A 139,819-nucleotide genomic window follows, 5' to 3' on the forward strand; every position below is an offset into this window, starting at 1 on the left:
ACGTCAGAGCCACAGCAACTTGGGATCCAAGCCGCGTCTGCAACCTACACCACAGCTCACGGCAACACCAGATCCTTAACCCACTGAGCAAGGCCAGGGATCGAACCCGCAACCTCATGGTTCCCAGTGGGATTCGTTAACCACTGCGCCATGACTGGAACTCCACAGTTAGCAAATTTAAAAGATGTAAATGGATACAAAACATTTCTAGCCCCTGTAATCCATATTCCAGGTTGACAAGAGTCCTGATAACTTGCGTTGTGGCATTTGTTTTTCCCATCTAGCACACGATGCAGTCCAGAATTCTCTACTGACCTTACTCCTCAGGTCTCATTACTGTCCTTTAATCTGCAGCAGTTCCTCAGATTTTGTCTTTCATATTTGTCAGTTTGGATTTGTCTGGTGTAATCTTGTGCTTAAATTGTACTTAAACCATGAAAACCTCATGGTTTCTAGTCGGATTCATTTCTACTGTGCCACTACAGGAACTCCGTCTTTTTTTTTTAATGGTGGTAAAAAAGCAAACACATAGTATAACATTTAATTTCACATTTTTAAGTATACAGTGCAGTGTTAAGTATATTCACATTACTGTGAAACAGGTCTCCAGAACCTTTTTATTTTGCAAAACTGAAGCTCTCTACCCCTTAAACAAAAACTCCTTTTTCCCCTCTCCCCCTGGCCTGCAGAAACCACCATTCTACTTTCTGCTTCAATGAATCTCACTGCTTTAGATACCTTATGGAAGTGGAATTGTGTAGTATTCATCTTTTTGTGACTGGCTTTTTTCACTTAGCACAGTGTTTTCATGTTTCATCCATATTGTGGCACGTGTCAGAATTTCAGTCACTATTATGGCTGAAGGATATTTCATTGTATGGAGAGACCACATTTTGTTTATCCGCTTACCCGTCTGTGGGCTACTTCTGCCTCTTGGCTACTGTGAATAGTGCTGCCATGAACGTGGGTATGCAAATATCTCTTCGAGACCCTGCTTTCAATTCTCTTGGACATACACCCAGAAGTGGGATTGCTGAATCATTTGGTGTTTCTATTTTTTTTTTTTTACGGCCCCTACTGCGGCACATGGAAGTTCCCAGGCTAGGAGTCGACTTGGAGTTGCAACCGCCAGCCTACACCACAGCCACAGCAACGCCAGACCCAAGCCGCGTCTGAGACCTCTACCACAGCTCAAGGCAACATTGGATCCTTAACCCACTGAGTGAGGCCAAGGATCGAACTTTCGACTTCAGGGATACCAGTCAGGTTCTTAACCTGCTGAGCCACGAGGAAACTCCTATGTTAATTTTTTTGAAGATCCTCCATACTGTTTTATAAAGAAGCTGCCTCACTCCACGATCCCACCAACAGTGCAAAGGGCTCCAACCTCTCTACTTCCTGGTGGGCACCTTCTATTTTCAGTTTCCTTTGATAGCAGCCACCTCATTGGACACAAGGTGACATGCCCTACCAGCACCTGTCTGTACACCAGAGATGCCAAGCATCCCCTTTCATGCCTGCTGGCCAATAGCATATCTTCCTGGGAGAAATGTCCATTCAAGTCTCCTGCACATCCGGCAGTCAGGCTATTTGATTTCCTGTTGCCGAGTGGTAGGAGCTTGCTACACATGGTAGACACTATGTCTCAGTAGATACATGATCTGCAAATACTTTCCCCAGCTTTGTAGGTTGTCCTCCCTTCTTTGTTGATTGTGTTGCTTGATGCACAAAAGCCTCCAAGTTTGATGTAGTCCCCTTTGTCCATTTTTTTCTTTTGGTGCTTATTGTTTTGGTGTGATATCCAAGAAATCATTCCTGAATCCAATGTCAGGAAGCTTTCCCTCAGAGTTCCCACTGTGGCACAGGGGGATCAGTGGCGTCTCTGGAGCACTGGGATGCAGGTTTGATCCCCGGCACAGTGGGTTAAGGATCTGGCTTGCTACAGATGTGGCATAGGTCACATCTGTGGCTTGGATTTTATTGATCCCTGGCCTGGGAACTCCATATGCCCTGGGGTGGCCCAAAAAGATAAAAAAAAAGATGAAAGTTTCTTATGTTTTCTCCTTGGGATTTTATAGTTTGGGGTCTTATGTTTAGGTCTTTATTCCATTTTGACTTAATTTTTATATACAATGTAAGCTAAGTGTCTACATTCAAGCTTTTGCCTATGGATGTCCAATTTTCCCAACACCACGTCTTGAAGAGACTGGCCTTTTCCCATGGAGTAATCTTGTCACCCTTGTTGAAGATCATTTGACCATATATTCGAGAGTTTCTTTCTGGGCTCTCTAGTCCATTCATTGGCCTATATGGATGTCCCTCGTTAGGCCAGTGCTCCGCGGTATTGATTACCACGGGTTGATAGTAAAGTATATGTAGATATTGCCAAACTCCCCTCCACTGGGGTGGTAAGATTTTGCTTTCCTACCAGCAAAGTATGAGAGTGCCTGTTTTTCCAGGGTCTTACCAACAGAGTATACTATCAAGCTTCTTTTCCTTACAGTTTATCAGAATGTATGAAGTCTCCAGTGTGGCTCCATGGGTTAAGAACCCAACTAGTATGCATGAGGATGTGGGCTCAATCCCTGGCCTCGCCCAGTGGGTTAAGGATCTGGCATTGGCCCTGAGCTGCGGTGTAGGTCTCAGACGTGGCTCAGATCCTGCATTGATGTAGCTGTGCCCTAGGCGGACAGCTGCAGCTCTGATCCCATCCCTGGCCTGGGAACTTCCCCATGCTGTGGGTGTGGCTCCTAAAAAAAAAAAAAAATGCAGCCTCTTTAGGGAGTTCCCTGGTGGCTCAGTGTTAAGGACTTAAGGACTTGGCATTGACACTGCTGTTGCTCAGGTCACTGCTGTGGCGTGTGTTTGATCCTTGGCTTGGGAACTTCCCCATGCTGTGGGTGTGGCCAAAAAAATTGTCAAACTTAGATTTAGATTTTTTGGTTAAATTTTTGTCAGTATTATTTGTATTAAGCAACAGTCCATCTCAAATATCTGTGGGTAATGCATATTCAAGAATAATTTCAGGAGTTCCTTTGGTCACGCAGTGGAAATGAATCTGACTAGAATCCATGAGGATGTGGGTTCGATCCCTGGCTTCAGTCAGTGCATCAGGGATCTGGCATTGCTGTGAGCTGTGGTGTAGGTTGCAGACGTGGCTTGGATCCCATGTGGCTGAGGCTGTGGCGTAGGCCGGGGGCTTTAGCTCCGATTTGACCTCTAACCTGGGATCCTCCATATGCCAAAGGTGTGGCCCTAAAAAGAAAAAAAAAAGCAAAAAAAAGCAAAAGAGTAATTTCATTTTCCACTTGAAACTATGCTTTATCTTTTTCCCTTCTTTCTTTTTTTTTTTTTTTTTTTTTTTGCTGTCTTTTCTAGGGCCTCACCTGCAGCATGTGGAGGTTCCCAGGCTAGGGGTCTAATCGGAGCTGTAGCTGCTGGCCTACACCGAAGCCACAGCAACGCCAGATCTGAGTTGAGTCTGCGACCTACACCACAGCTCATGGCAATGATGGATCCTTAACCCACTGATCGAGGCCAGGGATCGAACCTGCGACTCCATGGTTCCTAGTTGGATTTGTTAACCACGAGCCACGATGGGAACTCCTCTTCCTTTTTTTTTAAGTTTTTCTTTTTTTTTTTAGTCCTTCCCTTAAATTGGAACAGAGCCAAAACCAATTAAATAGGTATGCATGTTTCATCTAGACTCATGTACAAATTTTAAAAACATGAATTAATATTACAAATGTTCCTCAGCCGCTATAGCAGATACTGCTTTCATTTCTGACTACTTCTGGAACCACAAATTGGAACAGGAAGAAAAACAAGAGGATCTGACTAGTTAATTAATGGATTTCTCTTCTTCCGTAAGTGTTTCAATGGCTCAGATCCTCCCCAGAACAAACCACAGATCTCTGGCACTTGGACACAGTCACCTCATGTTTTCAGGACATGGGCTATGAGATGTGAAGTGCTTCTCGGAGCCTGACCAGTGTCATTAGAAGAGCTGATGTTTAGGGTTACGGTTCTCCTGTACTGGTGCCAAGCCCTTGATCCTGATCGACAGAGGAAAACATTTTTTTGGTATGTTTGTGACTTGTAGGGCCTACCTAGGGTGATACTGGGAGGAACAGGGGGCAGGATGAAAGCAAACCTTCTAGAATGTACCTTTTTACATAGTTTTGACTTTGAGACCCTGTAAATTATTTGCATAATTGAAAACCCAAACTAGGAGTTCCCTTGTGGCCCGGGGGTTAAGGATCTGGCATTGTCACTGCTGTGGCTTAGGTCGATGCTGTGGTCCAGGTTCAATCCTTGGCCCAGGAATTTCTGCATGTTGGGGGTGCGGCCAAAAAGAAAAAAAAATTTAAAGCCAAATTAAATCAAAAAGGAAAAAATCCAACTCAAACCATGGCAGTACTCTGGATTTTACTGAATGCTTGATGGGGAGACAAAGGGAAGGATTACAAGTACCACAAAAAAACTTCTGAATTAGACATTCTTTCTGGTTTTACTCCTTATTTTTCTTTCTTTATTTTTTTTAAATGATAGTTGGCCACAGATAACCTCTGCCTGCCCACTTTGGTTAAGTATGTCTTGGATCACTGAAAGGGGAAGCCATGGTCCCAAACTAATGGAAATACTGTCTTAAAGGATCCTGCCAACTCCAAGGTCATTCCTGGTGTGGAAAGATGGCTGCTTAAGTACACAGAGTACAGGCACAGCAAATTTGCTGAGTTTGATTTTGGACGCATGGAATTTGAAGCACCAGTGGGAGATCCAGCAGCTGTCCATGTCCAGAAAGCAGTTGAAACCTGAACTTTGTATATAAGTTTCAGGATGAAGACACAATTATTTTTTTTTTCTGCACCCACAGCATGCAGAAGTTCCAACAGTGACAACACCTGATCCTTAACTGTTTGGGCATCAGGGAGCTCCTGAAGACATAGATTTGGAAATCATCTTGTAGAGTGGAGAGGGGGCCATGATGGAGACAGAAAGAAGACAGGAGAGGGGCCAAGGGTGGAGAAAGTGGTCACTGGTGTCAAGTGCTGCAGGACGATAGATTAAGAACACAATAGTGTTCACTGGACAAGTAAGATTTCTGAGAAGGACCGGGTACAGGAGGTGGGATCAAGTCTCTTGAAGAGAAGGGGGGCTTGTTCTCCAAGATGTGAAATCAGGGGGAAAATGCACAATAAAAACACCAGCAACAATATCCACAACAGTCTGTGACCTGCGCAGGAGGTTAAATAAATCTCTATATTATTCTCCTTTGTTTAGAGAGGTCAGCATTTTGTGGCTAGAGCTTAGATGGGGTTGGGGGTAGAAACAAATTGTTCTGGGAGTTTCCCTGTGGCTCAGTGGGTTAAGGACCTGGCATTGTCATTACAGTGGCTTAGGTTGCTATTGTGGTGCAGGTTCCATCTCTGGCTCAGGAACTTCTACATGCTGTGGGTACACGAAAAAAAAAAAAAAAAAAGAAAAGAAAAAAGAAAAGAAAAAAAGAAAGAAAGAAAGAAAAGAAAAGAAAATTGTTCTGTAAAATCAAATACAATGGAAAGTTGGGGCCCGATGGCTAGAGAAAGGAGGGGAAACCTCAAGAGGAAGAGAAAGGGAAAACATTTCTCAGAGAAAACTTTAAGTTGGGGCTTGACAGCTGTGAGAGAGAGGCTGGGGGTGGAGGGCAGGAAACCGGTGGAGTAGAAATTGCACTCATTGCCCTGAGCCATGGTATAAACCCTGCAGGGAGCCCCTGGCTCAGTGAAGGGGAAACTGACAACACTAACAGCCTGAACGTAGCCAGAACCCAGATTGGGACTTGAATCCATGTGCCGGGACTCAAACCCAGCCTAAAGCCAGATTGGGACTTAAACCATGATTTTAAATTAGAATCACCCAGTGTCTTGACTCACTGAGGTTCAGGTTCTTCATGCCTCCTTGCCGAAGGAATTCAGCGAGAGACAAAGTGATAGGCAAGAAATAGATTTATTGAGATAGGATGTTTGAGGGAGTTCCTGTCATGGCTCAGCGGTTAACAAACCCGACTAGTATCCAGGAGGACTTGGGTTCCATCCCTGGCCTCGCTCAGTGGGTTATGGATCTGGGGTTGCCGTGAGCTGTGGGGTAGGTTGCAGACATGGCTTGGATCCTGCAATGCTGTGGCTGTGGGGTAAGCTGGTAGCTCTGATTAGACCCCTAGTGTGGGAACTTCCATATGCTGCGAATGCAGCCCTAAAAAGACAAAGACAAAGAAAAAAAAAAAAAAGATAGGACGCTCGTGGGAGTTGCAAGCGTGCAGGCAAGGCAAGGAGGCTCTGCCCCTGGATCTGGTGGGCTAGTTTTACCGTCCAGGGAGAGTGGAGGGTAGGAAAGGACCGCCTCATCCTCTTTCTTCGAGCAGTAGCTCCTCCTTAGTATCGGTGAGGTGTATATTCAAATCAGCCAAAGGGCGGTCCTCAGACTCCTGCCCTTGGTCTGAATCTGAATGCGGGCCTCATCCCATCCCTACCCAATGACCTGAGGCAATTCCCTCACCTCCACTAGTCAAGCAAGCCTGCTTCGTTCTGATGGTTTCTTGAGCAATTATTAACTTACAGTGGTCTCCCAACGTCCCCCAGGTTTCCCTCTTTACCTATGGTCCCTTACTGGGGCTTCTACAACTACCTGTGCCTACTCCATCCCTATCAAATGTATGCTGCATACCTCAGCAGCGTATCAGTGGTGCTTTGGGAAATGAAGGATTCAGGCAGCGTTCTGGGTGGCGTGAAGGGTACAGACACTTTCAGGGGTCCCGGCCAGAGTGGAAAGGAAGAGTTCGGTGTGCCAACTACAAACTGTCCCTAGCCACTGTAATTGCTGACCTTCAACACACCCTGAAATGAGCTCATGACAGAGGTCAGGAGTGAGGCTGTCTGTGCTCTGGGAAAAACTGGCAGAAGAGGCCTTCAGGTAGTTAGATATTTTCAGATGATTTCATGAGCCCCATTTCTTGTATCTTCTTATATCTAGAAAAGCACTAAAATCATTCATGGATATTCGTGACTAGCAGCAACCTTCTTGTGACCAGAAGCAATTTCCTGCCAAAATGTGTGCTGGATTGCACACATCCCTTTTCACCAGAATCACATATATACTTACCAACCCCTTTACTTCTTCGGAGCAGTTCCTCAGAGCTATCTGAGAGGCTGTCTCCTTTGCTATAGCTCTCATTTTGCCCCAAATAAAACAACTCACAAATCTCGTGCTGTGCATTTTCTTTTTTGTTTTTCCCAGTTGACAAACTTAAGTAGGAAATTAAAGCAATGGAGGCCAGGGGAGGGATAAAGATCCCCCAGGAATCCTTAGCCTTCTCGATATAGTTGGAACAGGATCTTATATATTTTGAATATTATTTGAATATTAAAGGAAAGGAGAAATTTTCGAGGAGCCTACTAAGAACATTCAAGCATAGATGTCTAACTAAAGTGCTCAAGTAAACAAATAGGGCCTGGGCTGGGAAGCGTGAGTTATTTCCGGTCTCTGACCTCCTTTTCTCACTGACAATAAAGTAATCTCCTGAGGATGCTGAAAAAACCCGTGACAGGACTTGAGGAAACAGTTTGGAATAGCAGCTTGGGAATTCCCTGTCACAATCTGTTTCCTCTTAGAAACTGCTTGTGAGCAAGCACGTCTAAAACATTTTTCGTATCCCCAGGGCAACTGTGGGAGCTCAGTAAATGACAGAATAAATGAATGAATGGAGGAGGACGAGGGACCGAATCTGAGGTTGCAGAGGCTGTGCAATCCCAGAGCCCAGCTCAGAGGAACAGACTAGCAACCCACGCCTAAAGGTATCAAACCCACAGGCCTAGAGACAGATGAGCGCGCACATCACCCAGGTCCAAGGCCCTGCTTCTTTAGGGGGCGGAGCTAGGGGGCAGAGTCTTCCTCTGACCAATCACCGCCACAAGGGGGCGGGGAATTAAATGTTTCCGCCCCTCCTTGGTAAATTACTAAATATGTGTGGGCGCCGTTCAAACGGACCAATGAGTGCTCGACGTTTCCTGCGGTTGGACCTCGCCGATTGGCCAGAGTTCATCGTCCCTCCCTCCTTGTCACGCCTCTTGCCCCACCCTTTCGCACACAAGATGGCGGCACCCAGAGGAGTAGAGGCCGCGCCTAGGGTTTGCTGAGGCTCCCTTCCCCACTGCCCTTTCGAGCGCAAAGCGCCGCGAGCCCAGAGGACGGGGGCCGGGCGGGGACAGGGGCACCTGCGTAGCTGGACCGCGAGTCCGCGCCCAGCCTGCGCCGCCCCCACCCGGCCCCGGCCTGACCCCATCCCTTCGGTTCCCGATCTCCTCTCGGTCTGACCCATTGCCCGGCCGTGGTACGCCACCACCAGGCCTCCAAAGCTGAGGTTTCTCCTCCAGCCCGGGATCACCTTCACTTTAGAGATGTTTGGCCTCTTCCCTCCCAAACAGCCTTCCTTCAAAACCGGGACTCCTGGACCGGTACCTGGCCCCCTTTCCCTCCCCTGAGACTCCACTTCCTTCTAACTGGCTTCTTCCTCAGATTCTCCCTGGATTGGAGACTTCTCACCTCCCTTACAAATTAATCCCTGACCCCCTTTCCCCCGCCCCTTAAACATTGACCACCGTGACACCCTTCTAACCGGGAGCCAGATTTCATTTTGTACTAATCCCCATAGCCCCTATCATGGAGGCTGTGTATCTAGTAGTGAATGGGGTGGGCCTGTTGCTGGATGTGCTGACCTTGGTGTTGGACCTCAACTTCCTGCTGGTGTCCTCCCTCCTGGCTTCCCTGGCCTGGCTCCTGGCCTTCATCTACAACCTGCCACACACGGTACTGACTAGTCTTCTACACTTGGGCCGCGGAGTCTTGCTTTCACTGCTGGCCTTGATCGAAACCGTGGTCCGCTTCACCTTTGGGGGCTTGCAGGCCTTGTGTACAGTACTCTACAGTTGCTATTCTGGCCTGGAGAGCTTAAAGCTCCTGGGGCATCTGGCCTCTCATGGGGCACTTAGGAGCCGCGAGATCCTGCACCGGGGCGTCCTCAATATGGTCTCCAGTGGCCATGCTTTGCTGCGCCAGGCCTGTGACATATGTGCCATTACCATGAGCCTGGTGGCCTACGTGATCAACAGCCTGGTCAACATCTGCCTGATTGGCACTCAGAACCTCTTCTCCCTGGTGCTGGCCCTGTGGGATGCAGTGATGGGGCCTCTGTGGAGGATGACAGATGTGGTGGCTGCCTTCCTAGCCCACATTTCCAGCAGTGCTGTGGCCATGTCCATCCTCCTCTGGACCCCCTGCCAACTAGTACTGGAGCTCCTGGCCTCAGCTGCCCGCTTCCTGGCCAGCTTTGTGCTTGTCAATCTCACCGGCCTGGCACTGCTGGCTTGTGTGCTGGCAGTGACGGTGACTGTGTTGCACCCGGACCTCACCTTGAGGCTGGCCAGTCGGGCCTTCAGCCAGCTTCATGCCCGGCCATCCTACCACCGGCTCAGAGAGGATGTTGTGCGGCTTTCTCGTCTAGCATTGGGCTTGGAGGCGTGGCGCCGAGTCTGGAGCCGTAGCTTGCAGCTGGCCAGCTGGCCAAACCGAGGAGGGGCACCTGGGGCCCCCCAGGGTGGCCCTAGGAGGGTGCCCTCAGACAGGACCTGGCGACAGGACACTCTCCCTGAAGCAGGGCCCAGAACAGAGGCGGAAGGGGAGGAAGTCAGGATGGCCAGAATGACAGCTGCCCGGGGCCGGGAGAGGCTCAATGTGGAGGAGCCTATAGCTGGGCAAGACCCATGGAAGTTGCTGAAGGAGCAAGAGGAGCGGAAGAAGTGTGTTATCTGCCAGGATCAGAGCAAGACAGTGCTGCTTCTGCCGTGTCGGCACCTGTGCCTCTGCCAGGCCTGCACTGAGATCCTGATGCGCCACCCCGTCTACCACCGCAACTGCCCTCTGTGCCGCCGGGGCATCCTGCAGACCCTCAATGTCTACCTCTGAAGACTCTCCCTCCCTGCCCACCCTCCACGCTCCACGTGGCCACCTGCTCTAGGACAGCATTAACACCTGAACTCTGGGGCCTGGCTTGAATCCCCTCCTGCCCTCACGGCCATCATGCCAGAACCTCTAAGCCATGGGTCCAGGATACTGAGATGGGAGACTCTGGAAGACTCTGGCTTGGGTGGGGGCAGGGGAACCACTTTTCCCCACAGGGTCCCTGTGACACGGAGGGTGTTGAGTGTGTCGCTCTGCAAGACCCTGAGACTCTTCGCCATGGACTGTCCTCTGGCTTGCCAGGGCCCACCCAGATGCCAGTGTCTGGGGCTCCCCTGCGCTTCTGGTTTTTCTGTTGGGGATTTGTAGGTTCTCTCCCTGCTCCCTCTCTCCTTCCTCCCCAGCTTCTGCAGCCACGCACATCAGTGTCATTTGGATGTTTTGGCAACTCAAGGGCCTTGGGATGATCTTGAACTTTGCTTTCAGCTGGGGTTCTGAGTCCCTGCAGGCTTTGAGGGTTGTATCTCTCCGGTGCCCTTACAGCTGCCACTTCTACCTGGCATGCTCTTCTGAGGCCCCCTCCCAGTCTGACCCAAGAGCTGGGATCAGGAGCTAAGCCCCAAGGGTGTGTGTGTGTGTGTGCGGGGGTGTGTGCGTGCGCGTGCGCTTTTGCACTTGGCCTTGGGACCATGTACCCTCTGGCGCCCCAGCACTACTGGGAGCCTCAGGAGGGACTGCCGGATTTCTACTCTTATCCCTTTCACTCCCCACATCACAGAGAAAAACGCATTCCCCTTCCGTTTGTCTCTCCTGGCCCTGCAGAGGGCAGACTGTGCTCATGTCACTAGGGTCCAAATATAGAGGGTGCCGGGGCAGAGGGGCACACAGCTCCCTGAGGGGTCTGCCTGGCCCAGGTTCCAGTGAATAAAGTTCTGTTACAGCTCCAATGGCCTCTGTGTGCGTCCTTGCAAGGGTCAGCTGTCGTCAGTGTCCTTCGTTCCTGCTGGAGTCACAGGTGTGGTTGGTGGTGGACCTGGCAGGGGAAGAGGTAAGACCCGGTGGGGGTTCTGTGCCTTGGGGAGAGCCCATGCCAGGGGTGACTGCATTCACTTTCACCCCCTCCAGTTTGTTCCCTGTCACCTGCATGGCTTTTGGAAAGCTCTGCCTATCTTAGATCAGTTTTCCCAGAACTGAGCCCTAGTAGAGAGGACTGTGAACTCTCTCACCCCTTGAGTCAGCCCTCCCAGCTTTTCCTCTGGTGCTGCGCTTCCCAGGAGGGAACTTGGGGTCCCTGCTGCCTGGAGTCCAACCCACCCTCAGATCGCTGGAGGAGTTGGTGTTTGTCTTTGTGTCTTTGAGTGGTGCTGTGATGGGCTGGAGTGTGGCCGTGGGACCTCCTGGTGGAGAGCTGGCTGGTCTGTGTAGCTTGCTATTCGGCCCAGTCCCCATTGGTCATCTGTACCTCCACAGGACCTGTAGAACGGGGGACGCTACCCCATAACTGTAAGTTAAACCTAGGAGCATAATGCCAGGGACAGTCTTCTGGAAGAGAGGGCAAGAAGGAAAAAGAGGAGGTCGGGAAGCAACTCTGAGGAGAGGCCCCTCCACTTTCTCTTGAGTTGAGAGCTTGAGCTGATGTGGGCTGGCAAACCCTGGTTCTCAGGCACTGGGTTGGGAGTGGGGCAGGGGCTGGCTTCTGCGGATCAGGGAGGGGAGCCTTGAAGGGGCTTTGTGGCTAGCCTCAGACTTAGTGGAGCTGCCCAGCTCAGTAGGGAAGAGTTCCCACATCCACCTTAGAGTTGGGAGGCCTGAGGAAGGGCTTTTTTCCCCCTTCCCCCAACCCTGCAAAGGGAGCTTGGCTCCTTCCAGTCTCTGTTTAAAGTGAGGATAAACATTTTATGAGAGAAGATAAACTTCCTGAGCTGGGAGAAAAAAACCCTTTTTTCCTCCAACCCCCATCTGGATGCTATTGGCAGACCTCAATAGCCTCTCTCTCACTAACAATCCTGGTAGTCAGGAGCTCAAGCAACCTAGGGTCATTGCTGCATTCTGGAACTGGGACGCCCCCTTGTGGCCATCTCCAAAATGACTTACCTCTAGACATTCAAGGGCACTCCACTCCCCTGGCATGGGGGACAGAGAAATAGCTTTGGAGTTACATAGGGACCGGGCGAACAGCCAGAGCAGTCATGAATGAAAATCCTGGGCTCCTTTTAGTTGGTCAGGGCAGGGGTGTGTGTGATGAAATTACAGCCAGTCCATATACCATCAATAAGTTGGAAAAAGGGGCTTCCTTTTGGGGCTGGAGCCCCATACCAGGACACCCTCCTCAGCAGGCCACTCCTGTTCACAACCTTTACAGCTTAGGCAGAAGCTCTGTGGAGCAGCCTTTCACCTGGGCCTGCTTCCTGTGTCTCCTGCCCCACAGCTCCATCCAGCCTAAGAGCCCTCCCGTCTGCCTGAGCACCCTCTCCCCACTCCTTCCCACCACCACCCCAGTTTCAGAATCAGGGCATCCCCACCATTAAAGAAGAAAGGCTGAAGCCAGTAGGAGGTTTTCTTAGATTTATTGAGTGATCTCTGAGAAAAGAGCCCAGGAAGAGGAGAGATGAGGGAGGACCCAGAAAAGCAGAGGACCAGGAAGGGAGCACCCCACCTTGGGGTTCTGGGCCAGAACAACTGGGGGGACCCTGCCAGCACAGCGCACTCCTTTGGTCTAGGGCAGAAATCCAGCCACTGCCCCATGCTGCCAGCCCTGATCTCAGAGTCTTTGTCCCCATTCCCTGAGGCAGCAGAAGGGAGAGGCCCCCATCCCACCTCTGCAGTCCTACACAACATTCCAGCGGGGCCAGCCCTCCAGGATGATGTGGCCCTCAGTGTCACACCTCGGAGTGAGAGAGCACGGGCTCACTTTCCAGCGGGCATCAAGCAAAGACAGGGGAGCTGTGCCAATCGGAATACACTAGAAATCCAGAGAAGGTGCTGTCTGTCTTGATGCTGGCATAGATGCCAATGTAGTCACCCACGCCCACCTGTACCCACACCTGGTCCTCGGGCTCCAGCCTCACCATGGCGCCCCCTGAGAGCGAGGCTGGCTTGGGCCACCCCCCAAAGAACTGGAAGAAAGAGGCGATGGACTCGCCATTCTTGACCAGATCGAACTGCAGACTAGCCCTGTAGACGGTGGCGTGGACGGCGAAGTAGTAGACCCCGGGCACCTGGCAGGTGAACTTGCCCGTGACGGCGTCGTAATGTCCCTGCTCGTTCACCAGCACGCGGTCGAAGGGTAGGGGCGCGTCCGATGGCGGTGGCACTCGGCTCTCAGAGCGCTTGGCGCTGAAGGCGGAGCGCGGAGGCACTGAGCACTCGCCCGCAGGCCCCATCGCCCCCACCGGGCCCGCCTCTCCTCGCGGCCCGGGCTCCCCACGCGGCCCCGGGAGGCCTGCGGGGCGTGGGGGAGAAGCAGAGCGGTTAGGGTGTGCCCGCTGATCCTCCCTCATCCACCCTCAGCCTCCCAGCCACCACTGTCCGCCCGGGGCCGCCTTGCGCCCCAGGGCTCCCTCCCCGCTTCCTACAGGGCTTGGGGCAGATCTGAGGATCCCAGGGGTTGTGGCTCCCGCCGCTGAGTCACCCTCTCCTCTCCCGGCTCTGGGAGCCGCCGGAGTCGGGAGTGGGGGTGGGGTGTGGGACAGGAGCGGCGGCCCCTTGGTGGGAAGATCGAGCCCCGGGCCCGGAGAGCGGAACCGGGCCGGGCTAGCTCCGACGTCCCCACGGATCGCAGCGGAGGCGCCTCTTACCCGGCCTCCCGCCCTCGCCTTTCTCTCCCGGAGCCCCGGGCGCGCCGTCGCGGCCATCGCGGCCGTCGCGGCCGGGCAGGCCCTGGCTGCCGTGGTGGCCCGGCGTGCCAGGAAGGCCGGGGTGCCCTGGGCACAGGCTGGGGATCTTGTTGTCGTCCAGTGGGGGCGAGCCGGCCGCGAGACCCAGGAGCAGCAGGGCGAGGAGCGGCCTCATGGCGCCGGCACGCGGAGCCCAGACGCCGGGGGCCTCTGGTCGTCTGTGGGCCGGGCAGGACAGGAGTCGGGACCCAGAATCCCGCCACAAGCCTCGCTCCCGGCCTCGGCGCGGTCGGCGTGGGACCCACCCCACTGCCATAAGCCTGAGAGAGGCTGAGCGGCCGCGGGAGGATGAAGAACCCGGCGCCCCTAGACCCGAGAACCCCCAGGAGCACCGCGCAGCGGGGAAGGGAGACGCCGACCCTCCCTCCCCCTCCCCCACGGGCCGGCGCCCAGGCTTTCCCACAGTCCCCTCCCCCAACTCCGTTTCCCCGCCCCCCCACTCACCCCTCCATCCTGGCTCGGGGGCAGCTCGCGCTCTCTCTGGCCTCCTTTGGGGCGCGCTACTCTGGACCTTCCAGCTGAGCCCTGCTGCCTGCCCTTCACTTCTCTCTAGCCCCTGCCCTCGGCGCCTCCCTGGCCCTGGGTCGTTCCTTGCCGGCTGCTCTGCTCCTCCCAGACTCCAAGAGGAAACCAGTTGTTCAGGGGCCAAGAACCCGGGCTGGGAAATAGCAGGGAAATAACTCGTGGTGTCGCCCGGCGGCCGGCCAAAGTTTGGGAGAGAAAAGAGAGAGAGAGATTTGAGCCGGGCACAGAGAGGCAGAACCGCGAGACAGATGCTCAGGGCGCCTACAACTCCAAGGAGCAGGCAGGAGAGATGGTGCTGTGACAGAGACCAAGGGCAACACTCTAGACCAGGAGAAAGGTAAGATGAGACCTGAGGGTGGAAGGTTCCAGCAGCAGTAGACAAAGCAGCTTCCCAGGGCTCAGAACAGGGCTTGCCAGGTAACTAAGCACTCAGTACATTTTTGTTGAGTAAATGAAAATGTCAGAAGGTGAGTGGCGGAGAGCCTGAAAAAGCAGGTAGCAAATTGGGATCAGAGGCTTGGGTGGGAAGGGGTCCAGACTGTTGGTGGTATAAGGTGGAGTCAGGCCAGCTGTTTGCAGCAGCTGGGGCAAGTAAAGGGATGGGGAGGGATCTGGGAAGGTGGGAGGGTCCCATTAGCCCCAAGGACTTCTCTTCCCCTCCCTGGGGAGACCCAGAGGAGATGGGCAGAGTCCCATGCTGGCCCCCTTCCTTTGCTTCTCTGCCTGCCCGCCCTGATAGGCAAAGGAGGATGGGCAGCAGAGGGCAGGGGCCGGCTTCAAGGTCAGGGCTGGGCACAAGCCTCCAGGCCAGCTGCCTCGGGCAGCCTGTTGCAGTTGAAGGGCCAGGGGGTGCCCAGTAGTGCCAGGCCAGACTGGCACTGGCGCTCTGCCTCCTGGCAGACAGAGCGGCAAGGGGGAAGGACACTGCCTAGCGGGGTGCAGTGGGGCACAAGCAGCCCGCAAAGGAGCCTCCGGAAATTCTGGTAGCAGGGCAGACTTGTCAGGCTCTGTGGAAGAAGGAGATCAGCCCTCAGGCATCCTGCTCCCCAGGTTCCCTCCCCTTTCTGGGGGTCCCTCATTATCTCTGCGCAGAGCACCTTGTAACCTCTGAGGAGCTCCATCACCTCCTCCTGGGTGGCCATGCCCACCCAGATGTTAGGGAAGGCTGTGGTGTTGTAGCTCAGACCGATGCACATCTCCACCTGGACAGGCTCACAGGCCAGCTCTGCAAGGATGGGAGGGGAGGGTCACTCTGGGGAACACTCACAAGTCACCTAATTGCTCTGTATGGGTCAGATGGGGGTTGTCGTGAGGATCAGAGATAACAGGGAGAGATGCTTTATACATGTTGAGGATTCCTCTTCTCGAGAATGGGCATTATTCGCCAGCCCTGCGCATCAGGGAGCATGGGGCCCCAACATCAGCAGGACTGCTGGGCATCTGGAAGGAGTGCCCCTCCTCTCACCCACATCTTTGAGGTGGGCCCTGGAGAGGGCTGGTTTGACAAGGCTGGACTGGTTCTTGAAGCTGTCAACTCCCAGATTCCCATTTCCTTTAGGGGTGACCCTAAATGCCTTTGCCCCCATTGGGGGAGAATCCAGGACTTGGTGAAGGGGTCCGGAGTCAGGATAGTGGGTCCCCTGCCCCCGTCAGGGAGGAGAGTGGTGGCTGCTATGAAGTGTGCCGGGGGGTTTCTATACATGGGCACGCAGCCTGTTCAGGCCTGTGGTCCCTGGCTGCGGTGCCCTGGGGGAAGCTCCTCACCTGGGGGTGGGAACAAGGGGCTGCTGCAGTTGTCACCACTGCTCTCTGCACAGTCTCTCCATAGGCCACACATCCACTGCAGACTCTTACACCCTGCATCCCGGCAGGAGAGCTCTCCAGGTCCACAGGGCTCTGCAGGCACAGGGGGCGTGGCAGTGCCCCAGAACATGCCTGTACTCCTGCTGCCTTCACAGTGCCCCAACGAGGGTCCAGAACCCTTCTCTAGTCTTCTGGAGGCGCCTCTCCTGCCCACACCCACTCGCCCATGGCCACCTACTCTCTGTGGCATTGAGGGCCTGGTAGGTGGCCGAGAAGCCCCCACCGCTGATGCCATGATCTGTCCTAAAAAGGACAGCCAGCTGGTGGTACGAGGAGATGAGGCGCCGGGGTGGCGGTTCTGCTCCACAGAACCTGCCGGAAGCAAACAGCAGTCCTGGTGCAGGAGCCCTTGGCCCAGCCAGCGTGCACAAGTTCCCCTGCAGGGCTGGCGTGGCACTGGGTGCTCCAGGGGATGCCAGAGGGCATGGGAGGCATGGTCGCTGACTCCTGGAACTTAGGGGCTGGTGAGGAAGACAGGTATTTAGTAGACAAAGCACTAAACAAACAAACTGCTTGAACTTGAGCCCCTTTGAGCTGGGGGAGATCAGTGAGCATTCTTGTGGGCGTGGGAATGGACCTGGGTTGGGGAGAGGCCTGGGAAGGGCCTCCTGGGGAAGGTGAGAGGGGCAGGTACAAAGGTACGCAGGTGAGGAAGGACAAACCTTTTTGGGGGTGACAGTGAGGAGACCTCTGGCTTGAAGCTAGGGGACAAGGGGGCTTATTTGTAGGAAGCCTTGACCGTTGGACTGTGGAGGATGGGGTTTCTCCTTGGCCCCTTCCACTGGCTCTGCTGATACCTGCCCAGGAGGCTGAGGGCCCCTGAATTGCTGGTCTCATAAACTTCCACATAGTCAAACTTGCACGCGTCCTGAGTGTCCAGGCTGAAGTTGTGAAACTGCAGTTCTATGCCATGTCCAGCGGGCACTGAGATATGCCAGGTGCAAAGCTGCCGGGGCGGGGGTCACAGATGGAGTAATTTACCTTCTCCAGGTAGGTAAGGTCTGTGAGGCCAGGCTGAGCTTCACATGGGCTTCCCCCTGATGCAGGCGGGGTAGGGAGTGGCTGGGCCCTGCCCACTGTTCCCAGCATCAGTGGCCGAAGGGCCTTTTTACTTGTGGGCTCTCAGAGATAAGCTTACCCAGCACGGGAACATCTGGGAACCCAGGAAACACTTCATAATCATTCACTTCCTGCCTGCTTGACCTTCCCAGGTACAAGGCAGTATCTGCCATGCTGTTTTATTCCCTTTATTTCTTTCTTTCCCTCTCTCTCTCTCTTTTTTTTTTTTTTGTCTTTTTGGCATTTCTTGGGCCACTCCCGTGGCATATGGAGGTTCTCGGGCTAGGGGTCTAATCAGAGCTGAAGCCACCAGCCTACGCCAGAGCCACAGCAACGCGGGATCCGAGCCGCGTCTGCAACCTACACCACAGCTCACGGCAACGCTGGATCCTTAACCCACTGAGCAAGGCCAGGGATCGAACCCGCAACCTCATGGTTCTTAGTCGGATTCGTTAACCACTAGCGCCACAATGGGAACTCCTCTCTTTCTTCTTTTCTTTTTTACAGCCACATCTGCGGCATATGGAAGTTCCCAGGCTAGGGGTCCGATCAGAGCTGCAGCTGCAGAGCTGCAGCTGCGGGCCTACACCACAGCCACAGCAATGACAGATCCGAGCCACATCTGTGAACAGCACCACAGCTTGTGGCAACAGCAGATCCTTAACCCACTGAAGGAGGCCAGGAATAGAACCTGCATCCTTAGGGATACTAGTTGGGTTCTTAACCCACTGAGCTGCATCAGAAACTCCTGCTATGCTGTTTTTAATTACACTAACCCAGATGCTCAGGTGTGCCCACGTGCACCACATCACCCTCCCCAGAGAGCTCTGGCTTACCTGGTGGTGAGGATACTGTTGCAGGTAGATGGGAGCAGAGAGCATTCCCTGGAGCCCAGTCAGGTTCCCCCCACACCCTGTACAGGGGCAGAGGGGCTCATGAGTTTGCCAGGTCTGGGCCTTCACCCAGTAGGGCTGGCATTGACGGCAGAGGAGTTTTGCCCATGCCTGTGGGGAAACAAATTCTGGGCCAGAAGAGTAACCAGGCAGGTTTGGGTCTGGGCCAGGCCTGAGGAAGACGGCCTCAACCTGGATCAGATGCCTGAAGACAGTGTCCGCCCTGAGGCTGGTGGGGGCCGTACCTGAGAACTTGGCACTGCAGTTGGTCTCATCACTGCCATCGGCACAGTTGGCAAAACCATCGCACACTGAGTCAGGTAGCAGGCAGACGAGCTGGTCACAGGGGAACTCATCGTGGGCACAGCTCCCTGGGGGTGGGCATCTGGATTCAGGACCCCCACCCCCCTGGAGTCTCCAACTCTTTTGCCAGTGGCTGGAGGGGAGGGAATTGGACCATAGACAGGTCACTGGGGATTTTCTCACCGTGCCCTGGGGCTACAGCCTGGTACCAGGCGTGGAAGCCAGATCCTTCCACGCTGCTGTCAGAGACGAAGGCCACCTGGAGGTGGCTGGCGTTGGTGTTGAGTGTGGGGGGAGGCACCCTCCCACACACTCTGTAAGAAGCCAGGTTGGGGTGATGGACGTGCAGAGCTCAGGTCCAGCCAGAGTGGAGCCTGCCTGGGCCCTGTGGTCCTCATTCCTCAAGCCCCTTCCTGGTGACAGTGTGTCAAAGAGGCTCCTTTCCCACGGAGCTCTGACCACCGTGGCCCTTGCACATCCAACCTCGCAGCATTCATTTATGGGAAAGAGAGCCGGGAGCTCCGATTTCCAGATTTGGAAACTGAGGAAACGTTCCAGATTTGGAACGTGACCTTCCCAAGGTCATAGAGCAAGATGGTGGCAGAGCTGGGCCCAGAGACCAAGTCTCTCCATTTCCTCCCAGTCAAGCCTTTCCTATTGCAGCTCCCTCGTTCTGCCCTCCAGACAGCGGTTCAGGATGGGGGTGGGATCTCCTGGGGGCAGAGGAACCTACCTGAGGAGTGGGCCTTCAGGCTTGGGGGAGATTTCCAAGCGATCAAAAAGACAAGAAGCCACCCCCTCTATGCTGAGAGCTTCAATCTTGAGCTGTATAGCATGGTCTGTGGCCACCTGGATATGCCACACGCAGTAGGTGTTGGGTGGGTAAGGGTCTGGGTAGTTGGGGCTGTTGAAGAAGCCCCTTGGGCCAGGAAGGAGGCCCCCACAGGCTGCAGAGATGGAAGTTAGAGTTCAGAGGTCAAAAGGAGGGAACTTTTTTCCCCAAGGTGCCTCTTCCTGGCACCCTCACCCCACCCTGGCTGCCATCTTGAGCCCTTCCCCAGGAAGATCTGCCCTTACCGGACTGGGGTGTGGGGCTCATGCCTGCCTCCAGTTGCCCTTTAGGGGCCCCAGTGGTGGTGAAGCCTCGGGAAGGTGGTAGATCAAAGGCGGCCTCAGATGGGGATGCAGCCTGCAATTCTGGAGCAGGAAGAAGGGGGGTAGGACTCAGAGGAGCTGGATCCCTTGGAGGGGATGGACTGCTCCTGGAGTCTCACTCTAAAGCCATTCTTCCCAGCAGGCCCCAGGTACTTACGGGCCAGGATGATGGCCACCAGCAGCCCGAGCAGCAGGAGCAGCAGGCTGGCCAGCAGGAGGACACACAGCCAGGAGAAGCGGCAGTCTGGCTGCAGCCCTCGGGGGCGCTGACCTGTGGTGGGTGGGATTCTGAGAGCCCTTTCCTTGGGCATCTCTCACACAGCCCTCAGCTCCTGTGCCTTTTTGTCCTACCCCCAGGCCACCCCTGAAATTGTTACCATGCCAGGGAGCTTGGAAGCGGCTGCTGGGGTCCTCCCGGAAGGCAGGTGGAGGGCGAGGCAGCCCTGATTCAGGCTCAAAAGCAGGATTGCAGAACTCCGTCTGAAGGGAGAGACTTGAGAGCTTGAGAACTGGCAGTCGTGTTGACCAGGCACTGCCAGCCCGGGGCAGGCCTCTTGGTCTTGCAGGAGTGGTCCTCTGTGACTCTTACCTTGCTCAGCTCTGTTGCCTCCACACAGAGGATGATATCTGAGCAGTCCTTCATGGCTCTAGGCTCTGCATTGCCTTCTGGAGTTCCCGTGACAGCCCAAGACCCCAAAGGGCCCACTCCGTGCCCCTAAACCGCCTATCAAAGGAGCAGCCTCTACTCCCTGAGGGCGGGGGCTGCCAGGTCAGACCAACTCTCCAGCTGCCCTTGGCAGACTGGTTTGGGCTACTGGCTGTTCTGCCTCTGTGCGGGGGAAGGGACAGCAGCCAGAAGGAATTCGCAATGGCATGAAAACGGTCCCTTAATCCAACTCAGCTGAGGATGCTGAGGTCAAGACCCTGGCACAGGGCAGCAGTCCTTAAAGGCACAGGAAGCGAAGTGCTCTGTGGTGGTTGTGGGGAGTGACGGGGAGCTGGCCACCCTCTTCCTAACCTCACCGAGGTGTTGAGGGAGGTCTGAGGGGTGCTGGGAGGGAAAGGGGACGGGGGCGGGGAGAGGTGGCTGCAGGCATGAGAGAACCTTCAAATAAGGATTTGGCAGCTTCAAGCTGTGAGTCCCAGGGGCTCTCGACGAAGCCGGCGGCCCATTTGGGTGATTGAGGCATTAGCCAAGCCTGGGTCTTTGCAAATCCTCCTAAAGCACCTGGGTGCCCAGGACAAGGAGATAAGCCATTATGGGGCAGAACAGGTAGGTGCATGCTGATGGAAGTAGGGGAGCTTGTAGGGTTGGCTCCCTCTTCCTGGGTCCCCTCAGCCGGCAGGAGGAAGTTAGAAGTGCCCGTGGCCTTGGAGGGAGGGGTCAGGGCGGGCCCTTCAGATGGACTGTGGAGCCGGGCAGGTGTGCCATCTGCTGCTGCAGGACCGAAACCTTGCACACCACATTGCTCCTCGCCTCTCTCTCCGTGAATGAGGTTTTCTTGGAAAATCCCAGCCTGGCGCAGCACTCCTCGAGGAGAAGGGAAAGGGATTGTTGATCTGGTTTGTGTTAGCCATACTCAGCCGAGTCTCTGAGTTGGGCAGGGCAGGAGGCGGGGAGGCCGCGTAATATTTCTGGCTACCCTTTGCACAAGGTCTGTTATGTATTAGACCCTGGGTGAGAAGAGGTCCTACGTGCGGTTTCTCTCCTTGACTCACTCTGTGAGGTAGCAGGACTGTTTACAGATGATGGCCTAAGGCTCTGAGAGGTTAAGTAAATTCCCCAAGGTCCTACAGCCGGTAAGATACGGAGACAAGGGTTGAACCCAGGATCGGGTAAATCCAAAGCGCCCATTTTCTGTGACTCACCTCTTTGGCCCTGCACTGGCCTGAGGCGGGCTGGTGACAGAGGGGGACAAAGTGAAAAACCCCGTGGGGAGAGAGGAAACACGGGAGGGGATCCTGTGATCCGAAGGCAGCTCTCTTCACCCTCGGGAGAGCCCCACCCCCACCCCAATCCCCCTGCCCCGAGAGTCCCAGGCTGCTTTTGTCTAAGGAACAAGCTTTTCCTTGGACCTGGGATGTGACTGCTTTTAGAGGGTTTGAGAGGTTGAAAGCATTGACAGGATAACACAGCCACGTTCTTTTTCCTTCTCTCTTTCGCTGGTGGGTGCACAGCGTAGCTTCCAGAGGCTGCTCCCGTGGGCTTAAGCCAGGGTGGCGATGCAAAACGATGCTCCCCTTTTTACTAATTTCTTTTGGTTTTGGAAAATGTAGTTTAAAGAAAATGTTATTTATGTTAGCATGTAAAGTGTTTACTGTTATTTTTAAATTTGTTATTTAAAAATTGATAAGACAATATTTGACTTTCTTTCAGGTCTGCTTTTACCATGGTAAATGTTGATAGCTATAAGAAGCAGGGGGACTCCCTGGAAAAGGTGGGCATCTAGTCTAAAGTTAGACGGTTGAAAAAGATTTTTTTTTTTTGTCTTTTTGCTATTTCTTGGGCCGCTCCCGCGGCATATGGAGGTTCCCAGGCTAGGGGTCGAATTGGAGCTGTAGCCACCGGCCTACGCCAGAGCCACAGCAACGCGGGATCCGAGCCACGTCTGCAACCTACACCACAGCTCACGGCAACGCCGGATCGTTAACCCACTGAGCAAGGCCAGGGACCGAACCCTCAACCTCATGGTTCCTAGTAGGATTCGTTAACCACTGCGCCACTACGGGAACTCCTGAAAAAGATTTTTAACAAGGAGAACTTGGGGGTTAGGTAAGGATTCCAGGAAGGAGGGGTGCTTAGCATGGCGGGCCTAGGGAATCTGGCTTGTAACCCATTTTAGGTAGGGGGTGGCTTGGACAGAACTGGGTCTTAGATTTTTTTTTTTCTTTTTTCTTTTTTTGTCTTTTTATGCCTTTTCTAGGGCCGCTTCCCTCGGCATATGGAGGTTCCCAGGCTAGGGTCTAATTGGAGCTGTAGCCACTGGCCTACGCCAGAGCCACAGCAACTTGGGATCTGAGCCAAGTCTGCGACCCACACCACAGCTCATGGCAATGCCAGATCCTTAACTCACTGAGCGAGGTCAGGGATCGAACCTGCAACCTCATCGTTCCTAGTCGGATTCGTTAACCACTGCACCACGATGGGAACTCCAGAACTGGTCTTAGAATGGTTCCTGTTTGTGGGAAGATGGTGGAAAGTAGGCAGAGGGAGGTTGGGAGCAGGAAGCTCCACAGCCGTCCTCTGCTGCACCCCGGTTCTGCTGGTGCAGGCGCCCCTGCAATTGGCCACTCCATGAAAGCATTTCTAGGAGAGGAGCTAAGGCGCTCGGTGAGGGGTCAGGGCAGGTGGGAGAATGGCCGGGGGTAAAGGGACAAGGAGAGAAGCAGAACGCAGGCCCCTCAACTCATCGTCTTGTTTGACCCTCATAACAGCCCTGGGAGGTAAGGTCAGGAGCTGTTTTTGTTCCCATTGTCCAGATGTAACTTAGTGCCAGAGTCACATAGCTGGAAAGGAGCAGCACTGGGGTTCGGAGCTGGGTCTGCCGGATTCCTCATTTTCAGATTTGGTTCGTTCCCCCCTTTCCTTTGATTTTTCTTTCCTTTCTTTTACATTGTAAAATTTATTTTTTTAGGAGTTCCTGTCATGGCGCAGTGGTTAACGAATCCGACTAGGAACCATGAGGTTGAGGGTTCGATCCCTGCCCTTGCTCAGTGAGTTAACGATCCGGCGTTGCCGTGAGCTGTGGTGTAGGTCTCAGATGAGGCTGGGATCTCGCGTTGCTGTGGCTGTGGTGTAGGCTGGCGGCTACAGCTCCAATTAGACCCCTAGCCTGGGAACCTCCACATTCCGAGGGATCGGCCCAAGAAATGGCAAAAAGACAAAAAAAAAAATTATTTATTTTTTTATGGCCACACACGTGGCATATGGAGGTTCCCAGGCTAGGGGTCCAATTGGAGCTACAGCTGCCGGCCTACACCACAGCCACAGCAATGCAGGATCTGAGCTGTGTCTGTGACCTACACCACAGCTCATGGCAATGCCAGATCCTTACCCTACTGAGCAAGGCCAGGGATTGAACCCGCCATCTCATGGCTCCTAGTTGGATTCATTTCCGCTGTGCCACGATGGGAACTCCTCTTTTACATTTTTCCATGTTCTTTCTATAAACTTGTAGAGGAGTGGAGACAAGAGGGCTGTGGGCAAGGAGTCCTGTGGGCAGCGTTTGCTTTAGCCCGGGTGAGCAGAGAAGCCCTGGGGAGGTTTCAGGCCTGCAGCCATTGAGCCCCAGGCCGCTTGCTTCATTCTTGGCCACCTGTCGGGCTTCCTTTTCTTCCTTCACAGGCCCCTGGCCTTGGCCTTCCTGCCTCTTCCTTCTCTTGGGGTCTCCCCACCTCCCCGCTGTCTGCAGGGACACAGTGTCTTCAGGCCTTCTTTCCTTGCTGCTGCAGAGGTGGGTGTGTGGACTTTTTTGTCGACCACAATGGATAAAACTAACAAAGGTAAGTTACCTCTTTTCTTGTTCAAGTGATCTCTAGGCCCTGGAAACTCCATTGTTCTTTTGCTTTTGTTCCTGGAAGCTTGGATCGCTGCAGCTTGGCCTGGCTGACTGCCTTGTGGCCCCTCAGTAACCAGGAGGAGTGAGGCCAGCTTGAGGGTAGCCAAGCCTTCTAGACTCTCCCTCTGTTGTCCTCCCTCCGACTGGCTCTCCAGCTCCAACCTTCCCCTCCAGCCATTCTAGCCTCTTCCTTTTCGCTGGAACCTACTGTTCCCACCCTACCTGTTTTTGTTCAGACTTGTCCTCTGACCAGAACACTTTCCTTTTGTTCATTCTTAGGACCAGCAGTATAGGTGTGCCTTAGGACTCGACTTTGCCCCAACCCGACCCGATATATCAAACACTCCCTCCTCTCCTTGTTCACGGCCGTCCCATCCTTGACGCTCACCCCCTGGTTTCTGGATCTTCTCTAGTCTCCAGGAGCCTGGAAGATTGCAGCTCACTCCCAGCCAACCCACTGCCGCCTCCGAGGGGCAGGTCACACTGAGTATCAGGAAATCAGGAAAGCTAATTTCTCGGCTTTGGAAAGCCCATTTGGTGGCTCTGCCTCACTGACTTCTGTGGGTTGGACAATGTTGTATTTACTTTGAATTCCTGAGAAGTCAGGAGCATCCCGAGAGGCCAGGGGAACTAAGCATTTATTGAGGATCACCCACTAAGAGAATCTCAATAGAGCATGGATTGTGTGGTCCTAGAAACGGAGGTGAGGTGTGGGAAATGGACCTTTGTTGAGTACCTACTATGTGCTGGACACTCGTAACTCAGTAGCTATAGTTATGTTCAGATTACAAAGGAGGAAACGGAGACTCAGAGAGGTTAAGTAATTTGCTTGGACTATAAATGCTAGTCTCTTTCTGCTGCCTCCTGCACAGGTGTTTGTGGCCAAGAGCAGTGAAGGACTGGCCCCTCAGAAGTGCACGCCCAGCCCTGCTTGGGCCCAGGTATGTGACAGATTGTGCTGGGTTTGCTCTTGGGTGAGTGTGAATGTGTAGAGTCAAGGAGTTCCTTGGTCATGTTGCTGTTCATTTCAGTTGCTAATAGACACAGGGCTGGGAAATTTGCTGCTGAAAATCCTGCAACATTTTGGACCACATTACTATCAATTATTGGACCCAAAGGCAGAGCATTCAGGTGGAAAGAGATCTGGGTGGGGAGACAAGATCCCTGGCTTCCATCCTGCCTCTGCCACCGATGAGCTGGTGGACTTGAGTGGGGCTTCTCCAGTGGACAAGCTGACCTCTATGGTCCAAACTCTGAAGCCTCATGGAAAGAAAGCAGTATGCATTTGCTAAGCACTGGTCACTTTAAAACATAGAAACTCTATAAAGTGCAACCAGGGAGCCAGCGGTGGCAAGTCCCCTAACACAGGACTTGTATTTAGGGAAAAATGACTCAGGATGAGAACACGTGAGCTGAGACCTTTGAGATCCTCTAGTCCAATCTCCTTAATTCACAGATGAGACACTAAAGCCCAGAAAGAGGGAGGTTCTTGGTCAAGGTCACACAAGAGCAGGTGCAGGGACACTGCCTCCCTGAGGGAGAGGCCTGCTGGAACACCAGCAAAGAATGGGGAGAGAAATCCCAGTTGCTAGGAGGCAAAGCTTTTGGGTAGAGAAACACGGGGCCAGGTTGTGTGTGGGGGACTGTGTAGCACTAGGACCTGTTGCCATGGGGAAGAGAAAGCGCCACAGGTTAAGTACAGAAAAGAGGGCTGGGAGCAAAGCTGGAGGGGGCTGAGCCCCTGCCCTCGATGGCTACCTATAGTCTGAATATTCCCCAGTAGAAGCCAATGAAACACACAGGCAGTTTCCCCCTGCAGTGAAACACTAGGCGCAGGAAGGGTATGGCACCTTACGCTAATCCGGGGCTCAGCTAGCCATTTTGCTCTAAGCCTAATGTTTCCATTTTGAAGGCGATCCTGTTTACCTGTGGTGTGAGGGAAATCCTCAGTATTTAACATCCTATCCTGGGTTAGGCCCCTCCCAGCAGGTGGGGGAGAAACTCCAGGCTTGAGTCACTCTTGTTTTCAATCCTTGGGAAATGTGCAGAAAAAAAGCGCGCCCCCCCCCCCCCCCCCCACAAGCACTGTCTCAGCCCAGGAGTGGGGAGTGACAACAGGTGCCCCTGATTCCACGAGGGAGGGAGACACAGACAGGCCTTGATTTCTGTGTCTGGAGCAGGGATGGCAGGAAAAACCCCGATAAAATACTCTAGGCTGAGCTGGTGAAGACTTTTGTTTTTCAAGTTCTAGGATTGGTGGCAGAAATGAAAAATCTGAAGTCCTGAGGAAAAAAACCAAAGGAGTCACATCCCTGGGGATCCCGTGAGGCCCTCCCTTCGAGTTAAATCTTGTGCCATCTTGGAAGCAGCACTTTAGCACTAAGGCAGCTGTTTCCAGGTATTAGTGGGGCAAGTTGAGATCTTTTGGTTAATTTACCAAGAACCAAACCTCGATCACTCTGTATCCAGGAATAGCCACTCTGCTCCAAGAGCAAACTTGGCTGTATTCAGCCTCTGCTGGAGAGGCTTGTCTTAGCTCGTCAGAGGTCTTTACAGACACCCAAGTGTGTCAACAGAGAATCACCCGAGTGCCCATACAAGCAGTTAAAAAGCAGACAGTCTATTTAAAGAAATGTCTATTAGAGATGCTAATTTTCTTAAGTGTGAAGCCAGAGTGCCAGGTATGGGGAGACACGCTGAGGTTATCTAGAAGTGCTGATAGGACACCTCATCCCTAAATGTTTGCCTCCAAAAATGAAGTATACATAAACTAATGTGGTAAGATGTTAATTTTTAGATTATTTTCATAATCCACCCTTTATTTGCTTTTTAGGGCTGTACCCGAGGCACATGGAGGTTCCCAGGCTAGGGGTCGAATCAGAGCTACAGCTGCCAGCTTACACCAGACACAGCAATACAGGTTCCAAGCCGCATCTGTGACCTACACCACAGCTCACGGCAATGCTGGATCCTTAACCCACTGAGCAAGGTCAGGGGTCGAACCTGAATCCTCATGGATCCGAGCCACAATGGGAAGACCCAAGATGTTAATATTAACATCAGTGAATCCAGAGGAGGAATATACTGTTCAAAATATGTACTATTTCAGCTTTTTCACAGAATTGAGAAGTTTGAACTAAACAGTGTGTAGTTAACTTTTTCCAGAACGTGGAATTTACCATCTGGTTGAAGCAGTAAAATACCTGGCCACTGACAGGTTAAGCGCTCTCCCTGGGTTCAAACCCCTCCCAAATCAAGATTCCGCCACTTACCAACTCATCTCTCAAAGCTATTATTTATTCTGTACAAGGTTCCACTGTACATCACACATTCTACTCTTGCTTACACAGTAAACAAGTGTACCCCAGCCCTTTGGCTCAGGTTCACAGGTCTTCCCTGGAGAAGCGTGTCAGGCCAGTTAAACTCAGGGTGTATTTTTTTCCGGATGCCTCCTGGGAGCTCAGGAAAGTCCTGGGTTCCAAGGGACACAGGCAGGGCCCAGCTGTGTGGGTGTGCAGAGAGGTCCAGGCCCAGAGCCCGGTTCCTGGGTGCTGAAGGGCTTCTCTCCTGGGACAGCATAGAGTTTTGCCCAGCTGTGTAGGGCACAATCACACCCATGGCAGAGAATCATACAATTGAGGCAAGATGTCCCCAAACATCCAGGCTCCAGCTCCCAGGCCGGACTACAGACTGATGCCAAGAGGAGCCGGGGGGTGGCACGGGCATCCCTGAGAAACTCGGTCCAAAGGGCCTATGCCAGGAGGTTCTGAGAAGGGGGCTGGGGCAGGAAGGCGGAGGAGAGCTTGTTAAGGGGGAATAAATTAAAGGGGGGAGAAGCTCCAGGGTAGGGGGCTCGTGCTATCCTTCCAACAGCTGGGGAGCAGACCAGGGGCGGGTTAGAGGAAGCAGGTGGGCAGAACTTGATATACTATCAGAAATCTTTGACCTACTCTCCTCTTCACCTCACCGCGATGCGAAACGAGCCAGGGGCTGAGGGCAAGACCCCGAGCTTTCCAATGGCTCTGAACATGGCACCGGGGAAAAGGGAAGAGGCTGTGGGATATTTCAGGGAGGGGCAGTCACCCCCTGGTCCCCAAATGCTATAAGGCACAGTTCTTGGAGGCAACTAGATTCCATCCAAAACATTAAAAAAACAAACAAAAAACTTGTCAGATCCCAGATCTACTGTGGCTGTGTTTGGGGCCTGGCCAACTCCCACCTAGCACCACTGGGGGCTAGCACTAGAAAATCTGTATTTGAAGAACTAAAAATAAAAAAAAAAAAGGAAAGAAAAATGACCAGCACGACGTCCCAGCTGTGAAGAGGTGTCAAGGAGAGCATCTCCAGTCTGAAAACTTTAGTTATGGTAATTTTTTAAAAAAGTTGGGCTTCTAAAAACCAAAAACAGCTTTTTTTTCAAAGATGTCCCCTCATCTGTCCCCCTGGGGTTAGCAGCGTTAAGAGGGCTCTTGGCTCACAGGTGTTTTCCTTGCTCCCGCACCGGTGAGCGGGGGTCCAGGTGAGGAAGGCGGGGAGCTCCCAGGGGCGATCCTCCCCGCAGGCTCTAGAGGGCGCTGTCTTCTCGGGAGGCCGCGGCCGCGCAGCGCCGAGGTGCTGTCTTCTCCCCACAGATGTTGCCGTTTCTCACACACAGGAACGAGCCGCGGGTGTGCAAATGCAAACAGCCGAGGGGCGCCGCGCCCGCTGGGCCTGTGTCTTGCGGATCTTCCCTGCCAGGCCGGCTGCGGAGCGCCCGGCTCCCGCCTCCAGATCCCGGCCATGCTGCCGCAACTCCTGCTGGCAGCTTCATTTTCCTTTATTTTTCTTATACGTCAGGGTTTGTTTTTGTTTTTTTGTCTTTTTAAAAAACTCAGGGTGTGGGGCTACCACGGGGAAGGGCAGACAGGACGTAGCTCCTGGCTGCTACATGCGGGAGGGCGGACTGGCCAACTCGTAGAAGAGCAAGTAGGCGTCGCTGGTGCGCACTTGGCTGGAGGACATGGGGGAGACGCTGCGGAGAGAGCAGGGCAGGTCAGCGTGGCGGAGGGGGGCCGTCCCAGATCTAGCAGACACCCCTGCCCTGGCCCCCTCTCCTGCTGTATTCTGGAAAGTCTCCCAGGGGCGGCGACACACCTCTGGCCCTGACCTCTTCTGGGTGAGGTGCGGGGGTCTGACAGCCGGGCCCGCCCCGAGGCCTGTCTCACCTGGAGTCATTGAAAGTGTGCCATTCGCCTGTGACGGGACTCCGGCAGTAGGCTGTGTAGTGGCCGCCCATGGTGGTTCCGGAGTGATTGGACACAGCGTACAGGTTGTAAACAGCGTGGTCTGAGGAGGAGGCAGAGCGTGTCAAGCCCCCAAGGCATCCCCCGCCCCTCCCGTCCCGCCTCTGCACCCCGTGTCCACATCTCACTCCTTAGCCGCCTCCCTGCCACTCCTGGCCTCCCGTCTGTATCTCAGACACTTGTGCCTTGTTTCTGCCTTCCAGCTGAAAAGTACTCACTGATGTTTTCTGAGGCAAATTCTCGCAAGTCCAGGTCTCTTAGTGGGAAATTCACAAATGTTGTGAGCTTGCTGGTTCGTATCCTGGATTCCGAGAACCGCTTCAGATCTGGCATTGATGTGTGTCAAGGACAAAGAGGGTAACAAGAAGAGTCAAAGAAAAGGAGACGGAGTCCCTGAGGGTGACTGCGAGTCTCGGGAAGCAGACGAGCAAACAAGAGAAGGAAGCTTCCTTGTTTCCTACTCTGTTGGCCCTCGCGTTGGCCCCTGGTCATCGGTCACTCTCTACAAGTCACATCCCTGCCCTGATGGATCTGAAGGATACGGAGCACCAAGATCTTTGGGAACCTCTGGACGGAGAACTTCTTTATACAGCGTTTTCTGGCTCGGCAGCGACAGCACGTCTGAAAAACACAACAGAAAGGGCTGGCAAGGACTCACAGAGAGGTCGACAGCCAAATCCAGCAGCTCCCGTGCCGGTCTGCCCCCAAGAGGGTTCTGGGAGATGAGCTCTCGCTGTCATGGAAGGTGACTTACTGGCTTCTCGTCGCCATCCAGCACATCCTCTTTGGTGAAGAGCCTCATGCAATCCATTAGAGTCACCTCGGGATAACCTCGCTGGAAGAGAGCAAGGTAAAGGTCAGAGGTCGATGACATGGAAAAGTCATAGTAGGTCTTTCAACAGCGCAGCGGCAGGGGTACATACCTTAGCAATGGGCAGGGAGAGGTCCCAGAAGGGGTCAAAGACTGTAGAACAGTAACCACAATCCGTACACGTCAGGGAGCTCTTCAGCTGCCCAACAAAGAGATCTGGGGAAGAGACGGACACGAGGTGCTTAAGCACCAAGACTCCTCCCTCCTCATGGCACCTGCCTCAGGCCTTTGGTGCCGGGCGCTGGGCAGCAGAAGGGGTCCCTGGGAGAGCAGGCTTCTTGTGCTCTGCTCAGGCAGGTCCCAGGACAGGCGGGTGTTCCCCCATGCCCGCACTTACCCCCGATCCGACTGTCTTCCCGTTCTAGATATTTCCTCCACATCTGGCGCCCTTTCTCATCATCACTAGGACCCAGAGAGAGGAAGACAAGGGGGTCAGTGCTCAAACCATGATAAGTTTAAAGGCCCAGCCATTGAAACCCTTAATATCCAGAATTCTCCCCACTCGTTACTCCCAGAGAAGCGGGCACAGTCCTGCCCCCAGCACTCCTCCTGCTTACGGGAGATGGTCGAGGCCCTCGGGGCTGGACTTGGGCCTCACTGTGACCCGGTTCACCTCGTTGTGGAGCCCATCCAGGAGGAAGCGAAGAAACTCCTGAGCGTCCTGCTGACTGAACCCGAAGAAAGAGAGTGAGCAATACCTCTTGCCCCTGGGCCCTGCTGCTGCCCCCACCCATGGTGCGGAGGACGTGTCCCCGAAGCCCTTACTTATAGCCGACGAAGCGCGGTGCGTATCTCTGGATCTGGGTCTTGAACTCAGAGGGGCTCACCACATCATTGGGGGATGAGGTCCATATGGTCTGGATTAGTTTTGCAAACTCTGTAGGAGTGAAGGACACATGGGCCATTTTCTCTAAGAATCTAGGGTCCCCACAAAGAGAAGCCAAAGGGAAGAAGGAGAGGCACATAAAGCACATGACTAGAGCACAGCACTGGTGGAGTGGAAAAGCATGCAGTGTCCAAGGATGGGTCCTCACCTTCCATGAGGGCCGTGTGTGCACTGCTGCTGTGGCTGAGGTCCCGCATGTAGAGCCTCTGGAGGCAGTAGTCTCTCAGCTCCCGGGTGTTGCTCAGGCACTGCAGGATGGAGTTCATGAAGCACTGCAAGAGAGCACCCAGGCAATCAGCAGCGGAACAAAGACCCCTGTCTGGCGTGTCTTTTTACTTAATACCTACCCAAGGCCCTCTGGTTCATCTGGCCCAGTAATGGATCCTCCCACAGCCTCAAGTTCCTCTTTTTGTAAGTGAAAGCGGTGAAGTGAGGCAAATTCCCACTGCTGGCACGGGTGACGTAACTGGGCATTTACTACAGAGGTGTACAAAAGGGTGTGGGTGAGCCGGACAGAAGTGGGTGGGAAGTGATGGATGTCCTTGCGGAGAAGAATCCAGAAAAGAAGCTAAGCTGAGGGTTAAAGGGACAACTCCTCTTTAGCAGTGCTCCCTGCTGGGGGCAGGGAATGAGGCAGAGCCCAGCCATTCTGTAAAACACCAGCCAGGAAGGGCAGGTACCAACTGGCCTAGGGGGTAGGGAGTCAGCTGGAGCCAGGAAGGGACCCTGGTTAGATGGTCCCACTTGGGATGGTAAGGAGTGGCCTCAGGAAAGAAGTGGGCTGGGAAAAACTCACCGTGTTCCCAAGGTTTCGAAGACCAGCCAGACCCTGGGCGCTCTTAGAATTCTGTAAGCAAAGAACACGTGGCACATAAGGCTGCAGGAAGAGGCCCGGCCTGTACTAGGTTCTCTCTGCAACCTTCTGCCAGTTGTAGCCACTAGCATCGGATCGCACACAGTATTGTCTCTTCAACTTTAGTCTACGAATGTTGTCCTTTCCAACACACAGCAAAAATATTCTTCACAACAAAAATACTCTGCTTTCCTTTATCGACTATGTGTTTTCTCTCATCTTTATGTTACTCTTCGTTCTCTGCCATACCAGAAACTGGAGATTAGAGCCAGCGACTCGGTGTTCACATATCTCATTCCTGGCTCCAAGAAATCTCAGGTCCCAAATCCAGGCGCCCTCTCAAATGACCCTACATTTGTACCCCTAGATGTCTGATAGATAAAACAGCTGTCATCATAAGCTCCTCAAGGAAGTCCTGCAAAGTTCAATGACAAACACCTTAACTGAGTTTAGATCTCCAGCTGGGGAAAAATCTCTAGTTGGCCTGCTATTCCGACTTGCTGGAGACAGGTGGAATTCCTTCCAGCTGAGCTCAGCCCCTAAGGGCCGATGGAAGCCTGGGAGAATCCTCCCTGCCTGGTTCAGGTTTCAACATCCTCACTGGCCACTGGCTGGGAATCCTTCCGATGGCAGATTGCGGCCAAGCAGAGGTAAGCACCTGGCTGAAGGTGCTACTCTTGCTCCTGTTCCTATTGTGGAGGCTGGGGAGCGGGTGGGGGAGAGAACAGGTGCTCAGTTGAGGACTGTATTGTTTGTCCAGGTCTCTTGGCTAATCCTGGCCCAGCCTCCAAGGAGTCAGGAAACCTCCAGGCTCAAAGGGTTAAAGAGATGAGCCTGCCACCCTCTCTCTCAGGGAGGGGACCCGGGAGGAGGCAACTCTGGAGCAACGCTGGCTGGGGCATGCGTGGGGCCAGCTCAACCCTGATCAGAACAGGAGCCTGAAATAACTCAGCTAAAATTACTCATGCCGTGTGCTGTCAGCAGCTCAAAGCCCATGAGGTTGTCAGCATAAGGGGGTGGGGTTGGGAAAGGCAGGCTGAAGGAGGGCTTTTTTCAGGAATGGTCCTGTTGATCCCACAAATAAGATCCCTCCTTGCCGATTACTAGGTCTAACACTAACAGGTAGCGAAGGAAACACCTAAACCCAAAGAGAAACCTGGTGTCCATCTGTAGCTAGAAAGAAAAGCCTACTGGCAGCAGGTGGGGTAAAAGCAGCCACCGAAGCACAAAGCAGGGTCTGGGTCCCAAACACAAAATTTAAAGCTCACCTTTCTGACATCTAAAACCCTGATGTGCCAGTCAGAGTGCCACAAGAGAGAGAACTCCCTGGACAAAGACCTTAGCCGCATTTGGAGGATGACTTGGGGCCCAACAAAAACAATGACGTCTCCGTGTCGCCCATTTGGAACTAAACATTAAAGCCTGCCCACGACCGAGTACCTGCTCCTTCTTCCCCAGGACAGACAGCCACTCTTCCACCTACTTCTGGCAGCACTTTACCAGTTCTCCCCCCCTACCCCCCCAGACAACACCTGTCTACACAGGCCATAGGAGCAAAGCATTCTCCCGCTGGTGACTGTCACTGTTGGCCAAAGTGGGCCCTCGCCTGAGACAGCAGTCAAGAAGCACCGGTGGGGGGGGGGCAATAGGACTGGAGGCATCTTTCTAATGAAGCATTCCTGTGGGGTTGACACTTAACTGTGACCCAGCTGAGGGAGGGTCAAGAAGAATAGATCACCATCTATGATTGCTACTCTTAAGGATCTAACCCTACTTATGGCCCGGAGGGTGGAGAGATGCAGGAAGATGAGGTCTCCTTGCAGCCACCTTCTCAGTTCTGGGGGTGAGCTCAAAACTACTTGCCAATTTCTGAGTATTAGGGTAGAAGGCAACTGGGTAAGAGGAGTCAGGGAGTGGGAGTGGAGGGGAGAGCAGGGCTGTTCTCTGTTCGGCCAGATATTCTTTTATGTCCAGCTGTGAAGAGGAAATCAGGAGCTCCGGGGAAAGTCAGCACTTTCCATTCCAGAGAGGAACAAAATGTTCCAGGAGTGACCTTTCTTACCGGGAAAAAACAATCCTACCTCAGGGCTGACAGGGAGAGGCTAGAACTGGAGAAGTTGGGAGAGACCCTGCACAGCCAGCCTCTCACCAGGAGAGAAGGAAGTGACTCCAGCTGGGATGCTGGGACTCAAGTGCAAAGGGCTGAGAAAGTTCGGGGTCAAGAACTGCCTTAAAATTAGCCCTCAGCAGACCTAACTTGACTCAGCAACCACTGTTCCAGAAAGTCGATGCCACCTCCAAAGACAGTAAACAGACAATATTCACTTCCCAGGGAAGGAGCAGGGAGGCTCAGCAAGAGCCCCCTCCATGGAAAAGCCAAGGAATCATCTGGGAACACGGGCCATCTAAGAAAGGCTGATGGAGGTTTGTGCCTTCACAAACCTAGAGACCCCAGGAAAGAGCTTTCTGGCTTACTTCACCTGTGCCATGAGGGTCAGCCATGAGTCCTGGCTGCGGCCAAGGAGCCTGGTGTGGCCCTGGCACGGGGCAGTGCACGCACTGCCAACACGGGAGCTAGTGCTGTTACATAAGATCTGTCAAGCTCTGGCCCCTTCTCCCTTCCCCGAGGGGGCAGTGCCCAGCCTTTAGCCCCAGCATCACTGGGGTGGCTACGTCATTTGAGGGATCCAGCATGCACTTAGCAGAACTGGGGAGGACTGGGAGAAGAAGGGATGTTGACCTCTTTCCCCGGCTGCACCTCCTCTGCCCTTCTCGGGGTCAAAGGACCTGTTACGGACCCTCTGGGAGAGGGCCTGTGGGGATCAGTGACAGGGAGGCGGCCCCTTTCCGACCAGCCTTTCTGGGTGGGTTTTGGCCTTGAAGGAGTCACGCCCGCGAGGTGCCCGTTCCTGCACACAGCGAGGACTAGTCAAGGTTATGCTTTCCTGCACCTGTCCTGATAGGTGCCAGGAATTAAGTGCCCAAGAGCCACCTGGTGCCGGGGTCGGGCGGGAGGGGCTACTCAGGGAGGGGCTGGGACCTCAACAAGGGGAGGGGGCCGCGAGTAAGAGTGAGATCACCTGGGGAGGGGGCATTCCTTGCCGGGAGACCCAGGGAAAGGAGAGGTGGGGGCTGGGAAGAATCCGGGCACAGGCGCGCGGCGGACGAAGGCGGGGGAGGGGGCGGAAGCCAGCCCTCGGAGTGGGGGTCTGGGAAAAGGGCCCCGCGTACCTTGGCTTTGTTGAGCAGGAGCCCCACGAAGGTGGAGAGCAGCAGGGAAGGGGAGAGAGGGGATCGCGGCCGCAGCTCCTTGGCGAGGGCAGGAAAGGGGGCGGCGGGGGGCTCCTCGGGCAGGGTCACGGTGTACGAGGTGCGCATGCTGGGGGGGAGGGGGGCGGGCTCGGCCCCTCGCCTAACGTTGGCCAAGAGGGCGCGGGGCAGTACCGCGCGGTCTCACGGCCCGGACGCCCAAGCCGGCGAGGCAGCCACAAGACACCGTCCGCGGCGCCCAGCGGTAACCGCTACGGCGGGCCGACCGCGCGCTCCTCCGCCTCAACCTCCCCGGCGCGCGCGGCCAACCGCCCGGGTCCCCGCTCTAGCGCTCCGGCCGACTGGCGTCCGAGCGGGCGGCTGGGGCCGCGCGACGTCAGCGCAGGGGCGGGGCCAGGGCTCCAGCCCCGCCCCTCCTACCGACCCCGCCTCCCAGCGCCTGCACGCGGACCCAAGTGAGGCCGCGCCCCCGGCCGCCCACGCGCCTCCCGCGGATCCGCCCACCGCCCGGCTGCTCGCAACCCCCAGGCCATTGTGGGACCACGCCGGCCAGCGGCTGAGACCTGCAGTCACCGGGGATGGGTGGGACTGGAGCGCGGAGCCCCGACCTTGCCTCGGGGGGTGGGACCCCGGGCTAAACTGTGTTAGAGACCCGCCGGGGACCCGTCACCAAGGCCGAGTGTCAGCCAGGCGAGCTTTCCCAAAGTCAGTCTGAGATTCCTAACTTTTGGGGGGCTGCAGTTCATTCTGAGAACCCGATGAAAGCTCTGTACTGAATTTCCAGGGGAAAATGCACCCACGAATAAACTTTTGCACAGCATTCAGGGGGCCTCCTTGGAGGCCAACATCCATACATCCTGCGAGGGTCGCTGGCCCATGTCAGGAAGATACATTTACATGGCTTTAGAATTGAGCTCCCCCTTCCTCTAGTCCTACCTAGTTTGGCCCATTATCAAGAGAAGCAATGCCTGTATTTTCATAAGGTACAATGGTCACTGTCCCTTTTGGTCCCAGGAAAGAACCTTCTCTGGTGTTTTCTCTCCAGTTACCTAACTCCATCTTCCTGAGAATCTCAAATTTTGCTTTGTTTTGGGGAGATGGGGAGAAAGTAACACTATGGTGGAGAAATAGGTGCTCAGCTGGTGCGGGGGTGAGTGTATTTCTCTGACCCTATGGGCAGCAAAGCTTCAAGATCAGAGGTCTTAGTGTTTTCTTCCTGCTGCTCCACCCGCCTCACCTATCAGCAAGGGATACAGAATCTTTGCCTGGAGAAAGTATCTTGTTTGGGGCTTGATGGCTATTTTTAGCCAGTATTTTTAGCATTTAAAAATACTCTGAGAGGCAGCAGTGTGCCTGTTACTCATCTGTGGCCTCCTTCTGTTCTCTTGGCCTGCTCATCCCCACATGTACACGAGCACTGCACACATGACCACAGGCACATGGGGAATGTGTCCAGGACGCATGTATGGCTGTACCCTAGGCCTCCCACAGAACAGTGATTTTGTGCTGTTGAGAGGGGAGCACAGACGGGGTGGTGGGAGGAGTGGGCAGGAGGCACGAGCTGCAGGGCATTCTCCTGGGTGACAAGTGAGGGCGTGATGTGAGGAGGGGTGATCTCCATGGTCACTATCCTTGCCTGGTGACCAAACCTGAACCCTGGACAAAATGCAGCCTTTTTCTCCATGCTTCCTTCTGTCTAACCACACCCTTTTGAGCCAGTCCTACACTGTCTGCAGCAGTGCTTGCATTTCGTCACTTCACTCCCCGGCTCCGTAACACCTGACTCTTCTATCCAATCTGGAAGCCTCAGGCAGCCCTGTCTGTGCGGCTCTTGTCCATAGCCTAGACGACATCACTGTCACCACCCTTGCCCTTCTCTGATCCCTGCTGCCAAACCAACCTGCTTTAGCACTTGCCTTCTCTGCTTAAAAAACAAAACTGCCATTGATTGATTAAGTGCTTACCAAATGCCAGGCACTGCCAAGTGGTTTATATATATTATCCTAGTAAACTTGTATAATAGCACAATGAGGTGGTTAACTGTTATCTCTCTTTTCTAGATGAAGGACCTTGAGCCCTGAGAGGTCAAATGACTTGCCAGGACCACAAAACTAGTAAATGGCAGCATGGGGCTTTGAACCCAGACCTGTCCCATAGGAATACCCATGCTCGTAACAACTACCAGGAAATTTTGGAATGCCCTTCCTGGTCTCTGCCAATTACCTGCCTGTAAATTCTGCTCAACACTCAACGTTTTCCATAAAGTCTTTTTTCTTCTTTTCTTAAATGGCCACACTTGAGGCATATGGAAGACTCCAAACCAATCCTTTAACCCACCGCACCAGGCTGGGAATCGAACCTGCACCTCCACAGTGACTGGAGCTGCTGCGGTCGGATTCTTAACCCACTGTGCCACAGGGGGAACTCCAGCAAAGCCTTCTCTAATGAACTCCACCCAACTCTAAATACCCCATTCATTACTGTACATACTCAGTCCCCAGCATTCAGTTTCTACCGTGTGAATTTGTCTTAATATGTTTACCTTTGTTTTCTAAGTGTCTCTAAGACTTCTTTTATGGTCTGAGGTAGTGTGTTGATTGTACCATCACACTGATACCTCCTCCAGGGCAGGGTTGTGGGTTCTCTTAGTGGGTGCTTAATGAAGATGTTGAGCTTGTCACGTAGGGGGGCCAGACCCGGCTCTGCTGGGCATCCTAGAAGTCCCATTGAGCCTCAGAGGGTGGGGCAAGCGGGGGTTTGCATGTCGAATAAGCAAGCTGCAGGCAGCGCTGTTTATCAGGTGCTCACCCGCTGGACCAGCATTTGGCTGGTCTCCCCATGATGTAGGCCGGCCACCCCGGGACATGGTGGCGTTCTGCCAGTACGCTCTCTCCCTCTTTCCTGGGACACACAGTTTAGGGGCATTGCTGGGAGCAGGGAGGCCCAGAAGGGGAAAGCTCCTGCATGGGAACCCTTTAAGGAGTCTGGGCGGAAAGAATTCACACAGGGTCCAGTCTTGTTAGGCAGGTCTGAGGGTTGCAGGACACAAGCAACAGAGAACTGAGAATTGTGATCACTTCTCAACCAGCCCAGCCCCTGAGAGACCCTTTCTCCTCGATGCCATTTCCTGAAATGGGATGGGTAAAGCACATGGTCTGGGATCTGAGTTTGGCTCCTGCTCCATGACTTTCTGCCTCAAAAACACAGAGCTAATCTGAGCAGGGCTCTTTTCTGGACCTTTTTTTTGGGGGGGGGATCTTTTTAGGGCATATGGAGGTTCCCAGGCTAGGGGTTGAATCGGAGCTACAGCTGCTGGCCTACGCCACAGCCACAGCAACGCCAGATCCAAGCCATGTCTTTGAGCTACACTGCAGCTCATGGCAATGCCGGATCCTTAACCCACTGAGCAAGGCCAGGGATCAAACCTGCGTCCTCATGGATGCTAGTCAGGTTCGTTTCCACTGAGCCATGACGGGAACTGCCCTTTTCCGTAGTTTCTTTCTTTCTTTCTTTTTGGAGCCATTTCTCAGAGCTTGTGCTTGGCCTGCTTCCCCTATGGATAAATAATTTTCTCACCTCCAATCCTTCATGGCATGGATGGAGTATTTAAATAAAGTCAGGGGAGTTCCTGTTGTGGCGCAGCAGTAGTGAACCTGACTAGTATCCATGAGGATTTGGGTTTGATTCCTGGCGCCACTCAGTGTGGCAAGGATCTGGCGTTGCTGTGAGCTCAGTGGGATAAGGATCACAGACGTGGCTTGGATTTGGCGTTGCTGTGGCTGTGGTGCAGGCCGGCAGCCACAGCTCTGATTCCACCCCTAGCCTGAAACCTCCATATGTCACAGGTGCGGCCCTAGAAAAAAATAAGAAAGATAGAAAAAAAAAAAAAAAGTCAGGGTTAGCTCTCTGCAAAGGCAACACTGTGAAGTTATATCTTGCTTCCTCAGATCTTAGTGGGCTTGGTCCCAGGTTTGGAAACACTGCTTAGGCCCAGGCAAACGCATCAAGGCCTGTAGCCCAGCTCCTGCATGCACCTGCTATTACCACTGCAGATGGACAGACTGGTGGCCTGAATGACTGAACTGCTAGGGGCTCAGCGCCCTTGGGGAGGGAGGCCGGGTCAGCCCTTCCTAGGTTGGTAGGAAGCTCCGCCTTTCTGCATCACTCAGACCCCAGGAGGCCAAAGCTCCTACTCCCTTGAGCCCAGGGGCAGTCTGGCCTGAACCAGCTGGATTCCAGAGGCCCACGCACTTCCCTCTCCCCCTTATCCTCTGTGTGGGGTGCCAGGTTTATGTATCCATGAAGGTGAGAGGGTTCAGGGGGTCACGTGTGCGGCTCTGGGCCCAGAACGTGATGTTCACTTCTGCGGCTAAGGGTCAGTGGAGCGGCTGCCCCGGGGCAGGGAACGTTTTGCCAGGCTTGGATTGACTTCTGCCTTGCTGAGCCCCACCCAGCGCCACGGAAACACATGGGGCTGTCCTGGAGTGGAGGTGGAGGACGATGCAGGGAGCACGGTGCTGGGCACTGACCGAGAAACCGAGCCTGGGTAAGGCAGTGCCAAGGCCACCAGCCAGGTCACAGCCCACAGCTGGCCTTCAAGGGATGGAGTCATGGGTTATCTTGCTGCTTCTAATCACAGGTCACAAACTGACCGCCCTTTCTTTTTCAGCAGCAAGTACTGGTCCTGGCCATGGGACCCCTCTGGCTTAAAAATCCCCTCTATGTGACCTTCCTAGGATGTCAACACAGATTCAGGCCCTCAGAAAGTTCATCCTCCTCAGGGTGGGTGAGGACAGGCCCCAGGGTCTAAGGCTGCCAAGCTGGACAAACAGGACAGCAGGGATGCAGTTCAGCGTGGCTGAGTAAACAGAGTGAGAAGGCAGGGGACAGAGACGAAGGTCACCCTTCTCACCCCGGAGCCCTGGGACAGCCCCTGCTGTCCTCAACATGTTCTCTTTGGAGTAAGACTCCTCCCTTCCCCCTACCGCTTGGCAGCAGTCAAGTCCAAAGTCCCACCCAAGAGAAAAAAAATCACATGACCTCAGCTTATATAATCTCCCTGTCACTGAACAGCTGGAACCCAAGGCTTCAGGGGATGAGTCAGCAGCCCCAGTGGCAAATAAGACCCAGGTACTCTAGATTCCCAGGCCGTCCACTCCCAGCAACAGGTCCCAGAGCAGAGGGCAAGGGTGTGGAAGGAATAGGCTGGGCCAGGCTCTGAGCCTCGGTCCCTGGCTCTGCATCTGAGCAGCAGGTGCCGGGCCCGGGAACGGCTCTGGAGGGCCCTGGGCCAACCCCAGCTCTTCCTGGGGAGAGGAGGGGGTGGCTGGAGCAGGGCAGAGCTGAGGCTGGCAGGCAGGATGCCAGGGCCGGGGAGGGAGCAGCTGGAGGGGGTGGAGCAGAGCAGGATTAGGATGGATTGTAGGGGTTAAAGCCCAGCCCTGGCAGGGCTCAATGGGAACAGCTTGTCCTTCCATAGGCCCAAGGGAACAGGAGAGATGGGCAGAGTGGGGACATGACCAGGTTGGGCACTCGGGCCCCTGGCTGTTTGCAGAAACACCTGGCCTGGCCTGGAGTCTCAACTGGGGTAGTGAAAGTTTTTTTTTCCTTTTTTTTTTTTAAATCTCAACACAGACCTCCCTCCTCTCTAATCTGTCTCCATTCCAACAGAAGGGGTAGCCTGGGGTAGCCTTCCTTGTCCTAGGCTGATTGGCACCTCTGTGGACTGGCATTTTGGGGTGCTTAAGCACGCCAGGGCAGCTTACTCAGAATTCTTGTCCCCCTCCACCAATTCTTCACTGAGTCTGTGATATTCCAAGTTTGTGTGGGCTGTTACTATGAATGAGGGGAACGAGAGTTGGGTTAGAACTCTTCTACTCCCTGGTTGGGCTTTTTTTTTTTTTTCCCCACAGCCACTCTTGCGCATATGGAAGTTCCCAGGCTAGGGGTCAGATTGGAGCTGCAGTGCTAGCCTATGCCACAGCCACAGCAACTCCAGACACAAACTGCATCTTTGACCAACATCACCGCTCATGGCAATGCCAGGGATGGAACCCACATCCTCACAGACACTCTGGCAGGTTTTTAACCCACTGAGCCGCTATGGGAGCTCCTGGGCCTACTTTTGACCTCCCTTTATGAAGGCCAGTTGTAGTTCAAGTTAGCTACCCTGAGACCCCGGGGGCCAGGGCTGCCCCAGGGGGCCCCAGAGGAGTCAGCTCGCTGGACTCTGCCACAGGATGTGCTTTCCCCCACCTTTCTTCCTCCCGGCGGTGATCTGCTCCCGACTCTAGTCAGCTGCCAGATTCCCCTTTTCCATCCTCTCCTTTCCCTGCTGAAGTTTAAACCAATGCTACCATCACGCTTTACTGGTTTCAGATTCCTCCACATCCATTATTTGCTTCGAGCCTCATGACATCCCGGCGAGCTGGGCAGGGCAGGGCAGGTGTGACCATTCCCGTTTATGGCTGAGGAAACAGCTCAGATGAGAGGTGTCCAAGGTTAAAGAGGCAAACTGTTCCTCCAGCAGTCACAGCAGCCCAACCCAGCCTCTGTGACCTCTCCCTTTCCCACCACCTCTGACCTTGAAAAACACCTAGGACTCCCTTCTATTGCCATTATTTTTAGAGCTTATTTCCCCAATTTCGTTGCAAATGCACCGAGGGTGGGGAATGTGGCTCGCGCCTCTCCTGCCTCCCGAAGCTCCTGGGAGGTGGCAGGACTGAGAAGACTGATATTTTTTGAACACTTACTGTGTGTCAGGCCCATTCGCCTGCAGCCTTTGACGCCTCAAAATAATCCATGAAGTGGGAACAATGCGGATCTCACTTTACAGGTTCAGACGGTCAGGAGCTTCCCTGAGGTCATGCTGCTAGTAAGCTGAGCACCGTGAAGGAATGAATGAGACAGAAAATCCCCACATGGAGATCGAAAAAGAAACTGGACCTGGTTCTATTTTTTTTTTTTTTTTGGTCTTTTCTAGAGCTGCACCCATGGCATATGGAAGTTCCCAGGCTAGGGGTCCAACTGGAGCTACAGCTGCCAGCCTACGCCACAGCCACAGCCACGCCAGATCCGAGCCTTGTCTGTGATCCACACCACAGCTCACGGCAACGCTGGATCCTTAACCCACTGAGCGAGGCCAGGGATGGAACCCACCACCTCATGGTTCCTAGTCGGATTCGTTAACTACTGAGCCATGACAGGAACTCTGAAACTGGACCTGGTTCTAGAAAAAAGTGGTCCAGGCCCCATGAACAGGGTTGTTCTAACCACAGCAAGATGTCAGCTCCAAAAGCAAGGATAAGGGTGGTGAGGAGAGAGAAGGTGAGGTTAAATCAAGGTCTGAGGTTAAATCAAGAGGGGCCTTTCCCAGTGGATGGTATCTTCCTGAGCGTGAGCTCAGAGTGAAACGCTAGCTTGATTGTAGGGCTGCTGCTACTTGTGTGTTGTGAGCCGTTTCTGGGCGGGAAGGAGGGATGTGAGGGTGGCTGAGTTTGCTCGGGTCAATTTGCCACCCCTCTGAGGTCCTTTCTCAAAACTCCCCTCAGCCTGGCCCTGGGGGTGGAGGTGGGGCCGGGGGTGTCTGCTTTGGAATGGGTGGAAGGCTCTAACCCACATCTGTCCCTGAGAGCACAACCCCTCTCTCCCGGGCCAGCTCCGTCATCTAGCACGCCTTGTTTACACCAGCCCTCTGGTGTAGCCAGCCTTGCCCTCACAGGGTCTGAATGTTCTGGGAGGCACCAGCTTCGGTATCTCCTGTGACACTTCAGAGATGGCCCAGCAAGGCCAAGACTTTCCAAGTATCAAAATTGTCCTCTCTAGGACCTTTTTTCTTTTTTTTTTTAGGGCCACACTCGCGGCATATGGAAGTTCCCAGGCTAGGAATCGAATCGGAGCTGCAGCTGCCGGCCTACACCACAGCCACAGCAATGGGGGATCTGAGCCACATCTGTGACCTACACCACAGCTCAGGGCCAATGCCAGATCCTTAACCCACTGAGCGAAGCCAGGGATTGAACCCACATCCTCACGGATCCTAGTCGGGTTCTTAATCCACTGTGCCACAGTGGGAGCTCCCTCTCAAGACATTTAGTTATGACAAGCTTCAAGGTCAATGACTCAAAGCCCTGCCTCCATCCTGCACCCTTGCTCCATTATTCTGGACAGGGCCCCTAGGCAGCATTTCTTGCTATGGCTCAGAAACTGGTCCCCAAAGACACATGTCCTAAAAGTAGGGGAAGGGTCCGTAAAGTAATGAAGGAGACACAATCAACATCCACATGCTTGCCTGTCCATCTATGCACCCACTCATCTCCCCACCCATCCACTCACCCTCCCACCCTCCCAGCTACCCACTCATCCATGGGATCAGCAGTCAGCTGAGGTCTGCACTGAGCGAGGCACATGGGGAGAGACCTAGAGAGCTGACTTCTCTCTCATCCTCTGACAGCTCACCACCTAATAGGTAAACTAGTTACTACAGCAAAGGCAGAATGTAGAGAGGTGTTCAAGGGTTAGATGGGAGCAGGGCCATGCCTGCCCTTACTTGGTCTCTGGCTGAGTCTCTTCCCTTATTTGAGCTCAGCCAGGATCGGAGTAGAAAGGGACTAAAGTCTAAAGTCTAAAGTCTAAAGTCCTCGACAAAACTTCTCTACCACTTTTCTCCAAAGATACATGAGAACCACTCCTGTCTTCACTCCCTGAGCCAGGCAGGGTCCATCTGAGGACAGCCCCTCTTCCTTGATGTCTTTTCCTTTCCTTTTTTCTTTTTTAGGGCCGCACCCTTGGCATAGGGAGGTTCCCAGGCTAGGAGTCTAATCGGAGCTACAGCTGTTGGCCTACACCACAGCCACAGCCATGCGGGATCTGGGCGGCACCTGCAACCTACACCATGGCCCATGGCCAATGCTAAATCCTTAACCCACTGAGCGAGGCCAAAGATTGAACCCACATCTGCATGGATACTAGTCAGATTCGTTTCTGCTGTGCCACAATGGGAACTCCCTCCCCTCCCCGGCCCTGATGTCTTATGTCCCAGGGTTAAGCCCATCTCTGGGCTAGAAGGTAATAGTCTGAGCAGGAGGAGAGACGCAGGCAGTCAAGGAAGCCCCTCTTACCACAGGGCCCAGTGGTGGTCTGGGGGTCTCAGCGTTCAGTTCAGGACAGGGCAGGGCCTGCAGGGAACCTGGGCATGTTGGGTGGGAAAGTAGAAGACAAGAATCGCAGTGTATGTGGGGGTAGCTGAGTATTTCCAAGAGCACTGCTGGGCCGCCATCAAGGGCACAGGTGGTGAAGTAGGTTTCCTAGGGAGAACAGGAAGGCCCTTAAGCAAGGAAGATCCTGAGCCCCGAGGGCACCAGACGTGCTGAGGTGGCTTCCCTGCCTCGTCCCCACTTGGGCTGCAGGAGCAGCCCCTGTGAGGTCCGAGAAGAAAACCTCTGCCTTTGATCATCAGTCAAGTTGGGAGTCCTTGCCTCAGCCTGGCTCTCGTACATCAGTGGCTGCCTTCCCCAGTCCATCACCAGGTCCCCAGGGGGCAAACTCACCATGGTGTCTCGCCCGGGGGAGCTGGAGCGGCTGGATACAGGGGTCTGGCCCTTGCTCTTCTCCCACGGAGTGTAACGGCCACTGGGTCGGTAGGTGGGGCTGAGGACTTCAGGGACTCGTGAGAGAGGGGCCTGGGTGGGCACCTGAGGCGTGCTGCCCTTGCGACCATAGTTCTCCAGGTAGTCGGCCAGGTACTCGGAGCGGCTGGCTGCCTGGTAGAGCCCCTGCAGGGCGCACAGCTCCTTGCGCGTGCGGGCCAGCATGGGGCTGCGGCCCAAGTTCCCCGGGTCTAGCCGGTAGCTATCTGAGGTCCGGAGGCTGGAGAAATCCCGGGCCAGGTCCGATTGACTATTCGACTTCTTCTGGGTCAGGGTTATCCCCTGGTCGCGGGCATTCACGGGCAGGTAGCTGAGGGAGCTGGTGGTCACTCCGTAAGGGAATCCACTGCCCCCGCTGAGTCCACTCCCTGAAGGCCGCTCAGTGACCCGAGTCTGGCTCTCTGCCCGCTTACCACCTCCGATGATGTCGGGTCTCAGCAAGGGGCGGCCTCGGTCATAGTCCAGGATGGATGGGGGGCCGTAGGTACGGGGACGGGTGAGGAAGCTGGTTGAGGGGCCCGGCTTGAAACCGAGCTTCTCCTTCTCCAGGAAGGAGGCGGCCAGGTTGGCCCCGTAGGAAGAGGGAGTGTAGGTGCCATAGCCTGATTTGGCGTAAGGGGCATCTGTGTAGCGGGCTGATTCTGTGTAGCGCTTCAAGGTGGAGGAGAGCTGGGACATCCTTCAGGGCGGCACTCACTGGGGACTGGGAGCCTCATGGGCTGAAAGACAAGGAAAGCAGTTGTCAGAGGGTCCTGCGGGGGGGTCATATCCCACCGTACCTGCTTTCCATCCCCAGTTGGCCAGACCGAAGATCTCGACCAGGAACCACACAGTCTGCTGCCCACCGCTGAGACACACCTCTGCATGTGCGCGCACATGCAGGCACGCAGGTCTCCATGCACCCATGCATTCACACCTTAGAGAGAGCACACGGGGTAAACTGGCTTTTTGTGTTTGTTTTTTTAAGGGCTGCACTCACAGCACATGGCAATTCCCAGGCTAGAGGTGAAAGCAGGGCTGCAGCTGCCGGCCTATGCCACAGCCACAGCGATGCGAGATCTGAGCCACATCTGTGACCTACACCACAGCTGTCAGCAATGCTGGATCCTTGACCCACTGAGCGAGGCCAGGGATCGAACCTGTATCCTCATGGATACTAGTCAGATTCATTTTCCCCTGAGTTGGCTTTTATAAACCACGGGGGGCAATCAGTCTCAGCATGTCCCGCCCACTCTGAGTACACTCAGTGTGAGAGCAGGGACTGCCCTACCTCAGCAGCCCCTCAAGCAGCAAGTGCTATTCCAACCCAGATCCCATCTGCTTCCTCTCCTCTGCTTCTGCAGATACTCCTGAGGTGGGGGGTTGCCACTGCCCTCATGCCCTGGATTGAAAACGCTGGACACTCCAAGAGTTAAGACTGCTTCCCTTCTTTCTGACCAGTGGCATGAGTGAGTCCTGGGAATCCTGCGCTGTCTGAGCTGGCGTGACCCGAGGATCATTTGGCCAGATCCCTGATGAGGAAAGGAAGATCCCTGATGAAGACAGGAAGACAGGGGGCTGTGGAGAGGTGGCGGCGAGTGACCGAGAGGGTGCCTGACCTCGTTCTTCCCTGGTCACGGTCACCTGCTGCCGTGGGGGATCCTCATGTCGTGGAGTCCACCCTCTTCACTGGTCCAAACCTTTGGTTCTCAGTGAAGTTAGGGCCTGTGGCCTCACAGGGATTCCCATTCCCCTACCAGCACCACCATGGTGATAATGACTTGTGCAAAAGGGGCCCCCTAGAGGCTAAAATCCTGCACTGCAGGCAGCAATCCCAGGCCCCATCCGCAGTCCTTGCAGTGGGGTGGGGCTGCTAAAGGAACACAGAATCTCTGAATCGAGGAGTTTGGAGGGCCCTACAGGGTGGTCCATCTTAAGTCCTCTGTCGTACAATTGGGAGAAGGGCTGCTGACTTGCCCAGGGTCACTCACTAGCAGAGCCGGGATTGGCGTCCATGTCTCTCAGATTTCCAGCCCAGTGCTCTTCCGACTTTACCTCAGTTCACACCCCCATCACATTTAGGCTCATGTGGGGACCCCCAGAGTCCCTCCATCACCCTAAACCTGCAGGCTTCATCTACAATGGAGCTGGAGGGCAAGGTACTTTAAAGGGAGGAGCAAGTGGGATTGGCTCCTTTCCTTGAGGGTCAGCAGTGGCTCTTGGGGGCTCCTGGGGTGGTGGGGGTGCAGGACCCTCAGAGTCGTGTGTGTAAGGGCTGCGCCCTGCACTGACTAGCTGGGTGGTTTTGCACTAGTCATTGACCTTCTCTGAGCCCCAGTTTCCTCATCTGTATAATAATCATCATTAGATTCCTACCTCACAGGGTTGTCGCGAGGAATAAATGAGATAATAACACACGAAAGCCCTCAACAAGGACAGTGGTTATTATCTCCTCCCCCAGCCCCTGCCAGGCGGCCCGGCTCCTCCGTTTGTAGGCCTGTAATAATGTCAGGGCTGGCTGTCTCCTGGCCTGGCTGGCCTCTGACCGCAGCCCTGGGCGCCAGGCTTCTCCCTGCAGCTCCCAGCGGGATGAGCGGATAAGCGGGCAGTGGGCAGCCCACAGCTTGCCCCAGGCTGGCAGCCCAGCCCATGCGGGCAGAGAGGAGCTGGTGCCAAGCCCCACATGCAGAGGGCTGGGCAGAGAACTCTAGAAACTCAGTCCATATAAGGCGTGGGAGAGGTGCAGGGGTGGCAGAGCGGCAGGTGGCACCTTCCATCTAGGCCCCGCAACAGAACTTCCAGGCCCTGCCGAAGCCCTCCAGCCGTTTTCGGCATCAGAGAGGTCTGACCTGTAGTTACCGACCACCTTTTCCCCACCTGGCCAGGGGACCCCCTACCCTTCATTGGACACTCCCTCGCCCACTGTGCTCCTACCTCCAGCACAACTTTCACCTCTATGTAGGAAAAAATAACTGGAAGAGGATCTCATGCAGGGTTAGGGGGAAACCACAAGCTTCCCTCCTATCTGCTTAGCTTTCTGGGGTCCAGGGAAGGAAGAGAATGAAGGCTGAGGGAGGCCAGGGGGAGAGACAGAAAGAGGCGGGGGTGGGGGTGGGGGCGGGGGGCGGCGGTGGGGGGACCAGTCTTGCTCTATTTCACGTTGGAGAGAGCTCCATCAATAATTCAAAGTCAAAGAGACTCCAGGCCTCAGGAGCTGGGCTCTGGGACACCCGACAGCCAATCAGATATAACCCCCGCCCCGCCATGGGCCTTTCCCCTCCCCTACACTCAGGCTCCCAGGGAATTGGTATTCTGCAGGCTGTGCCCCAAGCTTGCGACCTCTCCAGCAGATGCCAAAGTGCCAGGTCCAAACAAGGTACGGCAGACAGGGACGGCCCTGGGATGGCCCATGAGCAGCCCTGGGAAGGGGTGGGGGCTGGAGGGGAAATCCCACCTTCCAGCCCCCAAGAATCCCAGGAGGGCTCTTAAATCCCACTCTCCTGTTCTCTTCAATCTGTCAGGCTGGTGACAGACCTCCCACTGGCGCAGCAGCCATAACTAACAGCCCCCTGGAAGCTGCCTCTAAGTGCAGGCAGCTGGCTTATAGATCCCCTGTCTGGGGAGAGGCTCCCTATTGGGACTGAGGCCTGGGGCAGGCCCATCCCCTCCCCCAGCCCCCAGTTTTACTCTTAAGGTCAGGGCTAGCACCTCTCAGGTGAGCAGATAGGTGGGTTGGTGCCCCTGGCATTACCTGGCACGGGCTGTCCTGGGAGCCTGCAGAATGCACCTTGGGTGGGAGGGCGGGCCAGGGCCCTGACTCTAGCCTTGCTGCGCAAGACGGGGACAGGACGGGTGCTCACATGGCTGCAAGAGTCTCCCTGTTGCCAAAGAAACGGCCTGAACTGAATGGCCCTTTCATGGGGCAGTGGGAGGCCAGCCCATTGGCTGTGATCCCCCGTCCCCCTCCCTGCCCAGCGTGGGGCCCCTGCTGCCCAACTCCTTTCACTGTTTACCCAGAGCTGGCAAGTACAGGCATGTGATTCCAGGCAGCGCTTCCCCAGGTGCCCGCCACCTCGGACAGCAGGGGCAATCTCCTCGCCAGCCTCCTCCCCGTCCTGCTCTCCCAGAGGGGCCTCCGCTCCTCCCGGCTCTGCCGGACTTCCTCTGGCTGGGCTCAGTCTCCCCTTCTTGGGAGATGTGGTGGCATTCCTCCTCCTGAAAGGATGCGTGAGCCAGCTGGCCGTCGCCCGGCCAGCACGTACTGAACACCTCTGGACCAGGCACCACGCTGAGTGTTTCACATGCAGCTTCTCATTTCTCAGCAGCCTGAGGTCCAATGCTCAGACAGCCCTCCCTGAGCCCCAGGCACGCTTCTAAGTGCACTTTACATGGAGTGTCAGTTTGAAGCTTTACTTTTTTTTTTTGCCACACCTAAATCATATAGAAGTCCCTGGGCCAGGGATTGAACCTGCCTCAGCAGCGACCCAAGCTGCCGCAATGACAATGCTGGGGTCCTCCCATCCAAGTATGGACCACGCCTGACCCTGCTTAGCTTCCGAGATCCGACGAGATCAGATGCGTTCAGGGTGGTATGGCCGCAGACGACAATGCTGGGATCCTTAACCCACTGCCCCATGAGAGAACTCCTGAAGCTTTAACTAACAATTTACTTAAATAAAGACCTCAAACTTACAAACATCATTTGAAGGTTAATTTTTTTACATTAAATTGAAATTCAAAACATTGCCATTCAAAATTTAAAAAATAGACAAGCAATTTAAATAATGAAACATTCACATGAAGCGTTTAGCATTCATATTTCTGAAGTCATTAAAGCTTAAAACTGCACTAGGGGAGTTCCCGTCGTGGCGCAGTGGTTAATGAATCCGACTAGGAACCATGAGGTTGAGGGTTCGGTCCCTGCCCTTGCTCAGTGGGTTAACGATCCGGCGTTGCCGTGAGCTGTGGTGTAGGTTGCAGACGCTGCTCGGATCCCGCGTTGCTGTGGCTCTGGCGTAGGCCGGCGGCTACAGCTCCGATTGGACCCCTAGCCTGGGAACCTCCATATGCCGCGGGAGCGGCCCAAGAAATAGCAACAACAACAACAACAACAACAAAAAGACCGAAAAAAAAAAAAAAAACTGCACTAGGACTTCTGGGACATGGTGTATTAACTCACTTAATCCTCACAACTGCCCTAAGCAACAGGTGCTACCATCATGTTCATTTGCAGATGAGGAAACTAGGGTTCGGGGAAGTGATGTAACTTTCTCAAGGTCACACTGGGAGTGGCTGAGCTGGATCGGGACCTACACGTGCTCTGTCTGCTAACAGCTGCACTGAAGCCAAGGCCCCCACTTCAAGCTTCCCTGGCCTCTCCCTGAGCTGGCACGGGGGGGGGGGGGGGATGTAGCAAGGGGTGGGGGTGGATCTAGGCGCCCACTGTCTAGGCAACAGCATGGCAGGTACAGACTCCCGGAGGAGCTGCCCTTCAAGTTTCCACTGCAGGCCAATGAAAGCGAAGCCACTTGCAACCTGAGCCCCTTTATGATGCTGATCGGCTGTGAGATGGTCCAGGAGGCCTCCGTTTCACCCGGTGGTGCCAAGCTCCTGCGTGTCCCCTGGCACCAGCATCTGGCCCCAGTAGGGCCCCGGCCCAAGGCCTGGTTATGGACATTCCCCCTTGGCCTCCTACATTTGTGGCAACTTGGTCCTCTCCCAAAGGTACCCAGGCAAGGTGAGTCAGGGGTTAAAATGAACCCTATCCCTGCTGGGGCCACCAGCACCCTTACGTCAGCCACTGTCATTTCCTGTTGCTCATGTGAAGGGCTCCCTAACCTGCCCAGCCAGGAGAGGGACTTGCTCCCCAGGAATCCCAGGCACTCCTGGCCCCCAGGGTAGAGAATGGGTGATGTCCCACATCCCAGCAGCCTTCAAGCCCCCTCTCTGAGCCCCAATCCGTTCTCCTTTCTGGGGTGAAGGCAGGCCGGCTTCTGTGGCTTTGCCACTGCCTGACTAGAAAGTCCCTAGTCAGATTTCAGAGGTATGCCTCAACAGGGTCAGTCCTTTCCCTCCTGCCCAGATGTCTGGGACAGGTGAGTGGGGAATCCCAGCCAGTCCCGACAGGTGCTTGGGAACCTCCACAGGAGTGACCTCAGAGCTTCCCAAAGCCGCTTGCTAATAACATCGGAATGAGGCCCTGCTGATGGCTGACCTTGAAGGGTAAAGTGGGCTGAGAGAGGGGCCCTGTCTCCCTTCCTCGACACTTTCCAAGCCGCACACACTCCTGGCTGCTGGGACACTGCCTCGACAAGTGGCAACTCCTGGGACGAGGGCTGTCCTGGCAGAAGTGGAGGATGCACGGAGTGAGGGTCGGGGTGGGCTGGGGTGGTGGATATTTTGCTCTCACCGTCCAGGAGTTCTGTTTACTCCTCAGGCCCCTAGGAGTCCCAGCCTGTCTCCTTCCCTCCAGCCTGTCACTCACGGTTCTATCTCTCAGGGGCTGGCACCCAGTGACCCACCAGTTGCAGATGCCTTGGAAGGGGGTCATCCAAGGGGATTGGGGCCCCTCTCAGTCTCTCTCAATCCCAGTAGTTGCCCAAGGGATTGGAGGGGGCAAAGAGGTTAGATAAAGAGACCAGAGATTAGAGCCAGAATCCTGCCTGGAGAAGAGCTGGGTGGGCTGAGGGTGGTGTCTCTAGAGGGCGCTTCTTGATTTGGGGTGGGCATCGCTACACTTCCAAGAAAAGGCAAAGATATAGGCCCCCAGGCAATACTGGAGTCCTCAGGTCTTCTTTTCCAACCACCTCCCTCCGGGTGCTCTCTAGGTGCCCCCACCCCACAGGAGAGCCCCAGGCTCCCTCTCTCTCCTCTAGGGCTTCCTCTCCTCTTCCTGGTCTCTGAGCCTTTGGTCTTGCTCATAGCACCTACCAGACCAGGTGGGGTAGCCTCTCACATGCTGCCCCAAACAGACAGGGCTCCCCAAAACAGACAGGGCTCCCCCAGGGCCCTCTGGACAACAGCCCTGTGAAGTTTGGATAGCAAAGGGACAGCTACTGACCTGTGTCCAGGGACACGGGATGGGATCTGGGGGCTTCTCCTTCCCCAGCAGGGCAGGGAGCGCAGTGGCGAGCCCAGAGGCAGGAGTCTGACTTGGGGCTGGGTAATCCGGAGCTCAGGTTACTGACTCCGATATATATAGTATCTTATCTGACCTCACGGAGATGGCTAGCTCCACTCACTGGCATTCCAAGCCTGGGCAGAATTAAAGGGGCAGTGGCAGGCCCTCCCTTGAGGTGGGCCCATGCCAGGCAAGATCCTACAAGACTGTTTGAAGGGAGGCATTTTGAAATGGGACAGAAGGGGGATTCAAGGGGAGATAGAACTGGAAAGATGGTAGAGGGATGGGGGTGGAATGGAGGCAAAAATATGGAGAAGGAGGTGCCAGTCACAAAACTGGAGGAGAGGAAGAAGCCTCAGTGCTTGTCTGCCTGCTTTACTCTTGAGATGGAAGAGCCCTAGAGGCAGACAGCAGCGTGCTCAAGGGCACACGGATAGAAAGGCAGGTGAGACCTCCTCAGGTTCCCAGGCCATTCTCATTTATAATGGACTTCTAAGCCTGGGCTTGTATTCTTTCTTTCCCTTTTATTGGCTCTAAGACGGTGGGCAAGTCCCTTAAGCCCTCTGAACCTTATTTAGTCTGTAAAATGGGAATAGTAATAATAATAATAATAATAATAATAATAATGATGATGTTATACCTCACAGGTGTGAGGATTAAATAATATTTGTAAATTTCCTGGCACCTAGTAAGAGCTCAATAAATGGTAATTATTACTATATTGAATACCTCCACTTATAATTAGAGGTAGTTTTTGTAGTAGCACCCTTGGGGGAACCTGGCTAGGGAGAAAAGGGCCTCCAGGCTACCTCGTGGGAGTGCTGTTCTAATGCCATGGTTTTCTGAGCAGGTCTGTGTCCCATAAGTGGCAAGGCAAACGAGGCTTGCCCTATTCCCAGATGTCCAGTCCACCCACCGGCAAAAGGCCGGGCCCTCTTGGGCTCCTTCCTCCTTTGCCTAGAAAAATACAGCAAGTGCAGCTTCCCCGGGGCTCCCCGGAGCAAGCCCAGCTGCTCTGGGGCAGTTCCACTCTACCTGTAGGAGTGCTCAGGATCCTGGAGCCCAAGGAGTGGGGCTGGCTGGGCAGGGTCACAGGAGGAAGGAGCAGGATTCTCAACCTCTCGGCTCTTGGTGCTCTGGTCTGCTCCCAGTCTGTCTCGCCTGTTTCTCGATGGCTCTCCCTGAGGACTGGGAGTACCCAAGATGGGGCCTCCACCCTGTCTCAGCAGAGGCTACTGACTCAGCTCCGGTCCTGATGATGCACTTCAGAGGACGCCCTTGTCTCCGGCCCTCATTCCAGTCCTCATTCCGACCCCGGCTTGACATCATCTACAGCATCAGAGAAGGGGTGGCTGATCCAACCCCAGCTCAACCAGCTCTCCTTTTCCTTGGGTTCTCATTGGGGGACCTTCTCATGCCTGTGCCTGGGGAGGCGAGCAGCAGCAGGATCCCCAACTCGGCCCCATTCGAAGAGCAGCCAGGTCAGGAGGTAGATGCTCACTCCTTAGAGGACAACTAGAATGGATTGGCCAGGGCTCCCTTTGGCTGTTAAGTATAAGTTACTAGCCTTAGAGCACCGCGTGCCTGCTTCTGGTTTGGGATTGGTGAAGATTTCAAAGATGCCTCTTTCTGGTTTGGGATTGGTGGAAAATCTCCCCTTCCACTTAAATGCTACCCTCCCCCCACCCCACCCCCTTTGGCAAACCGACCAGAGACAGCCCCCAGGAGCTTTGACAGAGGGAGTAAATGAGCTGCTCGCACACGTGGGGAGGGGATTGTCAGTGTCCAGGCGTCACTCTCAGCCACATCCCACCCAGGGCTCGGAGACCTGGACCTGCCCAAGCAGCGTTTCCGTAGAACACACTGATTAGCGCACAGATGGCTCTTCCTGGCACCCCGGGCTGTCAGCTGGTACCCCCCCTCCCCCCCCCACAACTGGTACCTACAGCTGGAGATCTTCAGCGCAGCTGGAACTCGCCCTACATTTCTAGCGCCCATTCTGCCCAGCCTGTCGTTGGCACCTCACTTTCTGAGCCTCAAACAACACTGCCCTCCGCATCACCCCTCCCCAGTATCCGACAGGTGGCATGTACCTGCCTCTTCTCCGAGGATGGACGAGTCGAGCCGGGCACAAGCATGGAGCTGCGGGTGAGTCCTGGCTGGTACTGGAGCGGCGCAGTGAGCAGCAGCTGACGCAGAGGGCTCCCTGGTCTCGGCTCCAGCCCGCCTCTCCCCCACCTCCGCCGGGGGCCCAGAGAGGACCTCCCCGGGAAATCGGCGCCACCCAGCGGGCAGCTGCCTCATTGCGCCGGGCCGTCAAAGTCACACCCCGCGTTTCGCGTCACTGAGACGCATTACGGCTATTGGCTTTTTCCTATTGTGGCGTCATTAGACTCCGCCCGGCCAGGGTCTCCCAGGCGACCGATATATACAGAGAGCCACGTGCAGGAAAGGTGAGTTTGGAGGCGGGGTGGAGCACAACGAGAAGAGGGTCCAAATGTGGCAAGAATGTGGCACGACGGGAGAGGTGTAAGGTACTGGGAAAGAGGAAGCGTCTTGGGGAGAAGGGTCAGAAGTTGAGTCCCAGGGCATATATAGCAGCTTTTAGTATTTAGGGAAGGCTAAATGTTCTTCTCCTTCCCACCCGACCAGGAGCGGGCCTGTTCTTTTGCCTCTTCTCCTTTTTCTCTACTCTTTAAGACACTCCACTCAGTAACAGGAGACCACTGATTAGTGATGACCCCTTGACTGGGTGAACGGAGGCACTGAGTCAATGGAAGGATTCTCTTTTGTCTTTTCAGAAAAAGCCGAAAGGAAATTTGAATTTTTGCCGCTCCTTTTCTTTGTGTATAACCTTTCTCTACTTACACCGCGGTGGTGAAGAAAACCGCACAGCCATGTAGATTGGTGCCGCGGCAAGTCCAGGTTTTCAATTTCACCTGGACCATCATCAATCCTTCCGTGCCCTTAGCTGCTTCTCTTGTTCTTATGCAAGGCTGGTATTTCTGCCCATCATCACTCTGAAGTCCCTTCTTGTCTTCTCTTTCCCAGAGAAACTAGAAGCAATCAGGAGGAAAACACTTAAAGTTCTTCCTACAAATATATCCAAATCCAGTGTTCCCTCTGCTCCAAGAGCAGTGAAAGGAGTGTCCCGCTTCTTGTCCAGGACAAATCCCTTCTGGATTTCAACTCTTTAATTGTTCCTTAGTGTTACCTGAAAACTGGGTTCACCTCTTGGTGGGCTTCAAGCTGAAAGACACAACCAAGCCAAAGATTGGAAGAAGGTAAAATTTATTACTTGTAGCAAGTAAGAAGAACACCGGGACAGGGTGTGTGCGTGTGCGTGTGCGTGTGTGTGTGTGTGTGTGTGCGCGCGCGCGCGCGCGCACGCGCGCGTGCGCGGCGGTGTCTTTCCCCAAGCAGTGTATCCTGGAACAGCAAAATTGGGGAAGTTTAAAGCTAAGGGTGCATGCATATTCATGAAGGGCCTTGAGCCAAAGAGAATTCACAATGGAATTGAGGCAAAGGTTGCCAGAGTCTAAGCTTTAGTTGACTGAAGTCAATGAGGGTCAGCAAAGGTCAACATCATTCCTTAGTTTCAGACCAGGGTCTCAGCTGGTAGTTACATAGTTACCATCCTCCATCTGGGTGGGTGGGTGGGGCTTAGTTCTAGCAGAACTTAAAAAGATTTACATCAGATTGTTATGTATATCCCTTGAGGAGGAGCTAGGACTTCTATTGAACTAAAGTGTCTACAAAGACAAAAAAAGAAACAAAACAAAACAAAAATCTTACCTTTTCTACCAACTTTCCCTTTGACGTATGTCTCCCAGTTCTTCCCCTTAAACAAATGAAAATCTTGAACTTAGGTTTTTGCTTTCTCCTTTTGATAGTTTTCTTGGAGGAGTTGTACGTCCTGTGTCTCCCCACCTCCCTGTCGGAAGTCTCCTACCCCCCAGACATCAGGAAACCTCCCTCACCCAGTCAGCACCATCTGCCGTCTGTTCAGTCCAATGGGCCTTTCTAGTCCTAGTCAATTACTTGACCTCTTACAAACTCCATACCTGCACCCATTTCCTCCTTGCAGTCCTCTCCTCCTTCAGATTTTGTGGTAATGCTTTTCTTCCCCCCAACCTCCATCTCCTTCTCCTCTGGTGCTTTTGTGTAGCTTAAAGCACAGTGGTTGTTATACGTGCAGATTGTAGAGTTCCTGGGATAACTTCTGATTTCTCTGATTACCAGCTGTGAGGCCTGAAACTTTTTTTTTTTGTCTTTTTAGGGCCGCACCCTCGTCATATGGAGGTTCCCAGGCTAGGGGTTGAATTGGAGCTGTAGCTGCCAGCCTACACCACAGCCATAGCAATGTGGGATTTGAGCTGCTGCATCTGCGACCTACACCACAGCTCACAGCAACACCAGATCCTTAACCCACTGGATGCTAGTCAGAGCCGCTTTGGTTCTCTTTCTTTTATTCCCCTCAGGGTCCCTTCTCTCTGTCGCCATTGCTTCTGTCTTAGTTCGGAGTGTCATTCTTATATTTCTTCTGGTTTGGCAATTTTCCTCCCCAACCCTGAGGATCAAGTTGCTGGAACAGTAGGAGGTTTTACAGTTGAAGACCTTTGATAAAAAATAAGATTAGGAGACTGAGTGACCCCTGTTAAATGCCTGATCAATATTTTATCTTCACTAAAATCAACAAGAACATTTGGCATGTGCAGTAAAGGAAATATCAATAACATCTTACAGATCTGAAGTTAGCAGGAGTACGTGTATTGTATTTCTATTTATCACCCCTGGGTAATTTCACCTTTTTAGGATTTCCCAGCAGTTTCAACAAGAGGGTGGTAAATCCAGTTCTTTTGGATGCAGATAGATTCAGTGAGGGGTTCTCATACCAGGTACCTTCTGCTGGCATGGGATGCTGGTTACTATGGCCCCCACTGGTCTTCTGGCTGACTCTGGGGAACCCTCTATAAAGGGTGCTAGCCCAAGATTGGATCCTGTGATTTTGACACTTTAGTAAAGAGAAGCAGGAAAAACCATCCTTTAAAAGTTGCAAGTTTTTAGCCTCTAGGGAGGGAGAGACTTCAGTTCACCTTGGCGGCTGACTCATGCTTTGCTTCGGAAAAATCATTCCAAAGCGGGGCTTTTAGTTCCCTTCCTTCCTTCCTTCCTTCCTTCCTTCCTTCCTTCCTTCCTTCCTTCCTTCCTTCCTTCCTTCCCTCTCTCTCTCTTTCTTTTTAAATTGTTATTTCCCCAATACATTTTTTTTTCTACTGTACAGCATGGTGACCCAGTTACACATACATGTATACATTCTTTTTTCTTATTTTATCATGCTCAATCATAGGTGACTAGACATAGTTCCCAGTGCTACACAGCAGGATCTCATTGCAAATCCATTCCAAAGGCAATAGTTTGCATCTATTAACCCCAAGCTCCCAATCCACCCCAGTCCCTCTCCCTCCCTCTTGGAAACCACAAGTCTGTGCTCCGAGTCCATGAGTTTCTTTTCTGTGGAAAGGTTCATTTGTGTCATATATTAGATTCCAGATATAAATGATATCATATGGTATTTGTCTTTCTCTTTCTGGCTTACTTCACTCGGTATGAGAGTCTCTAGTTCCATCCATGTTGCTGCAAATGGCATTACTTTGTTCTTTTTAATGGCTGAGTAGTATTCCATTGTGTAGATATAACACATCTTCCTAATCCAGTCATCTGTCAATGGACATTTGGGTTGTTTCCATGTCTTGGCCATTGTGAATAGTGCTGCAATGAGCATGTGGGTGCATGTATCTTTTTTAAGGAGAGTTTTGTCTGGATATATGCCCAAGAGTGGGATTGCTGGGTCATACAGTAGTTCTATGTATATTTCTAAGGTACCTCCATACTGTTCTCCATAGTGGCTGTTCCAGCTTACATTCCCACCAACAGTGCAGGAGGGTTCCCTTTTCTCCACACCCCCTCCAGCATTTGTTATTTGTGGACTTATTAATGATGGCCATTCTGACTGGTGTGAGGTGGTATCTAATGGTAGTTTTGATTAACATTTCTCTAATAATCAGGGACGTTGAGCATTTTTTCATGGGCTTGTTGGCCATATGTGTATCTTCCTTGGAGAAATGTCTGTTCAGGTCTTTTGCCCATTTTTCAATTGGGTTGTTGGCTTTTTTGCTGTTGAGTTGTAGAAGCTTTTTTTATATTTTAGAGATTAAGCCCTTGTCCGTTGCATCATTTGAAAGTATTTTCTCCCATTCTGTTGTCTTTTTGTTTTCTTTTTGCTTTCCTTTGCTGTGCAAAACCTTGTTAGTTTGATTAGGTCCCATTGGTTTATTTTTGCTTTTAGCTTTTAGTTTCTTAGATGTAAATCAAGTATCCACCACTGAGCTGAGAGGAATGTTAGATCTGGTGGATGGGAATTATTTTCTCTCCTTCTTGTTTCTTAGAAGGCAGTAGGGAGAAAGTATCTCTTTGCTCTGAGTCTCAGGTGCTCTGGCTGGGTCTGGGCCCAGCAGGTGTTTACAGGAGCTGAGGCGCAAGAGGGACCAGGTGGGTGAAGGAAAGTGAGAAGGGGTGGGGTGGACTGTGGATGCCCTGTAGACCTACTCTTTTTTTTTTTTTTTTGCTTTTTAGAGCCATACCCGAAGCATATGGAGGTTCTCAGGCTAAGGGTCTAGTCGGAGCTACAGCTGCTGGCCTACACCACAGCCACAGCAATGCCAGATCCGAGCTGTATCTGCAACCTACACCACAGCTCACAGAAATGCTAGATCCTTAACCTACTGATCGAGGCCAGGGATTGAACCTGCAACCTCATGGTTCCTGCACCACAACAGGAACTCCATGCAGACCTACTCTTGTCCCACAGCTGGCTTTGGGATGGACCGAATCCCGGTGTGAGTGGCCTCTGAGGGTTAGAGGTGTACCACAGCCTTGTGGTTGGGTAGGGAGGGGGTGCTGGTGTGCCTCTGGAGGAAGTGGACTTTCTGCTGTCATTGGTGCTGAGACAGGGAGTGAGGTAGGCCTTGGACTCACAGTAAAGAGAAGCTTTGTCCTTTCTGGGTCTCATGACACTGCGTCCTGGGCTTTGAGATGTTGGTGTGCTCAGAGCATCCCTGGAGCTGACCTTCACCTCAGGGAGCAAGGCTGAGCCGTGTCCCTCTGAGGGCTATTCTTTCCTTGCCCTGCCCCCCTTCAAGAGTTCACCTGCTGTGGACCAGTTCCAATTTTTTTCTTTTTTCTGTTTTGGTTTTTAGGGCCATACCCAAGGCATATGGAAATTCCCAGGCTAAGGGTTGAATCGGAGCTACAGCTGCTGGCCTACGCCACAACCACAGCAACTCAGGATCTGAGCCACATCTGTGACCTACACCACAGCTCACAGCAATGCTGGATCCTTAACCCACTGAACAGGGCCAGGGATCGAACCTGCATCCTCATGGATACTGGTCAGATTCGTCACTGCTGAGCCACAATGGGAACTCTGGACCAGCTCTGCTCTTAAGGGCAGCAGTTCAGCCAGCTGTGGTTCCTGCCCGCAGTCTAGTCCAGCTCTGTCCAATAGAATTCTCTGTGAGGATGGAACACCACTAGCCACACATGCTAAAGAACACTTGAAATGTGGCCGGTGGGACTGAGGAGCTGAAATTTTAATTTACTGGAATGTAATTTGTTTACATCTAAATACCCACCTGTGGCTAGTGGCTACCATATTGGACAGCTCGGGTCAAATGGCCGAAAACCATAAAGCTTTCCTGGATGCCTGAGCCCAGAGCTGTGATACCGATGCTGGCTGTCATCATCCAGAGGACACGGAGGCTCCAAGGGGCTGTGTCACCTGTGGGAGGGGTGGAGCTGCCTCCGAAGGCCCTGTGGCAGGAGGGGGCAGTGTCCTGAATGTGCCAGGGCTCAGGTTCCCTGAGAGCTGGCCCCTCCTGCAGGGGACTCACCAGGGACCCAGGATGGTGGGCGTGAGCATTGGGCCAACAGTGAACTGATTGCCCACCGGCCCCTCAGTGACGGCATCCTGCCAATCCTTGCCATTTGGCTCTGTCCCCTGAGATCCAGAGAGTCCAACTAATAAATAGATTATCAGCACATCTCTCCTGTTGCAGCTCCTCGCCTGAGCTAATTCCCCACCCTTCGCCCCCACCTCTCGTGCCGGGACCCGGCTCTGGGATGGGCAGGCTCTGCTTCGTCCTCAGCTTTCTCTCTGGAGGTTCTCTTCCACTCTGGCCTTCAATGAAACTCACTGTCCCCAGAGGACACCATTCCCCCTGAAGCCCCCTTCAGTGGAGTCCGCTTTCACTCTGACCCTCACACACCTCAGGGGCAGGAGCTGGGGTGTGGGTTTCCTAGAGCTACTGCGACGTACAGCCATGACTGGGTGGCCTAAAGCAACAGAAATTTGTTTTCTCACACTTCTTGAGGCCGGAAATCCAAAATCAAGGTGTTGCCGGGGCCATGCCCCCTCTGAAGCCTCTAGGGGAGCATCCTTCCCCGCCTCCTCCAGCTTCTGGTGGCCCTAGGTGATCCCTGGCCTGGGGCAGCACCATGCCAGTCTCAGCCTCCGTGTTCACGTGGCTGTCTTCCCTCTGTATCTCCTATTTCTTGGGGTTCAGATTTTCTTTGTCTTATGAGAATGCCAGGCTCTAATCCTGTGACTTCACGCAGACTTAGTTTATCTACAAAGACCCTATTTCCAAATAAGGTCACATTCATAGATGGCAGGGGTTAGGGCTTGTAAGTATCTTTTGGAAGAGGGGGGCACAATTCAGTCCACCGCAGGTGGGGTAAATATCCTTCCTCCCTTCCTCCCTCCTTCAAGCACCCCTGCCAGGACTCCTGGCATCTGGTCACCCTGTCACCTCACTACTGTCCCGTGCTGGCTCTATGTCACCCGTCTCATACCTGGCTCCTTGTCTGCCTTTCCACTCCTTCTCTTTCATCATCCTCCCTGATTTCTTTCTTTCCTTTTTTTTGTCTTTTTTTGCTTTTTTCTAGGGCCGCTCCCACGACATATGGAGGTTCACCAGGCTAGGGGTCTAATCTGAGCTGTAGCCACTGGCCTACGCCAGAGCCACAGCAACGCTGGATCCGAGCTGTGTCTGCAACCTACACCACAGCTCATGGCAACACCAGATCCTTAACCCACTGAGCAAGGGCAGGGAACCCTCAACCTCATGGTTCCTCGTCGGATTCGTTAACCACTGCGCCACGACGGGAACTCCACCATCCTCCCTGATTTCAACAGGCCAACCTTCTGGCCTGTCAGCTTTTGACCTTCTTTATCTCCTCTTTCTCTCTACAGGTGATCTACCCGCCCTCTGACAGCTTCCCATCCTGACCCAGTTAAGGCTCATTTGAGTCACCCCTTTGCTAACTTCCTCCATTCCTTTGCCCCTCCTGCCCTCTGCTGCTCTTGCCTGGAAAAACCTGGGCCCTCTCTGAGGCCATCTTCCCTTCCTTGGTATGCCTGCACCCTGGCAGGTGAGTGACCCAATTAAGTCTCCTTTATGTTCATGGCCACAGACGTCGGTGGGTCACCTCAGCACCGTCCAGCATTTCTATTATGTTTCCCCAGGATGTTTATTTTCCCAACGTATTAGTTTTCTGGTACTGTGCATTTAACACATTATCAGGAATCACACATTATCAGGAATCTAATGGCTTAAAACACCCTTTTTTTATCTCACTTGGAAGGTCAGAAGTTCTGGTGGGCTCCGCTGATTCTCTGGTGAGGATCTTACAAGGCCAAAATCAAGGTGTTGGCCAGGCTGCCTCTTATCTGGGGGCTCGGGGCAAGAATTCACTTCCAACCTCACTTAGGTTGTTGGCAGAATCCAGTTCTTACAGCCGTAGGTGTGGTCCCTGTTTTCTTGCTGCCTGCTAGCTGGGCTGCTCTCCTTTCCTAGAGGCTGCCAGCAGTCCTTCTCACATGGCCTGTGGTGGCCTGTTGAATCACCCTGTGCTTCAGATCTCTTTCCGTCTCCCTCTTAGAGAAAGGTCTCTGCTCTTCAGGCTTCACATGATTGGATCAGGCCTACCCAGACGATCTTCTCTTTTCAGATCAATGCTGCCCTTTAATGTAACACAACCTTGGGGCGACATCTCATCTTATTCACAGATTCCAGGAGTAAGGGCTGTAGAAACTTGGGAGGCTCTTTTTAGAATTCCGCTACCACTCCCGCTTTTTTTTTTTTTTTTTTTTTTAACCAGTCTGGATTTCTTATGGGTCTTAAAATTAAAAACAAATTTTTTTATTGAAGTGTAGTTGATTTACAATATTGTGTTAGTTTCAGCTATACAGCAAACTGATTCAGTTACACATTACGTACATATGTATTTTTTTCCATTATAGGTTATTGTAAGATGTCAAACTCCCACTTTTTTTTTTTTTTTGTCTTTTTGCTATTTCTTTGGGCCACTCCCGTGGCATATGGAGGTTCCCAGGCTAGGGGTCCAATTGGAGCTGCAGCCACTGGCCTACGCCAGAGCCACAGCAACGCGGGATCCAAGCCGCGTCTGCAACCTACACCACAGCTCACGGCAACGCCGGATCGTTAACCCACTGAGCAAGGGCAGGGACCGAACCCGCAACCTCATGGTTCCTAGTCGGATTCGCTAACCACTGCGCCATGATGGGAACTCCCGAACTCCCACTTTTTTTTATGACTATTTTATATTATCTACATTTTTCAAACCTGTCTTATCTGCCCTCCATCTCGTCACCCTCTTATTCAGCTGATGTCCTTGCTACTTGTGTGAAAACCCCTGAACTTCCTACCTTCGAGTTCACGAATCTCCCCTGGTCCATACCGATCCTCTTTGGCTTTACTCCTTGCTCTAGGCCCCTCCTTTCCTGCCTTCCCGAAGACTCTGCTTCTTCTCTTTCTTCTCCTCCTTGTTCATTAGTCTTTCCCTGTCTCCAGAATAATCACCATCAACATTACAACCATGCTCTAGTATCTCCCATCTTAAAAATAAACAACTCCCCTTGACTCTAACTCCCACACCAGTCATAGCTCAGCTTCATGACAAAGAGGTCTACCCCCTCCCATTCACTTTCACTCACCCACTCCCAACTGGCTTCTCTCTTTTTTTTTTTTTTGTCTTTTTGCCTTTTCTAGGGCCGCACCTGAGGCATATGGAGGTTCCTAGGCTAGGGGTCTACTCGGAACTGTAGCTGCCAACCTGCGCCAGAGCCACAGCAACACGGGATCCGAGCCGCATCTGCGACCTACACCACAGCTCACAGCATTGCCAGATCCTTAACCCACTGAGCAAGGGCAGGGATGGAACCCGCAACCTCATGGTTCCTAGTCGGATTCGTTAACCACTGTGCCACGATGGGAACTCCCCAACTGGCTTCTCTTACCACCACTCCATTGAACTGTTCTTGTTAAAGTCACTATTGCAGCATCACAAACCACTCCAACATCTAGCGGCTTTAAACACTTATGAATGTGTCTCATGCTGCTGCAGTTGATGGGCTTGGCTGGGAACGTCTCACTTGGCATTTCTTTCTCATGAGGTCACAGTCATCCCAGTGCTAGGCTGAGCTGGATGTCCAAGATGGTGCACTGACATGGTGGCAGTTGATGGTGGCTGTTGGCTGGGAGCTTCGCTGGGGCTGGTAATTGGAGTGCCTACATGTGGCCACTATGTGGATTGGGCTTTCAGACTGATATCTGGGTTCCAAGAAGGTGTGTCCTATGAGTGAGCGTTCTTGGAAAATGAGGTGGAAACTGTAAGGCTTCTTGTGACCTAGCTTCGGAAGTCATGCATGACTTCTACCATATGCTATTGATTATGAGTAAGACCCAGAGCCATGCCAGGTACAAGGGGACAGGATTACACAGGCATATTTTATTTCGGAGGCCGTCTTTGAGACTAGCTACTCTAGTCGTCAACAACTTGGTCCTCTTCTTACCCAACTGTTTCACCGAAGTTGACCTAGTTGATCGCTCTTTTTCAAAACTTTTGACTCATCCATAAAAAAGAACAAAACAATGCCATTTGTAGCAACACGATGGAACTAGAGACTCTCATACAAAGAGAGGTACGTCAGAAAGAGAAAGACAAATACCACATGATATCACATATCTGAGATCCAATATATGGCACGCATGAACCTATCTACAGAAAAAAACCAAACTCACGGACATGGAGAACAGACTTGTTGTTGCCAAGGGGGAGGGGAGGGAGTTGGATGTACTGGGAGTTTGGGGTTAGTAGCTGCAAACTATTGCATTCGGAGTGGATATGCAATGAGATTCTGCTATATGGCCCAGGGAACTATATCTAATCATTTGTGGTGGAACACGATGGAGGATAATGTGAGAAAAAGAATGTATATATACACATATACACACACACACATCATATATATATATGTATATTTGTGTGTATATATATACACACATACATACACACACATATGTGTACATACAATATACATATATATGGGTATACATACACACACATATATATGTGTGTGTGTATATATATATACACACACAAATGTATATATATATGTGTGTGTGTATATATGTATGTTTTTTGTCTTTTTTTTTAGGGTCCTACCCAAGGTATTTGGAAGTTCCTAGGCTAGGGGTTGAATTGGAGCTGTACAGCCTATGCCACAACCACAGCAACACCAGATCCGAGCTGTATGAGATGTACACTGCAGCTTGTGGCAATGCCGATCCTATCCCACCGATTGAGCAAGGCCAGGGATTGAACCCCAATCCTCATGGATACTAGTTGGGTTCTTAACCCACTGAATCACAATGAGAACGCCAAGATAGCTATTTCTTGATTTTTCAATTATTCATTGACTTTCACCAATGGAAAGTGAAGTTTAGCTCTCTTATATGCCCATTTCCTCCCCACCAAACACATATACTTAGCCTTCTCTCAGCCTTCAATATCGCTTTAGCACAATTTTTGGTTAAAATCACTATTTGGTGTTTATATTATATTATTATGACTCTATAAATATTTCACATCTAAGGCATGTAATGTGCTGTATGATTAGAATTCTTTTTTTCGTCCCTCTGGAGCTTCTGGAGTTAATATTTATGTCTTTTTTTTTGGTTGTTGAGAATTAAAAAACAAAACAAAACAAACCCTTATTTTATTTTATTTTTTTGTTTTTTAGGGCTGCACCCAAGGCCTATGGAGGTTCCCAGGCTAGGGGTTAAAGCAGAGCTACAGCTGCCGGCCTATACCACAGCCACAGCAATGCCAGATTCGAGCTGTGTCTGCAATCTACACCATAGCTCATGGCAACGCCGGATCCTTAACCCACTGAGCAAGGCCAGGGATCGAACCTGCAACCTCATGGTTCCTAGTTGGATTTGTTTCCACTGTGCCGCGATGGGGACTCCCCAAACCCTTATTTTAAAGTAATTAAAGATGAACAGAAAGTTACAAAAATAGAATGAAAAGGAGTTCCCGTCGAGGTTCAGTGAGTTAAAGGATCTGGCGTTGCTACAATTGCAGCCTAGGTTGCAGCTGTGGCTTGGATTTGATCCCTGTCCTGGAAACTTCGATATGCTGCAGGAGAAGCCAAAAAAAAAAAAGTATGTTGAGGTCCTGCATACCCTTCATCCAGTTTGCCCCAATGGTAACATCTATATAACCTTAGTACAATATCAAAACTGGAGTAAGTTCCCTGGTGGCCTAGTGGTTAGGGGTCTAGCATTGTCATTGCTGTGGTGCAGGTTTGATCCCTGGCCTGGGAACTTCTGCATGCCAGCCACACAAAACACCCCCCCCCCCCCAAAAAAAAAAAACAAACAGAAGACACCTGGAAATTGATATTGGCAAAATCCACAGCCCTTACTCAGATTCATCAGTCTTCCCTGTTTTAACTCTGAATGTATCTCAAAGTCACCACTTCTCTCTGTTTTTGCCATACAAGTTTTGTCCAAACTGCCACCATCTGTTTTAGGACTACAGCAATAGCCTCCTGATTTTGTGCTTCTGCTTTTATTCTCTTCCTGTCCATTTTCCACAAAGCAGCAAGAGGGATCTTTAAAAACATTACTAGATCAAATCCTTTATCATTTCCCTGTTTCCCTTAGAATAAAATTCAAGCTCTTCATCATGACCTCCCAGGCCCTATGGGACCTGGCTCACACCTGCTTCTTCGGTGACATCTTGTACCCTCCTTGCCTGGGCACCTTGAGCCCTTTCTGTGCCCTCCACCTGGTTGTGCTTCTGCAGCTCTTTGGAAATCTGGCCTTTTCTCCTCCTTCCCATCCAGGCTCAAGAGCTCCCTCCTCAGTCTTGTCCTGATCATTCCAACTAAAGTGGCCTATCTTCTTATCACCTCTCAGGTGTGAACAATCCCTGTCTGCAATAATCCGATTTACTTCTTAGGTTACTTGCTTCTTGTCCTTCTCCTCTTTTATGGGGAAGGAATTTGTCTATACCGCTCACTGCTCTGTTCCCACTGCGCTGCATAGATAATTACCCTTCCTGGCCTGGGATGCACGCTTAGTAAATGCTTGGATGGATATGAGTCAGGGACCCTGATAGGGAAGCCCATGTGCTCTGAGGGCTGTTGTATCAGCCAGTAGTTGTGAGTTACCAGAGAGAGGGACTGAGACTTGCCCTCGGATTGAACCCCCAGTGGTTTCTGCTCCCCCTTCCCAAGTCTTTCAGGATATAAAAGAAATAAAATGATACTTCTATCTTTGTATCAGCTTACAAAATACGGGAGTCTGTGGAGTTCCTGCTGTGGTGCAGTGAGTTGAAAATGTGACTGTGGTGCCTTGGGTGACTGCAGAGTCACAGGTTCGATCCCTGGCCTGGAGCAGTGGGTTAAAGGATCTGGCGTTGCTGTAGCTGTGGCCAGGATTTAGTCCCTGGCCTGGGAAATTCCATATGTTGCAGGTGCCGCCCTTAAAAAAAAAATAGCTCCTGTTTTTTGTGCTAAGGCCTATCATGACTCCTTTGGAAAGCCCTTTAGCCCGGCAAGGGGCCCTACATATGTATTCTCATGGCACTTTATTGAAGTAAAATTTCCATTTCATGAAATTCACCTGTTTTAACGTACAGTTTGATGAATTTTGACTAATATAAGTGCTCATGTAAGCACACCAAAAAGTTCCTTCGTGCTTTGGCTGTTTCCTTTTCTCAAAAAAACCTGTGATAAAATGTCCAGAAGAGTTGGGTGGCATTAAATACACTCGCACTGTTGTGCCACCTCCCCATCTTCCATCTCTAGAACGCTTTTCATCTTGCAAAACTGAAACTCTGTACCCATTAAATAATAACTCCCCATTCCCCTTCTCCCCAGCCCCTGGCAACCACCATTCGACTTTCTGGCTCTCTGAATTTGACTTTTGGCTTTTTATTTTTTTTATTGTGGTAAAAAATACACGTAAAATTTACATCTTAGGAGTTCCATCATGGCTCAGCAGTCACGGATTGGGCGTTGTCACTGCTGTGGCTCTGATTATAGGTGTGGTGCAACTTTGACCACTGGCCTGGAAACTTCCACCTGCTGAGGTTGCGGCCCCACCCCAAATTTACTACCTTAACCACTTTTATTTATTTTATTTATATTTATTTTTATTTTGGCTTTTTATCTTTTTAGGGCCGCACCTGTGACATATGGAGGTTCCCAGACTAGGGGTTGAATCAGAGCTGTAGCCGCTGGCCTGTACCACAGCCATAGCAACACCAGGTCCGAGCTGCGTCAGCCACCTACACCACAGCTCACTGCAATGCTGGACCCTTATCCCATTGAGTGAGGCCAGGGATCGAACCTGGGTCCTCATGGATACTAGTCAGATTTGTTTCCAATGAGCCACAACGGGAATTCCATCTCAAGTCCAGTCGTGTTAAATAACAGCTTCTTTTAAGGTACATTTAATTCACTTGTGAGTGCAGGAAACTCCTAACACGGTCTTCCATGGCTGCTCTGACAGCTCTTCCATGGTTAGGGAACCAGGCTGCTGTCTTCGTGCTGTGTCATTTGTCACAGGCAGTTTCTATCTCGTTGTCCAAGATGGCTGCTCCAGTTCCAGCCATCAGCTTCACATTCCAGCCAGCATGAAGGTGAAAGGGGTTGAAAGGCATGCATTCTCCCTTTAAAAGCACTTAATAGAAATTATTTTGTGCTAATGTTCCATTGGACAGAATTTAGCTACATGTGCACATCTCGTTGCAAGGGACCTGGGAAAAATCTTTATTCTGGACCACGTACTCTAGTTCTAATTTGCCTGTCCTCTTACTGAGAAAGGAGAGGAGAATGCATGTTGAGAAACCCCCAAGTACTATCTGCCGCAGCTTCCCTACCTCCTGACACTTATCACTGCACTGAACTCAATTCCTCACTTCTTACTTGGCTGTGGATTCCTTCAGCCAGGCGCTGTGTCATCTACCTCTTAGCATGGCCCAGTGTGTAATGTTTATTGTACGAACAAATGATTTCAGTGCTACCTACTGTCTCATTCTAGAAATCAGAGAAGTGAGGCACTGAAGGGTGAAGTGTTGAGGGTCATCCAGCCTGGGTTCCCACTGAATTCAGGAAGCTGCTTTCCCACAGACTGGGCAGGTGGCCTCCACTGACTGTGCCCAGCCATTCTTTCGCCTCTGCTGCTGGGAACTCCAGCCATCAAAGGTCACTTCCGGTGTGGAAGCCACACTTGGCCTCCACGGAACTGTCCCGTAGGTGCCACGCTGGCGTCTACAGCCCATGCACACTTCTTTTTTTTTGGCTGTACCTGCGTACCAGGGATCAAATCCATGCCACAGCAGTGACCCGAGTCACGCATTGATAATGCCTGATCCTTAAGCTGCTGAGCCACTGGGGAATTCTCAATATGTGCCCAACTCTGTAGCTTCCCTGCCCTGAGGTCTTCCCTTTGCCAGGCAAAGACAGGACACTATTGATCCTCCCTGAAGGGTGGAGGGGGACATTCAGTGCCTGAGAGCCCTGGGCAGGAAGGCAGTCCCACCCTCGTCCTGAAGGCCTCCGGCTTAGGAGGGAGTTGACAACCCTCACACTTTGCCAGAATTCTGAGATCTCTGGAAGGACCCCAGCCCCTCTGATTCCTCAGTGGTGGATAAGGAAATGGTTTATTCCTAACCTGGGACTTGCTTCTGTCACATGTAAAGACAAACCTGCCCACCACGACATGGAGGCGATGAACAGAGAGGAGAGGGGCGTCATGCTGGGCGAAGTCATGCTGGGCTGCTGGAGGATGTGTGTCACGGGTCCCCTGGATGCTGTATATTTATTGCTTGTCCCTGTGCCTCCCTATGGTGACCTTGCCCTTCCTGAGGGAGCCCCTTGATGTTGGGGGCGGGGGATCCTCACATTGCAGATACTTCTCTGTCTCAGTGGAATCAGAAATGGGGGTGTGGAGAGGGGCTTTCTGTTGCTATTGAGTGAGAATTCCATGCCCTTAGGCAGGGACCTAGATGGCCAAGGAGGTCATGGGAGAGGGGTGAGGAGGAGTGGGGAGGGAGTTGATGGGGTGGGATCTGGGCAAGTATGCAGGAACTAAGGCAGGCCCCAGCCCTCTTAGCCCCCAGCCCTCTTAGCCCTCTTTTTTTTTTTTAGGGCCGCACTTGCGGCATATGGAGTTTCCCAGGCTAGGGGTCTAATCAGAGCTGTAGCTGCCAGCCTGCCCCACAGCCACAACAATGCAGGATCTGAGCTGCATTTGCGACCTACACCACAGCTCATAGCAACGCTGGATCCTTAACTCACTGAGCGAGGCCAGGGATCAAACCCTCAACCTCATGGTTCCTAGTCAGATTCGTTTCTCCTGCGTCACAACGGGAACTCCTCCCCAGCCCTCTTTGTACTTAGCCAAGTCACTGCATAAGTCCCACTGCCCCCACAATCTCTCCTGACCTGACCAGAAAGGAACTGGTCGTGGCCTCTGAAAGCCTATGGCAGCAGTCCTGGCCTGCAGTCTTTCTGGGTCACCCTGTGTTGTGAGACAAGCCCTGACTTTATTTTTTAATTTTGATTTATTTTTTCTTTTTTGGCTGCTCTGAGGTGTATGGAGTTCCCGGTCCAAGGATCAGATCTGATCCATAGTCGAGACTGAAGTCGCAGCTGCGGCAATGCCAGATCCTTAACCCACTGTGCTGAGTTGGGGATTGAACCTGCATCCCAGTGCTCCCAAGATGCTGCTGATCCCATTGTGCCACAGTGGGAACCCCAGACAACCCTGACTTTAAGTTGTACAGCCTCTTCTCGGGCCCAGGCCTGTTCCCTCAGTCCTACCTTCCTCCACAGTCCCTGAGCTTCCAATGGCCTCCGTGGCTTCTTAAGCTAATGCCACTCACTGTGGCTCTCCCCTCCTGAGCCTGGCTGCCAAGGGCAGTGCTGACTCCTCAGGCCACTGCGGGTGGGCTCGAAACTCTGATTCAGGGAAACAGCACCAGGGTAACAAAGACCATACGGAAGTCCTCACACAGGGTCCAGGGTCTCAGTTCGGGCTTTACACCTGGCTTCCCAGTTCCTTCCAGAAAACCCTTCTCTTAGTCCCTGAGAGAGGCATTTGAATCCCCTTCCTGTACAAGGACTCTCTTCATTTTCTGGCTGCAAGCAGGGCAGAACATGAGGGGTCTGTGTCGGGGGGTTCCTCCACCTCTGGGGACCCCAGGTTGGCTGCACTGTGTGGAACGGCCCACAGCCCAGGCAGGGATGGGTGGGCCCCTGTGCTTGGTGACAAGAGCAGCTCCCTCTCTTCCCTGAGGGCTTCTCTCGCTTTCTTCGAACATGGCCACTACAGGGTCCACTGGCAAGGCCCAGGCATTGATGGGAGCTGTCCGAAGAGTGGGAGCCAGTGGTGTGAATTTAGATCCTGGGCCTTTAAGCAAATGCCGGAAAAAAAAAATCATCCTATCCAGTGCTAAATTTCAAATGAGTCAGCTTCTGCGTAGTCACCACCCTCCTTCCCCCAATTCCCTGGCAAAGCAGGGAAGGCCTTCGGCTGTGGGCCTGACTGCCAGCAACGGGGACTTAGAACCACCCTGTGATGCTGTTCTAGCCCCTAATGCCAGGGGGCGCTGTTCCCCTTCCACTCAGTGACTTTTTTTTTTTTTTTTGTCTTTTTGCTATTTCTTTGGGCCGCTCCTGCGGCACATGGAGGTTCCCAGGCTAGGGGTCGAATCGGAGCTGTAGCCACTGGCCTACGACAGAGCCACAGCAACGCGGGATCCGAGCCGCGTCTGCAACCTACACCACAGCTCACGGCAATGCCGGATCGTTAACCCACTGAGCAGGGACAGGGACCGAACCCTCAACCTCATGGTTCCTAGTCGGATTCGTTAACCACTGCGCCACGACGGGAACTCCCACTCAGTGACTTTTAGGGGCGTGAGCTGGGGATGGGCACCCACAGTCCTTCATGTGGCCACACTGGTCCTTACACCTTGATGCGCTGCCCACCCACGGCCTCCCAAGCCTCCTCTCGGTGCCCCGCTCAATAGCAGATGTAACCTGACAGGGTGTTTCTTTTTCTTTTTAAACATTTTTTTTATTATAGCTGATTTACAATGTTCTGTCAATTTCTGCCGTGCAGCAAAGTGATACAGCCATACATCCACATACATTCTTTTTGACAGGGCATTTCTGAGATCAGCCAGATCTGAGAGGAAAACATGGACTCTGCACCTTCGTGCTTATTAGCATATTCTGGAACCAGCGCCATGTGGCTTAACTCACACATGCGCAGGTAAGGTCGTTCCCGCCAGGTGAATCAGCAGAGATGGAACATTCATTTATCGTGTTGGGTTGGGGTGGTTCTGAAGAGCCTGTCAAGCATTGGCCCATCCTTGGGGGCCGGGGGTGGGGGTGGGGGTGCGGAGAGGAAGGCCTTGCTGAAGCAGGTAAGGGGGGGAGGAAGAGGTGGTGGGTTGGATCTCCCGGCTAGGGGGTGGGGGCGGGCTTGGGGAGAGAGGAGCAAAGCTGAGACAGACAGAGGACAGATTCCAGAGGCTTGGTTTTATTGTACAATATTCTTTTTCCTCAATGAGATGCCATAAGCTGTGTGACACTACACACGGTCACAGGACAGGGCAGAGCCGCCAGGTGGGGGAGCTGGGTGTTGGGAAAAGCATGTCCCGCTCATGGGTCTCACCCCATGGCCTCCCTCAGGCCCCCAGCAGACCCCGAGAAGGCAGGCCTGTGGGGCAGAACGCTGTCTGAAGGCTCAGGCACTGATGGGGGAGGAGGGCAGAGCCTCCCAGAGAAACACTTGGGCCAGACTCTGTGCGCCACTGGGGCTCCACCTGGCCTGACTTCCTGCCCCCGGGTCAGAGTTCTGGAAGCTCTTAGGAACTTTTGATAGCCTGGGAAGGGGCTTGTCCTTCGCCACCCTCCCAACTGCTGGTTGAGACGCTGGACTCCCATTTGTAGTTTCCTCAGGAGGGGAGGGATGATGGACCCCCTTCCCCCTGCCTCTCCAGCCCCTCATCACTGCCTTCCAGGCAGAATCTCCATTTTCACTGGACCATGCCCTGGGCCCAGGGCCCCTCAGGCACGTGCGCTGGGGTAAGAAGACTGCCTTTTTTCTGCCGCAGAAAGTGTTTCCGGAGATGCTGAGTTGTCTCCTCACCTGATGGGCCACAAGCGCTTGGCACTCCCCTCACATCGGGGCTCTTCAGGCACCATCCCTCCTGCTGAAAGAGGTGCTAGAGCCCCCCTCCTCGTCCAGGTCTCTCCCTGGCAAGGATGACCGCCCCCTGGGTCTGGTGCCCCTCCCTCCTACTACCCTTCCATCCCCCCCACTCTCCATCAGGCCCCCAACCCTGGCTTCCCTTTTCACAAACTCCAAAGAAAAGGAAGGACAAGCCCTAAATAAACCAGACAGAAAGCAGCTCTGGAACAAAGAGGACGAATAGCCAGTGGCGTGCGGAGAGGGTACGAGGTGGCGGTGGGGGAGAGGGGGATAATGGCATGCAGCACTGGGAGTCCTTAGGAGCGGTGGGGTCCCCAGTTCTCCCCAAGGTGTGTGAGGGGTTGGGGGGAGGGTGTCAGCTGACTCAGAGAAGTAGGGTCTCTGCACTGGGCCTTGTGGCTTCGTGTATCTTCCACGGGCCCCATCAGTCACAGGGAGATGAAATCCATGGCCTGCAGGAGGGGCAGCGAGAGCAGAAGCAGCAGCAGCCACGAGGTGTTCTGGATTAGCAGGCTTATGCCCCCACACTTGACCAGTTTGTCTGTGGAGAGAACGGGGTGGAGAGGCAGGGCAGGAATGAAGAGGGACCAGGACTTGGCAGGCCCAGGCCCAGAGCAAGGGTGCCCTCCCATGGCGTCTGGGCTGGAACCAGGGCCAACCTGGTGGAACAGAACCAACCATCTTTCCCATTTGCCAGTTCCGGAGCCCTTGAACAAGTATCATCACCAGAGAACTATGGCTGACGTAGCTAGTGCCATCCCGTTTTCCAGGTGGCGAGAAGGTGTAGGGATGCCAAGTGACCTGCCCGCAGTCATGGGGGAAGTGTCCGCCACCACCGTCCGCCCGTCTGCCTGTCCCCTTAGCCCTTCCCCTGTTCTCGCTGAGGGCATGATTTCCGCCGGGCACAGGCAGCAGTGCGGGGAGAGGGGAAGGGTCGGGAGCCACTGTGCTCTCGGGCCCGTTCCTCCCCAGCCCACCTCTCCCAGCTCACTCAGTCTTGTCGGGGGCTTGCCTCACCTCTGAACACAGAGATATTCTTGCTGGAGATGCTGGGCGTCTGGCCAGAGAGGTGGAGTTCGCATGCGTAGATCCCCTCATCTTTGGTAGTGAAGCCTGATAAGTAGAGGACCTTGATGTCGTACTTGCTGGAGAAGTTGGTTCGAGAGCGGTAGGAGTGCTCAGGGACCCCCACAGTGCCCAAGAGCACGTGCTTCTTTTTCTCGCGGGTCAGGCTGAACTCGTACTGAATGGGCAGGTTGGTGGTATTCTCATGGCGGCAGTCTAGACGAAGGCTCTGGTCCACCAGGCAGGCTGTCAGGCTGGTCACCTTCTGTCCACGGGCCACCTGCAAGACTGACACCAGCAGTGCCCCCTCCAAGTTGGGGAGGACCTGCAGAGCAGGGGAGCTCCCCACCCACATTGACAGCAGAGAAGGGCCTGGCTAGGGAGGGCATAGGGGTCTGCTCTCTGAGTACCTCTCTCCACCCAGAGGTCCGTGAGGGCTAGTCCACCTTCCCCAGGGCAGACGCCAGCCTATCTCCCTCGTCTCCTCCAGTCCTGGGTCCCACCAGTATGTTCCAGTGGCAGGAGACCTCGGGGAGTTGATGCAACTTCCCGGTCCCCAATGGGAGATTTCCAGCTCAATATGGGGCAGGCTCAGAGACTTGTGTTTCTAAAAACCATCCCAGGGAGTCAGATCAACTAGGCTGCTCAGCTGACTTAGGGATGAAAAGGAGCCCTCTCTCCCTTAGTCACCCCTGCCTTCTGAGATTGTGTGGAAGAAGCTAGCTTCTCTGAGGTGAAGGAAGCCAGGGTGCTTGGAATTCCAGCCCCGCCGCCCGCCTGGTACCTGTTAGCAAGAGAGCGATGCCAATGGTAGGGTTCATGGTGCCGGGAGCTCAGTCCTGGACCTAGGCATGCAACAGGGTGGGAATCAGCCAAGAGGCGGGGCAGGCATGCCCACATTTACTGCCAGGCCTGGGGGCCCCTGGGGGACATGCCATAATGGCCACGGGGGGCATCCAAGCCCCTCTCTGTAGCCCTCTCCCCTCCCACCTCTCAGTGAATGTGACAGACACTTGGCTCTTCCCAGTCAGAGAAAGCAAGAGGGATGGAGAACATACCCTTTGGTGGTGGGTATCTGTGCTGAATGCTTACTAGTTGGGTGGCTTTGAGTAAGTGTCTTGAAATTACCACTTCCTCTTCCCTTCAGGAAGATAGGGACTTCCTATTTTTTAGTAAAATTCGCAGAACATAACATTTATTATTATAACCATTTTTGGTGGGGCCGTGCCTGTGGCATGCAGAATTTCCCCAGCCAGGGTCAAACCTGAGCCACAGCAGTGACAATGCCTAGTTCTTAACTCCTAGGCCACCAGGGAACTCCTCTCCTAAACCATTTTTAAGTGTACAGTTCAGAAGTGTTAAGTTCATTTACATTGTGGTGCAACCAATTTCCAGAACTCTTGACATCCTGCAAAACTAAAACACTCTACCTGTTAAACAAAGACTTCCTATTTCGTATTCAGAAGAAAATCCCCGATGGCCAGACTTTTCTGGCAGATAACAGATGCCTGAAAGATCCTGAACGAAACTGGGCTTTAGATACATACACGGGGCCGTGATGGGGATTAAGAAAAATGACAAACATTTGGCACTGTAAGTAAGTGATCCACAAACATTAATTTCCTTTCTCTTAGATGACTGTGTGGCCAGGGATGACGTCAGGTATGTGTGGGGCCCCAGGTAGGATTGTACTTGGCCCACAGCGAAGGGTGTGAGGAAAACGGCAGTGCTGTCCTATTGCAAATGCGTGCATATGTTCTCTGCCTTGGAACCAAGACCTTTCCAATTCTCCAGCTCTCCAGGAGGAATTCTTGGGCTTGCAGTTTTCCAGTCTGGCTTCCATAGCCTCCCTACCTAGGCTCTCTGCCCTGTCTTATTTTTGCAGCCTAGGCTGAATCAATATTCTGGCAAGGAGACACAGAGCAGGTAGCCTAGCCTGTCCGCAGAGGAGTTCTCCAGGGAGAGGCCACAGGAGGGGGGTCGGCCGGGTGCGCAGGGCGAGCGACTCACGGCTTCCAGGGTCCCAGGCGCTCAGCCCAGCTCCCAGAGGTAGGGAGGGAGGGGCGAGGCTGGGGTACTGCGGAGCGCGCGGACGCAGTCAACTCCTTCCCAGACCCCTGCCGAGAGGGACCCGGAGGTGCTGCTGGGGAAGAAAGGGGGATTGACATCTGGTTTTGATTAGCGGACGCTGAGTTACAGAGGAGGAGTGTGAGCTCGGGATCCAGGAGAGGAAGGGGTAAGCGTCGGCTGCAACTAGAAAGGAAGAAACGGGGCTGGGGCTGGCAGGGGATGGAGAGCCAAAGGGAGGGGTAGACAGCTGGTAGGGGAGGCGCAGTCTGTTTTCGTTTCCTGGGTCCCCGCAGCTCAGAACCCGCAGAAGCTTTGCGTTCCCTCCCTCTCAGCACGCGTTCGACTAACCCCACCCTTATTCCGTCTCCCAATTCCAATCTCCTCCATTCCCAATTGAGGTCCCCCTTCCCCCTCTCTCATCCTTTTCCAGTTCTCGCCTCCCCCGTCTGCCTGCCTTCCTCCCAGTCCCCGCCCGCGGCACTGCGGTTTCCCGTTCCTTGGATGCCCCGCACCCAGCCTGTCGCGAGGTCGGAGGGCAGAGATTCCCTCTAGTTTGGGGTCCTCGGTTCTCTCCCCCGAGTTTCGTCGCCCCCCGCCCCTGTCTTTGCAAGCGGGGCTTGGGGATGTGTGGGTGGCGAGCAGAACCCAAAACTGTCCTTGGCGCCCTTCCTCCCTGTTCTCCTCCAGCGCCCCCGCCCCAGGCAAACGTCCTCCGAGCGGGCGAAAGATGCGTTGCGGCCCCTGGCCTGCAGCCTTGGCGTCCGGCTCCCGCCCCTGCCTGGGAAGCAGACCCCTCCCCAGGCCCTGCACTGCTCCTCCCCTGAGCGCCCTCGGATGGTTTTCCGAAGCTTGGGGTCTGGAGAGCTTGCAGGGGCGCCGAGGGCGCTCCGGGCCCCGCCCTGGCTCCAGTTCCCACCTGGATTCCGGTCCCTCGCCGCCGCAGACTGCTCTGGACACGCCGCCGCCTCCAGTTGCTGCACCCTGCCCGGCACCCGCAGTTTTCACCAAGGGTGGGAGAGGAGGGGCGGGGAGGACCCGGGGGCTCGGCCAATCAGAGGCTGAGTGGGGAGCGAGAAGGGGTGGCAGAGGGAGGAGGAGGCGGTCCGATATTGGTGTGGGAGAGTGGCGGTCTGCAGCAAAGGGGGGCCCTCCCCCTGTGGCCGTTAGGCCTGGGCAGGGCAGGGAGTGTTCTGGACACTAGAGAGAAGGGCGGGGCCGCTCAGGGTGTGCCAGCCGACCCCCAGAGCCCCGCAAAATCGGTCCCCTTTTAAGGCTTTAACCCTTTCTTCTGACCCCGGCTTCAGAAGCCGGTGGGAGAGGGGTAAGGAATGGAGAATGGAGGTTAGGCAGCGCCCATGCCTCCTCCTTCCCTTTTCATCTGGAACCCATCTCCACGGGAACCTCTAGTGAGAGGTTTTGGTGTTGGAATATTACAGGCTTTCTCCAAAGGAAGATGGTGGGAGTGTTTTTCCACGTTGGAGCAGCATTTTCAGAAGCAAGGCAGGTACTGCGCCTGGTCTTTCCAGGTCCCCAGGCCTGCCTCGCCCCCTCATCCAGCCTAGAACATCCAGACCTGCAGGGGCTTTCTGCTCTGGGGCACTCCATCTCCTTCAGCTCCCGGGTACCTCCTGGCGCAGGCAGCTAGAAGGTTCTTCTCAGTTTCATGCACTCCTCCTCCCCCAACCCCCTCCCAAGTCCTGAGTACTGTCTGCTTGGTCTTCAGACAAGGGATGGGGTGCCGCCCTCACCCAAGCCCTGTGCTGGACCCTGCACATCCACATCTGTGGCTACAATCTGCCGGGTTCATCTCATCCCACTCCCCATCCCACTTCCAGGCTGGAAGTGGGAGTGCTGGCCGCCGGACCTGGGCTGTGGAGCCCCTAGTCCTTGGAGCTGAGCCACTCCACAGCTGCATCCCAGCCCAGTGGGAGGGGGAAATGGTGGAATTGTGGGAAAGTGGAGGAGACAGGCCAACTCCAAAGGAGTAGCAGATACCAAGCTTTTAATCCCCTGGGGCAACCATTTTCTCCCTATCAATTTGAAGTCACCAGAAGCCCTGGGGTGACTTGTCTCTCCCACTCACAGGTGAGATAAATTTTTTTGAACAAAGGTTTATTTGGTTGATTTGCATCTTTGTGGCTTCTTTGTGAATTCTGGTCGGGCCATTGTGTAGGCTGACCCTGCCACCCTGTCATCTGCCTTTCTGTTCGCCTATGTCTTTTCTTTTCTTTTCCTTCTTTTCGTCTTTTAAGGGCCGGATATGGAGGTTCCCAGGTTAGGGGTCAAATCAGAGCTGTAGCTTCTGACCTACGCCACAGCTCACAGCAACGCTGGATCCTTAAGCCATTGAGTGAGGCCACGGATTGAACCTGCATCCTCATGGATGCTAGTCAGATTCATTTCTGATGAGCCACTAGGGGAACTCCTGTCCTCCTATTTCTTCACAGAAGTCAGCCCTGGCACCTTCACTGCAGTTTCCATTACTGTAATGGCACTGTTGGAAGTCATCCCTGGGCTGGCAAATGGGAGATCCACTTCCCTCTCTCTCCCTTGGAGGTTAGGTGCCTCGCAGCTCTTAGAGTGATGGAATTTTCTAACTGGAACGAGCCTTGTGAACGGTCCAGTCCAGGGGCCCTTGGTTCTGGTGAACAACAGAAGCTCCTAGGGCACTTTAGGAGAAATGCAGCTCTCTGTGCCCACCTGGGATATCCTTAGTCTAGCAGCAGAGCTGCCTGAGCCTGCTCTTTGCACAGGCTCGAGGGCCTGGAGATTGCAGACCATCCCTCTTCACAATCAGGTGACCGGGCTTGTCATTGTCTGGAGGATGATTTTTAAGGCCCTGGCTGCTGCCCTCCACCACCACCTCATCTTTCCCATTCATCTTCCTGCCGCATTCCAGATGTGCTGGCCTCCTCCCTGACGCTCCATGCAGTGTGTTCTTTCCTGCGGAACAGCTTTCTTGTTCTCAGTCCAGGGATCTTTCCTATCAGAACACAGTTGCTTTAGTTGCTTTAGCTTTGGCTTACCCCCCCTTCCCCCCACCGCCCCCAGATAAGCTTGGTTCCTTTTTTTGGGGCAGGACGTGAGAATACCCAGAGGGCTCTTAACTACAGAAGATGTCTGGGCTCTGTCTGGACAAGACTCTGGATGCTGTTTCCTACCCTATGGCAGTCTCTGAGTGTTGTTGGGTGGAAGGCCTAGCTGTGCTATTTCGATAAGCACAGCTAGGCTTTCGACCTGGCCTATTTTCTGGGTCCCTAAGCACTTTAGTTCAGGAAGAGGAGGGGCGTGTAGACTCTAGGCAGTTGTGTGTCTGCTAAAACAAGGTCTCGGCTGGATGGAGTGAATGGCTCAAGTAAGACAATTAGGAGCCAGGGCGGAACACAAGATGGTGATGGAGAGGAGATTTAAAAACTCCCCTTTGCCTGTGGGACAGGATAAGAGTGCTGAAAGCAGGAAAGGTTTAGAAGATTCTACCCAAGGCAAGATTTACCGACAGATTGTGGTTTTCCTCTTAGTCCCTTAGGCTTTCTTCTCCCATCATCTCCAGTTGCCCCATCTAGAGACACAGGGAGTAATTACGCCTCTAAAAATGCAGACTCCTTTAGAAAGACCCAGGGACTAGTAGCCATTCATTCTTGTTATTGCCTGATTTCATCAGATGGTCTTTATAGAATCACAGAGGTGGCAGAAGACATCTACCATTTTATAGCTGGAAACCGAGGCCCAAGAAGGATAATGATTTGTCAAAGGTCAGATAAATACCTTGGAGCACAGCCAAGACTAGCTGGATCCCAGGTCTCCTGACTCTATGTTCAGGGCTCTCCTCTGCTCCCAGGGTGGGTCCTCAGACTTCTGCTGGACCAACTTCACTTGTTCATGGAAATGAGAAAAACAAGGTCATGTAGGGTACTCTGAGCACAGCTGTCAGATTGCTACCTTGTTCTGATTGCCTCCTAATCTCTCTGTGGATAAGGCAGGATTCCCAGATTCCCACTCTAGGGTTTTGGAGATGGTTGAACATGTGACACCTGACACTGGACAGATGCTATTGACAGCAGTTTATTAGTCACCTGTACTCATAGCCCAGGGAAAGACGCCACATGCCAGGCACTGCCACCTGGGGGTTGTACTCAGGAATAGTGAATAAGCAGGGGGTGTGGGAGGTAGGTTTTGTCACATCCAAAGGGTGGACGGCCCCTTTCCTGCAGGAGGGTATGATTGGCTTGTTTGAATAATTCTGTGGGTTGGCAGGGACCTGAAGCCTGATTCTCAGGGGTAAGCAGGAACTATACCTGGTCCCCATGAAAAGGAGGGTTAATTGGCCAGAGGAACTTAGCAGAAGAAGCTGCTATTTGGGAAGGAGAACTTGTGGTTAGCCACCTGAGACCCTCCCAATGTCATCAGATGTCAAGATGGCATATACTATTGAGTCCTAATTTGGCCTAATAGAGTCCACACACCTGCCCTCCTATACTGTCACTGGTCTATACTGTCATTCTAAGTTTCTTTTTTTCTTTTTTTGTTTTCTAGGGTTGCACCAGCGGCATATGGAGTTTCCCAGGCTAGGGACCTAATCAGAGCTGTAGCTGCCGGCCTACACCACAGCCACAGCAATGCCAGATCTGAGCTGGGTCTGCAACCTATACCACAGCAATGTCGGATCCTTAACCCACTGAGCGAGGCCAGGGATTGAACCCACAACCTCATGGTTCCTAGTCAGATTTGTTAACCACTGAGCCACGACGGGAACTCCCTAAGTTACTTTTTTGTCTTTTTTTTTTTGTCTTTTTAGGGCTGCACCCATGGCATATGGAGGTTCCCAGGCTAGGGATCAAATCAGAGCTGTAGCTGCCTGCCTACACCACAGCCACAGCAACTCAGGATCCTTAACTCACTGAGTGAGGCCAAGGATTGAACCTGTGTCCTCATGGATGCTAGTCGGATTCGTTTCTGCTGAGTCACTATGGGAACTCCTAAGTTACTTTTTTGAACTGATGATGTGAGATGGTATGTTTTCAGTGTCTCTTCTATGCAAAAAAAGAAAATCAGTAACTTTCTGTTGTTCCTCAGACTTCTTTGGGACTATGACTAGTCTATGAAAATTAAAAATCTTGAAAAAAAAAAAAAGGAGTTCCCATTGTGACTCAGTGGTAACGAACCTATTATCCCTGAGGATGTGGGTTTGATCCCTGGCCCTGCTCAGTGGGTTAAGGATCCACATTGCCGTGAGCTGCAGACATGGCTCAGATCTGGCATTGCTGTGGCTGTGGTGTAGGCTGGCAGCTGTAGCTCTGATTCAACCCCTACCCTGGGAACTTCTGTATGCCTCAAGTGTGCCCCTAAAAAGAAAAAAAAAAAAAAAGAAGCAACAAATTTACCAATCTGCAAAGAGGCCTTTTTGGAGGAGGAGAGGCATGAACTGAGTCTTTAAAGACACATGGGAGTTGTCCAGGTATGGCAGACTGTTACATTTCTGCCTCCAAGGAATCAGGCATCCTCATATCCATGCCCTGTGACCGCCTTCTGCATTGATTTTGGCCTTGACCATGTGCCTTGCTTTGACCAATGGGCTGTCAGCAAATGAGATGTAAGCAGAAGCTTGGTAAGTGTTTATATATATTGGGATGTGCTTTCTTGGAATTCAGTTGCCATGTGAGGAAGTTCGAACTGGTCATGTGGAGAACTGAGGTGCCTCAGTTTATTTCAGCTGCCATGGGGGTTCAGCTAGCCTCCCATTGACCTGCTACACAATCACAAAAGCATGTCTAATGCTAAATGATACCGAACAGAAATGAAGCATCCCTAATAGGCCTACTAAGGTGGGTAGAAATTCTTTGATCTTTTCTTAGGAATTATAGTCTGTGTCCCTCGCCCTGCCCTTGAATCTCCATGGGCTTCCACCAATAGAATATGGCAGAAGAGATGCTAAAAGGCTTTTGCATTTAGGTCTTAAAATGGCCATATAGGAGTTCCTGCTGTGGGGCAGTAGGTTAAGAATCTGACTGCAGCGGCTAGGGTTGCTGCAGAGGTGTGGGTTCAATCCCTGGCCTGGCGCAGTGGGTTAAAGCATCCAGTGTTGCTGCAGCTGTAGCTGCAACTCAGATTCAACCCCTGGTCCAGGAACTTCCAGATGCCACAGGTACGGCCATTAAAACAAACAAAAAAAGCCATGTAGCTTTTACTTTGCTGGAACACTTGTTCTCAGAGCCGCCATTTAAGATGTCTGTTTACCCCGAGGCCATGCTGTGGCACCCTGTCGTGAGGAGAGGTGTTGTGTAGGCATTCTGATAGACAGGCACAAGTGACCTTAGCCGTCAGAGTCATTTCAGTCTCTTAGGGAGAGAGTACCCAGCTAGTTCAGAAATCCCACTAGGAAATCACATATGGAGAAGGAACTTTGGGAGCCCCCTGTAAGTTAATGATCACTCAAGAAAGCAGGCTGGCTTAGCACAAAGCTATGCAATAGCAGCATGAGACATGCCCCCCAAACCATAAAACAAAGTTGGAATGAGACCCACATCCTGCCCACTGAAGTCTTGAGAAGAGGCTTGTTCTGCATGTGCTAAGAGCAGAAATATAGGTGAAAGGTAACACTGTACCAAAACCTGAGGTGATTTATCGCATTTTAGTATATGTTGCCACCTTTTTGCACATTTCCATTGTGCCATGACAATCTCGGTTGCGCCATGTAGGGTCAAAAACTCCCCTGTGCCATGAGTAGCAGGAGTTAATGACGGAAGACTTGAGGAACAAGTCTTGATTATAAAAATGTAGCTCATTCAGCTCCTGGGGTGGCAATCTCTTGCCTGCCTGCTTGGATCTCTTACAGACATCCTGTACTAATAAATCACTTCTTACCTATCGCTTTGGCTCTCACCGAATTCTTTCTGTGCTGGGATAAAAGCACCTGAGCTTCAGTAAGTCCTGAGACCTGGTGTGTTGTTTCGGTCAGAAAATGGGGGGTTCAAGTCCCATCTGGATTGTGGCTGGGTTCGAGTCCCATTTGAGGAGTATGGTTTCAAGCCCAGTCTCTGGACATGTAAAGATGCTTCTAGACAATCCCAGCCCCAAGCTGTTTGAGTTGTCCTTCTAGCTGTTCGAGTTTTCAAGCAGAGCCCCCAGATATTGTGGGACAGAGCACAAGTCTGCATTCCTGATGTACAGAATCCATGAACTTCATAAAACAGTGGTTGTTTTAAGCTGTTGTTTTAGGTGATGTTGTTATGTGACACTAGGTACTTGATACGTACATTGGTACCTGGAAGTGTGGTGCTGCTTCAAAAACCTAAGCATGTTTACTGGCTTTGCAACTGGGTGGTGGGCAAAGGCTTGGATGAAAGGCAGGGAGGAGGCTGCTGTGTAGGCTGGAGGGACTGTGAATGAACTGCTAAGAGAGGCTGGGGAAGAAGTAAGGAAGCTGCCTGGAGGCTGGACCAAGGGTGACTTGTGTTACACGGTGGAAGAACAATTGGTGAAAATGTTGCTTTCAGTAACTTAGAAAATATACCTACCGAATTTGTGGACTTGGCTAAGGGATCTAGTGGCAGAAGGTTGAAAGTGTTATTTGGGTGATTCTCACTGACATGATAGATAAAGTATTCTAAGAGAGAGATGAGCTAAGTTAAGAATCTCTCCAGTTCGCTGAGGTGGTAAAGAGCTAGTTCTCGTTTCTGGTCTCTCGAGCAGGCAACAGATTCTCAAAGGGAGAACTAGCCTAAGGGTAAAGATTAAATCAAGGGTATGATTATAGAACATTTGTTCACACCCCAGGAAGATTTAAGATGGTGGTTAGTGGACCTTCTCAGTTAAACCAAAGGGTTTCTGAGGATGTTAAAGATGCTGTCCCATAGCAGAAGCAGTCTTCTTGAAATTAATTTTGTGTGTGACTTTTGGGGCACAAAGTGAACCCAATAATACAGAAAGCCCATAAAGTTTTAAAACGTATTGTATGGGCAAAAACTCTATGAGTTTGGACTAAAAGGGAATGACACAGTTAAAAAGAAAAGAGGCCTTGGGCCCCCCAACTCCCTATGGGCAGTAAGCTGGCCAATATGCATACAGGCCTTTTCTTATGGAAAAGAAAATCCTCTCAGAGGGCAGAACCAAGAGCCTAGAGGCCATAACTAGAAGCCAAAGGGCACTGAGCTCTATTCCAGTAACAGTCCCTGCCTCTGGAGTAGGGCAGCTAGTGACAGTACCTGGCTGGATTCCAGCATTGCTTTGAATCCATGATTGATCTGTGCCTGCTGTTTCTCCCCCTTTAAATGGGAGCATCCATTGAGGTTATCCTATATGTGCTTTACCACTGTATACTGGACATGCTGGGGGGTAGATATCTTGTTTTGTTAGTTCACAGGCCTCTGGATCAAAAGGAGCCAGACCTCAGCAGTTATATCCTAAGAGACTCAGTCACATCCAGACTTGCTGCATGTTATGAGGTCGAAGACTTTGAGCCTGGTGTCAAGATTGGATGTTTGGGTGTTTGGGGAGGGGGTGTATATTGTACATGTGGGAAGGCCGTGCATCATTAGGAGTAGGGGGCAGACTGTGGTAGATGGCTATGTTAACGGTTCCCCAGGGAATCATGCCGCTTCCATATTGATTCTGGGCTCTGCTACATGACACGTTTTGGCCAATGGGATCTGAGCAAATATGATGTAGGCAGGGACCCTCATAGGTGCCTGCCCATCAGGGCTTGCTTCTTGGAACCCAGCTGCTGTGTGAGGAAGCCTAAGCCAGCCGCCTGGAGAGATCTGAACTGAAATGCTTCAGCTCACAGCCCACCGAATTGCCAGGCATTGAGTGAGCGATTCTAGGATCATCCAGCCCCCGGGTCACCTGTCAACTGACCACAGATGCATGGGTGAGCCCTGCCAAGTCCACACGGAGCACAGATGAGCCGCCCCAATTGACCCCTGGCCAAACTGCTGACTCACAGGATTGTTGTTGCCTTTAGTTACTGGTCTGAGTGGTTTGTGACACAGCAGTAGATAACAGATAAAGCAGGTGAAGAGGTGGAGGGGCATTTGGAATCGAGGAGAGGGCATGAACAAAGGCATAGAGACAAAGCAGAGCAAAGTGGATGTGGGAGAATGCAAGTAGTTGGGGGGTGCTTGTGGCAGCGAATGGCAAAGGGAAGAGGGAAAGAGCCAATTGAGGAAGTCTCTGTCTGTTTGGACTTGGGTAATGCAAAGTCATCATGTTTTACAGGAAGGGTGTGAAATGGCCAGAGATGCATTCTTTAGAAAGATAACTCTGGGGCGGTGTGGGGAATTGACCTAGGGCCACATGGACCATCTCTTGCCCAGCTGGTCCTTTGCTCTTGTAGTGTGTCCGAAGCAGATGTAGGGAGGCAGAAGGCAGCTGCTGGGGGAGCAGGGTGGTGTGATAGATACTTCCTTGAGGTCAGGGACTATGTCTCTCTTATTTACTGCTCTATCTCTAAAGGCCTCCAGGTCCTGGCACAAAGTAGATTCTCAATAAATATTTTGGAATGAACATAAAAAGAAATAAGAGCAATCAAGTATTGCAGGTGCTATCAGGCAAAAACCGAGGAAATTCCTAAGAGGGTTTGGGAGAAAGTAGTGGTTGTGTTTCTGCAAAGAAGAAAGGCATTCCCAACAGAAGGAGTCTCAGAAACAAAAGCATGGAGGTATGAAGCATTTCCAGGGAACTGTGTATTCCGAAGTTCCTTGTGTTTTGAGCATGGAGTGGCAGGGGGGATGGTGCCTGAGATGTGGCTGGGGAGGGAAAAGGAGCCACATCAGAGAAGACTGGGCTTATAAGGCTAAAGATTTTAGATTTTATCCAGTAAGCAGTGGAGAGCCTGGGCAGGCTCTAACTTAGTGGAGAAGAGTGATGAGACTTGCATTCTGGAGAGAGGAGTGGTGATGTGGGTGGGGGGAGGCACAGGAGTGGATGCAGAGTCACAAGGCACATCTGTAGTTCGGCTGAGGGGGGTGAGGGCCCGAAATTGGGTGGAAGCAGTGGAGATGGAAGGGATGGGACAGATGGGGGAGACCCACATGGGATTGTTTAAAAACAGAGGTGTTGGAATTCCCATCATGGCTCAGGGGAAATGAAATAGACTAGTATCCATGAGGATGCGGGTGCCATCCCTAGCCTTGCTCAGTGGTTAAGGATCTGGTGACACTGGTGTGAGCTGCAGTGTAGGTTGCAGACATGGCTCAGATCTGGCATTGCTGTGGCTGTGGCATAGACCAGAAGCTACAGCTTGGATTCGACTCCTAGCCTAGGAACCTCCATGTGCTACAGGTGTGGCCCTAAAAAGACAAAAAATAAAATAAAATTAAATTAAAAAAAATAGAGCTATTGGGAGTTCCTGTTGTGGCTCAATGTGTTATGAACCCGACTAGTATCCACGAGGATGTGGGTTCCATCCCTGGCCTCTCTCAGTGCGTTAAGGATATGGTGTTGCCCCCACCTGCGGTATAGGTTGCAGATGCAGCTCAGATCCTGCCTTGTTTTTGCTGTAGCATAGGCAGGCAGCTGCAGCTCCAATTTGACCCCTAGCCTGGGAACTTCCATATGCCACAGGTGTGGCCCTAAAAAAAAATAACAATAATGATAAAAATAAAACCAGAGGTCTTATTATTATTTAGATATGGCAAGATGAGGGGAAGTAGTAGTATTTATATTCACAGACCTCAAGAAGATGCAAGCCACACGTGGGGCCAAAATGGGAAGCATTAGGGTTGGTCAGGAGGCAGAAGAAAATGGGAAATTATGGGCAAGAGTCTTTATTGTGGTTTCTGTGGGAAGGAATAGACAAGGAAAGATAAACAGATTTAGGATTGGCTAGTTCTAATAATCTTAGTGGGCCCTGGGGCACAAGGGTGTCTCTAGTTGGTTGGTACCTGGATGTGGGATGATTCAGACAGGTTACTAGGGATCTGGAGTGTGAAAGCCTGGTAAAGGAGATGATTGGGGGTGTGGGTGCCCTCAAATCTGATTGGCTAATTAGATTGGTTGATTGAATTGGTTGGTTTGCCTTTGAAAGTTGCACTTGTGGGTGAGTGGTTTACTGTCTCCAGGAGTCAGTTGACTGTATCCCAGATGTCAAAGCATCAGGATGCAGAAAATGAAAGACCTGGTTGATATAGTCGTGGGTTGGGGAGTGAGTCGGAAGAGACTGAGGATGTAAACCTTGTATGTCAGGAGCTACCCGTGGCTCCCTCCTCTCTCAAGGGTGGTTGGAGGTGGGGAGGCAGGTTGCTGGTTTCCAAAGTGTTTCCCATGAAGCTAGGACCTGCTTGCTGGTGAGATCTTGCTCATGCCTGTCTCCTGGGCAGCATCTGGCAAAGACGCTCCTGAGTGTGGGCTCTGGGGCTGGCTGGGCTTTCAGGCTCATTCTCAGGGTTTTGGCTTGGCTGAGCTCAGCTCTTCTCAGTTTGCATGAAGTCAGGGGCGGGCCAGAAAGAGCTGTCTGAATGGTGAGAATAGCCCCCCTGAGTCCTGACTCAGTTTCCAGTAAAGGGAAAAGGAATTAGTAGTTTTTTGGCAGGTACTGCTCTGCCTAGGGATAAACAAGACTCATCCTTGTGGAATGTGAGCAGAATCAGCATTTTTTTTTTTTTTAAATTGGCTTTTGGGGAAAACAAAAAATACAGGCAGAGATCCCACAGCTGTCTGAGGCCACCTCCACTTCAACTTCCTACAGCCAGGACCCCATCTTGGGCAAATCTGCCTTGTAAGTAAGCTGTTGCCTCCTGATTTGCAAGCTCATAGTATCTTGGCTCCTTCTGAAGAAGCTGACAATTACCCAATACTCCTTGCCAGCTGGCTTCAGCCAATAAAATTGCAGCATGCAAATACAGCATCCTGCAGCTACTCTCTCCATCAGGCCACTCCAAAGTAGGAGGGATTTCCTCTAAGAGGGGAAATTTGACTCTTAAGTGGAGAAAAGGAAAAAAAAATTGGAAGGATTTTCTTTATGTTGGAGACATTTCTGCTGCTCATTAGCAAGAAGAAAAGGAGGAGAATGTCAACGGGTATTGTTTTTTCCAGTGCTCCTTGTGTGGGAAAGCATGTATTTCATCTTCTCTGGTGAGAGCATGAGGTGCAGTCCAGGAGTCCACGTGATGGTGAGTCTGTGTGTGTGTGTGTGTTTGTGTGGGATGAGGGGCAGTGGTGGCTGAAGCTTTCTGTTCATCTAGGCACACCCCAACACGGAACACCCCTGTCTTCAGCTTGCCCAGGAAGACCTCTGTCCATTCAGCCTTCCAGGAGCTATTAGAGGAAGGGCAGACCTGGGGGGAGTGACTCTGAGTATGAAATCTTTCTTAGCCTGAATCCTGGAAGTCATCCTCTTTTGCTTCCTCCCCCCATAACCAGCCTTTCACCTGAGTTTGAATTCTTCCTGTAAAATGCTTCTTGGAGCGATCTCTTCCTTTCTGTCCTCACTGATGTAGCCCTAGCCCTAGCACTGATCTTCTTTCGATTGGACTATTGCAGTAGCCAGCAAATTGGTTTCTTGCCTCCAGTTTGCTTCGCATTGCTACCAGAGTGATGTCCCCCCACCCCAAACCATGCTTTTTTTTTTTTAATTACATACTTAAAATTTTTGTAATGTATGTAGGGTTTTTTGTTTTGTTTTGTTTTTCCACTCCCAAAGCATATGGAATTTCCCAGGCTAGGGGTCAAATTGGAGCTGCAGCTGCCATTCACAACTACAGCAATACCAGATCTGAGCCACATCTGTGACCTACACCACAGCTCACAGCAATGCTGGATCCTTAACCCACTGAGTGAGACCAGGGATCGAACCCACATCCTCATGGATACTGGTCAGGTTCTCCACTTTCTGAGCCACAACAGAAACTCCCTTCAGTAAACCTTTTAACTCCACAGCCCTCTACACCTGCAGTCTTCTACAGAAATGCTTTCACTGCTACCACTCAAAGCTTCCATCATCTTTCTCTGGACTAGTGTAGTCATAATAAAGAGTCCATGACTTATAAAGTACTTTGTATAATCTAGGCGTGGTCGAAGTGTATTACAAATGCTAGTTCCTTTTAATCCTCAAAATGACCCTCGAGGTAGATGTACCATTCTTAACCCCATTTTACAAACGAGGAACTGAGGCACAGATAAACTCATAAGCAGGTACGAGGCTGGGTGCTTGAACACTATTCTCTGCTGTTCCTTAAATTTCTTAAATGATTCACCCTTGTGTCCCTTACAGATCATTCTCCAAATCAATGCTCTTTTTAGATCATGTCCCTTCAGTGACTCCAGGTTTTTTTCCCTCTCTCTCTCTTTAAGAACAAAACTCAAATTCCTATAAGGGACTGCATGTGTGGGCTCTGCATTTCTCTCTGCCTTACTGAGCACCATTTTCCTCCCCAGCATCAGGCTTGATAGTCTCTCTTGTGGTCTCTCTGGATATTTCAGTCCTGTCCCACCTTAGTACCATTGAACTGTTTCTCTAGACAAGTCTGTTTCTCTAGACAAGTGGTTCTCTACTGACGTCCTCCTTCCTTCCTCTCTCCTCCCTTCTCCGCAAGGACCTCTGGCCATGTCTGGAGACATTTTTGTTTGTCCCAGTGGGGGTGTAGGTGGGGCTACTGGCGTCTGGTGGGTGGAGGCTGGGAATATTACTAAACATTCTACAATGCACAGGATAATCCCCACAACAAAGAATCATCTGGCCCAAAATGTCAACAGTTCATAAACCCGAGTCTAGAAATCACCTCTCTATATCTTCATGTGATTCATTCGTATTCACACTGCAGATGTTGCCTGAAAATATCACTTCCCCAGAAATGTCTTCCTAACTCTCCTATTTATTTATTTATTTAATTTATTTATCTTTTTAGGGCTTCACCCGAGGCATATGGAGCTTCCCAGGCTAGGTGTAGAATTGAAGCTGTAGCCATTGGCCTACACCACAGCCACAGCAATGTCAGATCCAAGCTGCATCCTTGGCCTACACCACAGCTCACGGCAACACCAGATCCTTAACCCACTGAGTGAGGCCAGGGATTGAACCCGCAACTTCATGGTTCCTGGTCGCATTCATTTCCGCAGAGCCACGACGGGAATTCCAGATCATGTGTAGTCTTAAAAAAATTATCCTGAAGTTCTCGCTGTGGTGTGGTGGGTTAAGGATTTCTTGTTGCCACAGCTGTGGTGTAGGTTGCAGCTATGGCTCAGACTGGATCCCTGGCCTGGGAACTTTTATATGTCATGGGTGCAGCTGAAAAGAAAAAAAATTATCCTAGTATATGTATTTTCGATGCTGCCGTGATTGGGATCTGGTTTTACATTATATTCTTTAACCCATTAGTGTTAACATGTGCATAGGTACTAGTGTTTGAGATGCATACTTATTGATTGAAAACACCTAGTCAAACAATGTTAAATGAATTAAATGTTTGCAAAATGCTATGTAGTTCTGTGCTGTTTAATACAGTATAGTAACACATGCTGCTACTTGAATACCTTTGAATTTAAACTATTTAAAACAAAATAAGAATAAACAACAAGGTCCTACTGTATAGCACAGGGAATTGTATTCAATATCCGGTGACAAACCATAATGGAAAAGAATATATACATATGTACACACACACATGTATAATATACTGAGTCACTTTGCTAAATGGCAGAAATTAACACAACATTGTAAATCAACTATACTTCAATAAAATTTTAAAAATAAAATGAGAAATTCTCTTCGTCAGTCACACTAGTTCCATTGCAAGTGCTCAAAAGCCAGCTGTGGGCAGTGGTTACCATGTTGGATGGTGAAGATATAAAACATTTCCGTTATTGCAGAAATGTCTATTGGACTGCACTGTTCTAGAATTTGATCTCATTTAAAAAATTATATATATCATGTATATGTTCATATAGATTTATAAATGTTACAGGTTATCTTTTATAATAGTATATATTCAAAATATTTTTTTCTTTATAGAATGTGCCTCTATTAACTAGGTAGGATATTCTACATTGTTAAATATTCTATGCTTTTTTTTTTTTTTAAGGGCCTCACCTGTGGCATATGGAGGTTCCCAGGCTTGGGGTCTAATCCGAGCTACAACTGCCGGCCTTTGCCACAGCCATGGCAACACCAGATACTTAACCCACTGAGTGAGGCCAGGGATCAAACCTGCAACCTCATGGTTTCTAGTCAGATTCATTTCTGCTGCATGATGGGAACTCCTGTTAAATATTTTAAAATTAGCACATTCTTTGGAGAAACCTCTACTGTGAAGCATTTTATATATATATATATATATATATATATATATATTACTGCTTCATAAACAACCTAAATGGATGAATGGATAAAGAAGATGTGGTATATATACACAATGAAACACTACTCAGCACTCAGTGGGTTAAGAATCCGACTAGTACCCATGAGGATGCAGGTTCCATGCCTGGCCTTGCTCAGTGGGTTAAAGGATCTGTCATTGCTGCGAGCTTCGGTGTTGGTTGGATCATACGTTGCTATGGCTGTGGTGAAGACCAGCAACTGCAGCTCCAATTCGATCCCTAGCCTGAGAATTCTGTATGCTGCAGGTGTAGCCCTTAAAAAAAAAAGTCGAAGAAAGAGAGAATGAAATAATGCCACTTACAGCAACAAGGATGGATGTAGAGATGATCATACTAAGTGAAGTAAGTCAGAAAGAGGAAGACAAATACCTTATGATATCGCTTCTCTACAGAATCTAAAATATGACACAAATGAACTTATTTATAACACAGAAACAGACTCGCAGACAGAGAACAAACTTAACAGCTACCAAAAGGGAAAGGGTGAAGGGGAGGGATAAATTAGTAGTTTGGGATTAGCAGACACTAATACATAAAAAAGAGATACACAACAAGGTCCTCCTCTGTAACACAGGGAACTATAGTCAATATCCTTGATAAACCATAATGGAAAAGAACATGAAACAATGTATATGTGTAATTGAGTCACTTTACTGTACACCAGAAACTAACACGACATTGTAAATCAACTATACTTCAATTTAAAAAAGAAAAACTCTTATGGGTGATGTTAAATTTAAAAAAATCAGTATACATATATCTATGCCGATCTACATATATATCTTTATCTATATTAGACACTGCTTCATAGACATGTATTTATTTAAAAAGTTCCTATTTCATTCAAGGGAAAGTGACACTTGTCTTAAACTTTTTCTTCTTGATGGGAGGAGCTGACTTCGTAAACGAATTCCCCAGAAGTGTAAAAGAGAACTAGATAAGACATGCTGCACCTTCCAGCTTATTTCCTTTAATGTACATTCAGGATGTCTGCACTTGGAAATGTCTACTCAGAAAACAGAAAACAACACTTCCAGAATGAATGCTGCTAAGGATACAGGAATGGGGCATGGCCATTTATTAGGGTCCTCCTGTTTTTTCCCCAGGACAAAGTCTGGCGGCTACCTTTTGGCCAGCTCCCTTGCGAGTAGCATGGGACCTTGAGTCCCTGCCTACTGAGCAGTGCAACCTCACTCAGGGTGCCAGAAGCTGCGGGGATCAGGACGCTTGGGGGAGGGTCAGGGAGAAGGGCAGGGGTCTTGTTTGTGTCACCTGAGGCTGAAGGAGGCAATTCAGGAAGTCCTTTATTCTCACCGGAAGAGGAAGATGAGGGCAGGCTCCCCTCTCTTATTCAAACTGCATTTCCTTCTGTTTCCCAGTGGTGCTGCATTGAAATTTAGAGACAGGACTAGGGTGAGGTGAGTGAGACACTGTCTGGGGTGTGACACTTGACGAGGCCAAAAACCTCATTGATCAAGAGAAACAACATTTTAATAATATTTCAAAAACTGAAACAAATGCAAAAAAAAAAAAAGCCACAATGAAAAAAATACCAGCCTTTGAAACAAGGACTGGATCTGATCCAGCACTTGCATCAATCATCCTTATCCTGGCCCTGTTACCAAATAAAAGCTGTTGTCAGCATTTTTTTTTTTTTTTTTTTAAATGGCTGCACATGTGGCAGAGGGAAGTTTCCAGGCTAAGGGTTGAATCTGAGCTGCAGCTGCCTGCCTACACCACAGCCACAGCAACGTCAGATCCAAGTCACATCTGCAACCTAGGCTGCAGCTCACTGCAATGCCAGATGCTTAACCCACTGAGAGAGGCCAGAGATCGAACCCGCATGCTCAGGGTTACTAGTCGGGTTCATTACCGCTGAGCCACAACGGGAACTCCCTGTTGTCATCATTTTAAATGTACCAAGAAGAATTTCCTCTATAGAAAAGTACGAAACAAACTTCTTTTTACTCGAGTATAAAATACACAGGAGACATGGCCCACATCACCTATATGTAGCTCACTGAATTTTCACAAATTCGCACACAAATGCAACCAGAACTCAGCCCAAGGAAGCAAACCGACAGCTTCCCATAAGTGACCTTTGTGTTCCTTCCAGGCACTGCCTCTACCTTAGGGCAAGGTTAACCCCTAGCCTGCCTCCCCGGCTGCCCCCCCGCCCCCCCCCCCCCCCGACCACAAGAGAACTTGTGTGTTTATTTGAATACTTGTTTTCAATTCTTTGGATATATACCCAGGAACAGAATTGCTGGGTCACATGATGATTTTATGTTTAGTTTTTTGAGGAAACATCACACTGTTTTCAGCAGATGCTGCACCGATTTACATTCCTACCAGCGATGCAGAAGGCGTCCAGTTTCTCCATGTCCATGTTAACACCTAAAAAAAATTGCATCCGGGAGTTCCTGTGATGGCACAGTGGTTAACGAATCCGACTAGGAACCATGAGGTTGCGGGTTCGATCCCTGGCCTTGCTCAGTGGGTTAAGGATCCAGCGTTGCTTTGAGCTGTGGTGTAGGCCATCGGCTATAGCTCCGATTGGACCCCTAGCCTGGGAACCTCCATATGCCGTGGGAGCAGCTGTAGAAAAGACCAAAAAAAAAAAAAAATGACATCCATCATAGTGGGTGCAAAGTGGTATGTTATCAGAGTTTTAATTTGCATTTCGCTAATAAGTAATCATGTTGAATTCTTTTATGTGCTTATTAATTATTTATGTGTTTTCTTTTGAAAACTGTCAAGTCCTTTGTTCATTTTATTTTTTTATTTTTTTTTAAATTTTTTATGTCTTTTTGCTATTTCTTGGGCTGCTTCCGCGGCATATGGATGTTCCCAGGCTAGGGGTCCAATCAGAGCTGTAGCCACCGGCCTACGCCAGAGCCACAGCAACACGGGATCCGAGCCGCGTCTGCAACCTACACCACAGCTCACGGCAACGCCGGATCCTTAACCCACTGAGCAAGGGCAGGGACCGAACCCGCAACCTCATGGTTCCTAGTCGGATTCGTTAACCACTGCGCCACGACGGGAACTCCTGTTCATTTTAAAATAGGGTTGTGGAGTTCCTGATGTGACCTAGCAGCTTAAGGACCTGACCTTATCTCTGTGAGGGTGTGGATTTGGCCTCGATCAGTTGGTTAAGGATCGGGTGTTGCCGTGAGCCGTGGCATACGTCGCAGATGTGTCTTTGATCTGGTGTTGCTGTGGCTGTGATGCAGGCTGGCAGCTGCATCTCTGATTTGACCCTATCCCTGGAACTTCCCTATGCCGCAGGTACGGATCTAAAAAGAAAAAAAATTGGGTTGTTTGTCTTTCTGTTGTTGAATTCAAATAATTCTTTATATATTTTGGGTACTAGACATTTTTAAGACATGATTTTCAAATGTTTTCTCCCACTCTTTAGGTTTTTTTTTTTTTCCTTTCTTTCTGGTGTCATTTGATGCACAAAAGTTGTAAATTTTGATGAATTCCCATTTACCCAATTTCCCCTTTGGTCTTATGTGCTTTTGGTACCCATTGCCAAATAAGGTTCATGAAGATTTACACTTATATTTTCTTCTAAAAGTTCTTTGCTTTTACCCTTACACTTATTTTGATTCATTTTGAGTTAATTTTGGAAGAGGTGTGACATGTGGGTTCATCTTCATTCTTATGCACGTGGGTGACTAGTTTTCCTACCAAAGGCTGAAGAGAAGATTTTTTTCTCTTTGGAATACTCTGGGTACCCTTGTTAAAAACCAATTAGCCATAGATGTGTGGGTTTATTTCTGGACTCTCCATTCTGTTCTATTGGTCTATATGTCCACACTGCTTTGGCTACTGTTGCTTTTTTTTTTTTTTGGCCATGCCCACAGCACGTGAAAGTTCCCAGGTCAGGGGTTGACCCTGCGCCACAGCAGCGACCCAAGCCGTGGCAGTGACAATGCCTGATCTTTAACCTACTGAGCCGTCAGGGAACTCTCGACTACTGTGGCTTTGTATACAATTTGAAATTGGGAAATGTGAATTTCCTAGCCTGACATATTACATGGATTGATTTTGCCTAGTTTTACAATTTATATAGTTGTAATCATGTAATACATACTCTTTTGTGTCTGTGTTCTTCTACTTAATATTATGTTTGGGAGCTACCTTTTAAGTTAAAATAGAAAACTTGAAACAAATAACACATTTAAATGATTTTGAAAATTCAAATAGGGTGAAAAGATTATAGTGAAATTCAGCGCTGTGATCAAATTCAATTCTCTACTTCCCCTCCTCAGAAATTACCAATGTTACCAGTTTCCTGAGCATTTATGGAGAGAAATTTTAGGCATAAACAGGCCTCTGATTGTGTACCTTTCTCTCCTCACAGCAGTCATGGCATGCGCTACATACAGAAGAGGAGGCTTCCTTAGATTTATTTTCTAATAATTTCATGAATGAGCTTATTTTCTCTCCACCCCTAGTGCCATTATTCAATTCATTTTTTATTATTTTTTAAGATTTCTTTTCAAATTCCTTTTTAAAAGGGCACAGAGCTATTACTTGGTAGATTGTCTTTCAATTTGGGTTTTTCTGGTGTTTCCTCATAATTAGATTCAGTTCATGCACTTCAGGCAGGAAGACTACAAAACTCTGCCTCATTTCAGGAGGCTCCTCATGTCAGGTTGTGCCATTATTGGTGAAGCAAATTTCCCGAAGTTGGTTCGGGTGGAGTCTGCTGGGTTTCTCCGCTGCAAAATTATCACGTTTTCTTTTTTTTCTTTTTGTCTTTTTTAGGGCCACATCCGTGGCATATGGAGGTTCCCAGGCTAGGGGTCCAATCAGAGCTATAGCTGCCGGCCTACACCACAGCCACAGCAACGCGGGATCTGAGCCATGTCTGTGACCTACATCACAGCAATGCTGATCCTTAACCCACTGAGAGAGGCCAGGGATCGAACTCAAGTCCTCATGGATGCTAGTCCGGTTTGTTAGCTGCTGAGCCATGACAGGAACTCTACGTTTTCTTTGGTAATTAATAAGGCATATTGGGGGGATTCTTTAAGGCAATGTATGTCTAGTTACTCATCAAACACTCAAAGGTTTTTTTTTTTTTTAAATGATTTTTGCCTGGAGGAGTGATTACTGCAATGGTTGCAGAACAGGGTGTGTGTGAATTTTGTTTGCACTGACCTGGGGTCCTTCTGAATTCCAAGGTCAGGAGAGGTGGACAATGCTGGAAGGCTCCTCTTGCAGTGTTTCTGCTTGTCTTTGCTTCCTCAAGTCCTGCCTAGCATCTCCAAAAGGCCCAGCTTGTAGCCCAGGGGAAGGATGAAGCCAGGAAGAGTGAAGAGATTTGGGGCCCAGAGTGACAATATTGGATACACTTAACTTGCTTCTGTGCTCCAACTCCTAGCTCCAGGGAGACCAGACCGCCATTGATAAAGTTGGTGCCGCTTTGTTTAGCTTCTGTCCCTTGAACCCTCTCATCTCAGAGATCATGTCCCTGCTTTTATATTTGTTCTATGGCCTTATCAGGTTTTCTTTTTATTTTAACAGGGAATCTAGCTGTTCACTTTTGAAATCAAATTTGGACTCTTCAATTTGGAACCCCATTTTCGAGCAGGTCATTCTATGAAATCAGTCCTAGAGTGAAAGGTTGCTCTTAAATTCCTTGACGACGATATGCAACTGGGAGAAGGCGTAGCAAGTATGATGCCAGCTTGCTCCTCTGTCTTGAATCCTCTCTTCAGGGTGATCTCGTCCACGGCCTTGGCTTGATTCTGAGCTGTTGCAGGTTCTGGTCTTTTCTGGAGTGAGTGTCTAGCTCTTTGATTCTGAAACTCAATTTGGGATTCTAGACTCTTCAGTGTTGCTTTCTAAAGCAAGTTTTTGTTTGGAAGCATAACTCACATAAGGGTTTTGGTTGAATGCCTGGATGAGAATTTTCAGGGGGTCCTCTGTGAATTTGGTGCAACTGTGCCTACCATGTGTAGACACTGGGGTGTTTGGTGAATTGTCTTGGGGCCATGCTGGAAGACAGTCCTGACATCCACCGTAGGATGCAACCAGCTAGAATGATCTTAAAATACAAATCTCCCTCATCCTGTGCCCTACCAAACATCTAGGTAGCTACCCAATACCTACAGACTCCCCAACTTTATGCCACTAACCTTTGGGATCCACACATCCTTTGGGTATCAAACATTGTCATCCCAGTCATTACTGAGCATGAAAACTACAGGGTATGAATACTTTATTTATTTATTTATTTATTTATTTATTTATTTATTTATTTTTGTCTTTTTAGGGCCAAACCCATGGCATATGGATGTTCCCAGCCTAGGGGTTGAATTGGAGCTGCAGCTACTGGCCTACGCCACAGCCACAGCAATGCCAGATCTGAGCCATGTCTGTGACCTATACCACAGCTCATGGCAATGCCAGATCCTTAACTCATTGAGCAGGGCCAGGGATTGAACCTGCATCCTCATGGATACTATTCGGGTTTGTTACCACTGAGCCACAAGGGGAACTCCTGGGGTATGAATACTTTTATGTAGAGGTCATTATAGCTAATAATACACACAAAGTATTGCTGAATTCATCATAGTTTTTGTCGTTACACATTTAAACTTGTCAGTTCTAAAAGTGTTATTATTGGAGTTCCCGCTGTGGTGCAGTGGGTTAAGGATCAGGCATTGCTATATCTGCGGTGTACTGGATTTGATTCTTGGCCTGCGAACTGCCATATGCTGCAGGTGTAGCTGAAAAAGGAAAAAAAAAAAGTGTTATTGTTATGTCAGTGGAATATTCAGGATATTTTGACATTTTATTTTATTTTATTTTTGTTTTTTGCCATTTCTTGGGCCGCTCCCGCGGCATATGGAGGTTCCCAGGCTAGGGGTTGAATCGGAGCTGTAGCTGCCAGCCTATGCCAGAGCCACAGCAATGCAGAATCCAAACCGCATCTGCAACCTACACCACAGCTCACGGCAACGCTGGATCCTTAACTCACTGAGCAAGGGCAGGGATCGAACCCGCAACCTCATGGTTCTTGGTCGGATTCATTAACCACTGAGCCACGATGGGAACTCCTATTTTGACCTTTTAAAAATGGTCCTTGGAGGAGTTCCCATTCTGGCTCACTGGTAATGAATCCGACTAGTATCCATGAAGATGCAAGTTTGATCCCTGACCTCGCAAGTGGGTTAAGGCTCTGGCATTGCTGTGAACTGTGGTGTTGGTTGCAGATGCAGCTAGGATCCCCTGTTGCTGTGGCTGTGGTGTAGGCCAGCAGCTGCAGCTCCGATTTGACCCCTAGACTGGGAACCTCCATATGCCGTGGACGTGGCCCTAAAAAGACAATAAATAAATAAATAAATAAAATAAAAAAAGAAAAAAGAAAAAAATAAAAAGTGACAATGGACTATTGGAGTTCCCGTTGTGGCGTATCAGAAACGAATCCGACAAGGAACCATGAGCTTGCGGTTTGGATCCCTGGCCTTGCTCAGTAGGTCAAGGATCTGGCCTTGCCCTGAGCTGTGGGTAGGTTGCAGATGTGGCTCAGATCCTTCATTGCTGTGGCTGTGGTGTAGGCCAGGGCCTACAGCTCTGATTGGACCCCTAGCCTGGGAACCTCCATTTGCTTCGCCTGAGGCCCTAAAAAGCAAAAAAAAAAAAAAAAAAAAGTGAAAATGAACTATTCTTCAGCAATACATAGAATTGGGTATCAAACCATGAAGAGACATGGAGGAAATTTAAATGCATGTTACAAAGTGAAAGAAGCCAATCTGATGAACTCCATACTGTATGACTCCAACTATATGACATTCTGGAAAAGGCAACACCATGGAAAGAGTAAAAAGATCAGTGGTTTCCAGAGGTTGAGGGGAGGGAGGGATGACTAGGCAGAGCACAGGGGATTTTCAGGACGGTGAAACTACTCTGTGTGACACTATAGCAGTGAGTACATGTCAAACATTTGTCAAAATCCATAGAGTGTACAACACTGAGAATGACTCCTAATGTAAACGATGGACTGTGGGGGATGTGTCAGTGTAGGTTCATTGATTTTAACACATGGACCCTCTGGTGGGGGATGTTAATAATAAAAGAGGCTGCTGGGGACGGGGGTGGGGGGGAAGGGGGCCAGGGCTTATATGGGAAATCTCTGTTTCTTCAGCTGCTTTTGCTGCGAATCTAAAACCACTCTAAAATATAAAGTCCATTAAAAAAAAAAAACAAGGATTCTCCTATTTTAAAAATGTTGAAAATTTGGTTGTGATGATCATTGTACAACTGTAAATGTAATAAAATTCATTGAGTAATAAAAAACATGTTGAGAACCCCCCAGAAAGTTATAAAATTCTTTCATGTGCTGGGCTTTCCACGATCAGGCTCAGTGCACCTTTCTGGCCTGTCTCCCATCTGCTCCTTCCTCCTGGCAGGACAGGCTGTGTTCCAGCCACACTGGTCCTCTTAGCATCCATGTTCGTCCTTGCATAATGCCTTTGTCACCCTGTCCTACAGGGCTTGTCTCTTTCCCCATCCTCTGCCTGGGGAAAGCCTACTCCTCCTTAGGCTCCGCTCAAGTGTCTTGTCCACGGCCACTTTCCCTGGCACATCATGTTCCAGGCAGAACTCTTGTCCCCAAAGCCTCTTTATCACTGCACTTTTAGAGCAGTGTTTGTGGCAGATACAACTGTGCTTAGGGGTCTATTCTAGTCCACTAACCATCACGTATGCTTCTTTCTCTCCAGCTCCAGATGGTTCTTGTATTTACAGGATGTGGGCCTGGGATGGGATGTGTGATGGTTGATTTTGGTGTCAGTATCGATGCTCAGATTGCCAGTTAGATATTATTTCTGGGTTTATCTGAGAGGTTGTTTCTAAAATGGTAAAGCAGATGGCCATCCCCACTGTAGGTGGGCACCATCTGAATGGTTGAAGCCTGAATAGAACAAAAAGGTGGGGAAGGTTGAGTTCACTCTGTGCCTTACTGATGAGCTGGGGCATTGGTCTTCTCCTGCCCTTGCTGCTCTGAGCTCCTGGTTCTCAGACTTAAAACTATACCATCAGCTTTCCTGGGTCTCCAGCTTGCAGATGGCAGCATGTGGGACTCCTCACCTTCTGTAAGAGCATAAGCCAATCCCTATCACAAACCTTTCTCTATCATTCTGTCTGTCTGTCTATCTATCTATCCATCCATCCATCCTATTGGTTCTGTGTCTCTAGAGAATCCTAAGATGAAAATTGATACCAAAAGTGGTGCTGTTATAACAAATACATAAACATGTGGAAGGGGCTTAGAACTGGATAATGGGTACAGACTGAAAGAGTTTTGAAGTACATGCTGGAAAATGCTGATATTGCCATGAGAGGACTTGAAGGGAGGTTCTAGTGAGCGCTCAGAAAGAAAAGAGAGCCGAGAGAACTCTTCTGTCCTGTTAGAGGGTATACAAAAATCATGCACAGAAGGTTGGTAGAAATGTGGACAGTAAAAGCCATTCTGATGAGGCCTCTGATGGAAATGAGGGCATGTGTTTGGGTGGTGAAGAAAAGGCCGTCCTCGTTATAAGCTGTCACAGAACTTGGCAGAGTTGTGTTTTGTGGAAGGTAGAACTTGTGAACAATGAAATGAGTGTTTGGTTGAGGAGGTGTCTCAGGTGTTGAAAGAGCAGCTGGGTTCTTCCTCACTTGTTGGGAGCAATACGAGAAGAGAGAAATGAATTGAAGCTACGTTCTGAATTGTTGAGCAGAGAGGGACAGGAACTTAAAGATTTGGAAACAAATCAGCCTGTCCGTATTACAGAAAAGAGAGAGAGAGTTTGGGGGAACACTGCAGGGGTGGCCGACTGGCCATTTGATTAGGAGTTTAGTGTGGGTGTGAACCACGGATTTAATAATCAGACATCTCAACAGAAGGGAGGAATAGAGCTAAGATTATACAGCAGAAACGCATCAGCTAGGACTAAAGGAAGTAGAGAGAACAGGAAAGAATGAAAGAAGGCTCTGAATGTGTGCTATCCTTCAAGAAAAGGGAAGAAGGACCGTGGAGAGGATCAAAACCCCATGAGGGTCACTGCCTGGGTTTCAACAGGGCAGATGTCCCCCAACGGAAGCCAAGGGGCAGGGCCACTGGACCCCTGGGGATATGACCCCCTCTTGGCAGAGGAAGCAAGTCATGGAAGTGATGTTGCCAACCCACTGTGTCCAGAAGGCAGAGCATCTGGCTAAAGAGGATTGGTCTGGAACCTTAAGATCTCAGGAGTTTGTCCTGTTGGGTTTTGGACTCTCTTGAGACCTGTCACCCCTTCCTTCTTTCCTAGTTCTCTCTCCTGGAATGGGGATGTCTGGCCCGTGCCTGTCCCACCATAGCATTCTGGAAGCATACTGCTTGGTTGGCTTCACAGTTTCCCAACTGAAGAGGAATTTGTTTGGGGATGAATGTACCTGGAGTCTCATCCACATCTGACTTAGATGATCTTGAGGTGAGATGTTGTAATTTAGATTTTAGAGTTGAAGCTGGACTGAGTTAAGACGTTCAGGGTTGCTGGGATGGAATGAATGCATTTTGCATGTGAGAAGGATGTGGGGCATAATGTAATGGCTGAATGTTTATGTCACTCCCAAATTTGTATGTGACTATCTAACCCCACATTGCTGGTATTAGGAGGTGGGGTTTTGGGAGATACTTAGGTCCTAAGAGTGAAACCCTCTTTTTATTTATTTATTTATTTATTTTAAATGTATTATAGTTGATTTACAATGTTCTGTCCATTTCTGCTGTACAGCAAAGTGACCAGTTATGCATTCGAAGCCCTCTTTCTACAGGACCTTTATATGAAGAGACACAGAGCTTGCTTTCTCTCTCTGCCATGTGGATTCAATGAGAAAATGGCTGCCTGGGAACCAGGATGAGGGCTCTCCCCAGACCTGGGATTTGCCAACACCTCGATCTTGGACTTCCAGCTTCTAGAACTGTGCGAAATAAAAGTCTGTTGTTTGGGTCCTTCTAATACACAGTAATTTATTATAGCAGCCTGAGATGACTAAAATGAGGTGGGCGCCATGGGTTAGAATGGGATCCGGTCTGGAGTCCCATAGTGGCCCAGCAGGTTAAGAACCCAACACAGTGTTCGTGAGAAGAAAGGTTCGATCCCTGGTTAAGGATCCGGTGTTGCCGTGAGCTGAGGTGTAGGTTGCAGACATGGCTTGGATCCTGCGTTGCTGTGGCTGTGGTGTAGGCTACCAGCTGCAGCTCGGATTCAAACTTGTGGTCCAAGAACTTCCATATGCTGCAGGTGGGGCCCTAAAATGAAACAAACAAACAAAACAAACAGAGTGGGAAAGTCTGTGGTGGGGCAGGGCAAGAGTGAAGTTCCCAAAGCCCCCAAAGCCCCAGCTGCTCATGTCTCCATCGAGCTCCATGTCTTGCACAATAGCACATTTGGTCTTTTTTGCAGCCCTGTAAGTAGATAAGATGGTTCCTGCCCCCCACTTTACAGATGAGGGGACATCCTCCGAGAGTTCCATGGCTTTGCTCAGATCGCGTGGGGTGAGGCAGGAATCTGAACTTAGGTTTCTGACCTCTCCTGACCTCCCCCCCGACCAAAAAACCATGTTGATTGTGTAGCAGAAGCACAGCTGAGCTGTTGCCCTACTTTAAGAGATGGTCAAGCTTTGCTTCCTGGCTCTGGAGCGTGCCAGAGGTGAGGCCAGAACCCAGAAGAAAGTCTTGCATGACTTTCTTCTATTTCATCCAGATGCTTCCTTCCAGCCAGGCCTGGATTTCCTTACCCAGCGCTTGGCATGCCCTCAGGGAGTGGAGATGGGGACTTAAGCCACAGCAACACGTCTGTCTTGCTCAGACTGAAGACAAATGCTGTCTTTCCTCTTGGGCAGTCCTATCTCCCTGTTTTCTCCTCCAGCAGCTCCTGGCCTTGGGTGACACCGGGCCAGGTCTGTCATCTCACTGGCCTAGCGTGGTCCTCCGTGAAATGGGCTAATGTCTGACCCTCATGCCTCTGACCAAGTGTGCTGTGCGGCTCGGGTCTGTATCCAGAGACTGCACTCAGGGTTCTCCGACACGCTGGGTCCTCAGAGAGTAAACCAGCCGCCTAGGATATTTTCAGCCACAGCTACAGCTGAATAAATCATGACCAGAGGGAGGTCAGCACTATGTCGGGCTCCTTTGAAGGCCTGGCACCAGCTCCTCAGAGGGCTGGGGTGCCACCTGGCTCTCAGGCCTTCCCCATCCCTCCTGCCACCCTGCTCCAAACCACATCTTTCTCCTCTCACTGGAGCCAGCCCAGTGTCCGCCTTCAGAAAGCTTGGGACCTGAGCAACTCTGTGTTTCTTCTTGTTTTTGTGTTTTGATGCATGCCCAATTCATTTAATCAAAACAAAACAAAACAAAAACAAAAAACCCACCAGCAGATTTTCTACCTGGGGTGCAAGATGGAGGGGCGAGTGGGTGTGGCTCATTCCCCGTGGGGATTTTAAAGCAAGAGCACACCTTGCCAAGGAAATCAACCTTTGTTCGATAAAGATACACGCCTGCTGGAGCTCAGAAGGGGAAACGTCACATCCTGGTGGCTGAGGAGTAAGGATGAAGGAGGTGGTGACAGTGTATCTGCCTTTGTTCCCACTTCCCCTCCCCCCGTCCCCCCTCCGGCATATGCTCTTCTGTATCGGATGCTCTCTTAGGGCCCAGGCAGATACAAACGCACTGCTTTAGTTAACTAACTCCGATATGCAAGAAAGAATGCATTTCTTTATTTGCTCTAAAACAACTCATTTAGGCTCCAAGCCCTGTTTCTGCCGGGTTGGTGGGAAAGACAGCTCTGTCATCCTGGAACTTAGAGACCCAAGGCTGTGCAAAGATTCCAGGTCACATGCGGAGCCCAGACACCAGGAAGCCGGCAGCCCTGTTTGCTCTCCCTGCTGCGAGACTCCCTCAAACTTGCTCTGCCCCCACTCCCCCCACCCCTGGAGCTCAGGCTTGGGGTACAGGAGGACGTGGTCCCCACTGCTGCCAGTACCCCTTCTTGGCCTCTCTGGCTCAAGGGAATTTCATCTTAGTCCAGAAGACTTTTTCTATGCCTCCAAGCACTTCTCGCCCTCAAGGACACCCAGCATATCTGCTCAGGGAAAAACAGAAACCAGGAAGAGAAGTGTTATGTGCTAGTGTTATGGGCTGAATTGTTCCCCTCAGAATATAACAGAATATTACAGCATGTGGAGATAAGGGCTTCAAAGAGGTAATTATGGTAAAATTGAATATAACAGCATTTGGAGATAAGGGCTTCAAATAGGTAATTATGGTAAAATTGAAATCTTCAGGATAGGCTCTAATCCAATACGAACACACGAGAAGAGCCACAGCCACAGCAACATCAGATCCGAGCCTTGTCCTCGACCTACACCACAGCTCATGGCAGCGCTGGATCCTTAACCCACTGAGTGAGGCCAGGAGTTGAACGTGCATCCTCATGGATCCTAGTTGGGTTCGTTAACCACTGAGCCATGAAGGGAACTCCGTGGGATGTTGCCTCTATCTTCACGGTCTCCGAGAGCTCCCCATCATGTCCCTGGGCCCACATCTGGCCGGCAGGAAGGAGAAGAGGGAAAGGGAAGGGAATGCCCCTTCCCCTTTCAAATGCATGTCCCCTCTCCTCATACGCAATGGACCAAGTCTGGTCCCGTGGCCTCATCTAATCTTGAGGGAGGTTGCCCGTGTCTTTGCTCTGAATGTCCATTAGCACAGCTGTATTTGGGAATTCAGATACTACAAGAATAAGAAAATAATGACAACCAGCCATCTCTGCCCTCTCAGAAACAAGTAAGAACAGGAATTGTTGATCTGCTTGGGTGGAGGAAAGGGAAGAGGGAAATGGTAAGGAGGAAATCACAAATAGCGTCAGGATTATCTACAAGAAAAACAGGAAGATTTGTCCAAATCCTGCCCTCTAGCTGCTCCCCGATGCTCACCATTTCTAGAGGAACAATATTTAAAAACAAGCAATTATACCCAAATGACAATATACAATGGAGTGAAAAATTATTAAAATCACAACCCACACTGCAATTGTTCTTTGGAGGAAATGACATCCATTTAGAAAAGTTTCTTGATGAGCCATGTGGAGGTGGAAGGGGAGGACCTGGGAGCGAGAATTGGCTGGATTCTGAGAAAGGAGAGTTATATCAATGAATCCGTGTAAGAAATCTGTAAGAACTGGACCACGTGGAGGGCAAAAGAGAGGGCCAAGTAATAGGCGGGAAGGCGGAAGGAAAGTGAATTGATGAAATTCTTAGGACAGGATGCCTAATAGTTCATTTAAAATTATTTGTGTTCTGTAATGTAACTCTCTCCTACAGACCTTTAGTCAAATCTACTAAATATATGAAGGCCTGTGTATGTGTATCTGTGTGTGTGTGTGTGTGTGTGTGAGAGATTTTCACATTGGGGTCATTTTAGTGCAGAACAGGGGCAGCATTATGAAAGGACAGTGCACCTGGGTATGGAGCAAATTAGGCAAAGCAGGGCCAAAGCAGTGGTGACCAGCGACTCTATTAGCTACATGCCCCCTTTAGAATTCCAGAAGAACTGGGATGGAGGTGGGAATGAATTTAGCCAATTTCACTGAATCTCAAAAACTGAAGCAAGTCAGCCAATACTTGCATTAAACCATTGCGCAGAAACTAATTAAATATGCTCTCCAAGCTCACTTCCTTCTGCCCAGGAGAGTCGGAGAAAGTATTACAGAGAAGGGGACATAGGATTGCCTTAAAGGAAAAGAGAGGACTAGCTCTCCCAGTGGTTTGGTTATGAGGCATTGCAAGGTTTTATTTTATTTTATAATGACTTTTATTTTTTCCATCATAGCTGGTTTACAGTATTCTGTCTATTCTCCACCGTACAGGAAGGTGATCCAGTCACACATACATGTATACATTCTTTTTTCTCACATTATCATACTCTGTCATAAATAACTAGCTATAGTTCCCAGTGCTATACAGCCGGATCTCACTGCTTATTCATTCCAAAGGCAATAGTTTGCATCTATTAACCCCAAATTCCCAATCCATCCCGCTTCCACCCCCTCCCCCTTGGCAACCACAAGTCTGTTCTCCATGTCCATGATTTTCTTTTCTGTGGAAAGGTTCATTTGTGCCATATATTGGATTTCAGGTATAAGTGGTATCATATGGTATTTATCTTTCTCTTTCTGACTTAGTATGAGTCTCTAGCTCCTTCCATGTTGCTGCAAATGGCATTATTTTGTTCTTTTTTATGACTGAGTAGTATTCCATTGTGTGTGTGTGTGTGTGTGTGTGTGTGTGTGTGTATCACATCTTCTTAATCCAATCATCTGTCAATGGACATTTATGTTGTTTCCATGTCTTGGCTATCATGAATAGGGCTACAATGAACATGTGGGTGCCTGTGTCTTTTTCAAGGAAAGTTTTGTCTGGATATATGCCCAAGGGTGGGATTTCTGGGTCATATGGTAGTTCTATGTATAGTTTTCTAAGGTACTGCCATACTGATCTCCATAGTGGTTGTACCAATTTACAATCCTACCTTATTTTATTTTATTTATTATTTTTAATTTTTTTTATGGCTACACCCGCAGTGTATGGAAGTTCCCTCGCAGCTGCAGCAATGATGGATCCTTTAAGGTACTGCGCCAGGGCTGGGGATCAAACCCATACCTCCACAGCGACCTGAGCAGCTGCAGTCAGATTCTTAACCCACTGCACCACAGCAAAAACTCCTGGAAGGTTTTAAGCAGGGGTAACGTGACAGGGTCTGGGCTTCAAGAATGAGAGGAGGACTGGATCTGTGGATGGCTCTGTGGGATGTGAGTTGTTACAGCCTCTTTCCCCCTCTGCTCACTAAAGACACTCGTGTCTTTTTGGGAGAATCTTCTCCTCTATCTGCTCTCTGTGGACATGGCTGTCTTTGCCAACTAGGTTCCTGGGTTTTTGTGAAGCAAAACACCAGTAAGAGGGGTAGACAGAGACAGAGAAGCCAGGATGGGGACCTGCATTGGAAAGGGCTGAGATTCACTTACGGGAGATGCTGGGTGTGCAAGAAGGCCCTCTAGATATACCCCTCTTCCTTGCCTAGATCCTGGAAAATGAAGACAGAGTGACAAGGTGTCAGGCGGATGGAGATGAGCTGTCACGTTATGAAAGAGCTGTTGTTGGCGATCGTGACTTTTAAAAAAATGGAATAAGTTTGACATATGATATTGTATAAATGTAAGGTGTACCAGTGTTACCTTAGGCATCATAGATTGAAATACGGTTGCTATTATGGCTATATTTATCACATTACATAATTCTAGTACAATCATGTTTATATTAATTATACTGTGCATTAGAGCTCTATGGCTTTTTACTACTTGTTGCAATTTTTTTTTGTCTTTTTAGGGCCACACCTGTGGCATTATGGAAGTTCCCAAGCTAGGGGTCGAACTGGAGCTGTAGTCGATGGCCTGCACCACAGCCACGGCAATGCCAGATCCTTAACCCACTGAGTGAGGCCAGGGATCAAACCTGAGTCCTCATGGATACCAGTCAGATCTGAGCCATGACAGGAACTCCCAATTTTGTACCCTTAAACAATACAATCTTTCACTCCCCAAGAGACTTTTTTATGTGGGCTTTATAACACCAAGCTCCAGAGTGAGATCCATTTACCCACATGGTGTCCCAGGCAGCTCTGGGGCAGGCCCTGCTAAGCCTTGCAGCCTGGAGGACAGAGTAAGAGATGCACGTGGCAAAGGCAATTTGATTTAAGGAGAAAAGGAAAAGGGAAAGGAAACATCAAGGTCACACATGCCAGGTTTTCCTTTCAAAATCACCAGATAAGAGAGTTCCCGTTGTGGCTCAGTGGAAATGAGTTAGACTAGTACCCAGGAGGATGTGGGTTTGATCCCTGGCCTTGTGCAGTGGGTCAGGGATCCATTGTTGCTGTGAGCTTTGGTGTAGGATCGCAGATGTGGCTCAGATACTGAGTTGCTGTAGCTGTGGTGTTGGCTGGCAGCTGCAGCTCCAATTCGACCCCTAGCCTGGGAACCTCCATGTGACGAGGGTGCGGCCCTAAAAAGACAAAAAAAAAAAATCACCAGACAGGTCCCTCCTCCTCCCTTGGGATGAAGTGTGAGGAGGGTGTGGGACCCTTTTCCCATGGAAGGAGCATGAGGATGGGGAATAGGCTTGATGGGGTATCAGGATGGGGAAGAGGGAACCCTCATATGCCCGGGTTAAACCTTTGGGTTTAACCGCTAAGCCTTTGATTAGCCAAGAGGGTGTCATCCCCTCCGCTCTGGAGGGTTATTCCACTGTCTCATTATCTTTGTACCTCAGTACCTAGCACCACGCCTGGCAAATAGTAGATGCACAGTACATATTTTTTGAAAGAAGGAAAAGAAGGAGGAAGGAGAACATTGCCTCAGAGAAAAGAGGAATCAGGAGCGTTTACCCTGCTTATCCTTTCTTCGGGATAAACTGTGCTTTATCTAATACAGACCGAGAGATGCAGGAAAGGCACGTCTTTGTTCAGGCTCTCGAGGGAGACGACACACAACCTCCTTTGTTACTTCTCCATGTTTTTCAAGGTGCAAATCAGTAAGTTGTGACCATAATTAAAAAAAAAAATCAAAAGACCACAAAAGTACAGGTTAAAATAGAATTGAAAATATAAAGGTGTGTTATATACAAGGTAGGGGTTGCTTTATGAGAATTGTGTGTGTGTGCATATTTGTACTAGGTTGCTGTATAAGTTGTATATTTTACAAGTTGCAGTAAAAAATTTCAAAAGAGGAGTTCCTGTCGTGGCGCTGGTGTTCCCGTCGTGGCGCAGTGGTTAACGAATCCGACTAGAAACCATGAGGTTGCGGGTTCGATCCCTGCCCTTGATCAGTGAGCTGTGGTGTAGGGTGCAGATGTGGCTCGGATGCCGCGTTGCTGTGGCTCTGGCATAGGCCGGTGGCTACAGCTCCGATTGGACCCCTAGCCTGGGAACCTCCATATGCCGCGGGAGCAGCCCAAAGAAATAGCGAAAAGACAAAAAAAAAAAAAATTTCAAAAGATACTGAATTGCAAAAAAAAAAAAAAAAATTAAAAAAAGGCAAGAAAAAGGAGTTCCTATGGTGGTTCCATGGTTTAATAAACCTGACTAGTATCCATGAGGATGCAGGTTTGATCCCTGGCCTCATTCAGTGGGTTGAGGACCTGGCGTTGCCGAGAGCTGTGGTGTGGGTTGAAGACTTGGATCTGGTGTTGCTGTGGCTGTGGCTGTGGCTGGCAGCTACAGTTCTGATATGACCCCTAGCCTGGGAACTTCCAAATGGCATGGGTGAGGCCCTAAAAAGACCACATACACGACAAAAGGAAAAAAACATTGAATTGCTCTGTTTAACAGAACTCAATTGCAACTTTGACTTCTTTTCTCCAAAAAGTTGGGGGCAGGGAAGGGGTAAGTCTAATCAGGGGAAGAGGGAAAAAGAGGGCTCTTTGGGCTGAACATAACAAACTCATTAGTCAGCGCCTTGAGAATTATGGCTCAAGAACTTCATCTGGGTGGCATTTTTGCAGAACTCTGCATCCAAGGGCATGAAATAAAATAACTGCAGCTGAGCAACTGGCTGTCTTCATGTCTCCACACCACTGTCAAAGTGGGAAACCCAAGAGCATTGTGAAGAGTTTGATTTTCCATCTTTCCTGTTTTATGGAGCTCGTTTATGAGACCCAGGTGCTGGTTATTATGCATCATTTTAGCAGGACGTTGTTTCAGCTTTCAAAGATCTTTCCCATCTGTCTTTTCATTTAATTCTACAATGACCTTGGGACCAGTCAGCCCAGGTAGGATTATACTCATCTTATTTTAGGAAACAGGCTCAGAGAGGGCAGCCCATGCTTATACAACCCCCTCCTGTGATTCCCACTTCTTCCTGGCTGTGCACTTTTGACATTTGAGGAGACCACATAAAGAATTCCCCTTTCCCTGCCTGAATTCACAGCCAGTTGAGAGACAGAGACATAGGGTGAAGATAGAATGATCAGCTTAATTATAGGTAATTGCTGCTCTGGACCAGGAGTGTGGCTACGAGACCCACCCCTCTGCTGCACCACAGCTTGACCCCACATAGGACATGATATTGAAGGCATGGCTTCTCTCACAAAGAGATCTCCAGAGATCCACTACCACAAACAGATAAACAGTCATGATTCGGTCCTACAGTGGCTGGAACCCCATCTGTGGGCACTGGCCCCTGGATTTGATGGCTAAGAGTTCTGGAAGGAGATTCCCACTCCCCCCAGGGTGGTTGAGGTGGGGCAGACTGGCGGGAGCCAGCCTGGACCAGCAGGCATAGAAGTGGCATGAGGGGAGGGCCCTGAGCCCGGGTCCTTTGACAATACTGTCATGTGTTCACTGACCTGGGAAGGTGAGATGGAGATGCTGAGCCTGGATCCTCTTCTGAGCCAGACACTCAATGGAGGCTGAGGTGGTTTTGTTTGGAGGTGACTTCTGGCGAGCAGAGGAGTAGAGACAAACCCTCTCTGGAAGAAAACTTTCTCAAGTTAGGCTCAAAGGACTCTCACAGATTGAAATTATTCCTGATAAAGAGGTCCTGAGTAAAGATGATGAAACCTGTGAGAAGCCAAGTTGCTGTGCCTGAGAGTCCAGAAACAATGGACAGCCATGAACAGCGGACTCCAAGGTCTGCAGATGATGGAGTGTCATATATTCAGTATAGACTAGTTACGCAGGAAATGTTTAAAGAAATTAAATGTGTAAAAATGCAATGCTTCGAAGAAATGTAATTACAAAGAGAAGCATACAATAGGAAATTTTCAGGAACAGGCAGATTTGAAAAAAAAATGACGTGGTTGTACAACATTGTGAATGTACTAAATGCTGCTGAATTTTTCACTTCGAAGTGATTAATTTGGTCTTTTTTTTTTTTTTGTCTTTTTGCCATTTCTTTGGGCCACTCCCGCGGTATATGGAGGTTCCCAGGCTAGGGGTCTAATGGGAGCTGTAGCCACCGCCCTATGCCAGAGCCACAGCAATGTGGGATCCGAGCCGCGTCTGCAACCTACACCACAGCTCACGGCAACGCCGGATCCTTAACCCACTGAGCAAGGGCAGGGACCGAACCCGCAACCTCATGGTTCCTAGTCGGATTCGTTAACCACTGCGCCACGACGGGAACTCCCAAAGTGATTAATTTGGAAGTTCTTGTTGTGGCTCACTGGGTTACGAGCCTGACTGGTATTCATGAGGATGTGGGTTCTATGCCTGGCCTTGCTCAGTGCGTTAAGCCATGAGATCACAGATGCGGATTGGAGGCTGTGTTGCTGTGGCTGTGGTGTAGGCCAGCCCCTGCAGCTACGATGCGACCCTGAGCCTGGGAACTTCCATATGCCGAGGGTGCAGCCCTAAAAAGCAAAAAAAAAAACCCCCCAAAACAAAAAAACCCCCAAAACCCAACAACAACGAAAAAAAAAAAGGAAAGAAAGAAAAAGATTAATTTTATGTTATGTGACTGAAGCCTCAAAGAATGGATCACCTCAAAATAAAAAACATAATTATTAAAGAGAAAACTCAGTGGATAGGTTGAAAAGGCACAGGCATTGATCGCTCAAAAGCATGATTTTATATGACCTTCCTGATATACTCATCTTTTGCAGAATGTATAATCATCTATTTTGGACTATGTATTACAAACATTTTAAACATAAGATCCTATCCATATATTTCATTATTATTAAACCAGCATTGTACTGTTTTGTGATACTTCCTTTATCATCCTCTAGAATAAAGACTTCCTGAACTCCCTAAAAAAGGGAAAAAAAAAGCATGGTTTTGACACATTTGAAGAAAAAAGTAGTAAACAGGGAAGATATATTTAGAGAAATTATCCAGAATGCAGCCAAGAGTGAAAAGGAGATGGAAAATATGAGAAATTAAGAGACAAGAGAAGAAAGAATGAGAAGATCTAATAAATAGCTAATTAAAGTCAGAAGGAGAGAAGAGAAAGAATGAAGGACAGAAAATATCCAAAGAGTTTCAAGTCATCTGTCATTAATAGTGGAAGATTTTAATGCATCTTTCTCTTTCTTTCTTTCTTTCTTTCTTTCTTTCTTTCTTTCTTTCTTTCTTTCTTTCTTTCTTTCTTTCTTTCTTTCTTTCTTTTTTTGTCTTTTTTCTTTTTAGGGCCGCACCCGTGGCATATGGAGGTTCCCAGGCCAGGGGCCTTACCGGAGCTGTAGCTGCTGGCCCACACCACAGCCACAGCAATGCCAGATCCTCAACCCACTGAGTGAAGCCAGGGAGTGAACCCACAGCCTCATAGTTCCTAGTCAGATTCTTTTCTGCTACACCACAACAGGAACTCCAATGCGTCTTTCTTAATTATTGATAAGTCAAGTAGACAAAAATATATCAGCAATGATATAATGAATGGAAACAGACAAAATTTGTTCTAATGGATGTATATAAAATTTGGCATCCAACAATTAGAAAATATGTTTTTTTTCTAAGCATAGATGGAACATTCATAAAAATTAATCATAAAATTTCTCTGCATATTTTAAAGTGTAAGCATAATAACAGACAGACTCTATTATAACTATGTTCACAAAAACAATGAGAAATTTATAACAAAAAAATGATTTAAAACATCTTTTAGGAGTTCCCGTCATGGCACAGTAGAAACGAATCCGACTAGGAAACATGAGGTTGCGGGTTCGATCCCTAGGCTTGCTCAGTGGGTTAAGGATCCGGCATTGCTGTGAGCTGTGGTATAGGTCACAGACGTGGCTTAGATCCCAAGTTGCTGTGGCTGTGGTGTGGGCCACCAGGTGTAGCACTGATTTGACCCCTAGCCTGGGAACCTTCATATGCTGTGGGTGCGGCCCTAAAAAAAACCCCAAAAAACCCAAACAAGGAGTTCCCATTGTGGCTCAGTGGTTAATGAATCAGACTAGGAAATATGAGGTTGCGGGTTCGGTCCCTGGCCTCACTCAGTGGGTTAAGGATCTGGTGTTGCCGTGACCTGTGGTGTAGGTTGCAGATGCAACTCAGATCTGGTATTGCTGTGGCTGTGGCATAGGCCGGTGGCTACAGCTCCGATTAGACCCCTAGCCTGGGAGCCTCCACATGCCGAGGGAAGTGGCCCTAGAAAAGGCAAAAAGACAAAAAAAAAAGTATAGCATAAATTTAAAAGTATTTAAAACTGAATGATAATGAAAGACTACATACAAAAACTTGTAGAATGTAGCAAAAATATTTCAAGGGAAATTTGTGGTCTTATATCTTATATTAGAAAGGAAAAAATGCTGATGAACATTAATATTAGTATCCAGACTAAGCAATTGAGAAAAGATCAACGAATAGGCCCAAAGAAAGCAGAAGGAAGGATGTAGTAAAAATATGAGCAAAAATCAGTGGAATAGAAAACACTGATGCAGTAGAAAGACTCAACAAAGCTTAAAGTTGGTTTTTCAAAAGATAAACAAACAGACAAATCTCTGGTGTAACAGGGTACAGAAAAGGAGAAAGGAGTGGGAAGAAAAAAAGACAAATAATGTTAACAAACAGTATGAGTGCAAAGGGGACACAAACACAGACAATGACAATGCTTAAAAATAATAAAATAGGAGCAGCATCTCAAAATGGAAAGGAGAGTTCCCTTCATGGCGCAGTGGTCAACGAATCTGACTAGGAACCATGAGATTGCAGGTTCGATTCCTGGCCTTGCTCAGTGGGTTAAGGATCCGGCGTTGCTGTGAGCTCAGATCCCATGTCGCTGTGGCTCTAGTGTAGGCCAGTGACTATAGCTCCAATTAGACCCCTAGCCTGGGAATCTCCACGTGCTGCGGGAGCAGCCCTAGACAAGGCAAAAAGACCAAAAAAAAAAAAAAAAAAGGAATGGAGTTCCTGTTGTGGCTCAGTGCGTTAAGAACCTGACATAGTGTCTGTGAGGATGTGGGTTCGATCCCTGGCCTTGCTCGGGGATCCTGTGTTGCCACAAGTGTGGCACAGGTTGCAGATACAGCTCTGATTTGACCTCTGGCCCAGGAACTTCCATATGCCACATTAAAAAAAAGGAAAAAATAATGTCAGGAAATAACACTGTCTATAAATTTGAGATTAGATAAAATGGACAAATCCCTAGAAAATGTGTAACTTACCAACATTCTGAATATTCATACATGAAAACAACAGCATTATATGTTTTTACAAGAAAGTTCTCTCAAAAATATTTAGAATTGAAATATAATGGACATACAATATAAGTTTCAGGTGTGCTACATGGTGATTCAACATTTGCATACATTATGTCTTAGAGGTTATTTTACCATTAATTAGCAAGGGGGAATGGGACGATGTGAACACCAGAATTCTTAAAATTTCGTACTTCTTGTTTTCTTCTTTTCGCGGCTGCACCTGCAGCAGATGGAAGTTCCCAGGCTAGGGGCTGATTTGGAGCAGCAGCTGCCCGACTATGCCACAGTCACAGCCAAACTGGATCAGAGCTGCATCTGCGACCCAAGCCACAGCTTGCAGCAACACTGGATCCTTAACATATTGAACAAGGCCAGGGATCAAACCCCTATCCTCATGGATACTAGTCAGGTTCATTTCCGTTGAGCCAAGACTGGGGAACTCCCTATCAATCTTTGAAGGAACAGATTGTACTTGTAACTTTATACAAACCATCCACATAGGAGAAAAAGCAGGTACTCTTTCCACTTCATTTGATGAAGCTAGAGTATCTTTGACACCAAAACCAGAGAAGGACAGAATGGTTTATGGAAATGATACACCTACTTCAGTAATAAATACACATAAATATTGTAACCCAATGTTAGCAAACGGAATGAAATAGTGATAAGAAAACAATTTTAAAAAATTATGTCTATTGATAAAAATTCAGTAAATAGAATAGATTAGAATTCCTAAACCAGAAAAAAGGAACTGACAAAAAACCTGCAATAAACTCCAAAGTGGGTAAATGTTATACATCTGTTAGAAGAGCAAACAAACAAAACAACGACAGCAGAAAAACCAAACCAAATCCAAAATAAAACCCCAAGTGCTGACAAGGATGCAGAGCAACTGAGACTTTAATATGTTGCTGATGGGAATGCAAAGTGGTACAGCAATTTGGCAACTAAATAAAATTCAATATATACTTGCTACAATAATTCTCTCCTAGGTATTTACTTAAATGAAATTAAAAACTCATGTTCACCTAAGGTAAGCTGTGATGATTATGGTGTCAGGGTAGGTGCATAAGTTGCATAAGTTGTAACAAACATAGCCCTCCGGTGGGGGATGCTGAGAAAGGAGAAGGCTGCGTGTGTCTGTGGGAGGTGGGGCGGGAGGTATGTGGGAAATCTCTGCACTTTCTGTTCAATTCTTTTGTGACCCTAAAACAGCTCTTTTAAAATATCTTTAAAGAAAAAAATATATATTCCCACAAAAACCTGTATGTGCGTATTGATAGTGGCTTTATTTGTAATTGCCCCAAACTGGAAATAACCCCAATGTCCCTCAACCGAGGAAACAGTGTCAACAATGGATCGATCAACTGAGGGCACATCCATACAATGGAATACAACTTGGTAATAAAAAGGGGAGAACTGCTCATATAGACAACAGAGTGGGTTAATTGCAAATGCGTTACGCTAAATGAAAGCAGCTCTCTTGAGATAGCTCTGATTCCATTTAAATGACACTTTGTCTTTTAAAAATTTTTAAATTTTAGTTTCATTTTATTTTTGGCTGTGCCAGTGGTATGTAGAAATTTCGAGGTCAGGGATCAAACCTGAGCCATACTGTAACAACTAGGCCACCAGAGAAATCCATTTATATGACATTTTGTGTGTGTGTGTGTGTGTCTTTTTAGGGCCACTCATGCAGCATGTGGAAGTTCCCCCGCTAGGGGTCAAATTGGAGCTGCAGCCACCAAGCTAAGCCACTGCCACAGCAATGCCAGATCCGAGCTGTGTCTGTGACCTACAGTACAGCTCACGGCAATGCCAGATCCTTAAGCCACTGAGCAGGGCCAGGGATCAAACTCCCGTCCTTATGGATACTAGTCGGGTTCGTTACCGCTGAGTCACAGTGGAAACTCCCTTATTTGACATTTTGGAAAAAATAAAACTCTAGGGACAGAAGAGCAGATACCAATTGCCAGGGGTTTTCCAAGGAGGAGACTGACTACAAAGGGCCTGAGAGGAAGTGTATGGAGTGTCTTGCTTCCTTGCCTGGACCTTCCTTGCCTGGACTTCTGCTAAAACCAGGGGTTGGTAAACCAAGGCGCTTGTGCCATCTGGAAGGGGTTTGAGGAGCCAAATCATGTCACTCACCCTTCCCCTCCACCACCAGAGATTATATTAGCCACTGAGAAGGTAAATTTGTATTTTCTTAATCTCTACAAGCACCCTACAATTTATTGTCTAAATTGGGACCCCCCCCCCCTTTTTTTTTTCTTTTTAGGACCACACCTGTGGCATATGGAAGTTCCTGGGCTAGGAGTTGAATTGGAGTGTTAGCTGCAGGTCTACACCACAGTCACAACACCAGATCCGAGCTGCTTCTGTGACCTATCCTGAAGCTTGTAGCAAGGCCAAATCCTTAACCCACGGAGTGAGGCCAGGGATAGAACATGCATCTTCACAGAGACAACGTTGATTTTAACCTGCTGAGCCACAATGGAAACTCCTAAATTGGGACACTTTCGAAAGTGAAAGGGGATGCTATTAATAATAATGCCAGAAGGACAAGCATAAGCTGGGATGATCCTAAGAAACTGGGATGTATACTTCTCTACCTATAATCCTGCTAGCAGATTCTCTGCCACAAGCTAAACTGGAAGATTTAGATCTCTAGGTAAGATGTGGCCCCTTGGTTCTCCCCACGTCTAAGTGTTGGGGGTGCCATGCCGTGGGGCTCTGACAGGCCAACAGAGCAGACTTGGGTGTCCCTCCTTCTGGGTGGACAGGGTCTGCAGGCCTGTTGCGTGTGGCCAGAGGTGGTACAGGGAATGTCAGGCAGTCCTATGGTTGTGGTGGGGTGGGGGCTGTGCTCAGGTATATGCACCCCATGCAAACAAAAAGCACCGGAGAGCCCTCATGGCCAGAGCTCAAAAGTGAGCAAGGCCGTGGTGAATGGGCAAGAGGGCACCACACACCTGCTTCGGTGGCCCACTCTCCAGCAGAACATGGCCCTAGGGTGTGCAGCTCCAGGGTAGCGTCTTATTAGCTGAAGAGTAGTGAGGTGGTGGAGGGGTTTCTCCGGCACTGGCCTCGTAGGGAAGGAGATCAGGACTCCCAATCTCCATGGAGTTGATGGAAACCTCTGGAGAAGTTCGTTTTCCAACACCATTCAGCGCGTGGCCCCTTTCCCTCCAGCTGCTGTGTGTGTGAGCCACTGTTCAAGATTTCTCCCACCACCTTGCAAAAGTTGGTCTCAGAAAACAGACCTCCGTCTCGTCATCACAGGTTGCAAGGAAGAGGTTGGAACCACGAGTTTTAAACCATCCAAAAATGTTTGTTTGTTTTTTAGGGCTGTACCCTCAGCACATGGACGTTCCCAGGCTAGGAGTTGAATCAGAGCTGCAGCTGCTGGCCTACACCAGAGCCACAGCAACTCTGTGACCTACACCACAGCTCACGGCAACGCTAGATCCTTAACCCACTGATCGAGGCCAGGGATCGAACCTGCAACCTCATGGTTCCTAGTTGGATTCATTTCTGCTGCGCCACGACGGGAACGCCCCCGAAATAAAAATTATGAATGTTTACAATTGTTATTATATCTCCTTATTGCCTTGACTCCTTTATCATTATGTAATATCTTTCTTTGTCTCTTGCTATAGTCTTTTGGTTTTTTCTTCTGATCATTACACTAATATTTACTTGAAAAAATGTTTTTAAAACCAATATCTCATCCAGTCTTACAATCTGTTCTCTTCCTTCCCTCACTTTATTTTTGTCTTCCAGTTTTATAGAGATCTAACTGACATAAAGCACAGTATAATTTTAATGGGTCCAGCATGATGATGTATTTGACTTATATGCGTCATGCAATGATTACCACAAGTTTCATGAACACTCATCATCTCATATAGATACAAAATAAAAGAAAAAGAAAAAAATGTCTTTAGGGTTCCCGCTGTGGCACCATAGGTTAAGGATCCAGCATTGTCTCTGATGGTGCAGGGTGATGCCTTGGATTTGATCCCTGGCACACTGCAGTGGGTTAAGGATCCGCTGTTGCTGTGGCTGTGGTATAGGTTGTAGCTGCCGCTTGCATTCAATCCCTGGCCCAAGAACTTCCAAATGCTATGGGTGTAGAAAAAAAAAAAAAAAAAAAAGGAAGAAGAAGAAAAGGAATCTTTTCCTTATAGTGAGAACTCTTAGAATTTACTCAACTTTCATATATAGCACACAGCACGGTTAATTATACATAGCATGTTGTACGTTATGGTCTTAGCACTTTTTATTTATCACTGGAATTCTGTGTCTTTGGACCACCTTCATCCAATTCCTCCTCTCTCCCTCTCTGGTGACCACAAATCTGAGTTCTTTTTCTATGTGTTTGTTTGCGTGCTCTTGAAGTATAATTGACCTAGAATGCTAAGTCAGTTGCTGGTGCACAACAGAGTGATTTGATATTTCCATAATTTTCAAAATGATCACCCTGCTAAGTCTAGTTTCCTTCTGTTACAATATAAAGATATTACATAATTGTTGACTATATTCCCTGCACTGTACATTTCATAGCCATGACTCATTTATTTTGCACCTGGAAGTTTGTACTTAATCTCTCTCACCTATTCTCTCATACCTCCACCCCTTCCCCTCTGGCAAATACCTGTTTGTTCTCAGTATCTATGAGTTTGTTTCTGTTTTGTTGTGTTTGTTCATTTGTTTCGCAGATTTCACACGTAAGTGAAATCATATCGAGTTTGTCTGACTTTTCTCACTTGTCATGCGACCCTCTAGGTTCTTCCACGTTGTTGCAAATGGCAAGATTTCATTCCTTTTATGGCTGAGTCTTGGTTTTAAAGTCAGTTTTGCCTCAGGAATTCCCACTGTGGCTCAATGGTAAAGAACCTGACTAGGGTGCATGTTCAAACCCTGGCCTTGCTCACTGGGTTAAGGATCTGTGTTGCCATGAGCTGTAGTGTAGGTCACAGATGCGGCTTGGATCTGGCATTGCTGTGGCTGTGGTGTCGGCCGGTAGCTGCAGCTCCAATTTGACCTCAAGCCTGGGAACTTCCATATGCCACGGGTGCGGCCCTAAAAAGAAAAAAAAAAAAAAAATTCAGTTTTGCCTGATACAGGTATTGCTACCCTAGATTTCTTTTTGTATTCAATTGTGTGTTGTTAGATCTGAAGTCAGTCTCCTGCAGGTGGCATATATATAGGTCTTTTTTTTTTTTTAAAAAAAAGTTAATTCAGCCACTCTACATCTTTTGATTAGAGCATTTAATCCATTTAGATGTAATTATTGATAGGTAGGCACCTATTGCCATTTTGTTAATTGGTTGTTTTTATAGATCTTTTTTGTTCCTTTCTTCTTCTTTTCCTCTCTTTGTGATTTAATGACTATTTTTAGTTGTTACATTTGGATTCCTTTCTCTTTGTGTGTGTGTGTGTGTGTGTGTGTGTGTGTGTGTGTCTATTATAGATTTTTGGTTTGTGGTTACCATGAGGTTTATCTATAACTAACCAAATAAAAATGCAATTCAGTTGATTTGAACACATTCTAAGAAAACTGCAGTTTATTCCCCCACACATTTAATATTTTTGACATCATATTTCATATCATTTTGTTTGATGTTTCATTTTACTACTTATTATGGATAGAGACTATTTTATTTCTATTTTCTTTTAATCTTCCTACTAACTTTATAGCGGTTAATCTACCACCTTTACTGTGTATTTACCTTTACCAATGACATATCTCCTTTTGTAGTTTCATATCTCTAGCTGTCTTTTCCACTTAGAGATTTTCCTTTAACATATTTTTGTAAAGCTTATTTAGTTGTGCTGACATCTTCCCCTTTTGATTGTAAAATTCTTTCTCTCTTCCTCAAATCTGAATTACAGCCTTGCTGGGTAGAGTATTCTTGTTTTTTTTTTTTTTTCTTTCTTTACTTTAAATATATCATGCCAGGGAGTTCCCTGGTGGTCTGGTGGTTAGGACTTGGTGCTTTCACCACTGAAGGCAGGGTTCAATCTCTGGTCTGGGAACTGTGATCCCACATCAAGCTGCTGCATCCCAAGTCAAAAAAAAAAATCTGTATCTATCTATATTCTATATCTGTATCTGCATCCATATCTATCATACCTTTACTTTCTGGCCTGCGGTTTCTGCTGAAAGGTCAACTGAGAGTCTTGGGAATTCTCTTCTATGTAACTAGCAGCTCTTCCCTTGAGGCTTTCTTTTGTGTGTGTGTGTTTTTAGGGCTGCACCCATGGCATATGGAAGTTCCCAGGCTAGGGGTTGAATTGGAGCTGTAGCCTCTGGCCAACACCACAGCCGCAGCGATGCTGGATCCTTCACCCACTGAGCAAGGCCAGGGATTGAACCTGTGTCCTCATGGATACTAGTCAGACTCGTTTCCACTGAGCCATGACTTGAACTCCCTCCCTTGATGCTTTTGAGCTTCTCTCTTTGTCTTTAATTTTTGTAGTTTTTCTTTTCTTTTGTCTTTTTAGGGCCGCACCCGTGGCACATGGAGGTTCCCAGGCTAGGGGTCGAATCGGAGCTGTAGCCTCCAGCCTACACCACAGGTGGCCACAGCCACAGCAACGCAGGATCCAAGGCATGTCTCACCACAGCTCACCACAACACCAGATCCTTAACCCACTGAGCGAGGCCAGAGATCGAACACGCGTCCTCATGGCTGCTAGTCGGGGTTGTTCACCACTGAGCCATGACAGGAACACCAGTGTTTGCCATTTTAATAGCAGTGTGTCTAGATGTTCATCTCTTTGGGTTCTTCTTGTTTGGGACCCTCTAAACTTCCTGTACCTGGATGTTTATTCATTCCAGGTTAGGAAAATTTTTAGCTATTATTTTTTTTTCAAGTTAGCTCTTTGTCCCTTTCTCTGTCTCTTCTTCTGGGACCCCTATAATGCAATGTTAGTAACTCTGACATTGTCCGAGAGGTCTCGATCTCTCCTTATTTTAAAAAAACCTCTTCCCCCCCCCTCCCGCGCCCCTGTGCAGCTTGAGTGATTTCCACTACTCTGGTCTGTTCTTCTGTGTTATCAAATCAACTGTTGATTCTTTCCAGTGATTTTTTCCTTCCAGTTATTGTCATCTTCACCTGTTTGGCTCGCCTTCACAGTTTCTAATTCACAGTTTCTAATTCTTGGTTAGAAGCTCCTCACTTCTCACTCTGTTCATCCATTCTTCTCCTGAGTTTTCTTTCTTTCTCCTGAGTTTTCTTTCTTCCTTTCTTCCTTCCTTCCTTCCTTTTGTCTTTTTTCCATTTCTTGGTTTGCTTGGGATCCGAGCCGCGTCTGCCACCTACACCACAGCTCATGGCAACACCGGATCCTTAACCCACTGAACAAGGGCAGGGATCGAACCCGCAACCTCATGGTTCCTAGTCGGATTCGTTAACCTCTGCGCCATGACGGGAACTCCTCTCCTGCGTTTTCTGAGCATCTTTATGATCATTACCTGAACTCTTTATGGGGTAGATCACTTATCTCCACTTTGCTTTGTTCTTCTGGGTTTTTCTCTTGTTCCTTCATTTGGAACATCTTCCTCTGTCGCCTCATTTTGACTGATTCTCTGTTTTCAATTCTATGTGTTAGGTAGGTCAGTTATATATCCTGGTCTTAGAGAAGTGGCCTTAGGTAGGACATGTCCTGTGGAGTCTAGCAACATACCCACCTCTGGTCATCAGAGCTCTATGCTCTGGAGATGCCCTCTATATGGGTTACCTGGGCTCTTATGTTGTCAGGGGGTGACTACTGTGTGTGCACTGGCACGAGGGCCTAGCCTTGGCCCAGTTGGCTGCCAGGATCTGCCTTATGCGGAGGCTGCTTGCCTGCTGGTAGGCAGAGCTGGTTCTCATGTGGCTGGCAGGGAGGCTCAGGGGGCTCTGGAGCTGGTGCAGGTTCACTGGTGTGTGGGGCAGTGTCGCTGTGGGGCTGGCTGCTCCGCCCAGGGATTCTGAGATTGGTGCTGAGTTAGTGGGCAGGTAAAACCCTGGTGCTAATAAGCTAGAAGGAGGAGTCCAAAATGGCACCTGCCAGCACCATTATCCTTGTGCTGGAATGAGCTCCCTAAATGGTTGCTGCCAGCACCACTGTTCTTGTTCTAGAAAGAGCCCTCCAAATGGCTGCCACCAGCACCTATGTCCCCAGGGTGAACGCCAGTTACCTCTTGCCTCTCTGGGAGGCTCTCCAAGATTAGCAAGTGGGTATGACCCAGGCTTTTTTCAAATAATGGCCTGTGGACTGGGTCTTAGAGTGTGCAAGATTTTGTGTGTGCCCTTTAATAAGAGTGAAGTCCCCGTTTCCTACAACCCCCACTTTTCCCATATGCAAGATCCACGGGCCTTCAATGCCAGGTATTCTGGAGGTTCATTTACCCAGTGAAGGACTCCCGGGCTTGGGAGACCAGTGTGAGGCTCAGACCCCTCACTCCTGGGAGAAAACCTCTGCGGGGGACTTCTGGTCCAAGGAGAGCAAGCTCAAGATAGCTGCTGCTGTGAGTGTTTTGAGTGTGAGGAGCTGGCATAACACAGACGGGGCAAACTTCAAGGTTGTCGGAAAACATGGGCATTTAATTATTTCCCACATTCACTTATTCAATAGTATTTAAAAGACCCAACATGCTATATACTGACAAACGAACTAATAGTTACCAGGTTCCTGTTCTGGCTCTGCCAATAGCTTATTGGGTGAATTTAGTCAAACCGTTTCCCTACTGGGCCTTAGTTTCCTTATCTGTAGAAGGAGGGTATTGGATTTCTGCAAAGGGCTCACACACTTTAGAGATCAAATAGAAATTGTTAAGTGAGTGAAGCCAGCAGAGTGTACAGCAGGGCAAGGTGGGGACTGTGGCAAATTAGAGAGTGTACCCCCAACTGACAGGGGAAGCCTATTCCCAGTGCCAGTCGATTGTCCCTAGGAGAAAGTGTCAGAGAAGTATTGCCAGATCTGGGATTTTTTTTTTTTTCCAAGCAAACAAAAAAAATCTGCATTTTTTTGGTCTTTTTTTGCTATTTCTTGGGCCACTCCCGTGGCATATGGAGGTTCCCAGGCTAGGGGTCCAATCGGAGCTATAGCCACCGGCCTACGCCAGAGCCACAGCAACGCGGGATCCTAGCCGCGTCTGCAACCTACACCACAGCTCACGGCAATGCCGGATCGTTAACTCACTGAGCAAGGCCAGGGACCGAACCCGCAACCTCATGGTTCCTAGTCGGATTCGTTAACCACTGCGCCACGATGGGAACTCCAAAATCTGCATTTTTATATAAAATCTGATTTTTACATGTTCATATCCAACCCCAAATTTTAAGAGACTGTGGAGGCCAAACCAAACACATCTGAGGGCCAGTTTGCTTCCTCTGACTAGAGGGTCTGTAAGGTCCTTTTAGCTTCGTTAGTCTCTGGTGGCCCCTAACAAAGGGAGATAGGAGGTGGGGAAAAAGTGGTAGCACTCCCAGCTATGGCTGAAAAAGAAAACAACAAACAAAACATTAGATTAATAGATACATGCAGAACCAGGATAATTTGGCCACACTCTCGTCTTTCCATACACTCTGGAGGCTGTCTCTGTATTTCTCTTTCCTTTCTCGTCCCCTAATATGTTGTCTGGTCTTCGCTCAGCTGAACCAATCTGTGTCTATGTCATTTGACCTCTCTAGGGATAATGCCCAAGGAAGGAACTCCCTCAAAGCAATTTCACTTTTCTCCATCCATTCATTCATCCTTTCATCCATTCATCCTTCCTCCCTCCCTCCCTTCCTTCCTTCCTTCTTGCCTCCCTCCCTTCCTTCCATCCATCTTTCCTCCTTTCCTTCCTTCCATCCATCCACACATCCATCCAATCACTGATTTACAAATTGCTGAAGGTCAATTTATGTTTTATGCTGTGTGTTCTGTTCCAGGGGCTATTTATTCAGTTGATGGCCCCTTTACTCAGAGCTCTCAACCTGTTTCATAGAATATAAATTCTTCTGCTAGCCAGTTAAACCCTGGAGATAAAGGGAATTTTTTCTATGATCCATCATCAGAGCTCTTTTGTTAATGCTCTGGATGCATCTCAAGCAGGTGCTAAGCACTCACTGGAGCATTCAGGGCATCAGCTCCTAATCTAAAGACTCAATGATTTAAGGACCATTCCAGCTTGCACCTCCTCACTATATTATTAAGGTGAATTTCCTGCATTTCTCAGGCCTTCCAGGAAGGTTAGCAAATGGATGTGGGCCCCAAAGAGAATACGTTCTACCTGGCAAACGGGATGTTTTGAAGGATGATTTTAGAGCTGCGAGCACCTGGTTGACATGCCAACACCTCCTTCCTTTTATCCCATTAAGCAATTAACGGAATTAGGAGATTTGAAAGTACATCAAGTCACAGTCTGCTTTTTCACCACTCCTTGATGTGCAGTGGTTTTCTTTCCCCTGACAATCTCTGAAGACTGAGCCAGCATCTCCATATTGCAATTACATCTTGTATTTAATCGGGAATTCTTAATAAATGGATGGTGGGGTGGGGTAGAGGTTGCAAGAGAAGGATGGAATTAAAACCACATCCTGGGGTAATGAGATCTCCATAGAGCCTCACTTACTTCTTTTCCTATTCTCGGACCCTGTTCCTCTGCTCTCGTTTTTTGGAGATAAACTCATTTTTGCTTGCCTAGCGGAAGTTTGTGGAAGATCCAGTTCTTCTTCTTCTTTTTTTTTTTTCTTTTGTCTTTTTAGGGCTGAACCTTTGGCGTATGGAAGTTCCCAGGATAGGCGTCTAGTCGGAGCTACAGCTGCCAGCCTACACCACAGCCACAGCAACTCGAGATCTGAGCTGAGTCTGTGACCTACACCACAGCTCACGGCAACGCCGGATCCTCAACCCATTGAGCGAGGCCAGGGATCGAACCCGCAACCTCATGGTTCCTCGTAGGATTCATATCTGCCGTGCCACGATGGGAACTCCAGAGGTCCAGTTAAAAATCCAAAGTCACCTTGTTGGCAGATCCTCATCCCACAGTGGGAGAGCTGCCTGGAGGGAACAGCTCTGTTTACAGTCGCCTTTGGGGGACTGCAGGCTTGTTCATCCAGCAGAGTGGAGTTGGGCAGGAAGAAAAGATGGGAGGGTTTTCCCCCTACTGGAGAACCTGGAGGGGTCAGGGTGTCTGCCTCCACCTCTGGGAGTGTGAAGTGGAAGGAGGCTTGAGTGATGTGGTCCTTGGGAGAAGTCATGGTGGGGAAAGCCAAGGAGCAGATCTGAAAGCGAGGAGACTTTCTATGTAGGGACTGGCTCACTCAGAATAAAATCAAGCCCCAGTGCCCCAGGGTTAGCAGTGTAGAGGGGAACTTCAATTGGATTTTGAGGTCTCATTGGTCCCCTGGAATTCTGCTCCCCTTGGCGCCATCACTAAAGGGGCTCTGCGGCCATCCTGGGCTGGTTTTGGGGAGGGGGCTGGCCCAGCTTGAACTGGAATTGGGACCATTACCTCAATTTCCCTAAACACAGCCAAGTCAAGACTGGGCTATTTAACAAAATATTACTCAAGGGTCAGGGACGACAAAGGCAAAACAAACACAGAAAGTAACATGAAGCCAACCTTATGTCAGCTGGAGGGGCCCCCTGACTTGCCATATGTGACAGGGGTCACCTTTTAACACCTTCTCTGTCCTGGGACACAGCCTTACCTTGGCGGCCTGAAAGGCTAACTTCCTCAGACAACATCGACTAAATGCCTATAAGTGACTCACCCAGATGGCAGCAGGTAGCTTGATTCGTGACCCTCCTTCACCTGGACTTTGGGGTGTTCTCTCTGGTGACAGCATGAGGTGAGGCCCTGAGCACAAGGTCCCCATTGTTGCATCTTGGTGGGTTCTTTTTTTTTTTTTTTTCCACTCTTTTGACTTATTTCTCAAATTGTTCAGAAACCAGACTATTTACTGGGGCCCCCACGAGACACACCATTAGAATCAAGACCCAAATGTGATGGGGAAAACCCCCAAGCCATCCAAAGGGAGCTTCATTCATTAAATTATTATGTTTCTTGGCAAGTCCTCGATTGAGGCTTCCTTCCTGGGTTGGCCCTCTCCCTAAATCATGGTCAGGAGGTGGGACCTCGGGAGTTTGGCCCTCCCCTAGCGTTGGGGGAGAGCAGAGCTCAGCTCTCAGCAGCTCAGCTGTGGAGCCAGCTCCCTGGGGAATGAAGGAGGTCATGGTCTTGCCCCTTGGGCTTCCTGGAATCCCGTGATCATGGGAGAGAGCTGGGCTGATGGATGATGCCTTTGGGGTCTCCCCTTGGGTTGAGGATCATTGACGTGGCAGTGGTAGCTGGTTGCCTGGTTAGGCTTGCCAACTGGTGGCTTGGCTTCTGCTTCTGAGAAGGTCTTCCTCATTTTCTCAAGCTCAGCTCCCACTCCTGGGAAGCATCTCGCCAGCTAGTAGGGATGCAACATTGAGCAGCCCAGACTGGACTCCTCCCTCCTGAAACTTACATCCCACTGCGGGAGGCAGACATCCAAGTGTCACGTAAGTGCCTGAAGATTTACTCTCTGTAGTTCGGTGCTATGTGAGTTCCAAATAATCTAATTGTAAAATAAGAGACCATGATCCCATGAGGTTAGTGAAAAGCGAATAATCTGGTGGGGCATGTGGATAATGGGGGAGGCTCTGCATAGGTGGGGGTGTGGGGGACAGCGGTAATCGGTACCTTCTATTCAAGATTGCTATGAACCTAAAACTGCTCTAAAAAAAGTCTCTTAAAAAATTCTGCTCTGGAAACAAGTTTATTCGCATTATCAAGAAAAGGAGGGCTTGGATAGCTATAGTCATTGTTCTAAAACAAGTTCTGTATAAAATAATTGTTAAAAATGTAGTAAAAAAATGTAGTAAATATCAGAGTTCCCTGGTGACTTAGAAGTTGAGGACTTGGCATTGTCCCTGCTGTGGCTTGGGTTTGATTGCTGGCCAGGGAAATTTCACATGCTGCGTGTGCAGCCAAAAAAAAAAAAAAAAAAGCAATATCTTTGCTATGCCTATAAAAATTCTGAGCTGTGCCACTGCTTTCAGGGAGACAGTTCAATCCAGAGTTTGCTTGCTTTTTTCATTTTTATTTTATTTTTTTGGCTGCATCCGCAGCATGCAGAAGTTCCCGGACCAAGAATCAAACCTGTGCCAAAGCAGTGATGCCAGATCCTGAAACTGCTGAACCACCAGTGAATTCCCAAAGCTTTAGTAGATGTCCTATATGAAATACTTTTAAAACACAAGGCCATAGTATAAGAATACTTTGAAATGGATACATTTTTAGTGTGGAGACTTCATTTTTATCTTGCAAGTTGAAATAATGTGCACATCGAATTTAAAAAAGGAATTATTTTTCTGTCACCAAAAGCAAAGATAGTGCACTTACACTATGCACAGCTGAAGGGACAGGGACAGGAGAAAGTCCCAAATGGTCACAGGGTTGGGCTTCCTGGACGTGCTATCCCTGCCTTCACCGGACGGCGGATGGGTGGAGGGAGCTGGAAGGCGGGAGGAAACCCCCAAGTGTGTTATGTCTGATGAGTGTCTTTCGGGATTTTCCTGTGATTCAAGCTCTATGATAAATGCTCCCAGGGTCTGAGACAGTACAGCAGAGGGCCCTGGGCGAAGAGCACCCCCAGGGAAGCCTTACTGAGGACATTTGCAGTGGAGACTGAAGTAGGTATGGAAGGATTCCAAGGCTGGAATGAAGGACGGGTGGGCTGCAGGGCTATGGGCAGAGGAAGGATGATGATGCTCCTGGCACTCCCGGAGCAGACTGGAGGCAGCCGAGGCAGCGGTCCTGAGACAGGGCATGGGGGAGCCCAGCACCTGCACCAGGCCTGCCTCGGTTCCTTCTCCTCCAAGAAAACAAGGCCTCTGCATCTGGCTACTTCTTTTCAGGAACCACCTGCAGCGTTCACCTTCCATCTGCTATGTCATCTGGACTTTGGCGCATCCTGATCGCGTTCTACCTCCCCCCTCAACCCTAAGAAGCAGGCTCTGTCCTCAGCCCCGTTTTACTTGGAGGAGACTGAGACACAGCTCAAGGTCACACAGAGAGGCAAACCCAAGGTCACGCAGAGGGCAAACCCAGGCATTCTGGCTCAAAGCTGTGCTCCTAAACTGGGCCACCCTAAACTCCACCTCACGGCTTCTGCCCCCACCGTGAGCCCTGCCTGGGCTGGCCTTGTGGACCTGTCTCCACCGCCCTGACCTGCATGGCCACTTGAGGGGGGAAGAGTTTCTGTAAGTGCCCAGGCCTGGCGGGGGTGGTGCTGGGAGGAACAGGAGGGGAGGCTTAGTGAGTATGGCGGCCCTCCACCCTGCCCTGCACCGCCGGGGCTCCCCAGAGGCCTAAGGAGCCTGTGTGCTGGATGCAGGTGGTGGGGACTTCTCACACCCATGCTGGGTTCTGCTCACCATCACACCATCATCCTCGTAGCTGAGCACCGGCTCTGTGCCAGCCCTGAGCGAATGCTTTTCACTTCAAGATGACCCTGCGAGCAGGATATAGGTTCCAGTTACGGCTTTTCTGAGTTCGGGTGATGAAGGGTGTTTGTTGCTTGGATACCCAGAGGTTGGGGTTTGGGGTATGAGCTCATCAAGGCAGCTCTAGCAACGGCCTTTCTGCTGTCTCTGCTTCTCTCTGCATCCATTCCCTTCTCTGCCAGCCAGACTGCTTGGCCTACTTAGATTTCTGCTTCGTTCTAAGTCTCGGGGAATGAAGCCCATAGTGGCAGCTCAGCCCTGACATCACATTGGCCTTTTGCTCTCAGCGCTCATGAGCAGCTGCCATTTCCTGCTGTACCTACTCAAAGTTTGGAGGAAGAGGGAGACCCCGCCCGTGGCATGTGCTCATTCCGAGGCACCATGTGACAGCCCTTGAACTTGGTAGGGGGGCGGGTGGTGAGCAGGAGAAGCAATGGTAATCGTCACTACCATATCATTATTTCCACTTACGGTTAGGATCGAGAGAGGTTAGGTAACCTGCCGAAGGTCACACAGCAAGTCAGGGAAAGACCTGAGATGAGGAAGGACTCGGAGCCATCAGAGTCCACAGCCTCTTCCACCAGGTGTTGGGAATCCCTGGGCCTCTCAGCACGGGATACTCCCTCTCGTTTTCTCCACTCTCCCCCTCTGTCCCCTCAGGCCTCTCCCTGCCCCGTGCCTTCTCTCCTTCCTGGAAGGGCAACTCCTCCAAACAGCTGGGCAGAGGAGGAGGATGTGGAGGCTTCCCTTAGGCTGGGGAGCACCCAGGGGCACTGTGGGGTAAGGAGGGGGGTGCTGCTGCAGCAGAGAAGGTGCTTCCTGGAAGGGATGATTCTACAGGACTGTGCTGATCTTTGACGGGCTGTCCCCGGCCCTTCAGGTGGTTCTCCCGGACCCCTGGCCTTGCCTCCCTCCCACTGCTCTCAGCCCGCCCCTCTTTCAGCAGGTGGACCCTCAGTTTGAAGCCCTGGGAGGCTGGGCCAGAAAAAGTCGAGAAGTTTCAGGAGTTCCCATTGTGGCGCAGTGGCTAACGAATCCGACTAAGAACCATGAGGTTGCGGGTTTGGTCCCTGTGCTTGCTCAGTGGGTTAACGATCCGGCGTTGCCGTGAGCTGTGGTGTAGGTTGCAGACGCGGCTCGGATCCTGCGTTGATGTGGCTCTGGTGTAGGCTGGTGGCTACAGCTCTGATTCGACCCCTAGCCTGGGAACCTCCATATGCCGTGGGAGCGGCCCAAGAAATAGCAAAAAGACAAAAAAAAAAGTCGAGAAGTTTCAGTGGTGTCAGTTAAGGGGTTAATGCCATTTATTCCACAGTTTTTTTTTTTTTAATTGAGTTTTTTTTTTTTTTTTTAAGTGAGCACCTACTTTGCTGCAGGGTCTTTGCTAAGACATATCACCATAAACCAGAGAGATGGTGCCAGCCCTCAAGGGTTGTCGCGATCCATTTTACAGCAGTAAAATCATCATAATAGCTACTAAATATGTACTTGATTTTTGTTTGCCAGGCACTGTGCTAAGTTGCTTTATGGGAAATTTCTTATTGGATTTGCAAAATAAATTTATGTAACAGGTACTATTTTTTTTTCCTTGAGGGTGCCACGTACAACACAGTAACTATAGTTAATAACACACTTTTGTATATTTGAAAGTGGCTAAGAGAGTACATCTTAAAAGTTCTCGCTACAAGAAAAAAATGTTTTTGGTGTAACTATGCGTGGTAATTGACGTTAACTAGACATATTGCAGTGATCATTTCACAATACACACAAATATTGAATCATTACGTTCTACCCCTGAGACCAACATAATGTTAGCTGCCTTTTATGGCTCAGTAGCTACCAAAGAAGATTAGCGAGTTTTGGGCATCGAATGTACAGCAGGGTGATTATAGCTAATAGTCTTGTGTTATATACTCGAATGTGGCCAAGAGAGTAGATCTTAAATGTTCTTATCACAGAAAAGACACGGTAATTATGTGACAGGAAGGAGGTGTGTTCGCTAAGACTACGGTGGCAATTATCTTGTAATATATAAATGTATCAAATCACCGCGGTGTACACGGTAAACTTGCCTAGTGTTCTTTGTCAAGTATATCTCAAGAAATCTGGCAAGAACTGAAAAAAAAAAAAAAATCACACCCAAACCCAAACAACCCCTTTCCATTTTACAGGTGGGAAAACGGACACTTAGAGAGGTCAGGGGAATTGTTCAGGGCCCCTCAGCGAGTCAGTGAAGGCGCCAGGATTTGAAGGCCACCTCTGGAACCCGATGCTGGAGGTGACACCCTCCAGCACAACTGTACCACATCTTCAGAACTGAAGCTGGGGGTGGGTGAGAGGGATGGGGGCCTCTCATAATCTTGGGCGTTCAAAGAAGTCTTCCCAGCTTAACAATCTAAGCTGCAGTTTCTCCTGGAGGAGGAGAGTTAAGCAGGTGAAATGGGTGGGAGGGATTGCATGGTGATGGATGCGGGGAGGGAAGAGTGTTCCAGGCAAGGGGAACAGCATGTGCAAAGACCCAGAGCACCTATGCTGGACCCCACCTGGTTGGTGCCAGGTGAGAACACGGACTGCTTACCCTCTTGGACGACGAGCCTGGACAAGGGCTGGGCAGAGGAAAAGGAAGACTTGCCTGTGTCTTCCCAGCATCCAGCCTGGGATCAGGCACATAGCAGGGCTCACAAAAAATTCTGGACCAGGAAAATTGATTTTTTTTTATTTTTTGGCTGTGCCCAGGGCATGCAGAAGTTCCTGGGGCAGGGATCAAACTCACACCATAGCAGTGACAATGCTGGATCCTTAACCCGCCACATCTCGGGAGAACTCCACGGACCAGGGAACATTAAGGGGAGGTGCTTGGTGACAGGGAAGAGGGGCCAAGCTGGGGAACTGTGCCATCCCCCTAAGAGGCAGCACCTTTGCTCATGCCTTGGCAGGCGATGGGGCCACACTCTGCCCACAGGCCCGAGGGCGCTGCCCTTGCCTGAGTTGGGACATGGTGTTTAGTATCATTCAGCCAGTGGCTCCTAGCCTTTCTGAGGCTACACATGACTTGAAACAGCTTGGGAGAGGCTTTCTGGCAGAGAGGGTACCTGCTGCAGCCACACCATTTGTCCTGGAGGCCCTCTCCCTGGAGGCCAGCCTAGGAGGTTGCCCTGTGTGTCACCCGGACGCCCCTCCTCCCACCCTGCCTGGCCCTTCTCCCTCTGGACTCTCTGAGTCAGGTGGGAGACCTAGCTGGGTTAGGTGACAAAAACTCCTCACCAGTCTCTGCCTCTCCCTCTCTCGTGCCCACAGCTGGGTCTGGACATCCTGCTTCCAGCGGGGAGTCCAGCCACCTCACTTCCTAACTCAGGCGCCTGTATCCTGAACCTGAGGCCTCCATGGTGCTGGAGGCCTCCAGTCTCCTGGGCCTCTCATCAGCCAGCTTCGCTCTACTCCAGCCCCTCCCTGTTTCATCTGATCCAGCCAGCAGCCTGGGAAGATCCTGAGCATCCAGGAGCTCCTTGGGAATGGTTCCCATTCCCACCCAGGGCTTATCCAGCCCCGCTCCCTTCCCCCTCTTCTGTACTAAGACTGTGTCCCCTTCCAGCCCTCCAGTCAAGACTGTCCCTCAACTCCTTCCACTAAAGTTTTTTGTTTTTGTTTTTTAATGCTATTAGAACTTCTGTTTCCTCCTCTATCTGCTCCTGTCTCGTTTTCCTTGCTAGTCTGCTGGCTTACATCACGTCTGTCATTCTCTTGCTAACTTGAAACTTTCTTACCACTTGGCCCTTTGGCTGTTCCCGCTGAGCCAAACCCCAGCCCTAGCTGGCCGCAGGGCAGAATCTGCTGACAAAGGGTCTGCTCTTTGTCCCGGGGCGTGTCACTGCCAGAGCTGTTTTCCATTTCCCAGTGATGCAGGGGAGGAAGGCTGCGGTGCTTTGAGGAGGAAGAGGGTGGGGGGAAAGAAACAGAAGTACTTGGCAGTACTGGACGGTACTCCAGTGGGGCCCCTCCCCTCGAGGCCTTGGCTGCCCCTGTGGACACTTTCTCCTGGCCCACTGGGGCCCTGGGGCTTGGCTGCTCTGTGTGGGGCTGGACGCAGGAGAACAGACCGACGTCCCTCGATCCCTCACCTGAAGAAAGGTGAACTGAACAGAGGAGGGGATTCTCCCCAAGCAGGGCTGGGCTAGGTGGCTCTGCACCCCGAGCTGCTCTGTCCTGCACTCCTAGATGCTATGTCTTGTACTGGCCCCAAGAGCTGCTGGAGGGTGACACCTTTAGGCAGCCGGGCCCCTCTGTGTGTCCCCGTGATGACTATTTCAAACATCCAGCTCTAGCCCCCTCACCCCGGAGCTCAGGTCAGCAGAGAGCCACCATCTGCTTGCAGTTTCCAGTTCTCAAAATTCCTAGTTCCTGGCCCCTACCCACTTTCCCCGAGAGATCCCTCTGCCCACCTCCACCCACCCCACTTTGTCTGGTGGGCCACGAATTCTGCAGTTCCAGTCTCAGGAATGTGGCTAATTGATGGCCACTTTTTTTTTTTTTTTTTTTTTTTTTTTACTTTTTAGGGCTGCACCCGCAGCATATGGAGGTTCCCAGGCTAGGGGTCTAATCCGAACTATAGCTGCTGGCCTACGCCACAGCCATAGCAACGTGGGATCTGAGCTGTGTCTGCGACCTACACCACAGCTCATGGCAATGTCGGATCCTTAACCCACTGAGCGAGGCCAGGGATCAAACCCGTGTCCTTATGGATACGAGTCGCGTTCATTTCTGCTGAGCTGCAACTGGAACGTCAACGGCCACTTTTCTTGCTTGTTACTTTCACCCTGTCTCCTTCTCCTGGTTTCTTCCCACTGGCATTTAAACATCCGCAGACTTCCTCCCTCTTAAAACTACTCTCTGAATCTTTCTCTTCCCATTTTCATGTCACAAACTTCTTGAAAGAGTAGTCCTAAGGGACAGCTCCCTTTCTTCACCTCTCTGTCCTCTGAGACCCACCCTGATCACGTGCTGCTTCTCTGCTGCTCCATTAAACCAGTCTTGCCGAGATGGCGGATCTTCATGTCACCGAACTGAGTATACCCTCTAGTCCTTTCTACAACGCAGCGGTTCAGTGGTAGCTGACAAGTCCCCTCCTCTTTTCCATCAGAGTCCAGGACAGGGATTTCTCCTTCGTCAGCCTGGGCGTGTCAGGTGGGCTGTGAACTCTGCAGTTGCTCCAGACGTGGTCCCAGCCTGTGCCCCCGCTCACACAGCTCCCCGTTGTGTCTTTTGCTCTCAGAACTTCGGTGCTTCTCTGTGGAGGGAGTGTCCCAGATCCCCCATATTGCCACCTGCCTGCCGGGCCATCTTACAGGGACCTCATACCCAGCGGGTGCAAAACCAACCCCTCGTGTTCTTTTCCAAACTGTCCTTTCCCAGCCTTCTTTCATCTCAGCAGCCATCTTTCTAGGCATCACCTCTGCTGCCTCCCCTTTGGTTCACCCACATTCCATCCATCATGGGTCTCGCAGCCCCTGAGCCACTTGTCATTTCCAGCTCACCTTGTCCAACTCCTGCGAGCCTCCTCACCCGGTGCTCTCTCCCCTGGCACTGCCCTGCCTCATCTCGACTTCCCTCACCTGCTTCCTTTTTTCTTTTTGTCTTTTCAGGGCTGCACCCGAGGCATATGGATGTTCTCAGGCTAGGGATCTAATTGGAGCTACAGCCGCCGACCTACATACACCACAGCCACAGCAACTTGGGATCCAAGCCACATCTGCAACTTACATTACAACTCATGGCAACGCCGGATACCCGACCCACTGAGAGGCCAGGGATCAAACCCGAATCCTCATGAATACTAGTCTGGTTCGTTACCACTGAGCCATAACAGTAGCTCCCCTCATCTCCTTCTGATCACAGCTCTCCCTGCTGAAAACCCAGCCTCCCATTGCTGTCAGGAAAAAATGCAAACGGCCATGTGATCCCAGACCTACCCTCCCCAGATGCTGTCACTCCAGCCTCTCCTGCTTCCTGTAGGTCCCTGGACTCAGCCACCTGCCTGGAACATTCCATCCGCCCTGGCTGCCGTCCTCCACCACCTCAGCCAGGACCTGGTCAGTGAGCCCCCTGCACCCTGGGCAGACACAGAGGAAGCAAGAGGCCAGAGCCTGGGGCGGCCCTTGGCGGGCTCCTCACCTGACCGGGGTGGGGGGTGGGATGGGACATACTAGAGACCCACGAGTGAGGGTGTGTCACACGCTCAAGCCTTTACAGGAGGCCTTCCCCATGGGGACACCGGGTCAGGGCAATCTCGATTCATCACTCAACGTCATTGTCATCATTGTCGTCATCCTCATTAGTGGGTGATCACAGCTACTGTTCGCTGAACACCAGCTATGGGCCCAGCCCCACCTGCACATGCTTTAGACACATTCCTCATGAGGCCGCGCGCCGCCTGCACTCAGCAAGAGAAATGACGTCGCTTCTTGGGCATCCAGGGAAGTTGTTTCAAGAGCTTGAGAGGAATTCAGCTCACTGGGAGGAAGAAGTGACGAAGTGTGAGCTCTGTCCCGAGCCGGGCTGGGCTACCCTAGGAGGCACACAAAGGGCAGAATTCATTCAACCAGCATTCACTCAGCTCGCACCTCGTGCAGGCGCACAGGGGCCGGGGTCCAGCCGTGACCAAGACAGATGCGGTCTGCTCCCCTCGGAGCGCACCCTCTTCTGCATGGTGGGCATGGAGACCGCAGTCAGTGTTGAGAGCATGTTGCCATCCTGACGGAGGCTAAGGAGGGGGTCAGAGGGTGTTTCAAGCTGTGGGGGCTTCAGGACAGGACAGGAAGGAAGAGAGGGCCTTCTCTGAGGGAGGAGCCTGCCTGGCGGGAGAGAGTGAGAGGTGGCGATGGGCAGGTCTGACATCGCTGCGACTGGAGAGGGCGGCTGGTCATCAGGGTTGCGCTGGCCGTGGCGAGGACTTTGAACTTTGCCCTGAGGACAATACAAAGCCCTGGAGGGGTTTAGGCAGGGGGATGACATGAGACCATTTATGTTTTCAAAAGATTGTCCTGGGATTTCCCATTGTGGCTCAGCGGTAACAAACCCGACGAGCATCCATAAAGATGCAGGTTCTATCCTTGGCTTCGCTTGGTGGGTTAAGGATCCAGTGTTGCTGTGAGCTGTGATGTAGGTCGCAGACATGGCTCAGATCCTGCATTACTGTGGCTGAGGTATAGGACGGCAGCTGTAGGCAGCTGTAGCTCTGATTTGAACCCTAGCCTGGGAACTTCCATATGCTGTAGGTATGGCTCTAAAAAGCAAAAAAAGGAGTTCCTGTCGTGGCTCAGTGGTGAATGAATCTGACTAAGACATGAAGTTGCGGGTTTGATCCCTGGCCTCGCTCAGTGGGTTAAGGATCCGGTGTTGCTGTGAGCTATGGTGTAGGTCACAGATGCGGCTCGGATCCCATGTTGCTGTGGCTCTGGTGTAGGCCGACGGCTACAGCTCTGGTTAAACCCCTAGCCTGGGAATCTCCACATGCCTCGGGAGTGGCCTTAGAAAAGGCAAAAAGACCAAAAAAAAAAAAAAAAAAAGAGAAAGAAAAAAGAAAAGAAAAGAAAAGAAAAGCAACGAGACTGCTCTGGCTGTGGTGTTGAGGGTGTGGGTAGCAACAGAGAGCAGCTTGGAACTGGTCACAGGATGGATGTGAAGGATGATGGTCCGGGGGCGGGGAGCAGGGCGGAGAGCCTGGATTTGAGTGTGGGGCAGCGTCCACTGGAAGCTGATGGGTCTGGGTGTGGTCCAGACTGGCTGAGGGGCGCTGGGTGCCCAGGTCACCCACCACCTGAAGATCAGGGGTTAGCACTGGGCACATAGAATGTTAGGTCCCTGAAGACATCCAGGAGGAGATCAGGAGAAGGCAGGTGGGCTAGACTGGTTTGGAACTTGGGAGACATATCTAGGCAAAAGACTTAATTTGAGAACTAAGTCTAGGTAACGGGAAGGACGTGACCACTTAGGAAATATGCACAAAGGAGAAAAGGCCTGAAACGGAGCTTTGAAAAATATCCACTCCTGCATGATAGTCATTGGAAGAGGACTTTGAGTTTTCTCGTCTGTAAAATGGATATGATGATGCGAGTTGCTGTAGGATAAGGTGAGATGATTATATAAAGTGTTTGACATGGTGTTGGTGCTCTTTGATGGATCTTGGGTGCGTAGCACGTTTCTATAGTGGCCTTCCTCCTGGCTTACATAGGTTTATTAACGACCCTTCAAAAGATGTGACCAGAGGCCTGGACTTTATTGCTGCTGTCCGCCGTCCTCCACCAGACAACTGGTTCTGTTAATACAACCCAAGGTTGCACTTGTTTTTGGTTTTTTTCTTGCTTAGGGCCGCTCCTGCAGCATATGGAGGTTCCCAGGCTAGGGGTCGAATTGGAGCTGTATCCGGCCTACACCACAGCCACAGCAATATGGGATCTGAGCCACATCTGCCACCTACACCCCAGCTCATGGCAACACCGTATGCCACTGAATGAGGCCAGGGATTGAAGCCGTGTCCTCATGGATACTAGTCATGTTGGTATCCTGCTGAGCCACAACGGGAACTCCCCCAAGTTGCACTTGTGATTTTTGTTCTGCATTCTGGTGTTAAGCGTGGATACAAGACCTTTGTCTCTTCGTGAGTGACGCTTTGAAACCAAGAGCCTGGAAGGTCAGATGTAAAGGAGGGGACCAAGTCCTGTGGCAGGAGCCAAGGGCAGTCTTCAGACCCAGCAGACCGAGCATCTGTTTGCATCCTTTCCAGAAAGAACAGGGAAATTAGCCAGTATCCCCCCTGTCCTCAGGCATGTTGTGCTTCGAAGGCAGGGGTAAGGAAATGGAGAATGAGAAGGTGATGGGGGAACGTGGAGGGCAGGGTCAGGATTGAGGTGATGCTGAGATGAGGAGGGGTCTCCAGCCTAGAGTGTGGATGCTCTGGGTTCCCCCGTCCAAGTTTCTTACACCTTCCAGTGAGTAGACAGCAGCTGCTTCTGATGGATGGAGTCTGCTTTTGTTTTGGGGGAGCTGGCTGCCCGGCTGGCTGGTGGGCAGTGGCTGGAGCAACATCGCCCCCTCACGGCCTTCTCTTGCAAGTGCAGTCAAGGCACCCCACCCGATTTCTTCCCAGATCCATAGGCTGTCTCTGGATCAGCCCATCAGCTGATTTTATAGTCCTTGGCAGCCTGTCCTGTGTACCTAAGAGTGTCCCTTTGCTTTTGGCTTCTGTTAGCTGTCACTGCCTGGTGTATCTCTGTCCTGCTTCCTTGGGCGGTCTGTGATCAGCATGTCTCTTTCCATCAGTCTCCACCTAGGTCTCTATTTCTGCATCTTCTTCTGTCTCTGCCTTGCTTCCTGCCCCCATCCTCTGTCTCTGTGTCCTGGAGCTGAGGTCATGGCTGCCTTCCCCCCAGAGTTGGAGTGATTCTTGGTCTTTTTAGCTTTTTCCTAGATGAGTCAGGAACTCCTGGAGGGCTGAGGGCTGAGGCTCCACCCAGCAGTGGCCTCAGAGAGGATGCAGGAGTTTGAAGGAGCCTCGGGCTGGGCTGGGGACTGTGACAAGAGATTTTTTCCAAAATATGCTCATGGGGCCAGCGGGAGGCTGGGCGCATTCCTGTGGATGTCTAGGAAGCAGAACGAGCGAGCGGCTGGCCACCAGTATGGAGCGGGGCTCTTTTGGCTGCCGCCTGTGCCCAGAGCCTATCCACTCTCTTCAATCCTCATTTTCTGTTGCCTCAGGGCCTTTGCACAAACTGTTTCTCCTTGAAATCGTCTTTCCCCCAAGGCCTTAGAAACCAACTCCTTCAGGGAGTCCTCCCAGATTCAGTGTCTGAGATGGGGGCCCTCCTCTGTGCCAGGGCAGTGTCTTCTCCTTGGTTTAACATTACCTGCTGGCAGTTCCATCTCCCTGACTTGTGTGGCTGTTCTGGAGAGGGGTCGGGGTGGGAGGCAGGGAAGCAGCAAGCCCCGGGGACCAGAGGAGGGGGGACGTGGACAACCCACGTGGTAACACCTCCCCCACCCCTCCTTGTTCTGCTTGTCATGTTCTTTCTTCCCCCAGGTCTCTCAGGGTCTTTGTGCCAGGGGCTATCTCCTGTCTGGCCTCTGGCCCAGGAACAGGCCCTGAAGAGTCAGCGGGGAAGGGCTGCCTGCCCATTGTCTGTCTGTCTGCCGAGTCCTCTGAGTTGGCAGCACAGGGGTGGGGGCTCCCTGTGGGCAGCCCAGGGGTGGGGGGCCGGGGCACTTGTAGCCTGAGTCCTCTCTGGGGGAGTGGCCATGTCTCAGCATGGTTGTGCGGCATGGGGCCGGCAGGACGGACAGCCTTCCCGCAGTCTCACATTTGTCGTATATTTGCGGCAGCCTGGAGCTGTCCCCAGGGCCTCCCTGGTGCCTTGCAAGAAGTCGGGGCCTGGCGCTCCCAAATATATCCCAGGGGAGGGAAAGGAAGCACTCGGAGGGTGAACCCCTGGTGCCTGAGGGCGAGGGGCCCACCCCCCTTTGTTTATTTATTAGTGGGTCACTTGGACCTTCTTTGAAAGCCGAGGCCTGCCACTGGAGGCCGCATGACCCCCGATGGCGCTGGGAGCTGGGGGCTCTGTTGAGAAGTGATGAGGCTGTGTGGGTGGTGGGAGGATGTGCCGGGTGAGGGAGGGCTCAGGAGCTGATGGTGAATCCACTGACGGAATCTCGTCGCCCAGGACCCCTTGCATCTCAGACCTGAGGCCACTTACTGCTTTGGAACTGAGGGTTGGCTCCAGAGCTGAGGCTGGAAGCCCAGGGTGGGGCAGGACAGGG

General features: G+C 50.5%; 5 protein-coding genes and 1 long non-coding RNA gene across 13 annotated transcripts; 2 read left to right on the top strand and 4 right to left on the bottom strand.

The window, feature by feature from the left end:
• The first annotated feature begins 8,114 nt into the window (after positions 1-8,114).
• Positions 8,115-10,940, top strand: RNF26 (ring finger protein 26). The gene has a single exon (XM_047753374.1). It carries the CDS (start codon positions 8,698-8,700, stop codon positions 9,997-9,999), a length of 1,302 nt encoding a protein of 433 aa, XP_047609330.1. The 5' UTR covers positions 8,115-8,697; the 3' UTR covers positions 10,000-10,940.
• A 1,604-nt stretch (positions 10,941-12,544) lies between these two features.
• On the bottom strand, positions 12,545-14,464 carry C1QTNF5 (C1q and TNF related 5). The gene is made up of 3 exons (XM_047753490.1): positions 14,334-14,464; positions 13,791-14,047; positions 12,545-13,435 (listed from the first exon to the last, which is right to left on the bottom strand). The coding sequence occupies exons 1-3, from the start codon at positions 14,339-14,341 to the stop codon at positions 12,918-12,920; spliced, it is 783 nt and encodes a 260-aa protein (XP_047609446.1). The 5' UTR covers positions 14,342-14,464; the 3' UTR covers positions 12,545-12,917.
• Positions 14,465-15,196: 732 nt separating this feature from the next.
• MFRP (membrane frizzled-related protein) lies at positions 15,197-20,549 on the bottom strand. Of its 2 annotated transcripts, XM_047753489.1 has the most exons (13): positions 20,277-20,547; positions 20,065-20,167; positions 19,845-19,958; positions 19,610-19,729; positions 19,266-19,479; positions 18,716-18,846; positions 18,475-18,600; positions 18,173-18,249; positions 17,075-17,223; positions 16,456-16,589; positions 16,179-16,310; positions 15,512-15,639; positions 15,197-15,421 (listed from the first exon to the last, which is right to left on the bottom strand). In XM_047753489.1, exons 1-13 carry the CDS (start codon positions 20,328-20,330, stop codon positions 15,197-15,199), a joined length of 1,707 nt encoding a protein of 568 aa, XP_047609445.1. In that variant the 5' UTR covers positions 20,331-20,547. The 2 variants fall into 2 exon arrangements, with proteins under 2 accessions (XP_047609445.1, XP_047609444.1); XM_047753488.1 differs by having other exon boundaries at positions 18,173-18,600; positions 20,277-20,549.
• Positions 20,550-27,522: 6,973 nt separating this feature from the next.
• Positions 27,523-54,430, bottom strand: USP2 (ubiquitin specific peptidase 2). Of its 5 annotated transcripts, none has more exons than XM_047752546.1 (13): positions 54,248-54,430; positions 44,957-45,774; positions 32,082-32,132; positions 31,434-31,557; positions 31,165-31,276; positions 30,957-31,067; positions 30,737-30,801; positions 30,452-30,555; positions 30,283-30,363; positions 30,071-30,149; positions 29,747-29,854; positions 29,451-29,571; positions 27,523-29,257 (listed from the first exon to the last, which is right to left on the bottom strand). In XM_047752546.1, exons 2-13 carry the CDS (start codon positions 45,731-45,733, stop codon positions 29,170-29,172), a joined length of 1,821 nt encoding a protein of 606 aa, XP_047608502.1. In that variant the 5' UTR covers positions 45,734-45,774; positions 54,248-54,430; the 3' UTR covers positions 27,523-29,169. The 5 variants fall into 5 exon arrangements, with proteins under 5 accessions (XP_047608502.1, XP_047608501.1, XP_047608503.1 ...); XM_047752545.1 differs by having other exon boundaries at positions 54,252-54,319; XM_047752547.1 differs by lacking the exon at positions 54,248-54,430 and adding an exon at positions 53,190-53,304.
• A 17,692-nt stretch (positions 54,431-72,122) lies between these two features.
• THY1 (Thy-1 cell surface antigen) lies at positions 72,123-76,976 on the bottom strand. 2 transcript variants are annotated; one of them, XM_047753078.1, is made up of 4 exons: positions 76,869-76,976; positions 74,667-74,727; positions 73,835-74,170; positions 72,123-73,358 (listed from the first exon to the last, which is right to left on the bottom strand). In XM_047753078.1, exons 2-4 carry the CDS (start codon positions 74,701-74,703, stop codon positions 73,246-73,248), a joined length of 486 nt encoding a protein of 161 aa, XP_047609034.1. In that variant the 5' UTR covers positions 74,704-74,727; positions 76,869-76,976; the 3' UTR covers positions 72,123-73,245. The 2 variants fall into 2 exon arrangements, with proteins under 2 accessions (XP_047609034.1, XP_047609035.1); XM_047753079.1 differs by lacking the exon at positions 76,869-76,976 and adding an exon at positions 75,313-76,273 and having other exon boundaries at positions 73,018-73,358.
• A 10,605-nt stretch (positions 76,977-87,581) lies between these two features.
• LOC125110940 (uncharacterized) lies at positions 87,582-102,264 on the top strand. Of its 2 annotated transcripts, XR_007130772.1 has the most exons (4): positions 87,582-87,665; positions 87,983-88,059; positions 101,575-101,736; positions 102,040-102,264. It is a non-coding gene; the product is annotated as an uncharacterized LOC125110940 (long non-coding RNA). The 2 variants fall into 2 exon arrangements; XR_007130771.1 differs by lacking the exon at positions 87,582-87,665 and having other exon boundaries at positions 87,677-88,059.
• Positions 102,265-139,819: the final 37,555 nt, after the last annotated feature.

Source organism: Phacochoerus africanus, chromosome 11 (assembly GCF_016906955.1).
Source record: "Phacochoerus africanus isolate WHEZ1 chromosome 11, ROS_Pafr_v1, whole genome shotgun sequence".
NCBI lineage: Eukaryota > Metazoa > Chordata > Mammalia > Artiodactyla > Suidae > Phacochoerus > Phacochoerus africanus.

Bases quoted from the DNA above. Each gene is read 5' to 3' on its own strand.
- USP2 (XM_047752546.1), bottom strand. From the start codon at position 45,733: ATGTCCCAGCTCTCCTCCACCTTGAAGCGCTACACAGAATCAGCCCGC. The intron at 31,558-32,081 runs GTGAGTTTTTCC...GCTCTCTTGCAG, and splicing joins TTCGAAACCTTGGGAACACG to TGCTTCATGAACTCCATCCT. The intron at 29,572-29,746 runs GTGAGTACTTTT...CCTCCTCCTCAG, and splicing joins ATTTGCCTCAGAAAACATCA to ACCACGCTGTTTACAACCTG.
- C1QTNF5 (XM_047753490.1), bottom strand. The intron at 13,436-13,790 runs GTAAGAGGCGCC...CACGCCCCGCAG, and splicing joins AGGCGAGGGCGGGAGGCCGG to GCCTCCCGGGGCCGCGTGGG.
- RNF26 (XM_047753374.1), top strand. From the start codon at position 8,698: ATGGAGGCTGTGTATCTAGTAGTGAATGGGGTGGGCCTGTTGCTGGAT.
- MFRP (XM_047753488.1), bottom strand. From the start codon at position 20,330: ATGAAGGACTGCTCAGATATCATCCTCTGTGTGGAGGCAACAGAGCTG. The intron at 19,730-19,844 runs GTAAGTACCTGG...TTCCTGCTCCAG, and splicing joins GGTGGCCATCATCCTGGCCC to AATTGCAGGCTGCATCCCCA. The intron at 18,601-18,715 runs GTGAGAAAATCC...GCCCACCCCCAG, and splicing joins GGCTGTAGCCCCAGGGCACG to GGAGCTGTGCCCACGATGAG.
- THY1 (XM_047753078.1), bottom strand. From the start codon at position 74,703: ATGAACCCTACCATTGGCATCGCTCTCTTGCTAACAG. The intron at 74,171-74,666 runs GTACCAGGCGGG...TGCTGGTGTCAG, and splicing joins CATCGCTCTCTTGCTAACAG to TCTTGCAGGTGGCCCGTGGA. The intron at 73,359-73,834 runs GTGAGGCAAGCC...TTCTCTCCACAG, and splicing joins GAATATCTCTGTGTTCAGAG to ACAAACTGGTCAAGTGTGGG.